The sequence below is a fragment of the Medicago sativa genome, chromosome 8, assembly GCF_051527215.1.
Source record: "Medicago sativa cultivar Bolivia chromosome 8, Bolivia_mono, whole genome shotgun sequence".
Taxonomy (NCBI): Eukaryota; Viridiplantae; Streptophyta; class Magnoliopsida; order Fabales; family Fabaceae; genus Medicago; species Medicago sativa.
This window is the reverse complement of record NC_140756.1, coordinates 40,582,568-40,726,746: the sequence shown is the minus strand read 5'-3', so window position 1 is coordinate 40,726,746 and position 144,179 is coordinate 40,582,568. Positions and strand designations below refer to the sequence as shown.

At 33.2% G+C, this 144,179-nt stretch overlaps 7 protein-coding genes, 2 long non-coding RNA genes and 2 pseudogenes across 15 annotated transcripts; 6 read left to right on the top strand and 5 right to left on the bottom strand.

Annotated features, from left to right (window-relative positions):
- Window positions 1–13,631: 13,631 nt before the first annotated feature.
- RECA1 (recA DNA recombination family protein) lies at window positions 13,632–24,842 on the top strand. Its single transcript, XM_085732799.1, has 13 exons — window positions 13,632–13,985; window positions 16,021–16,112; window positions 16,274–16,349; window positions 16,633–16,695; window positions 16,801–16,930; window positions 17,049–17,134; window positions 17,231–17,356; window positions 17,491–17,595; window positions 17,787–17,843; window positions 20,055–20,117; window positions 20,192–20,268; window positions 20,972–21,044; window positions 24,463–24,842. The coding sequence occupies exons 1-13, from the start codon at window positions 13,773–13,775 to the stop codon at window positions 24,568–24,570; spliced, it is 1,269 nt and encodes a 422-aa protein (XP_085588925.1). The 5' UTR covers window positions 13,632–13,772; the 3' UTR covers window positions 24,571–24,842.
- Window positions 24,843–34,077: 9,235 nt separating this feature from the next.
- LOC146899096 (auxin-responsive protein SAUR71 pseudogene) lies at window positions 34,078–34,602 on the bottom strand (annotated as a pseudogene).
- Window positions 34,603–43,172: 8,570 nt separating this feature from the next.
- Window positions 43,173–44,790, top strand: LOC146899095 (serpin-ZX-like; annotated as a pseudogene).
- A 3,072-nt stretch (window positions 44,791–47,862) lies between these two features.
- On the bottom strand, window positions 47,863–50,283 carry LOC146899094 (uncharacterized). Its single transcript, XR_015021313.1, has 3 exons — window positions 50,016–50,283; window positions 48,910–49,181; window positions 47,863–48,294 (listed from the first exon to the last, which is right to left on the bottom strand). It is a non-coding gene; the product is annotated as an uncharacterized LOC146899094 (long non-coding RNA).
- Window positions 50,284–50,645: 362 nt separating this feature from the next.
- Window positions 50,646–57,379, top strand: LOC146899093 (uncharacterized). 2 transcript variants are annotated; one of them, XM_085732040.1, is made up of 12 exons: window positions 50,646–50,859; window positions 52,233–52,285; window positions 52,376–53,005; window positions 53,097–53,219; window positions 53,318–53,925; window positions 54,033–54,114; window positions 54,208–54,297; window positions 54,387–54,512; window positions 55,082–55,213; window positions 55,302–55,417; window positions 55,510–55,600; window positions 57,052–57,379. In XM_085732040.1, the coding sequence occupies exons 2-12, from the start codon at window positions 52,247–52,249 to the stop codon at window positions 57,169–57,171; spliced, it is 2,157 nt and encodes a 718-aa protein (XP_085588166.1). In that variant the 5' UTR covers window positions 50,646–50,859; window positions 52,233–52,246; the 3' UTR covers window positions 57,172–57,379. The 2 variants fall into 2 exon arrangements, with proteins under 2 accessions (XP_085588166.1, XP_085588167.1); XM_085732041.1 differs by lacking the exon at window positions 52,376–53,005 and having other exon boundaries at window positions 50,649–50,859.
- Window positions 57,380–58,964: 1,585 nt separating this feature from the next.
- LOC146899092 (protein FAR-RED IMPAIRED RESPONSE 1-like) lies at window positions 58,965–61,042 on the top strand. The gene is made up of 2 exons (XM_085732818.1): window positions 58,965–60,984; window positions 61,035–61,042. The coding sequence occupies exons 1-2, from the start codon at window positions 58,965–58,967 to the stop codon at window positions 61,040–61,042; spliced, it is 2,028 nt and encodes a 675-aa protein (XP_085588944.1).
- A 7,234-nt stretch (window positions 61,043–68,276) lies between these two features.
- Window positions 68,277–72,382, bottom strand: LOC146899091 (uncharacterized). 3 transcript variants are annotated; one of them, XM_085732038.1, is made up of 7 exons: window positions 72,031–72,382; window positions 70,909–71,025; window positions 70,626–70,721; window positions 70,395–70,546; window positions 69,661–70,284; window positions 69,021–69,155; window positions 68,277–68,904 (listed from the first exon to the last, which is right to left on the bottom strand). In XM_085732038.1, exons 4-7 carry the CDS (start codon window positions 70,407–70,409, stop codon window positions 68,410–68,412), a joined length of 1,269 nt encoding a protein of 422 aa, XP_085588164.1. In that variant the 5' UTR covers window positions 70,410–70,546; window positions 70,626–70,721; window positions 70,909–71,025; window positions 72,031–72,382; the 3' UTR covers window positions 68,277–68,409. The 3 variants fall into 3 exon arrangements, with proteins under 3 accessions (XP_085588164.1, XP_085588165.1, XP_085588163.1); XM_085732039.1 differs by lacking the exons at window positions 69,021–69,155; window positions 70,626–70,721; window positions 70,909–71,025; window positions 72,031–72,382 and having other exon boundaries at window positions 70,395–70,540; XM_085732037.1 differs by lacking the exons at window positions 70,395–70,546; window positions 70,626–70,721; window positions 70,909–71,025; window positions 72,031–72,382 and having other exon boundaries at window positions 69,661–70,329.
- A 3,260-nt stretch (window positions 72,383–75,642) lies between these two features.
- On the top strand, window positions 75,643–81,743 carry LOC146899090 (putative LRR receptor-like serine/threonine-protein kinase At1g05700). Of its 4 annotated transcripts, none has more exons than XM_085732036.1 (13): window positions 75,643–76,209; window positions 76,317–76,863; window positions 76,950–77,431; window positions 77,733–77,871; window positions 77,970–78,041; window positions 78,414–78,485; window positions 78,582–78,662; window positions 79,287–79,414; window positions 79,599–79,816; window positions 79,940–80,066; window positions 80,347–80,406; window positions 80,479–80,668; window positions 81,063–81,743. In XM_085732036.1, the coding sequence occupies exons 1-13, from the start codon at window positions 76,089–76,091 to the stop codon at window positions 81,466–81,468; spliced, it is 2,643 nt and encodes an 880-aa protein (XP_085588162.1). In that variant the 5' UTR covers window positions 75,643–76,088; the 3' UTR covers window positions 81,469–81,743. The 4 variants fall into 4 exon arrangements, with proteins under 4 accessions (XP_085588162.1, XP_085588161.1, XP_085588160.1 ...); XM_085732035.1 differs by having other exon boundaries at window positions 80,344–80,406; XM_085732034.1 differs by having other exon boundaries at window positions 79,596–79,816.
- A 10,501-nt stretch (window positions 81,744–92,244) lies between these two features.
- Window positions 92,245–95,646, bottom strand: LOC146899089 (uncharacterized). The gene is made up of 4 exons (XR_015022441.1): window positions 93,916–95,646; window positions 93,557–93,815; window positions 93,325–93,421; window positions 92,245–93,245 (listed from the first exon to the last, which is right to left on the bottom strand). It is a non-coding gene; the product is annotated as an uncharacterized LOC146899089 (long non-coding RNA).
- Window positions 95,647–98,044: 2,398 nt separating this feature from the next.
- Window positions 98,045–109,792, top strand: LOC146899088 (putative LRR receptor-like serine/threonine-protein kinase At1g56130). The gene is made up of 24 exons (XM_085736793.1): window positions 98,045–98,312; window positions 101,694–101,883; window positions 101,970–102,041; window positions 102,373–102,444; window positions 102,532–102,603; window positions 102,724–102,795; window positions 103,171–103,242; window positions 103,332–103,403; window positions 103,578–103,649; window positions 103,732–103,803; window positions 103,919–103,990; window positions 104,336–104,407; window positions 104,500–104,565; window positions 104,694–104,759; window positions 105,022–105,066; window positions 106,032–106,096; window positions 106,475–106,851; window positions 106,966–107,164; window positions 107,266–107,424; window positions 107,551–107,669; window positions 108,077–108,287; window positions 108,404–108,632; window positions 108,756–108,906; window positions 109,206–109,792. Exons 1-24 carry the CDS (start codon window positions 98,201–98,203, stop codon window positions 109,590–109,592), a joined length of 3,096 nt encoding a protein of 1,031 aa, XP_085592919.1. The 5' UTR covers window positions 98,045–98,200; the 3' UTR covers window positions 109,593–109,792.
- Window positions 109,793–116,295: 6,503 nt separating this feature from the next.
- LOC146899087 (F-box/FBD/LRR-repeat protein At4g26340-like) lies at window positions 116,296–120,808 on the bottom strand. Its single transcript, XM_085736792.1, has 5 exons — window positions 120,271–120,808; window positions 118,696–119,143; window positions 118,369–118,521; window positions 117,908–118,186; window positions 116,296–117,201 (listed from the first exon to the last, which is right to left on the bottom strand). Exons 1-4 carry the CDS (start codon window positions 120,753–120,755, stop codon window positions 117,923–117,925), a joined length of 1,350 nt encoding a protein of 449 aa, XP_085592918.1. The 5' UTR covers window positions 120,756–120,808; the 3' UTR covers window positions 116,296–117,201; window positions 117,908–117,922.
- Window positions 120,809–144,179: the final 23,371 nt, after the last annotated feature.

Here is a 144,179-nt window from a genome sequence, read left to right as displayed (position 1 = left end):
ATGTGTGATAAATGGTTCATGTACAATTACTTTATCTAAAAAAGTTAAACTAATTTTTAATGGTTTTATTTGCAGGGATACTAAAAGAAATATCCGATGACTATTTTATAAAATGTCTAGGGGGAATCTTAGTTGAGATACTGAGAAATTCCATGACAATTTCTGTTTCTCAATTTTCTTTTACAAATTTATGAGTATTGTTGAATTAGTGGTTTATGCATGATGTCAATGAAGTTTTGATAGTTTACTACTCAAGGTGATGTTGTTTCTATAATTTTTATTGGCTAATGTTAATTTGTGCCCTCAAGGCACATGTTAAGCTACTCATTATAGAAATACACATATCAAAAGGCGTGCATTCAACTTCTTAAAAGTTGTTATATTGTGTTTTCTAATGCAAAATTGCTCTATTTAGGTTGCTTAACATGTGCCCTAAGGGCACAAGTTAACATGACCCATTTTTATTTAGTTAATGTGGACTATGGCATGTTTACATCATGCAATTATGTTATAACCTTGAGGTATATGATGGGTGTGCGTTAAGTATTAGTAGGCCATAAGGTAAATAAATGGCTAAATTATCTTTTTGGTTCCTTAACTATTTAATTAGTATCGTTTTGGTCCCTTAATTAAAATTTGATTTATTTTGGTATCTTAACTTTCTCTCGGTTACACATTTTGGTCCTTTCCGTTAGTTTTAATTCAAAAACGTTAGAGTTTCTTCATTTTCTTCTGGAATTTTTATGGGATTATTGTTGTTGAAGGTTGATGGAGATGATATGAAGATGAAGAAGAGGAGAAGAGATGAAGAAACTCTAACGTTTTTGAATTAAAACTAACGGAAAGGACCAAAATGTGTAACGGAGAGAAGTTAAGGGACCAAAATAAATCGAATTTAATTAAGGGACCAAAGCGACCAAAAATGCAATTTAGCCAAAAAAGAATTAAAACATAAGTCTAGTATTGAAAAAAAAGTTTTTAAGCTTTCAAGTCATTTAATATAAATTTTCCAAGCATGTGGAGGGATATTTTTACTGCTACGTACGCGGATAGTTAAAACTTGTTATGGTTAGAGATTTCAGGTCAGTGTCGTCTTGGTGGAGCTAGATTTCGTTACTTGGGTATAAGGCCGATTCCACGATTGACCAAATGGAAAGCATTCGATAACTTTGCCAGGTCTCAAATAAAAAATATTTCATGGTTGTTGATATGAGTACGTGGTGTGGGAGTGAGGGTGTGATTTGCTTTGGGATATTTATCGGAGAGAGCTTTCTTTGGGGACATGCATGTTTGAAATTCTTATGGTGACTCTGGATTGATTGTAGGCGTTCCCAAGATAGTGACTTCCGGTCTTGGAAGTTTGACTTGGGTGAAATTTACTCTGTTAGTTTTGGCGTATTCTTTCCTTTCGGCGGCTCTTATCTTGGAGGGAAAACAACATGAAGATGTGATCCATATTATGGCCAAAGGTTTGGAGGAGTTGAGACTCGTCTAAGGTTATTGTCTTCTCTTGACAACCGCTTCTAGATGAAGGGTCATTTCTGACCCTAATGACACAAGTTATGTCTTATTTGTGAGTTGAATCTAGGAGTAACATTTTCGTCACTTGTGCTTTTACCTATGTGGTCCTTTTTCTTATTTTTGGATCTCTAGGAGATAGAGCTAAGATAAGTTTGACCTCGATGTGGCAATATGTTGTGTGGTTTATTTGGAAGTATTGAAATTATCTTACCTTCTCCAAAAAAACAATGGAGGTTGAGCAGGTAACAGAGAATGTCAAATTATCCCCGTTCAAGTGGTATGTAAGTTCAACATAATGAATCAAATCTAACATATTGAGATTAGAGCCAAGTTCTTACCATTAAATTAAATTTGTTTAGTATGGGTTGTGGTTTTTTTTTCCCATATCTTTTTCTTCATCTTTGTTTTCTTTTCTGTCTCTTTTTTTTTGTGTTTTTAATAACCAATTTTTTTTTGTTGCTTAAAAAAAGTTTCATTAGTATCCAAAGAATAACGAGATTTTGGAAGATAGAAAACATTTGTGAGGTAAAAATATTGGTCTAAATCGAAATCTAAATCATTATCAATGGACCCAAACCCAATCAATATTTTTTTTAGGCATGCACCTAAACAATTTTGAAGATTTATTGATTAAGTATTCCATTCCATTTTGATGTATCTGTTGGAATATTTTATTATTTAATAATATTCCAATATCATTATGTGGGCAAATATCGTAATAATAATTATATTAGTTATTTATCAATTTAGAGCCTTAATTGATTAGTGATCAAATTAAGTAATAACGCTAATTAGATTTCTATTTCGGATAATTAATTATTTAATTAGTTGATATGGACTCAACATGAGTGGATGTCCGGATGGCCCATTAACGGAATAATGGGAAACCCTAATGGCCATCCAATATAAAAGAGGCTATGGTCCCCAATACACCGTACACGGCAAACTCTCTCTTCTCCCCATCTGAAGAGAACTTGAGGCATAAAGGTACCGGTTGAGGAAGAACCAAATCAGCCGCCGCTAACCTTTGTTGTGTGTTTCAGATCATCGTATCCTCTCTTTCTTTATCGTTGCTTAAGAGAGCTTCCATGAAAGCTTTATCCAGGTATTCCTTATACCCTTCTTAATATCCTTGATAAATCAAACATGTCGTAGATCCGATCATAATCATGTTCAATGTTTTGTTTGCTTCCGCTATTGATTCATAATTGTTGAACATGTTTTATGAAATCTGTTTTATGAATTAAGAACTAAATTTCCAACAAGTGGTATCAGAGCCGCTTCATGTTTGATTTATCGGGTTGTTAGCAATGCTTATCCATATTCGATTTTCAATTCTCGCTGGTTTTTTGTTTGAACCCTATTTTTTTCGTTAGAGTTTGATGTTGATCTCAACTTGCTGCCATATATTTTTTGCGTGTGCACAAATCAGATAATTAACCGATATAGAAATTGTTAAGAATTATTTGTTTGTGAAATCGGTTTGGTTCTATCTGAGGGTACATAATTATTTTGATTTTTGGGTATATATTATTTGTACCATTATTTTTCTGTATAAGTCATGAGTTTGTTCTCGTCTTGTTAGACTTGAGTTTTCAACATCCAGTTTGAAATTGAAAAGATTAACTAAAACTATCTGATATATGCCGAGTACCATTACGGTTTTTTATTTTTTTATGGATACATTTTTATTTTCCTTCTTCTTTTTATGTTTCTTCTAATGTGGCTTGTTAATTTGGTATTAACAATATATGAAAGGAATAAAATATATGAAAAGAATTGTATTCATATAAAATCGATGGTATTCGCTTTTAAGGCTAGCTTTAATCATAGTTGATTGACAATTTCTCTGTGTGGATCCAGCGAGAATTTGAGTAGTCATATACCAATTAAAATCAAAACCATGTCTTTTATTTCAATTGGTTTTCTACAACCAATATTTTTTTTTGCTACCGATGGAAAATTGTTGATATATCCATATTAAGGGAATTCATTTGGTTTGTATTTCCAGAAGTTTTATTTTTTGGGGCAACATGTATTCCTAAATAAAGAAATTGGATATAATTGAGTTCAAATTTCTTTTGGGTAATTTTTTTTTCATCTTTTCAAATCAAATATTTCGTTTTGACTTATTTATAAAGTTTGTTTGTATTGTTATATCTCTTCGGTAGCGGATATAGCAAATATAAATGTGTTGTTAACATATAAGTATTTGGCTTTGATTTGACATGATTTTCAAATATCATTATTTTACCTTGCAACTTAATTCCTATTTGAAATTATAAATTGATTCACAGAATTTGTACATAAAGTTTATTTTGAGAAATAGACAAACAAAGAGTTAATATATATTTGGTTATCATGTATTATTTATAAAATTTGTTGTCTCTTTTGAATGTTGTTTAACAACACATCTCAAAATATTGCGAAAGAATTTTGTAGTACATGATTTAAAGATTTGATTCTTCTAACTTTGGAAAATATGGAGTCTAGAGCTGTTTGTTTATTTTTTATTTTTTAAACATAAAAATTTGTTTTCTTTATGTTGGAAATAATTGGTTCTAGAATTATTTGTTCCTTTATTTGAAGAATCATTAAGTGTATGTGAATCAATTGTGGCATGAATATTTTTGGCATATAAGATTCAATTTTCTTTTGACTTAAAATTGAATATTTGGTTTATAGCATGATTGTGATGCTTGAATTTATTGTTATTAAGTTTTCTACAATAATATTTTGTCTTATCATGCATTTTGAATATATTTCATGCTATGTTTGTTGTTGTTTTTATGCAATATATGTAAATGTATTGTCATACACACATTGGTGTGATTTGTGACTTTCATCTTCTTTCAAATTCGTGAATTTGTCTTCACACTTAAGGGTTGCCGAGTGACCTCATGATTACTTAGCAACATAAAGAACTAATTTGGCTTACATTATGTCAGTAGTGCCTTGTAAATTTAAGACCATTCCCATTTAATTTATTGTGAAATGTCTAGTAAGTGCGGTTGTTTTGGTTGAAACAACATGTTGCCAAAGTAACCTCTGTTGCGTAGATTTGATTCAACTGAACTTACAAAAGGCGTAGTATGAAATTATCCATGTGAGTTGTCGTCGGCCCCAAGGAAGGCACAACTTGACCGGATAGTTACATACATATGATAGTAAATGTGTGGTGATTATAAAGTAATTTTCCATGTGAATAATATGATACCCGAAGGTGACTATTATTTGACAGGATTTATCACCCCATTTAATATATATTAAAATTGTCTAGTAAAATTAGTTGAGTTAGTTGAAACAATAATGTTGCCCAAGTAACCTCTGTTGTGTAAATTGATTTCAATTAAGCTTACAAAAGATGTAGTGTGTAATTATTTATGCGAGTTGTCGTCGGCCCCAAGGAAGGCACAACTTGGCCGGATAGTTACATACCTGTGATGGTAAATATGTGGTGATTATAACGTAATTATCCATGTGGATAATAGAACGCCCAAAGGTGACTATTATTTGACAGGACTTATCACCAATGTTTGATCATTACATTGAGAGTACCGCTTGCAATTAATTCTTAGCAATCCAAAGATTGTGTTTTAATGGTGCGCTTGGTATCTTGTTAAGGTCTTTTATTTACAAATAAAGAAGCACGTTTCTTTAATATTTTACTGACATGTGTGATGATGTTGTGTTGGTGTAAACTTATTTAAATATTTAAGAGTGTACATTCACATATATTTTGATAAACATATGACAATTATAAAATTTTTATTCTTTGTCAAAGTAAATTGTCATTGGTTGATCATTGCTGTAAAATACCACTAGCAATTGATATTATTGTTTAAAGACTTGATATTGATGGTGCACTAGGTATTTTGGTGAGTGTTTTACTACTCTTGTTCTCTCTAAACTAATATAGTTTATGTATCTGTTAATTTGAGTTAAATTTTAACTCTTAAAAGTTCTTTTAGGAATTAAAGAATAATATTAATATTGTTCTTGGATCTAGACCTTAGATAAGGATGGTGAAACTCACATTCTCTCACAAATTCAGTACCTAATGTGAGAATCAAGTTTGACAAGTGAGTATACACCAAATCTCATAGGTCATATGTGATCATAAAACTAAAATATCATATGTATTAGAGGTGTTATTTAAGATGACAAATTTTTTGTCATATTTTCTTTGCTTAAACTAAGGTGCTTTTAAAGCAATATAGAGAAAGACAAGCTCTCATTTGAGAGTGAGTATTTCATTAAGATTATTAGGCAAAGAAAATGTTAGGAGCGCATTATGTAAATATTTAATCTTGCTAAGACACTATAATTTATACTATCATATGACTTGTTCGAAAATTCAGTAATTTTGACTATCATATGACTTGTTCGAGAATTCAGTATTCTCTTTGCACAATTAAGTTTTTTAACTGTTCCAGTTGGAAATGATCATTTAAATGATCAATTCATAAAGTGTGCAAATAAGTAAAAGTTTAAGCAAGAGAAAATAAAATAGTGCTCATTCGGAAAATACCTCAAAAGATAAGGGCAAATAAAGAAAGGTAGTCTTGACTGACTTATGTCCAATGATGTTGAAAGATATATCAATTTAGAATGGACGAAGTCGATAAAGATTGCTTTATTCATTTTTTGAACCAATTTTAGATTGTCATTACTAGCTTTTTTTTTGTATTTAAAAGACAATTTGGTGAATCATCATTTGCTTATTTTTTTTTTTTTCTTTCTTTCTTCTTTTTCTCTTCGAATAAGTCATGATATTTTGAGTTCTATTTTCAAATGATAATTCAATGTGTCTTTTAAGTTCAATTATTAGAGTCAATTCAGCTATGACTCGTGACATTCTATATTGTTTAAGGTTTTGAATATTATAAGTTTTTCGTCCCACAAATTAAGAAATTTTTTTGAGACATAAATTGTTAAGCTTTCTTGAGGATATTGAGTTTGGGGGAGAGATATGGTTTTAGAACAAAATTGAATGGGGAAGAATTAGTTCTAAACTAATTCATATAGTTACTATTATTACAGTATATTTGGATCCTCATGAGGATATTATTGTTCTTCCTCTCAATCAAGTTAAGAAATTAATTCATATAGATCAAACTCAACACCCTCAAGAAATATGGCTTCTAGTGTCATTTAGAATTGACTGAAAAGAGAAATTCTATTTAGTTTAATTGAAAGACTCTCTTAGGACAGTCATGATACTAGTTTGCTTCTTATACTTTTGGAGCTGCATAAGATGGATTTCAATATAGTGTTTCTTAATGGTGACATTAATGATACAATATGGTGCAGCAGAATAAAACTTTTGTGTCAATTGATACAAAGTAGATGGTTTGCAAAGTCATGAAATCCACTTATAAGTTAAGAAATTTGTCTCTTTAGTGTTACGACAAATTCTCATAAAGTAATTGTCTCATTTGGTTTTGAGATAATATTATGGAGAATTGTGGATTTAGCAAGTTCAGTGGGAGTAAGTTTGTATTCCTAGTTTAATATGTCAATTTTATTTTATTTAGTCAACGATGATATATGTTTGTTATGTGAAACCAAGGAAATCTCTAACAAAAGTTAGTGATGAAAGATCCTGGGGACACCTCTTTTGTATTAGGCATTTCTATACTTAGAGATTCTTCTCAAGGTATTATTCGGATATCACAAAAGAGTTATTTCAATAAAGTTGAAAATGAAATGACATAATTTTTGGATGACCTTAATCACCAAGAGAGACTTTTCAGTCTCAAATATTGCCCATTAGGAAATTTATCAATCCAGAAATTTAATTATTTTCCTACACTTTGCCTATAGGATTTTTATGTATGATTTTATTGTACACATTTGGAAATAGCGTATATAATAAGATTGTTTGGCAGATATTTGAGCAATTCAAAGTTTGAATTGTTGAAAAAAGCAACCATAAGGATTATTAAAGAGAACAAGAGAGCTTATGCTCACATCAGAGATCTAACAATTTGGAGATCATTAGTGTGTTAGAATCTGACTTTTGGATGTCAGTATATAATAGACATCCTAACTCAGGAAATGACTGTAAGTATTTATGTCACTTGGTTGCATAATAAAAAGGCACTGAAAGACCACTTAAGTTATATAGTGACATAATGTAGTCATATAATGTTTTAATAACAAAGTTTATAAGATTCATTAACTTATAAATTATTGTTGTTAAATGATAGAACATTAGAGACAAACTTTATGCTAGCTGACCCACTAATCAAAGACTTGACACATAAGGTCTTTCATATTGTTGTTGTCATTAATGATGTCTTGGATTAGTGGGAGTCTCTTTTACTTTATGTTCTATACTTTTATACTTTTGTTTCGGTATTGATACAAACTTTATGTTATGATTTTCTGCAGAAATAAAGTTCATGAGGTTATATTTATTATAACCATTTATGTATCTTTTTGTGCAAATATTGAATTTGCAAACTTCAGTTTTGATCTCACTAAAGTTTTCAGTTGGATCAGTTGGAAATAGGCATGATTTAGAGATCACATTACATGAAATTTCCATGCCACTCATCCATATCAGTCTATGTCATCAAGTGCATTGATATGGTGGTCGTCGGGGTTCCGTCACGTTATATGTCAGTGACGACAGCCGCGGTGGTCCCATTATTAATGTATGAGGTGGACCAGATTGTACGGTTGAAATCTAAAGATAAATAACATTCGGACGCGCGCCTAAAGAATTCTGGTATAATTATTAAGATATGTAGCCCAAGTGGGAGATTGTTGGAATATTTTATTATTTAATAATATTCCAATATCATTATGTGGGCAAATATCGTAATAATAATTATATTAGTTATTTATCAATTTAGAGCCTTAATTGATTAGTGATCAAATTAAGTAATAAGGCTAATTAGATTTCTATTTCGGATAATTAATTATTTAATTAGTTGATATGGACTCAACATGAGTGGATGTCCGGATGGCCCATTAACGGAATAATGGGAAACCCTAATGGCCATCCAATATAAAAGAGGCTATGGTCCCCAATACACCGTACACGGCAAACTCTCTCTTCTCCCCATCTGAAGAGAACTTGAGGCATAAAGGTACCGGTTGAGGAAGAACCAAATCAGCCGCCGCTAACCTTTGTTGTGTGTTTCAGATCATCGTATCCTCTCTTTCTTTATCGTTGCTTGAGAGAGCTTCCATGAAAGCTTTATCCAGGTATTCCTTATACCCTTCTTAATATCCTTGATAAATCAAACATGTCGTAGATCCGATCATAATCATGTTCAATGTTTTGTTTGCTTCCGCTATTGATTCATAATTGTTGAACATGTTTTATGAAATCTGTTTTATGAATTAAGAACTAAATTTCCAACAGTATCATCACAAGTTTCATCATTGTCCACTCCACTCCCCCTAATGACCCCAACAATCATCTCTCAAATTACACTCACAACTCAATCACCACCATTCAATATATATCATGCATGGCCCACCACTACATTCATCAACGGTCACAATACCACTTCATGCATTGCATTCCCACAAGTACTAACACACTCCCTCAACATGTCTCTGCAATGCTCAAAGCAATGAACTTATTAAGACAGAGACATAGACACATATGTATATATGGATTGTGCCAATGTGGCACCTCTATATAACCTCCTCACAATCTCTTCAAAATTAGTAAACTATAAGTCATTGAAAGTGGCAAATCAATATATTTTAATGGTCAATTTTAATTAATTACACTAATTTTTGCAGAATCTTTCATATGAAAGGTTAGTGGTCAAGCATAGGTTTTTTTATCTTAGGAATTTCTATCTTAAGTGTAGAGTTTTTTTTTTTTTTTTGGGTTAATTAAGTTTTTAGTCCCTATAAATATTCACAGTTTTGTTTTTAGTCCCTATAAAATAAAATCACACTTTTTAGTCCCTGTGACATTTTCCTTAAGCATTTTAGGGACCAAAAATGTTGATGGAAATTTTTTATAGGGACTAAAAATGCTAATGGAAAAATTTTATAGGGACTAAAAATACTGATGGAAAATTTTATAAGGACTAAAAAGTGTGATTTTATTTTATAGGGACTAAAAACAAAATTCTGAATATTTACAAGGACCATTTACTTAATTAATTTTTTTTTAACATATCTTAAGTGTGGAGTTGAAGACAAAGAGTTTTTTGTACTTTAATCTAACTTTAACTATAGAATAAACAACATTTGTATACTTCCCACCATAACATCCACATAAAAAACGTATCAAATGATCAAATCTAATACAAAAGTTAAGACAAAAATTAAAAAGAATGGGTATATATAATGAAGCCGTGGTTCTAGATAGATTAATGGGGAGCTCGCTCAGCCTCTTTTTTTTTCTCTCAAATTCTATCTTTCTATTATTTTGAGCTCTAATTTATAAACTTCATTGATGCATTTTTAAGTTCATTGTATGATTTGAAAACTGAATTTGTTTTTTTTTTGAACAAAAAAAACTCAATTTGTTGTTGCTTTGACTGAAAAATTTAATTTGCAGAGATGAAAAGGAAATGAGGTGGCTACACTTTTGTTTGGAGTGTAAATTGGAGATTTTTGGAGATGAAGGGAAAAGGTTTTCAGCTGAGAAATGAGGTGATGGAGCTTATTAAAATATATGTCACATCATCACAATTTGTATAGATAGATGTAGATGTATATAGACTATTATATATTAGAGGAGATGATCATATTTTTTTTCTTGCTCATCGGCATGTTTCTTAACTCTTTTAACCTAACTTCCAAGGTAATCTTATACATATTTGTTTGTATTGAGATCTAATCTAAAAATGTCGCGTCATCACAATTCGTATAGATAGATGTATATGTATATAGACTATTATGTATTAGAGGAGATGATAAGATTTTTTTCTTGCTCATCGACATGCTTCTTAACTCTTTTAACGTAACTGCCAAGGTAATCTTATACATATTGTTTGTATTGAGATCTAAATGTACTTTGCAAATTCGGTGTACTCTTTCGTTAGTCATCCATCTGATTTTAAAAGGTTTTATGTAAGCTCTAATTAAACAATGGACCACCATTTAAGTAGATATTAGTAAAAAAACATTTTAATAAATATTTATGTGTCACCATTCTCAACTTTATCAAATGGTTTTGTTTAGGATGTACATTTCATATGGAAAAAAAAAATTAAGGAATCATTATAAAAAAGTTCATATATTTGATGTTTTCTATAAACAATTTGTATTCTAAGTTTTCTTTATAACATAACTCCCGATTATCTAAATTCTTTTGGAGTAATTTTAAAGGCTAAATTGCATTTTTGGTCCCTTAACTATTTAATTAGTATCGTTTTGGTCCCTTAATCATCTTCATATCATCTCCATCAACCTTCAACAACGAGAATCCCAGAAAAATTCCAGAAGAAAATGAAGAAAACCTAACGTTTTTAAATTAAAACTAACGGAAAGGACCAAAATGTGTAAGGATAGAAGTCAAAATAAATCGAATTTTAATTAAGAGACAAAAGCGATACTATCTAAATAGTTAAGGGACCAAAAATGTAATTTAGCCAATTTTAAAAGATAGAACAATTTATTTAGGCTAAATTACCTTTTTGGTCCTCTAACTATTTAATTGGTATCAGATTGGTCCTCTAACTAAAAATTGATTTATTTCGGTCCCTTAAGTTTCTCACCTTTACTACATTTAGTCCTTTCCGTTAAATTTAATTAAAAAACGTTAGGGTTCATCAATTTCTGGAAAATAGGAAGAACACCATCAACAACAGCAAGAACAAAACTCAACAACATGAACAAACAACATCAACAACAAAACCCTACAACAAACAATCACAACAACCCATTAACCACAACAACAAAATCGAGCACTACCAACATAAAATTAGGGTTCTGAAAGGGGGGGAAACAAAAAGGGATAAAATTGAATCTGATAAATATGCTTTGCCTGAATGACATAAAACGAATTCTATACTCAATTGCTAACCTTTTTTTCGATTATGATTCCTTGTTGAAAGACAAATTAAATTCAAAATTAATATCGGATTTCTTCTTGAATTTGATTCTGAGTCTGGAGATTTGAGATTTTGGTTGATTGGTTGCTAGGATTTGATGAAGATGATGATGAAAAGGAAGTTTTTTTACTGGGTTTATTTTTGTTTGTTGCAGTTTTTCTTCCTCCTATTGGCTCGTAACAACTTGGTTTCTTTAGGGAGGTTGTTTTTAAGATTATGCATTGTTTGTTCCTTAGCTTTCTGCCTAGGATTTTGTTTTTGGCAGCATTTCCATTTTCTCATGGAGTTGCTTGTTTTAATTTATTGGCTGTTCAAAAATAAAAATAAAATAAAAAAGAGGAGGACATAATATGGAAGAAGATGAATAAAAGTTTTTCAGAAATTTATGTGTTTGTGGGTTTGAACGAAGAAGAAAATGATGATGGGGGTGGATGATAATGATGTGATAAAGATGATGTTGAAGAAGGGGAAGAAGATGCAGAAAAATTAGGTGTTTATAGAGTAGTGATTTCAAGTTGTATGAAGAATTTTATTTTATTTTCCAGATTTTTGTTTTGCTGTTTTTTGATGAAGGTGAATGAGGAAGATGAAGAAGTTGAATGAAGATGATGATTGTATAAAACCTAACGTTTTTTTTAATTAAATTTAACGGAAAGGACTAAATGTAGTAACAGTGAGAAACTTAAGGGACCGAAATATATCAATTTTTAGTTAGAGGACCAATCCGATACCAATTAAATAGTTAGAGGACCAAAAAGGTAATTTAGCCTTCTTTTTTTAGATCTTTAACTTGTATCCGTATAACAATTAATCCATCCGTTTCAAAATGAGTGTCGTTTTAGGTTTTTACAAACATATTAAGAAATGCAATAATGTTGTCTAAAGACATGACATTTTTACTAAAATAGCCTTGTTAACTATTGGTGCATTTCCCATCATTATAAATTAAAGTAAAATGTGGTACTTTGGAAGTAGTGTGCATAATAATAATTAAGGGGTACTATTGGAAAAAAGTAATTAATAGCGCATTGGAAACTGAAAGTGATATTCATTTTGAAACAAATTGTTTTGGCTAAAACGACACTCATTTTAAAACGGAGGGATTATTAGTTAGCATGACCCATAAATAAATATAATATAGATTCAAAAGTAATTGCAGATACATGATATGACAATCAATGTATTTAACAATTTTAGAAATCACAAGGTTGCGACAGATAATTGGTTTTTATATTAATATATGCTCGTCATCTTAACATCAGTTCCACAGTAGCACTATTGGTAAACTTCAAATAGTTTGAAATTAAGTTTCCGGGTTCGACTCCCGGCTGTGGAAAATTTTTTGTTCCATATTTTATTTTTATCCAATAAATAATTACTTTGCTTATTTATTTTGTTGAGGGATTTTTTTTAGTGTTATTTTGTTGAGGGATCGTTACTCTGGTTATTAAAAAAAGGTTAAATTGCATTTTTGGTCCCTTAAATAATTACGAGGTTTCATTTTGGTCCCATATTTAATTTTCGTTACAATCTGGTCCTCTAAGTCAGTTCTGTCCATCACCTAAATTCATTCCGTCTGATTAAATTCAAAAAACGTTAACAATCATCTCTCTTTCATCATGTTCATCATCAAACACAGAAATCAATAAACCCAAAAAAATTTATCACCTTCTTCGCCTTCTGGGTTTTGATAATGAAGGTGATGAATTTTTTGGGTTTATTGATGAATTTTCTGGGTTTGATGATGAACATGATGAAGGAGAGGTGAATGTTAACATTTTTTGAATTTAATTAGACATAATGAATTTAACCGATGGACAGAACTGACTTAGAGGATCAGACTGATTTAACCGATGGACAGAACTGACTTAGAGGATCAGGCTGTAACGAAAATTAAATATGAGACCAAAATGAAATCTCATAATTACCTGAGGACCAAAAATGTAATTTAGTTTTTATTTTTATTTTTATAAAAAGGAATAAATAAATATATTTTAGAGTAAAAAAAAAAGTTTATTTATTTTAAAAATCGATGGTATTAAGAAGAGAAGCCGACTGAAACGTTGATTTTTGTGACAGCAGCATAATCTGTCTTGACCTGTTTCTTTCACAACACAATCTCTGTCTGTTACGCTACTCTCTTGTTCTGAAAGAGTACATTATACTAATACTCACAAGAGTGTTTGTTTAATCTATCTTGTTATTTTTTGAAAAATGGATTTGGTGTTTTTTTCTCCAAAACCCCACACTTTCATTTTGAAACCACCCTTTTCTTCTTCTCTTCTATTTCATCCTATCAAGAAGTTCCACTCTTTGCGTCCTCTCTTTGCTTCTTCTTCTTCTTCTTCTTCTTCTAAACATGTCAAGATTCAATGCGAACTCAACGGTTCTCTTTCCGCTGATTTTGACGCTCGTTTCGTTGATAGGGTATATTACCCCTTTTCTCTTTTAATTTTCTGCTTTTTATTTAGCTTCAATTTTACTTCACAATCGTTTTGCTTTTCTCTCTTCTGTTTCGTTGAAGTGAATTTTTGTAGTTGAATATGAACAGTTTTACTAGTTTGGATGTGGATTGTGGAATTAGCATGTTTCTTTTTCTCGAATTGATGGTAGGAGGAGTGTGCGTAATTCACTTTCTCGTAAAGATAGTATTCTGACTTGTGAAATGTGAAGTTAATCATTCTCTTTCGAGAATGCAAGACTTAAATCAGTGTTCTTAGTAGAATTCAGAGTAGTATGTGACACTTTTGTCTGTTAGGGAACGAGGAAACTAACAGGGATCAATTGTTAATCGGAATGTTTGTTTATTGTTCACATTTTACCCAACAGGAAGGAAATTTGCTCTTGCAAACATATTATTGAAGAACATTGCTTATGTTGTAATCCCAAATTTTTAATTTGTCATCCTTTTTTATTTTTTCTGGTTTGCTTACTGAATATATACAAGAGAAGGCATCCGAGTGCATGCATTTTATAGATCATACAATTTAAGTTAGAGAGTCATTAGAAGAAATAAATAGAAAGTTAGAAACACACTACTTTTGTCTAAGTAGGAGTTTAAGAGAGTATCTGAAATGTAGATTTATTTTGAGACACACAAATCATATATTAGAGGTGAAAGTTGAAGCACATACAATACGACAGATCACACATCTAAATATCTCGAGTCCACATACAACATGATGGGATGATTGAGAAAAATGTTAACCATAGGATCAAATCAGAACGGATGAAATTAAGAAATGCTATAGGTACAATTTGTCATAGTAAGTGTAACACGACCCTAAATAGTTTTTTTTACTGTATACACCAAAATGGTGAGACCCCTTCCCGTACACTGTGCATGCAGAAGCTTTTGTGCACCGGGCTGCCCTTTTTTATAGTTGTAAGGCTTTCGTCGTTGTATGATATTCAATGCTAGGCGATGAAGAGATAAAAAGAAAGGAAGGTTAATGTTGTGGAGCTGATACTGCTATGCTGGATGAGTGGCCACAGTAGACAAAATGAAATTAGGAGTGTTGTTTTTTTTAATGGCAAATTAGGAATGTTGTTATTTGAGAAAAAGTCGGGATAGTTCTCATTATAAAGAAAATGGTAGAGTTTTGCCGTAGGTGGTTTGAGCATGTATGCCCAATCATCTTAGAAGGAGGGCCACTATGGAGGATAGACAAGGTGAAGGATAAAATACTTAGCGAAAGAGGGAGATCGAAGAAAACTGTCAACCATCAAAAGAGATCTAGAATTAACATGTCGACCTATAGACATCATCCATGGCAGAAAATGTTGGTTTCTTTTAATCGATGTAGTCGACTTTACCAAGTAGAAAAGGGCTTTGGTAGTTGTTTTCTGTTCTTATTTTTGTTTTGAGAATTTCTTATTTCTTTAGTAACATCCCGCTTTATAAAATTTTGTCTAAATGGAATCTTTGGTCCCTTCATTATTTGTTGTTTGTTATATAATTTGGTTGGTCAATACGGTCCTTCTGTCATATGATTACATATTTCCACGTGGAAAAAAGACACAATGCACTAGAAGATTGATGGATCAGAAACATTATATGTGCATATGATAATTTTGTGGTTATATATATGTAATTTTTTTGGGGATCAATTTGGTTCTATATATAAAATGCTATCATCTCTTAAATTAACCTCGTTTATATTCGTAATGTATACAAAAATCTCACCATATCATCTTTTGTTTTTTCCCTCTGCATATTAGTGTTCACGGACATATATTGTTTCAAATTTCAATTTTAATTATTGCTCTACTGGATTCAGTTATTTTGTTAGCTTTTAGAATATATAGTTCAATGTTTGTTATGAAATGGTTTTTGATAATTGTTCTATCGAAAATATGATGTCAGTATGCCAATAAATATAGTAGGTTATTTGTTACATTGTTAATGGGATATTACTAATGTAGACGAATATTTGATTTGAGAATTGAATTTCTATTCCAGCAAAAGGCACTGGAAGCAGCAATGAATGATATAAACAACTCTTTCGGAAAAGGTAGTGTTACGAGATTGGGCAGTGCTGGTGGAGCATTAGTGTATGTATCATCTTATTCGCATTCTCTATCATTTGTCTTGCTTATGTATCATCAACCAAACTGTTTTATATAGTTTGAAAAACATGACTTTATGCTGTCATTATTTTCTGTGAATTAGAGCGCCTAACATGACAGGTTTTCTATTGTCTGGAATGTTGCAGTGAAACTTTTCCCAGTGGATGTTTGGCTTTAGACTTTGCTTTAGGTGGTGGTCTTCCAAAAGGAAGAATTGTAGAGGTATTCAATTTATGCTTCATGTTACATTCTCTGGGTTCTTGTTCGAGTATAGTATATATTGTGCTTAAGCTTTATTGGAGTATGTAACAGTAGTTTGTTAGGCTCTAAAACCAAACCTTCTAAGCAAAATGATTTTAGGGGATGTTTGGAACAACAGTGAGTTTGACAAAATCACGGTGGCATACTGATTTTGTGATAAAACTGTTGATTCTATTGTTTTTTTATCCTCTACTTATTTATACTTCAATGGGAAGCTGACATTATCTGCTATATCTGTTTCCAGATATTTGGACCAGAAAGCAGTGGGAAGACCACCCTAGCACTTCATGCTATTGCAGAAGTACAGGTAATTCGTTTGGAGTTTTCCCAATCATTAATTCCTGATGATAATTATCAATTTATTTGAAGTATGTATTTGAAATCATTGTGCAATTTTGTTTATGTCATGCAGAAGCTAGGAGGCAATGCAATGCTTGTTGATGCAGAGCATGCTTTTGATCCAGCATATTCTAAAGCGGTAGGAGTGGATGTAGAAAATTTAATCGTGTGCCAACCAGATCATGGAGAGATGGCTCTTGAGAGTAATACCTTTGACCTGTGGTTGTGTTGGAATGGATAAGATAATTTAGGCGGTGCCCATATTGCATTATCAGGGTGCTGTATGGTGTCTGTGAATTGATTGAAATTTGCATATTGTAGTCGCAGATCGTATGTGTAGATCTGGCGCCATAGATCTCATTTGCGTGGACTCCGTCTCAGCTCTCACTCCCCGAGCAGAAGTTGAAGTGAACATCTGTCTTTCTTTGTTTGTTTTAGGTACTTTTATTATATAATTTAGGGGATTGCATTTTTTTAACCCTATTTTTTATATTAATGTATAGGGAGAGATTGGAATGCAGCAAATGGGATTGCAGGCTCGTCTTATGAGCCAAGCTTTGCGTAAGATGTCTGGAAATGCCTCTAAAGCTGGTTGTACTCTTATATTTCTGAACCAAATAAGATATAAGGTACTTGTAATTGAAGATTGCATGCATTTAATTATGAACACCATCTATTGCTTAATCACAAGTTCGATGATATATGCCACAGTTAAATCTCTTGTTTCTGTTTACATGGTTTGTATTTCTCTTTACTTTTGTAGATTGGTGTCTATTATGGAAATCCAGAAGTGACAAGTGGTGGAATTGCCTTGAAGTTTTTTGCATCGGTTCGACTAGAAATTCGTTCTATAGGGAAGATAAAGTCTGTAAGTACAATGGCTTTTTCATGACACACTGTTATATATTATCTTAAACCTTTCTGTTGCTAATTTTCCTTTCTACTCCAAAATATCAGCACTTTTTACATTCAAATGATCATTTGTTCCTAATATCTTTTGATTACAATATCAAAATTGTTTAATTTGAAGAACTACTCGGCATTTTGATTTCTGTTTAGGCCAAAGGAGATGAAGAAGTTGGCCTTAAAGTTCGTGTAAGAGTGCAAAAGAGCAAGGTAACCACAGTATTTTATATATCTGAAAATTTTCCTTTTGTGTTATTTTTTTCATCATCCATGCATTATTCATGAATTTTTATGTCAAATTTGAAATTTATAAAACTTGTAGTAAGGCATGGACATGGGTTTATTGGTGAGCGGAAATCCCCACCTTATAAACTTATTTATAGGCCTAAACCAAAACTAGCCGTTACAACATTTAGTCCACGGAAGAATTGATTCCTCAGTCCCTAACTTTCCAGAACTCGGCAACAAAATAATGATACCACATGTCGCGGAGGATGGTACCACCCTCTGATACTATGTTGAAGTTATGGGTTTTAGATAAAAGAAAGAGAAGAATAAAAATAATTATGGTAAATAATGTTTGATAATTAACTTTGTTGATATTTAAATAAATAATTATATTTACGTTGTAAATATATTTTAGCTTACTCTCTAAGTTACTTAGGATAGAATATTATGTAGAATATTCATTCTATAAATATATCCTAGCTTAGTCTCTAAGCTACTTAGCTCCTATATAATAAACCTTCCGGTGTGCTATTCAGACACACAATTTTCATCATATGTCTCTCTTTTCTCTCTTTATTCAACATGGTATCAGAGCCTATCCAAGATCCACCGTTGGGATTCCGCATTGCCACGCTTCATGCCCATTGGGTCTGAGCGTGAGGGGGTGTTTTGGAAATCCCCTCCCGAGCATGAGAGGGTGTGTTGGTAACACTAACCCCTATTTATAGGTATATAAGTCTCCTAATTCTAAGTAAATAGTAAAATTAGGAAATAAATTATGATAAAAATTAGTAGTATAGAAATTAAGGATAATCCAAGATACTATAATATACTCCCCTCCGGTATTATTTATAAGAGAATTTTTGGTCCAATTTATAAGAAAATGTTAAAGCTTTTAAGGTGTATTTATTGTTTGAATTACTTTTTTTAACCTCATTTAATACGTTGTCTTTTTCATATTACTGGGTGCATTTTATGTCTCACAATTTTCCATAAGGGTATATGTGTAAAACATTTAAAACAATAAATGAGCTCATAGGTTTTTATTGTTTTATCTCTAATAATTGAGACCGGAGGGAGTAATATCTAAGACATTTTAAGATATTTATTGATATTCCAATAGACCTTTCAAGCAAAAACTTAAAGGCTTTTAAGCTTGTTAGACATATACTTTCAAAAGAGGTAGTCATAACCAATAAGGTTTATGCCTAGAACAAACAATCAATCAACCAACTGAAGAAATCATTGCTGATTTTAACAAATATCATTCAAACCAAACAAAAATGATATTGGGCTAGACATTGTCTTAGCCTGAAGTAACCAACTTAAAAGTGGTAGAGGTCACACTTTTTTTTTGTGTGGTTGCTGTCGGAGGCTTAACCATGACGTTGGTCGGATGATGGGACTACCGAAACAACCAAATTAAGAGAGAGGTCATCCGTGGCTGGTGTAGACGACTCGGTCTTGATGTTTGTTGGATGACAGAACTACCAGAGACTTTGAGAGGTGACCGATGACCAACTTGGAATTGGTAGCAAGACAAACATATAGTCATTTGGCATGAGATGAGACAAACCACAGCTGTCGAGATTTTGACTATCTCGGATTATTATACAAGAGCCTGCATTTGATCACATTCTCAACTGTTGAATTTTCAATCAATTGTTATTTTTGTACTTTATCCTCTAAAGGGCGTGTCCTCATTTTAGAGGAGTCAATTTAACCTCGAATTGTACTAGATTGTTTATGTTTATTGAATAACGAAACAAATTAGAAGCCTTATTGTTTCAGCTTTTTTCTATCGAAAAAATCATTTTTGACAACTGATGGTGTTTATGTAAACTTTTAACAAAAAAAAAAGATTTGGTTGAGGATCTTATTATTTTGAAAAGACTTTAGGGTACTTATGTAATTGTAACCAAACAAAAAATAGCTTATGCCAGTTTTATGTAAACTCAAAAAATAAATCCCTTTTACGCAACCTTGAAATCACATTTTCAAAAGCTAAAACAAGGGATCTAAATATTGAATAACTCACTCTTAGCAGATTTTCCGTTCTAGTCTAGAATGTTCTGAAGATTAATCAAGATATTAGAATATTATTTACATCTACCCGAATCAGATATAATTGTTGTATTCTTCTTTGTCTTAATTTTTTTTTGTGGAGGTAACTAACTTGAGAAGTTGTTTTAGGTGTCAAGACCTTACAAAGTAGCCGAATTCGATATTTCATTTGGAGAGGGAGTCAATAAGCTGGTAAGTGTTGGAGCATAAAATCATCTTTAACATTTATTGAATACCATTATTTTGAATTTTCATTTTGAATGCAGGGTTGCATTTTAGATTGTGCAGAAATGATGAATATTGTCTTAAAGAAGGGCTCTTGGTACAGTTATGGGGACCATCGGTATTGTCTGAAAACTCTTGGACGCTTAATATTTATACATTATTTGATGATCTCTTTGATTATTCTGCTTTGTCTTTTACATCCTCCAACATTGGGATTTGCGAAGGAAAATTTAGTTGAGCTACTGTAAAATTGATTTGGAAGTAAATTAAATTATGCAGTTTTATAATCTGTCGGTCGCAGAAAAAGTTATAAATGACCAATGATCAATTACAGTAATCATTCATTGGTTCATAGGCAATAGCTTGAATTAAAATTTGACTTGTAAAGAGAAAGACGGACAATATAAGATTCAGATTTCAATTATGATAATAAATCTGTGGTGTAACCATATAGCAGAGATCAAATTAGATAGGTAAAAATTATAAATACAAATATAACAACATTTCTAATTATTGTAGTTGCATGATATGGTTGGCCTATATGCAATGAACCTAGACACTGTTTACATTTCAACACTTTCAATTTGATTCTACATACTTATCTGTTTTACAAGACATTCTTTTCATTATGATGATACCTCTTCCCTTCCGCGTTTCTTTTTTATTCTGTTTTATCTCTGTTGTCATCTTTTCTCACTCTTCTTCGCCTTTTCATTTTGTGTCTCAATGGTGGGTGAATTCTCTTTGTATGTGAGTTCCCATGTCTTAATGTTGATCATCCAAATCTATCTTGAAGATCATCCAAATCTATCTTGAAACAGGTTAGGACAAGGAAGAGACAAAACATTGCAGTACTTGAAGGAGAACACACATCTTCTAGAAGAAGTTGAAAAGGTTGGATGATCTAATCCTGCTATATGCTATAGACTTATATGCTACAAAACACTAAACACTAACCTCTTATTTATAGAGGTACAAGACTTCTAATCCTAAATAAATTGAAAATTAGGAAACAAATCATAATAATAACTAAGTATTATGGAAACAAAACCCTAGGAGATAATTTCTAGAACATAAGAAAATATCTTGATAATATATTATGTTAGAGCATCGTAGTTATCTTCATGACAGAGTATCTGGGACTATCTCCTAAGAGTAGTTTTCATTTTTACCTATTATTATGATTTGCTTCGTGCTTCCTCTATTTATTTAGGATTAGGAGTCTTGTATATCTATAAATAGGGGTTTAGTGTTTAGTCTTTTGTATTACGTAAGTATAAATTTATTATCAATAATATTACATCATGCCATTTCAAAAGTATTTATTATTCACCTTATTTTATAAAAAATCCACAACTTCAACATGGGATCCTAGTGGTATGATGCTCAATGACCTGCCCGTCAGTATTTTGCTACCCAGTTCTTGAATGTTTGGAAGTTGGCACACTGTAACAACAGCTGTCTTCATAATTCATTTTGAAGTCACCCTCTTAGTGTTTATGTTTCTGTTGCTTTTTTTTTTTTTTTGACATTTTTTACCTTTGTTTCGGTGGTCACATGTTCGCTTCAACTACCAGTTCCTGGTGCTTGAAGTCCATGTGCTTCTACTCATCAATTGGTTGGTGTTTAGCCTCTAGTAGTTCTGTTTTCTGCCTCTCGTCAGCTCCCAATAGTTGTATATGTGTTGTTGGGTGGTTTTGCTTTTGGTTTGTTTGCGACTCTCCAACAATGGTTTTACTTTGGCTCTTGTATTTATTATATTCTCCCTGTTGTATAATTTTCATGTGGCTATCTGTGTAGCATGGTTTGGCACTTTGGCTGCCCCACAATTGTTTCCAAACCTCAGTTTATCATTCTAATTCTGTTAAAAATTGTGATGCCACCAACTCTACCAACACCACCTTCTGTTGTAGTATCGTTAGGACTTCCGCTGCAGGTAGCACCGGTCCAATATTGTTTCAGTATTTTATGAATTTGTGTCACCATCAAATGAGGGTTTGAGTTTGAGCTGTTGTTTGCACTAGCTCAATATTATGTCAGTTTGTGTTGAAGCTGTGACGTCGTCTGGTTTGGGATTTAGCTGCTATCAGCATTGTCCTTGTTAGAATTAAGAATCTGTCCAGTTAATTGTTAATTTTCCTATGATTATACAACTTCCTAGGTTAATGTTTATTCAATGTTTATTGTAACACCATTATAATTACAATAGTGTGATCTCATTATAGACACACAATATTCACCAAAATATCATACAAACTCTATGGTATCAGAGCAAAAAGTTTTAAATATTGAGAAAACTTCTCAACGATTTTTCATTACAAAGATCCAAGTCCTCAATAAAAGTAACAAAATATTGATAACCCAAACATGAAACAACAACACGACTAGGACCCCAAATATCAAGTTACTACCAGGTCAGGGGGAACCACTGAAAGACCCTGGCAGTTATTGACGTTTTATCGGCAATTTCAGTTTGGTTTTCTTGCTATTCATGAAAGTCAAAACTGGTTTCTTTAGTTGGAGTTTGGTGGTTTGTTCTTGATATGTTTTTGGGTTTAATTATGCCGAGTTATATTTTCTCTAGAAAGGGTATATTTTAACAATATTGAAGTTTAGTAAGCTTCAACTCGATGGTGTGTGTAAGAATTTAAGACAGTATCTTCGAATGTTGTGATATTATGTTAGAGCGTCCTAAATTGTCTACTTCCATATAACTTGGAGTTAGTATTACTATTTAGTCTTTTGTACCATCTGAGCTCAAGTTATTAGCAACAATATTACATGATACCATATTTCAAAAGTTTTTGTTATTTCTCTTCTTGGATTGTCCCAAAAACATTACGCTTCAGTTAGCTTTAAAAGTCTATGCCTTAACTTGGTCTCTTATTCATTGCACTTTGTATGTTGTTGATGTACACAGGCTTTGAAGTGACTGTCTGTTCCTTAACTTTTAGATGAGTACTGTTATTTGCATATGTTAACTGACAGAGTAGAGTTTTTCATGCGCCAAATCTTTCAGAATTTGGCTTCAATAGACTCTACCGTACCCCACCTATATAAACATTACTTTTTAACTTATCCTTGAGTCTTGACAAACAGATTATAGTGTAATTGTTAGGAACTTTTCTCTTGGTATAAGAGAGAATTCCCAAACCTGGGCAGATTTGAATAAACCAAGGAATAATTCTAACTAGAATAAAGATTACTAATGAATGAAGGATTTCTTCTTAATGTAGTGAGGTTGAAAGAAAAGATACAAAAGATATATAGTGAAGATGATAACCTTGCACACAAAGCTACACTCTCGTATCACTCTAGAGCATTCTCTTCTCACTAAACTTTATTGTTCAAAACTATCTTTCTCTTTTACTCTTGAGGGATTATTGAAGATTTTCTAAATATAACCAAAGTAACAGCTCTTAACAACCACCTAACAATCTTATCAACTTACTGACTAACTCTTCACTACTCTAATTATCCAATAGCCAGAAACTCGTATTTCATTAATTCATCAAGTATTTAAATTCATTAAAACTATCGATTTTATGACATGAAATGTCTCTAGAATCAATAATTCATGATGTTGCATGCTTGAATGATGATAGGTTTCAGTTTTACTTGGTAGTTACAAAGATGATTGCAGCATTTTTCAATGCTGATTTAGTCAATTTTGCCTTTTTGGTGAAACTGCTTAGCATAAGGCAAAAAGAACTTCTGTGCTTTAGTCTTCTTTGAATGAATAATTGTTCACCCTGATATTATGCTACTTTGGCTTTTCTCAAATGTGACTTGACGACGACGAGTCTTCTTCTCAACTTTGAGTTTGCTGATTCTAGGTTGTTTAATACTTGATTTCTTGTTTCTTTGGGTCCAAACTTGATTCCTGTTTGAATAACTCAAGACTGAACATACCTGACAAATAATCAGTATACTCGTGTTCCAACTTCCATGACTATGAGTCTGCTCAAAATCATGCTTGTTATTGATATCATCAAAACTTCGATGAGTTACAATGAACTCACCAACTTCCACGACTATGAGTATGCTCAAAATCATGCTTGTTAGTGATATCATCAAAACTTCGATGAATTACAATGAACTCACGAGAGCATACTTTCTTTTATGTTGATAATGTTTCCTTTCTAGGATGAAGAGTATGCATATTTTAACTTAACAGTTTGCGAGTACAAGTTTAACTTTTGAGATTCGCATGTGCTGCATACAAGATATGTATGATTTTATTTTATTTTTGACAAAAGATATATATGATTTTATCATAAATCATATAGTAAAAGATTAAATTGATATGCAGGTAGTTCGGTCTTCAATGAATGATGGAACTAACCAAACAAGCTTTTCACATACGAAGAATAGTCCAGTGCTTCCTCAAGACGAAGATATATTTGAAGAAAGTCTGTGACGAGGAAGTTGATTTTTCTGATAAGTTTGGGTGATAGATTGCAGGTTTATAGAATTTGAAATATTCTTTCTTCAACATAAATGGAACTGGACGTAGCTTTAATGATTAGGTTGTTTTTCTTTTTCATCCTGTTCCATTATGTTCATGTAAACTGATGACATATGAAGCATAGAAACAAAAAGAAAGGTAAAATTGAAATTCAAAGGAGTAACTTTGACTCGACCAGTTTAATGGTCGAACCAGTGATGCAATCGGTTGAACTGGTGATTAAACTGATGCCTTTGGTCGGGTAGTCGGACTGGCGTGTCATATTATATTTTGAATCTTTTATTTCCTTTTTAGTTCTAAATTTGGTTAAGCTTGTCTCATTAGGAAATATATAAAATTAGAAAAAACAAATCGTTATTAATTTTATTAAGTGGTTATATTTGTTCACGTAAAATGACTAACCATTAATATTAACATTATATAATGGTACTTTTTTTGTTTGTTGACAATTTCTATACATGAACCTTTGATATAAACAAAAAAATTGTTACTTTCTACTGAAGGACGATGTGAGTTTTTAAAGCAATAGTTTTTTTTGTTTCTCTTTATTTTTAACAAAAATTTATATTTATAGTCAATTCAAGTGGTTAAAAAGTCCCGGGCCATCTCAGTTAAAAAGTAATTAGCATAGTTAATCATGTTTTGTATTTAGGGTTGGATAACTCAACATTTTGAGCCAAGTGATTAAAGAAGTTGAGGAGTTAAAGGTCTATGGGTTCAAGTCCTAGAAACGAGAATAATATTAACACACTAACAATTGACTTATAGTGAATTTAAACAACAAAGAGAGAATGAGAAGAGAAATTCCAACACCGTTGGCATCTCAAGAAACCCCTACATTGTCACTCGCTCATAATATAAAAAAAATAAAAATAGAAAATCCATACAAGAGGGGAAATCAAACCAAAACCTTAAAAAAAACGGAACGCAAGAAAAAATGAAAAGAAGAAAGAAAAAAATGGCCCTAAAGAAAACGGAGTTGCTCAACCACCTTTCAGTTTTGGAGGGGGACCCATAGATTGTGTAATATCATTGTGAGGGTTTCACCTGGTACAACCACCCAATGTTGTTGTGGTTACTCCCCACTGTTGTCCTGTTATGACGAAGGATCTTCATTTCATTCATCAAGTTTTGGCGGCGACTCAAGTAACAGATACGAACACTATTACTCGGGCATTCAGAGGCGCCAATTGATTCGGCTCTACAAAAGGAAATCGATCTTGTTCAACATATGTTGATTCAAGGAAAAATGTTGAGGTCCCATATACGCTATCTTACAAAAAGTTAAATTATTGTTAACTTAAAATAAGTGGAAAATTTGTTATTATAATAAAAAAATTATTGGAATTTTTTAATTAAAAATTATTGTAAAAAATTATTTTAAATTAATGTGAACTTAAAATAAATCAAATTATGTATACATGAATGTCAGTTTATTCGAGTAAATCAATTTTTGAACCTTAAAAATCAATTTATTTTTATTAAAAAACATAATTCAACCCTTAATAACTAACACATGTTCTCAATTTTTTTAGAAAGAAGCTTCATGCACCCCAAGTCTCACCTTAAACTAATGTAAAACCAAATGATTTTTTTTATTTTTTTTTATTTTTTTCCATCTCGTGTAACAATCATCAACTGAGTCTCATGTATTTATCCTACAACCATGTTTTATGAACTTGGACTATTGATTTGCATAATTCAAACCTAGACAGGATGTAAGGGTTGAATGTCCAAAATAGTCGAGGGAAAATGATATTGCCAAACAAAGGATACCAATCATCGTGAAAAGGCGATATGATGTGTCAAAATCCTGAAATATGGAGACTTTAGAAGAGTCAATCCAAATAGTACTAATTAGAATAAACTTTAAGGATATAAGGATATAGTTACTAGTTGATAAAATAAAGGTCTTGGATACTAAAGCTGAAGTGAGTCTCCTTTCCCTTGACGAGTCTTTAGGTCATAGCAAAGCCTTCTAAGGTTTGTGGGAGTTGATGAAGAGTAAGGACGATTGGATTTTCCAAAGGTCGAGAGCTCAGTGGTTAAAGGAAGGAGATGCTAATACTAGGCCCCTATAGATGTCATATAAGTTCGAGTCAAGGTAATTAGTTTCTTCTCGAATCATTTCTCCAAGTCCACTCTTGACATGCCAACATTTGATGACCTTAACTTCATGGATATTTCCTCAAAGGATAAAATTTTCTTATCAGATTCGTCCATTTCTTCTAAAATCAACGTAGTCGCGGTATCTAGAGATGATAATAAGATTCCTAGTTATGATGAGATCAACTTCTCTTTCCTTAAAATATTATGGTATCTCCTTTTGGCGGATGCTTGATGGATGGGAGATGTTTTAGTAGTTCCAATCTAACGTCAACCTACCACATGACTTTTCATCCTATTTCATTACTCTTATATCAAAGGCCTACTTTCCTTAGAGTCTTGGGGGTATTATTAGTTGTTCTCTTTGCTTAGGTCCTTGTATAAGTTGCTGGATTAAGTTTTGGAGAGTAGGATGTCATCGATGATGGATAAGATTATCTCGTCCAACCATTGGACCTTTATCAGTAGACAATTGGTTGATGGGGGTAGTTAGTCTTTATCGACTTAGCCAGGAAATCAAAGAAAGATTGCCTAATTTTAAAATTTGATTTCAAAAAACTCAAGACATGTTCAATTGGAGCATCATAGGTTATTTGAATATGAGATTTTGTTTTGGGAGCAAGTGAAATTCCTAGGTACAGGTGTTTATAGTCTTTAAGAGCCTCTCAATTCTAGTTAATCGTAGCAAGACTCCGGAGATTAATATCCAAAGAAGGGTTAAATAAGGGGATGATACCTTGATTCCCCCCCTTTTTTTGGTGGTTGAGGGATTTAGTATGTCCATCAAGAGGGAGGATGCGTTGAATATGTACATGATAACCCTGCAAGTGCAAAATTTTATCGTCGTAATAAAAATATTGATCTAACATGGACTCTCGAATCTCAAGGCTACCTTTTTCTCCTAAGTATACAATTAAAAAGTATGTTTTGGGATTTTGAAATATTGATCTTTGATTGTTCAAAAATGTTTTAGACATGTAATAAACATACCTTAGGATTGTGGGTTTCCATCACTAGATTTGATTTTCCAATCTCAAGCCCCTGTGTTCCTATGCAAATTAACGTTATGAAATATTTATTTCACCTTATAGATCTGGTATATACCTTTGCCTTTCAAAAAAGGTTGATTCCAAAGATTATGAATTATAATATTATAATTATTCAATTCCTTTGAAAGTTTTGATTATAACCAAATGATTGTTTGATCTTGTAATGCATATATCAACTGTATTGACGAGGTTAAAATATCAATTCCTATAATTCATATAAACATATGATTATTTGGTATTTTTCTGCTTATATCAATGGTCACCTTGATTAGCCAAGCCCACACAACAATCGAAATACATAAACTTAAACATGCATGTTCATGTCCACCTTAAACAGAACATAATCAGAAAAATATATAACAGTGGAATCATCAACCGAAATCAAATTGAAATAGTCTAACTAACAGTGGAATCGTTAATGAAATCAAAAGTGAAATGAGAAAGAACAATTGAATAATAAGTTGAGGAAGAACAAATTCAATACCTTTGTCAACGAACAAATTTGTGATTTGAGGAATCTTGATACCATTGTGATTTGTAAAATAATGAGTTTATTCAAAAGTTACCACCGTAAAGATCTTCCATGTCTTCATCTTCCTCTGATCATTTCCTTCTTTGTCCGGTGTGGATATGGGGTTGGAGTTGTAGTGTGGAATCATATTGGACATGGCGTTGATTTTGGAATCAGAGTATAAGAAGGTGATAAAAATTGGAGAAGAATGAGTGTGAATGGTGAAGAAGGTCCATAAAAAAGAGTGAGGTTTGTGACTAATGAGAGAAGAAGAGAGATATTCTTTTTAGAATAAATGAGATCATAGAGAGTAAGTGATAATTATTGTGGCAGACAATTATACTTGAAGCCACCTTCAACACTACAAAATTGATTTTTCTATGCAAGCATTCCTTGAGACATATGCACATAATTAAATGATTTGGGAGAGAAATTTGGGATTAGGGTTGGAAAAGTGCTTATCTGTCTGCTTAACATTTTAAGTAAGTAAGAAGTAGCCTAAACTCTTACCATTATTCTGAAAATTTCTGACAAGCGGAAGGTACTTGAGCTCCAAGGGCGGCTACATCTGTGATGCATTTATTCTAGTTGAAGGTGGGAGGATGCCAAAGCACTTCATTGATTTTTGGAGCTTTTGGATGGTGACAATCAACTTCGAATTCCTTCAAAATCACAAAATCTACTATTGATGAATTGGTTCCTAATTTTGTGAGATTTCTAGCAAGTGATTCACAGTGATCATTGCTAAGGATACTCATATTTGGTGTGATATTGCTGAATTTGAAATTGTTTCTGCATTGCCAAATTATTAAAAATGTTGATGATATTTTGCTTGTTAGTTCCTAATATCATGTTTGCTCAGTTTTTCTGTCATGAGTTAATCTGTCAAAGTGTAAGCATTAATATGTTATGTAAGCATTGGCTCAAACTGTATGCATAGTGTAAGCATTGATCTATTATGAGTTAAAGTACCATAAGCATTATGACAAAACATTGTGTCAAGACAAAACATTGTTTTTCGTTCCTGTTATTAATAAATATCACTTTTTTTTAATGTTTTTTCTATTCCTGTTATTAATAAATATCACTTTTTTTTTAATGTTTTTTCTATTGTAATTTTATTGCTCAAAGTCTTATACAAACTATGCAAGAAGTGATGCATGGAGTGGCACACAAATATTGGGCAAGAGAAGAATTCTCTTCTAAAATTAGCATTAGTTCCAACAACTCTAATCAGTGCAATCCTTTCCTAATGACATTTTAGAATGACCCAGTTCTTGCTTTCACACACGGAGAAATAACTTCTTGATTCATTATGTGTCCATTGATTTGAATATACGGATCCACCTCCCATCATTTTTCTGTGTAGGTGAGGAAAAACGTGCCGTAAGGTTATTTAGTGGGGGAAAGAAGTAACCGTTGCAAAATCTTATTCAATAAAACCAGAAGTATGCAACAACATCCATGAAGTGATGGAAATGAAATATATGAAGAACGAATTCATCTTCTATTCAAGAACTATCTCACATTGGATAAGTATTTGCTTATTTACTCATGGGTAATTTGGTAGTATGACCACAAAGTTTACATGGTAGTTCAAAGGGAAGGTTTTTACGAGTTATGTTTAGGAAGGAATCGTCGGTGGCTCATTACAATTTCGTATTTCAAATCTTGTTTTTCACAAGTTATTATAGTTTACCTAAAATTAATGAAATTAATTCTCATCATAAAAGGGTAAGTTTGTGGACAACACCTTATGGAAAGTGTTTTTTGATATTAGACATTGACAATAGAAACTATGCAAATAAGATTGTCAAGATTTATTTAAGATTTGTGAATAAAGGTTCCAATCATGAATTGATTTCTTGTGGAAGATGATATCAGTAGGAAATGATTTCTTTAAATTCAATTTATTTATTTATTGATGATCTAGGAAAAATATGGTCTGTAGGAACTTGGATTCTAAAGTATGGTATTCTACATCTACCTAAAAGGAAAACATAATTAATCCCAACAATCAAAAGAAGACACACAAATATGCATGGATTAGAATCATTGATCTTCCCCAAATAGGCTAGGATGTATAGATTAGATCATAATGAAAAATCTATGAGGAGATAATGGTAGAAAAATAAGTTTTGATATTTCATGAGCCGTGATTTTTCATGGCTCATTAACCCACACAAATAATATTCCATTGTCTAAATCGAGTTAGCATCTTCCATTTATGATTGTCTCTATTTCTTTCATTTAAAGAGATAAAGACACAAAGAAAGTTTGAAAAAAATATAAAATAATCAATAATGGCGGGACCCACTTAGTGGTATGACCTATTATCTATTTTTTGTGTTTATTTCTTTTCAAATTGCATACTCCATTTATTTTGACAAATATAGAGGATCCTTACTCGTATAAACATACATCTTTTCCGGGGTAAAATCCTCTCCATTTTGTATAATAAATAGAGTAATTTGGAGAGAGATAGACACATAAAATAGATAGTGGGCCCTACTATTAAGTGGGTCCCACCATCATTAATTACTTTTTAGTTTTTCGAGATTTTTTTTGTGTCTATATACCTCCAAATGGATGAAATGGTGAGAATACCAAATGGAGAGGATCTTAACTTTCTTTTCCGAACATTCAAAATACAAATTGAATTTAGTCAAAAAAAAATATAGAAATTGAATTTAGTCAAAAAAAAACAATACAAATTTAATATTTTATTTTCATTTATTTTATCCAATTGAGTTAATTAAATCCAAAATACTATCGGATGCTAAGCACTTCTTTCTTCAAAATTCGAACATTGATTTGTTTTTTGGAATAAAAACAAAATTGAGAAATGTGCAAGGTGTGAGTTATTTTTTATCTTTCTTTAAGAAATTTTGTTTAAACTTTTCCCCCTGAATTTTTAATTAATTAAAATGAAACAAACTTGCTAGTAACTTCTTGTTAAAGTTTCAAAAGAAATTGTACGATAAAAGTTTTTAAAATAAAAGAAAGTTCAAGCCCTTTAATATAATTTAGAGTTTTAAACATATTATTTACCATTTTTACGTGTTATGTTAATCTTTTATATTTTAAAATGTCAATAATATTGGATCAAATTTCATTTTTATGTCTCAAGTTAATTCTTATGTTTTACCAATAGTCGTACTAGAAATTGATAAAAAATTGTTTAATTGACCATTCTAAGAAATGACATCTTTAATTCATCGAAATTGTGTTTAAATAATATCATAATGACGATGACTACAATATATAATCCCTCAAAATTAACATGTTATTCTTTTTTATCTAAAATTGTGACTTCGTTGATTTGTTTTTTGACCAGACTTCATTGTTGTCAACGAGGGTTAATTTTGGTGATGAATGGTAAACTATTCTTTTTAGTATATTATTCAATGTTCATGTACACAAAATTGTTCCTTTGATAAAAATGTACACAATTTTTTTAAAGAATTAGTCTAATAAATGAAACATGGTTTATTTTTTTCCTTAAAAAAAAAAGTAAGGGGCAAGAAATAATGGGACAACTTTTTTTTTTTCTTTCCAAAATACATTTTTTAATCATTTTCTACTCAATATATATATATATATATATATATATATATATATATATATATATATATATATATATATATATATATAGAAGACACCTTTTATGAAGGTGTCTTTTATCAAGTTACTCTATGAGCATTTGCGAAAAGACACCAACTTACTTTTATGAAGGTGTCTTTTAGCAAAGTTATAACTAAAAAGTGAAAATCACACCTTAAGGTATGACTTGTTAAAAGACACCACCAAAGGGTGGCTTGTAACAAAACCCATATATATATATATATATATATATATATATATATATATATATATATATATATATATATATATATATATATATATATATATATATATATATTCCTATTTCCTCTATAATATTTACATTTATAAATCATAAAAATATTACAATACATTTTACATTATTTTATTTGGGGAATTAGTCACTTTAGTCCCTGAATGGGGAACGATTCGTCAATTTAGTCCCTGAATGCAGATAAATTGCAAAATAGTCCCTGAATGTAGACTTTGTTAGTCAATTTAGTCCCTGAATGCAGACTCCGTTAGTCAATTTAGTCCCTGAATGTAGACTTCGTTAGTCACTTTAGTCCCTTAAATTGACCATGCAGGGACTGTTTTGCATATTATCTGCATTCAGGGACTAAATTGACGAATCGTTCCCCATTCAAGGACTAAAGTGACTAATTCCCCTCCTATTTTATTTACACTATCAACTGTTCTCCAAATATTTTATATAATAAAATGTTGTCCGGTAACCTGCAAGTTTTCCGCATACACTATGAAGTACATATTCTTTTTTTTTTTTTTTTTGACGACTTGAAGTACATATTATTTTTTGGCTAAAAAAAAGTACTTTTTTTTTTTCAAAAGAAACGAGCCCTTGAATTAATATATTTGACTTACATTTATGATAATAATAAAGTATTAATAATGCTAAAAAAATGAAATATTAATAATTAATAATTCCGGTTCTTTTTATAAGAAACAAATTGATCAACTAAAGTTAATGTATTTGGTTCATAATGTAGACTAAATACATCAATTTTTTTACTCATTTGTTTCTTATAAAATGTACGGAGCGAGTATTGCACTTTTAGTAAAAAATTATAATATTATTACTCGTTGTCAAAAAACTATATATTTATTACGGGGAATTAGTCACTTTAGTCCCTGAATGGGAGATGATTCGTCACTTTAGTCCCTGAATAAAGAGAAATTGCAAAACAGTCCCTGCATGGTCAATTTCAGGGACTAAAGTGACTAACGAAGTATACATCCAGGGACTAAATTGACTAACGAAGTCTGCATTCAGGGACTAAATTGACTAACAAAGTCTACATTCAGGGACTATTTTGCAATTTATCTGCATTCAGGGACTAAAGTGACGAATCCCTTCCGATTCAGGAACTAAAGTGACTAATTCCCCTATTTATTACGCTTAAGGTGATATCTTAGTGGTAAGAACTTCGTTTTTTAACCTCGTAGAGTTAAAATCTTCTCAGGAACTGCTGTAAAAAATAATTAATAAGACTAATCAAGCATAATTATCATTCTGCTTTTTAAGTGTATAATATTCTTTTAAAAATGTCTAAAATCATCAAGTGTGTTGTTGAGGGATGTAAAAATTAAAAGAATTGTAAGTAATATTTGACAAAAATACTCATTTGACCCTTTTTTGCAACGATTTAGTCAATCATGTATCTTCTTTTTTTCTTTTGATGTTTTGGTCTTTTACCCTTGGTTGGGTAATTTCAAACTTCAACTCTAAGGTTTTCTTTCGTCGTGAACTCCAAAGCTTAAATATGTGTTATGCCTCACAATAAAACCATAGATTTTTTTTTAAAAGAATAAAATCATAGATCCTAAGCTTAAAAGTTCATATAAAACATGGATGAATGACCAAATCAACATTAAGACAAGATAAACAATCAAATCGTTATCTTAAATTAAATTAACGGATAATGAGAACAATTTTTCCTTAATATACTATACAATGTTATTGTAGAGTTTTAACGTTTTCAAATTAAATCAACGATAATTGTTTTATCATTAGTAATTTTTTATCTTTATCATAATCATTTTAAAGTCACGCAAAAAATGAGTTGTGATGTGCAAGAGTCTAAACTTGCTTAACACAGACATTGCATGAAAATTATCCACAAACTAAAAGTAACACATAAAATTGTCTTTACAGTTACCCAAAGACTAAAAAGCCAGAAATTACAAACTGATATGACTAGCTTTTCAGTCATTCATTCCCTAACTTTCCGACTTTCTGTGTTCAACACATTGAAACGATTCTCCTAACACAACTCATCGGAACTGAGAATGTCATGAACTACACTCGAGTCACCACTGCGTCGAAGCACTTCAAGAACTCTTTCAAACACGGTGACCTTGCAAGGGATTCGAAGCACACCCTTCTGTTCATAACCATACTCTTGAGCAGCCCGGTTTAGGAGGTTCACGAAAACTGGATGGTTCAGCAGCTCCGCGTTGATGACAAACAGCTTCATCTCCTCTCCCACGTACACCGGCACATGACCCTCTGGGACGTCATTTTTTTGTAATAGTCTGTCCTGCAGGGTTGAGTCGGATCTTAGGATAGTGTGGTTTCGCCGCAGTTTGGCTGAGAGTTTGCGGATTAAGTCCTTCATAGCTTTGTCAGCCAGAGTTGGAAGAAAAGAAGATGATAGAATTGTAAGAGAAGAGAATAGATGTTGTGTGCAAGGTGTTTTAAAACATGATGGTAGGGGTGGGTAGGATGAGGGGAGTGGGGGATTTATATAGAGAATTGGGCGGTGCACAAGTGATATAAATCTTGTACCACGCGCAAAAGTTAGTTTTACTATTAAATTAATAAATCTCACCGTTACATAAAATAAAATAAGAGACTTATTGATTGCGTTTACTTAAGACTATTTTATTTGTGCACGTTACACAAAGTCGAAAAGTTTAGGGTACTTACGTGGCATTATTGTGGTTATGAGAGAGAAGATTGTTGTGAAATTAATGGTGAGAGGAAAGTTCTCAAGGTGCAGGTACATGCGAGGAAGCTAAATGTGAGAAAAAACAAAAAGAACGTGAAGGATTTCTTATATAATTTAAAAAAGATTTTATTTGACTAATAAATTGATATTATCTTATTTTAAAGGTAAAAATACACTCAAAATCTAGAAGAAGGAAAAAATCCTTTGACTAAATTTAATTACTAACTTGTCAAAAAATTTAAAATTTATTTTTTTGTTATATTTTTTTATTAGTCTTATATAAATCATCATTAAAAACAATGACTTTATAATTTATTCCTTAAAAAAATGACTTTATAATTTATATAAATATTAAACTATTTCATATTGTGATTTTCTATTTTTCTAATGTAATTCAGATGTTATTTTGATTAATTCTTGATATAATTTACGTTTTAAGACTTTTGACAAATGACTTTTTGAGGAAGAAAAAAATGAGAGAGTACAGAGAGATAGTGAGTGGCGGCACCTCTAAGGCTAACCTAGGGCAACCGCGTCGGAGCTTATCTCCAGCAGAGAGATTCACCGGGGGGTTAGGGGTCCAGCCAGGGTGGCAGAAAAAAGGGGGGATAGGGGAGATTGGACTGTGGTCAGGTCACGGAAGAGGAAAGCGACGCAACCGAAAACAAGAAGACAGGATAAGTCGACGGTATCGGAACGGTGCAGAGGTACGGTTCAGGTTAGGGCTAGGGATCGACGAGCAACTGAAGACTATGACAGACATTCAAGGCATCAATCACGATCACGTCAAGGGGTTCCTATTTCAGACGCTAGGGTTTCCAAGGATCTTGGAGCAGGACAACAACCATTGAACAAGAACGACATTGGGGGTATTCACGCTGGAGTTGAGGTCGTAACAGGAGATGAAATAGGCAGTAAAGTCTCGTTTTACTTTACAAATTTTCCTGAATTTATGCCGGTGTTTCGCTTGCGTTAATTCTTTGAAGTTTGCAGAATTCTATCAGATGTTTACATTGCACAGAAGTGGAATTTTCGAGGTCATGCATATGGCTTTTTGCGCTATATGAATGTGAGAAACCGAGATAAGTTGGCTCTAGCGTTAAATAATGTTTGGATTGGACAATGTCGAATTTGGGCTCGTGAAGCACGTTTCGACAGGTTTGCTTCCGATTCTGTTGTTGTTTCTGGTGACGGGAGGATATTTGCGGAGGAAGGAAAGGTTGTGGTGCAGGTAAGGGGTGAGGGATTTAAAAATGTGAGGGTGCGGATAATGGTGGAAGGAGGACGCAGTGAGGGAGAAAAGAATGGGAACGTTGAGAGGGTGGAGATGAGGGTGGGGGGTTACGATGAGAAACAGGAGACCGTGAGGAAAGAGGTGAAGGGAACTACAGTGGCTGGGGAGAGTTTGGGAGGAGTAGGTTCAGGGGTTGTGGTAAAAGAGATGTTGATTGTAACTCCTTATTTTATTATTTATTTATTTGATTGAGTTTAGAGTCTTTTTATAATTTAATTGATTTATTTGATGAGTGATATTTTTTGTTGTGTGTTAATATATATTAGTAGCCCCTATTTTATTATTTAGTGGAAGAATATAATTAATTAGAATTATGAGACTTTGGGGGCAGAACTGGAAATAAGGAAAAATAAGTAGGTTAAGGATTTATATAAAGGGGAGTGTCAGAGTTAGAAAAATTAGAATACGTGCAAACTGCTTTTTTGGGAGAAAAGGGAGAAAACAAGAGAAGAGAAGAGTCAGAGAAGAGAAAGCTTGTAGAACCTTGTAATCAATCAATCTAAGGTAAGGGTGGGACTAACCTTCTTTAATCATAAGTATATGGTTCTGAAAAAGGGTTTAAGTTTGTAGTTGTTAATAGTTTTGATGTTATAGAAATTAGGGTTAAATTGCAAAATTGATTGTTGAAAGAGTAGGTAATCCATTGAATTAACGTAAGGGTGGGATTAACTTTCTCTAATTTTAGGTTGTATAATTATGAAATTGAGTTTAGCATGTTGTTGTTTGTGAATTTGTGAATTTGGGAATTAGGTTTTTGAAGTCGTAATTGGTTGTTAATAGAGTAGAAAATCCATTGAATTCGTGTGTAATTGATGTTCAGGTTGTAGAATAATCATAGGTAGAATTTTCCATCAATTTTGGGATTTGGGTTGATGAAAATTGGGATTTAAGAGTGATTCTTAAGTGAAAAACACGTTGTTAAGCTGATTTTTGAACTGCTGTGAAGCCCGAAATCGGCCACCGAATAGCCAAAATTGGCCACCGATTTCTGAGCTGATTTTCCAGTTTTGATTCTGCAAATCTGGAAAACATTCACATTTTTCACCCTTTTCCGTTTTGAATTTGCTTTTGGTGTAAACATGGAAGTTTTAGATAATTTTGTTAGATTTCCAGTGGCTTTGGTTTGACTTGAAAATGACTTTTGGTTTTTCAGTTATGATGAAAATACTCCAAGGAGGTCTTAGTGACAGCATCCCATGTTTCCTGTTTTTGCATCTTTTTCACACGTTTCTGTTTTAAATTGGTCTTTGGTATAAACATGAAAGTTGTTGATAATTGTGATATCTTTCCAGTAGCCTTGGTTTGACTTGGAAATATGTTGTGGATAATTTATTATGTTTTTACAAAGATGCATGTTGAATTGTTGATGTTTAAATACGATGTTATATGATGTTGTTTATGATTGATGAATTATGATATTATGATGCGAAGTCGTTGTTGTTGTCGTTGCCGCTGTTGTCGTCAATGTCGTTAAGGTTGTAAGTTGTTGTCGTTGCCGCTGTTGTCGTCAATGTCGTTAAGGTTGTAAGTTGTTGTCGATGTCGTTGAAGTTGTTGGTTGTTGTTGTATTGTTGTTGAGTCTATGCATCATCATTAAAGTTGGGGGCTTGATGCCCTGTTGAATGCATAGTCATTCATATATAAAGTTGGGGGCTCGATGCTCTGTTGAATGCATAGTCATTCATATATAAAGTTGGGGGCTTGATGCTCCGATGAATGCTTAATCATTCATACCACGTTGAGAGCCTATGCTATATAAGTTTGGGGCTTGATGCCCTGATTGGTACCACATGCATAGTGCATTGTCAAGTTGATGTTGTTGTTGTTGATGTCGAGTTGTCGGTGTCGTCGTCGTGTTGTCCAATTGTCGAAATAATTAATGAGTTGTTATTGAGAAATTATGTGAAGTATTAACATTGTTTAATTGTTGTTATTTATGTTGTTAAATTCTCTACTTGACTTATTGTTTATTACTATTGTTGATGATGATTTGCTGTTGTTTTATGTTGATAAATTCTCTTATCTAAATTATTGTTTATTAGTATTGTTGATGATAAATTGTTGTTGTTTCATGTTGTTAAATTCTTTTATAGAATTATATGCTTATCATTATTGAATGTGAAATCTCACCCCTTATGTTTGAATGTTGCCTCTACGTGGGTAACGTGCAGATAACCATGATTAGCTGTTGATGTGAGTTGACTCTCTCAAGCGTCGTCTTAGGGTCGCTCTGATACGTAATGGGATGGGGATTATTTGATGTTTATTTCCATTGTTACGTATTATTATGAATTATGTTGATGAACCATTTGAAATGTAATTTTTAAGAAGTTGTTTATGATGTTGAGGCCTTTAGTGCCAAGTATTTGCTTTTAAACTTTTAAGAATTTTTCCGCTGCGACGTATTCGAAATTATTGACAGCAGTCGTTTTAAATAAAGAGTAGATTTTAACTTTATTTATATTTTGAAGAACGAAATGTTTATGAATAATGAAATGTTTTTCCGCTGCGATGTAATTTGAATTATTGATAAAAGATGTTTAAATAAATATTAATTTTACTCTATTTATCTTTTAAAGAAGTGTGACATCCTGTTTAAGTTGAATACTCTGATTTATTTTATAATATTTATATGTTGGGAAAACGGGGTGTTACATTGGTGGCAGGAGAGGATGTTGTTTCACGAAAGAAGGAGGAAGCTCAGGTGAAGCCAGAAGCGCGCAACAATAATCAGAATAGTAACGTCCGTTTCATTCCACGTTACACATCCAAGTCTGAAGATCGTAAATGGGCAACATCAGGCATGGTTACTACGGTGATTATGTGATATTCAACATTGGCTTTACAACAAAGAGTAGAGGATGCAGGATTCAACTATGTGGTTGTTACTCCAATGGGCGGTGATATGGTGTTTTTACATTGCACCGGTGGGGAAGACATTTGGCACGTTTTCAATGATGCACTTCACTTTTTTGGTATGCTTTTCAACAATATTCATATGTGGTCGGCGTCGGATGTTCGGTATGAGCGGGGGGCATGGTTACGAGTTTACAGAGTTCCCTCATGCTTGGAATGATGCTTTTTTCAAGTTGTGTGTTATGGCGGCCGGAAGGTTTGTCCGAGCGGATGAATGTACGGTGGATAAAGCTCGGTTGGATTTTGCACGTGTTCTTATTTCTACGTTTCGTTTAGAAATTTTGAATACATCTTCAGACTTTATAATTGATTGCAGCCTTTATCAAGATGGTGGAGTAATGGGGGTGCAATATGGGGGAAGATGCTTTCTTGACATAAGTGGATACCGAATCTAGACCGGAAACATTACCGCATTTAGTGGATGATTTACAGAAGGAGTGGAGTGTTCATGAAGGGAAGAAGGAGGAGGACCGAAAAGATGTGAAAGAACAAGAGGTTTTAAAGGTTAGCAAGGGTTTGGAAACAGTTTCATTCAAAAAATAGAAAAATACAGCCAGCACTGTTTTGGAACCAGTCAATTGTAAAGATGGTAAGGATTGTAAAGAATGTAACGACTTGCATCCCTCAGGTAGTCCGGTTCAGCCAACAAATTCAGGACCATGGAGCCTTGCTTGGTTACTTCATTTGCCCATTCATGATGATGTATCTACGACCAAGTGCTTGCAAATTGATGGCAATGATAATTTGGTGCAAGCTGCGCACACTACTACACTAGAATCGAAGCAGAAGAATAAAAAGAGGATTGCTAGCAACTTTAAGCATTCGGCAGGTTTTTTAAAATGTGTTGATCGTATGTCGTCCGTTGATAGAAGAGAAATTTTGAAAATATTAAAGAAGCAAGACAGGAAATGGAAGGTACGCAAGTCATCGAAATCTTCAAAGTCAGTTGATCATTCTACTTCGGCCTCATCCAAGAACTCAAATTCCTCTATTAACAAGGATTGAGAAAATTGGGTAGTGATGCATGGTAATAAGGAAGTGGTGAAAGTGGACGTTAAGGAGTTGGGTAAGGTGATTGGGGTGAGTTATAAAGGCGATCCTAATAATAGTTTCAATTTGTTGAGTAAGGCGGGAAGAAGAGGATGGAGAGCTGTGGGAGGGGCCGTTGAAGGGGTTAGGGGAGAGGAGGGAGGGTGTTGATAGTAGTTGTGTCGGTGGGGATGGGGGAGGAGGGTGGTTTTAATGAATGTACTATCTTATAATGTGAGGGTGTTAGGAGGAGGTGAGAAGCCGGTGGAAGTTCGTTGTTTGGTACAAGAAAAAAATCCATATGTTTTGTGTATTCAGGAATCATAATTGAGCTATGTTGATGATGTTGCGATTAAAGCGATTTGGGGGATGCTCCTTATGGTTATTCCTATCAACCGTGGAGTGGGAGCTTCAGGTGGTATGGTAATGGTGTGGAATAGTTCACTTATTGATGTTTGGTCCTCTATGAGTTTTGCACAGGCCCTTGTTATCAACAGAAGGGTCATTCTAATGGTGAAGAAATTGTGATTGCTAGCGTGTACGCACCATGTGAATATTTGGCTAAAGGTGAATTGTGGGAGAGGTTGACTACCTTTACTAATATTGAATATTAAAAAATAAATTTAAAATTTGATTGTTGTTATTAGAATTTTTTCCTATATTTGATAAATTTAGGGGTTAATATGTGTTTACTCCCTGTAATTTGGGCGAGTTCCGGTTTTCCCCCTGTAAAAAATTTTGTTAAAATTCAGACCCTGTAATTTGAAGATTCCGTCGAAAACCTCCCTGGTCGAATCTGGCACACGCCAGGTGCTGATGTGGCGTGCCACGTCACCTTTTTATGATGACGTGGCACGCTGACTGTATAATTATTTTATTTTTTTATATTGTACACGTGGCATTTTTTATTTTTTTAAAAAAAAATTTTAAAAATTTTTTAAAAAAAAAAACGGAAAAAATTTTTAACAAAAAAAAATGAAAAAATACCGAAAAAATTAATAAAAATGAAAAAAAAAATCTGGAAAATTTTAAAAATAAAAAATAAAATCTAGAAAAATAAAAAAAATGAAAACATTCTGGAAAAAATTAATAAACTTCGAAAAATTCATATTTCCAGATTTTTTTCAATACCAGAAAAATGAAAAAAATTCATTTTTTTCAGAAAGTACTTTTCAAAAATGTCCTCAATTTTCAATACAAATAATTTCCAGATTGTTTTTATCCTCAATTTTTAAATATTAGAAAATATTCTCAAATTTGTAACACATCGTAAAAAAATTTCCAGATTGTTTTTATCCTCAATTTTTAAATATTAGAAAATATTCTCAAATTTGTAACACATCGTAAAAAAAAATTGAAAAAAAATCGGAATTTTCCTAAATTTTTAAATAAATTTGTACACAAATTTTTAAAAATAAAAATATTTTCAAGATTTTTTTTTGTTGAGAAAATTTGAAAAACTTCTTTTTCGAAAAATAAAAACAATCTGGAATTTTTTTTAATATTTACGATGTATTACATGTTTTATTTGTATTGAAAATTGAGGACATTTTTGAAAAGAAACAACCAGTCCCAAAGAGCTGATTAATCTTTTTTCAAAAATTTCAAAATTGATCATTTTCAAAATTTTCAAGATTAATCATATTTATAACAGGATACAATGTATATTGATTGACACCAGTATATAAATCATGTTATACGGTTGAAAGACAAGTACTTTCCGAAAAAAAAGATTTTTTTTTCATTTTTCCGGTATTGAAAAAATCTAGAAATATGAATTTTTCGAAATTTATTAATTTTTTCCCGAATGTTTTCATTTTTCTTAATTTTTCCAGATTTTATTTTTTATTTTTAAAATTTTCCAGATTTTTGGTTTCATTTTTATTAATTTTTTCGGTATTTTTTTATTTTTTCAGAATTTTTTTAATTTTTTTTATTTGTTAAGAATTTTTTTTGTTTTTTTTTAAAAAAAATTAAAACATTTTTTTAAATTTTTTTTAAAAAAAAATATTTTTTTAATAAAAAAATAAAAAATGCCACGTGTACAATATAAAAAAATAAAAAATAAAATAATTATACAGTCAGCGTGCCACATCATCATAAAAAGGTGACGTGGCACGCCACATCAGCACCTGGCGTGTGCCAGATTCGAACAGGGGGGTTTTCGACGGATTCTTCAAATTACAGGGTCTGAATTTTAACAAAATTTTTTACAGGGGGAAAACCGAAACTCGCCCAAATTACAGGGGGATAAACACATATTAACCCTAAATTTAGTATCATATCATAATTGTACAACTCAAATAGTAAAAGACCATTCTTTTAAAAAAGAAGTAAAAGACCGCATATACATTTGATATTATAAAGTACAATTGAAAAATCGTTCAAAAGAAGTAAAAGATACATTTGATATTATAAAGTACAATTGAAAAATCGTTCAAGATTGCACAAATGAAAAATTTGATGGCCAAAATTGTTCAATAAAAACGAGGATTCATTGAAAGATTCGATGGCCAAAATTGTTCAATAAAAACTAGGATTCAAAATCACACATTTGAGAAATAGAGGGTCAAAAGTGTAACCAAACCAAATATTTTTCTACAATATTTTTTTTCCTTAAATTTGGAATAGAATATGCCTATTATATAAAAAATACTAAAAATATTTGATATGGATTTGGATTTTGATTTTGGCATTAATTTGTTATCCATTGATTGTCGGTGACTTTAACATCCATTATTTCCTTGTACTAGCAAGAAATGTTTCATGATTTTGCATGACTTTTTTTTTTTTGAATAAATGATTTTGCATGACTTGATTAGCAAGAAACGTTTTTTTTCTAAACGAGCAAGAAATCTTTTTATTTACTTTTGTTTTTTGACAAATCTTTATACTTATATATAAAATATAAATATTTGCATGACTTGATTTGCAAGAAACTTTTTTTTTAAAACGAGCAAGAAATCTTTTTAATTACTTTTTTTGTTAACAAATCTTTTTATTTATATTCAAAATAAAAATATGCAATGGAAATAGATTGTAAACGCTATTATAAAAGAAGGATTGCAAACCCTATGTGCTTTTAGGTTTTCACGAGAGTCTTTTGCAAACACTTCCTTGTTTTTGTTGTTGTCAGTTTCAATCGCAAGAACAATGAATTTTCAGAGCGAATCAATCACTAACCTAACCAAGGTTTCTTTGACCATCGCCAAACATTTGTTCTCCAAACAAGAATACAAAGAAACCAATGTTGTATTTTCGCCATTATCGCTCCATGTCGTGTTAAGCATCATCGCTGCTGGCTCTGAAGGTCCCACACAACAACAAGTTCTTTCATTCCTTCAATCCAAATCCACGGAAAATCTAAACGACTTTGCCTCTCAGCTTGTTTCCTCAGTGCTCTCCAATGCTGCTCCTGCCGGAGGACCTTCGTTGGCTTTCCTTAATGGTATGTGGGTTGAACAATCACTTTCTCTTGAAACTTCCTTCCGAAAAATTGTGGCTACTGATTTCAAAGCCAATATTGCTTCAGTTGATTTCGTTAACAAGGTAAAATAATCTACAATCCTTTTTTTTATTTATCTTGAAGCCATATCGTGCTTTTATTATTTTATTTGGTATTTTATTTTGGTTGCTAACACTTCAATATTATTTGATAAAAGACTTAGGGTACCAAGTGGCCTAAATATCGATCTTTGTTCTTGTTTCATTCTATTAAAATAAGTTGTTACTAATTTCAATTGATCATTTTGCACCGTTAATTTTATGTTTGATATTGTTTTAAAGGCTCTCGAAGTGACAAAAGAAGCAAATTTATGGGCTGAAAAAGAGACAAATGGTCTTATAAAAAATCTATTTTCACCTGAGTCATTTAATAGTTTAACCAACCTCATCTTTGCAAATGCACTATACTTTAAAGGAGTGTGGAAAGAGGAGTTTGATACTTCAGATACAAGAGACTATGATTTTCACATTCTCAATGGTAGCCCGATCAAGGTTCCCTTCATGACCAGCTATGAGATGCAGTATATCAGTGTTCTTGATGGTTTTAAAGTCCTTCGTCTTCCTTATACGCAAGGTGAAGACAAACGTCGATTCTCTATTTACTTTTTTCTTCCTGATGCAAAAGATGGATTGTTAGCTTTGATTAAGAAGCTAGCTTCCGAATCTAAGTTCTTGGAACACAAGCTTGCTCGCGAATTAGTGGAAGTTGGTGCCTTCAGGATTCCGAAATTCAAGATTTCTTTTGGGCTTGAATGTACTGATATGCTAAAAGAGCTAGGCGTGGTTTTACCTTTCTCCGAAGGAGCTTTGACATAAATGGTGGACTCTCGTTTTGCTCAAAACCTTTATGTGTCCGACATATTTCACAAGTCTTTTATTGAAGTAAACGAAGAAGGTACCGAAGCCTATGGGGATAGCTATATGGGGACAAGTTTGTGTGATTCTCCTCGTACTCCGCCACCGATAAACTTCGTAGCTGATCACCCTTTCTTGTTTTTGATCAGAGAAGATTTGTCTGGAACCATACTCTTTATTGGGCAAGTGCTCAATCCTCTTGATAAATGATCTTGTAGGTCGAATGGAATAAGATTTATTTGAAGTTGTTATTTTTATAATTTAGATCGGAGATAGTAATATCATGTGATAGGATTTGTTGGATGGTTTATAAAAATACCTTTTCATATTTAGTAATTGCATGTTGAATTGTGTTTTACGTTCGGAAAATTATAGATCGACCACTTTATTCTATACACCCTTTGGTACCACCGGTGATGTGGCATCCTTTGTCTGGGTGGAAATTAAATTATTTTTTATTTAAAAAACAAAATAAGATCAAACATTACACACCCTCTCTCTCTCACTTCCATTTCTCTATTTCATTTTTCAGCCAATCACACCGTCGCCTCCACTCCCAACATCTCCTATACCGCCGCCGCCTCCACTCCAAACGACACCACACTCGTGCCGTATCCTCCCCTCTCTATGTTTCGTCACAATCGCTTGGCTTAGATTCGCCGTCCTAACTTTCTATGTTATTGTTTCTGTTGAATGTGACTTTTATCTCGAATTTGTTCTTCAATTTCTAGTTTGAGGGTAAGCATTTAGGGTTTATAAGTTTATCTTTTTGAAATTTGTTCTTCATATTTCAAATGAGTCATACATTGGTATGAGATAGTAATTTAATTTAACTTTCTGGGTAAACTTTTCTGGGTAAACTTCTGTGTCTGAGACATAATTTAATTTAAGTTTTGGGTAAATTTTTGTGTCTGAGATAGTAATTTAATTTAATTTTTTGGGTAAATTTCTGCATGATTAAGTTATCGATGGGTTAATAGGTTGAAAGGGAATTAGTTCGTGATTTAAGATATGGGTGGAATAGGTATCTAGTGTCTCCATTATATAAATTGTTCAACTTATCAGTGAAATAGGTGGAATAATGGAAGGAATAGTAGGTGGAAGATTGGATTTGCTATGGTGGAGAGATTTATGTTCAATTGGAAGGGAATTTGATGTGGAATCAAACTTGATTTCATTGGAAATTCAAAGAGAGGTTGGTAGCGGAAATAATACATTATTCTGGAAGGGTCGGTGGATAGAAGAGCAGCGTTTAAATATCAGATTTTCACATTCATAGTGTTGCGACAGAGAAACACCATGATTGTCACAAGTTCATGTCAAATGTTTGAAATTTCTCAAAACTTATGAGAGAAATACCGTGATTGTGCCCTTTTATGTGTCTTGTAATGTTATGATGTGATAAAAAGTCACAAATGATAATTTTAACAGTCAAAAGAATTGTGGTTACTCCTTTGATAAAAAGTGGGTAAACACTTCACAAATTTGGTTAGTTCGCAAGTTAATATCAATTTTTTAAAAAATTCTTAAAGCTTATAAGAGAGATACTATGAATGTGTCCCTTTTATGTGTCTTTTGATGTTATGAGTGATAAGAAAGTCACAAATGATAATATTAACACTCAATAATATAGTAAAAAAAGATGGTTATGTCTTTGTAAAATTGTGGTTATATTCTTCAATTACTTGTTTATTTGTAATTATTGTCTGAAAGCTATATTAATAAGACAAACTATCACAAAATTAAATACCAGTAGTGACCACGTTTTATGTTTATTGGACTCTAATTCTATTAATTTTCTTTTGAAAGGTTGGTAAAATTATAGAAGAGTAATTTTGAATGCGGGAAAAACACAAATGGTTACACCTTTATAAAATTATGGTTATATGTTTTAATTATTTGGTTATCTTAAATTATCCCATGAAAATGTAACAAAAAATAAATTATCCTATGAAAACTATATCATTTTAAGTCAATATGTCATGTAAATATTAGTAGTGACCCCCTTTTGTGATTCTTTGTTTGTATGGCACAAAACTAAGTTTTTGTATCTTAAAATTCTAGATAACCAAAACAATCAACAATGTGTCCACAATTTTTAAGAGGCGTCACCATTATTATATTCATGTTTTCAAAGTGTTCGTCTTTACGAGCACAAACCTCAGAAGAGATCAAAGATGCATTTTAGACTCCAAGAAACAAGGAGGGACCATAAGTCTTGTGATTCTCTGTTTGTATGACACAAAACTAAGTTTTTCCATCTTAATGTTCTAGATAACCAAAACAATGAATAATGTGACCACAATATTTAAGAGGCGTCACCATTATTTTATCTAGGTTTTCAAAGTGTTTGTCTTTACGCAAGCAAATCATATATTTGGCTAGTTTATCTTTCCCATGTATAAATAATCTCGTTCTAGCCGAATCGAACACGGAATCTAATTTGATCACTGCACTAAAAGCCTTTCCAACCATAAATAACTTCTTTTACAATATGCGAGTTTATCACGCCTAAAGACAGACAAGTTCTAATTTCTGAAAAAATAGTGGTCGCGCACCTTAAAAAATGTGGTCACACAGACCATATATTTGGCTAGTTTATCTTTCCCAGATATAAATAATCCCGTTTTAGGCGAATCGAACACGTAATCTAATTTGATCACTGCACTAAAAGCTTTTCCAACCATAAATAACTTCTTTTACAATATGCGAGTTGCCTAAAGGCGGACAAGTTCTAATTTCTGGAAAAACATAGTGGTCATGCACCTTAAAAAATGTGGTCACACATACCATATATTTGGCTAGTTTATCTTTCCCAGGTAAAAAGCACCAGCTAAAACAGAAACAACACACCAACACCTAGAAGCATATATGCAAAACACACGAAAGGTTTCAGAATACAACCAACAATACAGAAAAAACACACGAAAGGTTTCAAAGATTTTCATATTCAGAACTCAAAACCGTATCAAACAGGTTTAGCAAATAGATCGGTCGAGGAGGAGGAGGAGGGGTTGTTTACAAAGGTACACTCGACGATTATCGTGTTGCTGTTGTTAAATGCTTAAATGAAGCTCATCAAGGAGAAGATAAATTTCTAGCTGAGGGGAAACATAGGCTTCTGGTTTATGAGTATATGGAACATGGTTCATTAGTTGAGAATCTATGTTCTAATTCACTTGATTGGAATGAGAGATTTAATGTAGCGAGGGAGAAAAATGGGAATGAAAATAAAAAATGGTTACACCATTGACAAAACATGGTTAAGTCAATCACAGTTTTGGTTAATTTTTCCAAAAGCCTGTTAAAGACAAATTTTACGGCGATATGTCCATAAAAGAACAAAACAACGTTCATTAGAAGTTCAAAGAGACGGTGATGAATCTCTATAGTCGACTGTTATTATGGTAAGCTGACAAAGAAACAATATTTATTTAACTAAACATGGTCTATTTAGTTGTTACAATATGCACATCTATCTTGCATCCATCTTTTTTTTTTTAGGGATCTATCTTGCATCCATCTTATTCACCCTTTGTCAACATCTATCTTAAGAACCATAAATAGTGCAATTAAAAGGATAGTACTTTACAAGATTAGAGAGTATTATATTGTACTATTGTTCAATAAGAGAATACACCATTCTCTCTTCTTATTTATACTAGACTTCATCCGCGAAATTCATATTAACACCTCATCTACATGTTTTCTTGCACGACCTTTAAGTTGAGTGCAGACTTGATGCTTAACGGTATTCATTATGTGACGCATGGATTACCTCTCTTTCATTCTCCATTTCAAGATTCTTCATCTGAACATCAGTTGGTTCGCTTGAATTTTCTAACAAAAGTAAAAATTCCTTCATTTCTTTTACTAATATACAATTGTTAAGAAATTTTAGAGTTTTGTGAGCTTGTACCCAAGACTTGAATCAAAGTTGTCAGCACTTGATTGTCACAAAATTAGTTAGCGTCACAAACACATATAAAACATAAGTGGCAATCAAGAAAATGAATAATAAAGGCTCGTAAAATATGGCGAAATCTCCTTGATAATTGCTGCTTGAAATTCAATTTCAGCTAGAGTTTCAACAAACTTTCCAATTAGGTGATGGGAGTTGTAAGGTATTTGGAGAAAATAAAGAGCAAAAGTGAGTTTCACAACTCCTTATTAGATCACAATTAAGGACACTTGAAAAAAAAGTTGTAGTTTCATATCGAATTTGCAATAAAGAGACATTTTTTATGACACTAAAATCTACTTTAAAATAGCTTACATGCATCATGAGTTTTAACAAGTTATCTACCCTTGGATTTGATAGTAACTAGCTAAAATCAGAATACCTACATATGTTTTCCAGATACTAATATGATTTGACCAAGTAAATGATAAGCCATATACATTTCAAAAGCTCACGCGCACAAAGGCTACGAAACAAGATAACATAAAAATTACCTTCATGATATCAGAACCTCTTATCCTTGAGAACCCTATTGTGCATCATCAACTGCATCAATAGTGGTGAACAAATCAAGAATAAAAAATCCAAAATAAAACTATAGACTTTTTCTACACTTGTATAACAAAAGCTTTCTAGAGTTAAAAACGAGAGAATGGTGATATATAGTAACAAAATTCACAATAGATGAATAACTCCAAGCTTATCTCAAGGAACCATGTAAACATCATCAACATTCATGCATTTGAAGCTGCTACTCCTGTTAAAACTGTGACAGCAGTTAATAGCACAACCAATGCAATGCAATATCAACACACCACTCCAACCATAAAAGCGATCCCCACGGATACTAGAAAATTACGACATATTAACATCTCATACTTCATAGGCTATTATAGAGAAGATAAATAACAAGGATTTTGCTTACAAACTCTTTTTAACTGATCAATGAAATCATGTAATTAACCAGTAGTACTGCTACTATTAAAAATTGGCTTCAAGAAGGTAGAATTATTTAAAATAGTAATATAAGGGAAAATGTTGAAAGTGAAACATCGACAACAAATACTGAAATAACAAGGTTTTCAAAGTTGCACTCGACTGCGATTGATTCCGAGTCGGTCAATTTTCCGTATCAAGCAAACATATTTACTTAAAAGATAAAGTAGACCAAGATATGCAATTCTCTTAACATGTAAACACAATTCCTGTCAATGAAATCAAAATAAAACCTTCTGTACAAACATAGAAAATACTTTTTGTGAATTAATCAACATGAGCAACCAACCAAGAAGAACCATTTGTTTACCAACATTAGTTCCAACACTAAAACCTTGACCCATCAAACCCATATGTGATTGTAATCAAACAAGATCTACCTCTAATTAAACACATGTAAACACAAATAATCATGTTCTCTGCAGTTTTGCTTCAGCTTGAAGCTGTTACCAGAACTGCATTTTCACCAACACACAAGATGGAAATAAAACTCAAGTAACCTTAAATGAAAATAACCCTAGATGTAAACAATCATGTGGCGAATAACCTTAAATGCAAACAACCAGACCAAATGTTGAAGAGGCAAAAACAAGAAATAACTCACCTTCAATGGTGAAGCAACACCGATTGAGAGGAAGTGGAGAGATTGATTTAAGGACATCGATGGTGATAGACAATCTTCTCACAGTTTTTTGGCGCCGGCAGTGGGTGGTGGTGTTGGGATGGGAGGACGAACTTTGGAACTGGTTGTTGGATTGTCCTGTCCTCGCGGTACCTTCGTCGTCGCGGTGGTTGTCTTCTTCGGGAAAGGGCCGGGACGGAGAGAAGGCGGTGAGAGGGAGGAGAAGCGAAGGAGAATTGGGAAAGAGAAAGTGAAGGCTTTATGTATTACAAAATTGCCCCTTACTTTTTGTTGTTGGACAAAATTGCCCTCAATTTAACTATTAAAAAATGCCACATGAAGGGTGTAAAAGTGGTATGCCACATGAAGGGTGTAAAACATGGGGTGGTTTGTGTATCACCACTCCGCTCTCTTTACGTTATTTGTTTCAAGGAAAAAGATTCATGTACACCCTTTTCCATACACCCCTTTGTACCACTGCTTATGTGGCGGGGGTAGTTTGGTAATTTCATGCGCTAGGGATGGTTTGAAAAGGAAAAAAAGAAGGAAAAATTTCAGATCTGTCCCTCTCTCTCTCTATTCACGGTCGAAGAACAGAAAAGCAAAGGCGCCTCTCTCCACGCGACCAGGACGGCTCCATCTCAACCCTCTCCGACGGCTCTATCTCTCTACCCATTCATAGGCGACGGATTTCTCCATCTCTCACTCAACCTTCTGCGAAGGATCTCTTCCTCAACCCTCTGCGACGGCGTCTCTCCCTAAAGCGTTCCAACAAATTCCGATCCGAATACAACGTAGGTGATTGATTCTTGCTCCAAACTCATCTGTAAGTTTGAATTTTGCCAATTAATTTTGTTATCTGAAGCCATTTTATTTTATCATTCCTCTAGTGTGGGGGTGAAAAATTGAAGTATTTTAATAGAAAACATTGTATAGATTGAAACATTGTTACAGTCTGTTGATATGTAGGGCACACTCATTTGATTTGTCGGATGAGTTGTTCAAATGGGTTAAGTTTGAATTATAATTTTTTTTTCCATTACTTGTTTTTCATCCAAACTGACTCATTATTTTTTGAGGAATGATGTCAACACACTCTTTAACACACAGTATTTCACTATTTATAATTTAAATCGGACATGAGATGAGAAATCAAACACTAGAGGGAAGATAAAAAAAAAAAAACTCAAAAGGGCAGAATTAATGTGAGACTGGTTTGTTTGACGATGTAGCAGTTAGACAATCCAACTCCTGTTTAGGGAGTTAAGTAAGTTAATTAAAAAGATGGTGGATAAATCAAAGTGTGAGATTAAGTGGAATTGCATGACAGTATAGTATTGTTGATTGATACGTCTTATAATTGGCAATCATTTAATTTTGTCAATGTGGTGCAATAGTTATAGAGTACTGCATATGTGATACTCTTAAGAAGCATTGTTTATGGTGTGATAGTTGCTACAACATATTTTACTGACCTCAGAATGTAGCAGTGGACTTGTATTTTTGTGCAATAGAGTATTGTGGTGAAGTTATTCAGGTGCTTTGGGGTTGCTTTAACAGGCTAATTTTTGTGCAATAGAGTACTGTGGTGAAGTTATTTATGAACTGATGTGTGCATTACTTTGGGTAGGATTATTGGTTGTTAAGCAATAGTAGTGATGGACATATGTTAGTAGTGCATAACACGGCTAACTTTGATTTTTATTAATAAAATTTTGGATTATGTTGATTAATTTGGTAGGTTGTTAGATTTTGTTCAAGTGTTAGTGGATGATCTGATGGATATAACTTTTCTCCAATTTTTGTAGTTTGACTGTGGTTGTTCCTCTAAATGATATCACGTAGAGTTAGTGTCAACATATGTCGAAAGATTTGTGGTCGCACTTTTGTTAAAAAATGGTTAAAGCTTTAGAAATTTGAAGGAAAAAAAATGTGGTTACGTATATGTTAAAATATGGTTAAGTGAATATAAAGTTTTGTAAGTATGTCTATGGTAAAAAAGATAGGAAAACATTAACTCGTCACAATATTATTTCGATAATGTTCTTCAATTTTTGTGGAAAACATGTGATTGTAAAATGTGTTTGTATTTTAGTTATAAGATGAATTTTTTCAAATCGTTCTTGTAACGTGTGTTGAGAATAGGTGTTTGTGTGTGTTTTAATTGATGTTGATAGAAATTGTTTTTGTATACAACAGATAAGGTGAACATCATGAGGGAAAACAAACGAAAAAGGGATTGTGTTGTTGGTGTAAGTACAATTTAATTAATGAGATGTTTAATGTGTATGTAATTGTTTGTGTTTTATGCCATTAATGAATGAATACTGTTGAATTTGCAGCCACAGATAAAGACTCAAATGCCCCGTACTAATAAGTTGGTAGATATTAACCGAACATTGTCTGATGCGCAAAGAAGTAGAATTATGAAAACTCCGTTCCGATATCTTGTGGATATGAAGACCTATATAGGAATGAATGGTACTTTATTGAAGGAATTATTGCATAGGTGGGATGCAAGTAGCTTGGGATTTAGAGTAGGCGTTAGGACTGTGGCCTTTAAACATCTAGATCTTTGTTTGGCTTTAGGTTTGCCTATTGTAGGAGAGTGTTTACCGGAAACTAGTGATAGGGTTAGTCATGTTAGAACATTGTTTGATGTGAATGAAGTTATTGATATTGATAGTGTACATTCTAAGCTGAAGGTCCTTCAAGAAGGGGACAACGTAGATGATTTTTGTAGAGTTTACATCTTATTTGCCTTGTGTGTGTTATATTTTCCGAAATCACACAGTTATATTAAAAAAGATTTCTTTAAGCTTGTTGATGATTTAGACGCTCTTAGTACCTATAATTGGGGTGTTGCTGTTTACGAAGATTTAATTGAAAATCTTAGTAGTGCGGCATCAAGATACCATCAACAAAAGAATGATACAGTTATACACATTTCTGGTTGCCCAGCCGTATTGCAGGTATTGAATATTAAATGGGTTATGTTTTTTTAATTATATCTATAGTTATGTCAAATGTTGTGTACGTTAATTTTATTTGTCATTTGATTAGATATGGGCGGTTGAACATTTATCCCTAACCAGTGGTCCAATTAAGCGTTTTCCACGCATTAACAATTGGACCAAAGTGGATGGAGGTCATGTTGTAATCGCAAACCTTTTTTCAAATGCGAAGGTTAGTAATTGCCTTTAGTATATTAACTCGGTAAATGGGTTTTATAGTTTAAATTTTCGCATACAATTATGTTAATTTAACCTATTTAATATGATTAGTTGGTTGAGGACTTGGTTCCAACACAACAAGACATGGAAAATGATGTCTTTGTTGAAGCCGTTAACCATTCTCAAGTTGGTATTGGAGATAGTGCATGCCCTTTTTTTGATGTGCAAGCTTATATGGCTGAACATCAAAGGTTGGTAGCTGAACACAAAGATTTGCTTTCCCGGGTTTCAATCCTTGAGGATGATATGAGGATATTAAAAGCAAATAAGGTTGACGGTAGGGAAAATATTCCGATGCCAAGTAGCATGGAAGTAGGAAGTGGGTCAAAACATGTAGGAGTAAAGTGTAGTAAGATTGATGCGGATAATGATGGGTTGAAAAGTGAGGCGGGAAAAGCAGAAGAAAATGATGGGATGAAGTTGGATGATGAAGATGTTGGTGAAGAGGAAAAAAAATTGGAAGAAGAAAATGATGATGGGATGAAGGTTGATGATGAAGATGTGGGTGAAGAAGAAAAAAAAATGGAAGAAGATAAAGACAATGGGATGGAGTTGGATGATGATGATATGGCTGAAAAGGAAAAAAAAAGGCAAATAAGTATTAAGTCATATTTGAGAAAGCTGTATTTATTCTGCACACATGAAAAGGCTAGAGATATGTAAGTATATAATTTTTTTAATGTATTTTAACTACATTTTTTCATGTCGCGGGTTTTGAATTGAAGCTTTATCATAATCGATTAACATTTTATTTTTCTTTTTTTAGTGTGTTATGTGAGGTAGATGAGTTGCGTGTTGCCGGGGAGTTTTTCCAATGCATGAAGGCGAGGAAGTGGGTGAACTCATATGTTAGTATTTTCCGTTAACCTTTTTTGTTTTAATTTAGATTTTACGATATTGTTTGTTAACCATTACTTACTTTTATTTATGTATTGCCTTAGGTTATTAATATTGCTGGCAGGACTATGATGCATGATGAAGTTCGAAAACATGGTTGTGTGAAACGCTTAATTTTGTCAGATTATTTTTCGGTACGGAATTGTATCAAGTATAAAGTCAAACAACCGTGATGTGTATTCAACCTTTATTATCCCATGCCTAACATTAATTATAATTGCAGTTTGAGGTAGTTGATGATTTAAAGGCACATCCTGAAGGACGTAAACTCCAATGGACTGAGCGGAAATTCAAGATATATATGCCTCGTTGGACCAAGACACTTGAGGCGTTGCGGTCATCTGACTTAGTAAGTTTATTTTTTAACTTGAAGTCATCATTATGATGTTGTAGGTGTAGATGATTTCTGATTGGTTTTTTTTGTCTAGAATGTTGATGAGTGGGTAATATATTTGTGCACTACTTTAGTGAAAAATTGTGCCTTCATCACTGCCTGTTTTCTTTCATTAGAGTATTGCAATGTTGTGTAGCATTGCAACATATTTGAATTGACAGAATAAGGAGTTTGCTGATTTATTTTGGTCACATGAGCATTTTCAGCTATTTTTTGAAATTCAAATATAGAGAATAATGCTGGACTCTACCTAAAATTCCCTTTAGGCAGTGGATTTGGCATTGTGGTTTTGTCTATATGGGTTTGTGTTGTATTAGTTCGGTGGGGGGTTGGTTTTGTGTGGTTTTTTGTGCGGGGTTTACGCTTATGTTTGGTGCCTATTGTAACCCCTAATTTTGCGAGTTTTGTTTTCACCTTGCGACGACTCTGCCTAATAAATTTGATGTCAATGAAACAAAAAAATATTATGTGTCACGAATTTGTTTTATGCAACGTGGTTGAATAAATTTTATCATTAAAATTAGGTATTTGCACCAACCCAGTTCGAAGACCACTGGACATGTTACGTGTTGGACCATAGGAAGAGGACAATGTATGTGCTGGACTCATTATACAGTGAAAGAAATGCCTCAAGGCAGCGTTTGGATAATGCAATGGTATATGTAACTCTTAAATAAATTGTTTTGGTTAATTTAGTTGTTAGTGTAATTAATGTTGATCAAATGAGAACATGTGTTTTTACAGAAAGTCCGTTTTGAAGGGGTAGTGGAATTGATGAATAAAGGAGCGAACAATAATGGAGATATGTTGGAATCTTCTTTGGAGGTTGTAGTGGTGGATTTACCAAAGCAACAAAATTGGTTAGTGATGTCGAATAACATGCTATGACTCGTTGATATATTACTTGTGTATAGGGTTTATTTACCTAATTTGAAATTTTTAAATTTTGCAGTCATGATTGTGGGGTATATGTTCTTAAGTACTTGGAGTTGTGGGATGGTGAAGCAAAATGGGGGCAGAAGAGTATGCCCGACTATTCATTGGTAATGCTTTAAATTTCTTAAACATTGTGTTTTATTAGTTTGTTGTTGATTAATTAGTAATATGTAACTATTGATATTATGAGATTTAGTCAATTAATCATCATTGACAGCAGACTTTATTTGAAAACTTCCTCCCGCATTCCCTAAATATACAGCCTAATTGCAGTAGACATCCAATATATTGAAAACTGAAAGCAATTAGAATTGTTAAGACTCAGGTGGTATAAGTAGTTATATTGAAACCAATTTATTTTACGATTAAATATTTGAAATCAAATATGACTGAATGTTGTATCTATTGTTTGGGTTTTTAACTGGAGGAGTGTGCCGTATTTTTGGAATTATAAGGGGATGTTTTTTCATGTTATGTTAATTTGTTCCCAGGAATCTAAGGTTGGAATTACATATGCCATTGTTTGGTAGATGGGAACAAAAAAAATATGCCTAGGAATAAATTATACCCAGGAAAAAAATAATGACAGTTACACCGACGTTTGACCCACGTTTTGCCCATTTTTATTCCTGTCAAATAGGATGGGAAAGTTTTATTCCCAGGTAAATTTCTGTGAAAATCCAATTCTGCCCTTAACCAATGCTTATCACCTCCTATATGAAATTGATTGTTGAAAAGAGCATGTGATATCAATATTTCTTGGTTGTTGATTGTTTATAATTTTTGTCCTCAATTTTTTTTAAATGAAAAATAATTGAAATTATTCTTTACAAGAATTATTTTCTTTTGTCGGTGATAATTTTCTTTGTTCCATTGGAATTTTCCCCAATTGAGTTTGGACTTCTATGCATTGATTTTGGGATGATGGCCAATATGGAAAGGGATGTGTAATACAAGAAAGAGAACCTGGTTTGTCTAGCAGGGATTATGTAAATCCACACCGACTAGAACTCAGGAAGGATTAGAGTTTAGGCTCTTCATCAACAGGATTTAGAAATGTCGATGGTATTGAGAGGGGTAGTTTTATAAATTTAACGTTCATGCCATAAAAAATTCCCAGGAATTATACTATTGAACAAACACTTTTTTCTACAATTTCCTGGAAATAAGATTCCAACATTTATATTCCTGGGAAAGCTAATCCCAGGTATTAATTTTGTAACCCTCAAACAAACGCACCCTAAATGTTGGGAATCCTATTCTTGGGTTTCAATTTTATTTTTTTAAAGTGTTTGGTTAACATGTGTAACATTCCCGGGACTTAGTTGTAGGAGTGTGGTATAGATACAAGTTACACATATATTTCATTCCGATCTCACGGGAATTTTTTCCCCAACCCTCGTTTGAAAATAAAATCATGGGATGTGTAAGTTATTTGTTTCCAGGAAATGTTTTATACACAGTAACACACATTGGAATGCATATTTTCTACTAAATACTAATATATTATGGGGAATGTGTTTAGATTATATATCCAACTAACTGCATTTACTTACAGGAGGATATCCTTCGGATTCGCAGTGAAATTGTTTGTCGTCTGGTGCTTCATGAAGAAAATATCAAGACCAGATTTGTATTAGATACTGCAAAGATACCCGCGGATTTATTGATCGGTTAAACATTCATTTGTCTAACTTGATTGTGCTGGATTGTTATGAAATTATTTACGCGTTTTGTATAATATTCGTTGGTGTATCATGGTATTAGATTGCCTTTATCCTAATACCCCTTTATCTATATATGTATTTCTTTGAGGTACATTTGACGAAAACCTTTTTTTGTTTTGTTATCGAAGGTCATATATAAAGGATTATACTTGTTGAGAAGAGTGTGATAAATTAATGCGTATTGAATTTATGTACATAAATATTCTCCCTATCATAATTTATTTCATTTATATGAGAACTTGGTTGGTCATCTAGGAAAAAAATCTGGTCACATTTGAGTTCAAATGAAATGTTGTAGGAAATTTATCCAAAAATATGCTGTCTGACCACATTTTTGTTATTTACGTGACCAGTATTTTTCTCCAAATGAAATTTTATCCGTCTTTAGGCGTGAAATACAGGAAGCTTATAAAAGTTGTTGTTTATTGTTTGACAAGTTTGTAGTGCAGTAAAAAAATGTTTGATTCGCGTAAAAGGGGATTATTTATACCCGATAAAGTAAAGTTAGGCAAAAATACGCTCAGTCTGACCACATTTTGCTATTTACACGACCACTATTTTTCCAAAAAATAGATTTCGTTCGTCTTTAGGCGTAAAGTGCAGTGATAAAATGTGATTACAATGTTCTGCGATTATTATATACCCGGTAAATTAAAGTTAAGCCAAAATATGGTATGTCTGACCACATTTTTTCATTTATATGACCACTATTTTCTACAATAGGCCAAAATATGGTATGTATGACAACATTTGTTGTTCTTTAAGTTTTATAATTTCCTTATTTCATAATGAATCTGCTATTTATTACTGCTTCGATAGTTTTGGTACAGTTGGCAAATATCTATCAGCCGACGTGGCTATGCGTTAGTTTTGTGTTATTTTTAGAACATAAAGTTAACAGAGGGACCCATACCAATAGTTTTCCAAAGTGCATGGACCAATTCCAAACAAAAAAAAAAGTGCAGGGACCAATTACACATTTAAACCTAAAAATTTTTAGGTTAATTTATACGAGGTGTCCTTTACGTTTGAGGTTTGTAACAGTTCAGTTTGTTAGTTTATTTTGGTCACACATAAGTCTTTTAAGTTTGAGGGTTGTAATATATTGGTCTTTAAGCTATTTTGGTCAGACATAACTCTTTTAAATTTGTAAACGTTTTATATGTAGTCCTGTTGTTAGCCAAACATTACGAAAACGATGATGTGACATAAGCACTAAATTGAAAACAATTTTTCCAAATTTAATATGTTATGTGTGACCAAAATAACTTAAAAGACCAATATTTTCCAAACCTCAAACCTAAAAGACTTTTGTGTGACCAAAATAAATTAACGGACCGAACTGCTACAAACCTCAAACTTAAAAGACCCATTGTTGTTTTGACGGTATAGACTTGGTATCTTAGAGTATGGTCCTCTTTAAAGTTTCAGGTTCAATTATCTCGTGTCAATTTAGATTGGCTAATTTTACCTTTTGAACTATTTATTTATTTTAATTCTAATAACTAATGAGATTAAATATATTAAAAAAATGTGAGGTTAAAATTAAGTATCCAACACAACTCAACACGTGGATTGCTTCATTAACACTAGTTTCGATCATTTTTTTTTGTTAAAGCAAAAACATATATCCATTTAAAATAAAAAAGAAGTGTACAAACACTAATTACGATCACTTCCCACCAAAAGCCAGAAGAGTTCATTGTAATTTAAATCTTTACACTTTTCCTTTCACTTATGCTCGATGGCTGATGGTCCTCCTATATTGATCGATCATCCTTTATTACCCCCTGACGGAGAGCTAGCTGATGGTGCGGCTCGTGTTGACGTTTCGGATTCCGGGACCTTTGAAACAACAAATGCTGTCGCAACAGATAAATTCACGCCTACTATCGGTATGTCTTTTAAATCGGTTGCAGATTGTAAGTCTTTTTACCGTGAATATGCCATGAAACAAGGGTTTGCGATCAAAACTAGAAACTCTAAGAAAGGGGCCGATGGCATGTTAAAATATTTCATTCTAACTTGTGCAAGAGAAGGTCACCATGAATCAAACATACCACCAACTTTGAAGACGAATCCAACGAAGAAACTTGATTGCTCAGCTAAGATAACGGTTGCTTTAAAGAAGGGTCTATGGACTATTTTGTCTTTTAATTCATGTCATAATCATGAGATAAGTCCAACTAAATCACGGTTGTTTGCTGGCAATAAGAAGATTGATATGCATGCACAGCGGACAATTTTGATAAACGATCAGGCAGGTGTACGGGTGAACAAAAGTTTCCGTTCCATGGTATGTGATGCCGGTGGTTACGAAAATCTAACATTTGTGGAGAGAGATGTCAGAAACTTTGTGGCAAAAGAAAGACACCTTCTTGGGAAGGAAGGAGATGACAGGGCACTTTTATCCTACTTTGCTAGAATGAGGGAATGCAACAAAGACTTTTTCTATGAGATTGACATGGACGAGGACTTTCATGTGCAGAATATTTTCTGGGCTGATGCACGTTGTAGGTCTGCCTATGAATACTTTGGTGATGTTGTCACATTCGATACCACGTACTTGACAAACAAGTATGACATGCCATTTGCCCCGTTTGTTGGTGTCAATCATCATGGGCAATCCATTTTACTAGGTTGCGGTCTTTTATCATCTGAAGATACCAAGTCCTTTACCTGGTTGTTCGAAACATGGCTAAGGTGTATGTCTTCGAGGCCTCCAATGGGAATTGTAACCGATCAGTGCAAGGCTATGCAGAATGCAATTCAGGTTGTGTTTCCTAATACTAGGCATAGGTGGTGTCTATGGCATATAATGAGAAAAATTGCCGAAAAATTGAAAGGATACGCACAATACAAAGGAATAAAAAATGATATGAAAAATTGTGTGTATGATTCTCTGCGGGTTGATGATTTTGTTGTTGGGTGGACAACATTCATTGAAAAATATGGTTTGGGTGAAAATGATTGGTTGAATACCATTTTCGAAGAGCGGGAAAGATGGGTGCCATGTTATTTAAAAAATGATTTCTGGGCCGGAATGTCAACAACACAGAGGAGTGAAAGTATGAATGCTTTTTTCGATGGTTACATTAATGCAAGAACTTCTCTAAGCGAATTTGTAAAGCAATACGACAACGCACTCCAAGACAAGGCTGAAAAGGAATACGAGGCAGATTTTCGGTCTTCAAGCACAATCATTCCATGCGGGTCAAATTCCACAATCGAGAGACAATTTCAAGCCGAGTACACCCATGACAAGTATATGGAGATACAAGTAGAATTTCGTGGGAAATGCAACTGTTATCTCGAAGGTGTGACTACATTGGAATTTACATCTACATACACCGTTTTAGAGGAGAGTATTGTCTGTGGTAAACCGAACGAAACTAAGTATTGTGTTGATTTCAACGGGGAAGACAATAATGTTACGTGCACTTGTTTGTTGTTTGAGTTCAGAGGCATTTTGTGTAGACATGCCCTTTTTGTACTTGGTCATCTTAGAGTGAAAGAGGTTCCGTCTAAATTTATCTTGCCACGATGGAGTAAAAATGTGAAGAGAAAATATGCACACATGAAGACAAGTTACAATGCCAAAAAACTACAACCACACATAGAAAGATTTGAAGGTCTTTGCAAGACATTTTATGAAATTGCAGAATGTGCGGCTGAGACACCTAGTCAAACCTCTGATTTGTATGAAGAAATGATCAAATGGTCTACCAAGAAGTTGGGCAAAATGAGTTTACAGCCACATTGTGGTGTGGGAGGGGATCATAGCTTAAACACGATGGAGGACTCATTATCACAGCAACCTGAACAACCAATTCTTAATCCGTTAAAAGTACCACGTAAGGGACGTCCTCGAACTAATCGTCGGTTGTCCACCACTGAAAAGATTGTGAAAAAAAGAAGCAAAATGCAAAGAAAAAAACCAATTGTTTCGGTTGTCGAAGTAAGTTGGTGTTAACCTATTATTATTGTGATTACATTTGTTTTTTTAATAATAATACAATGTTAATTATGTTAAATGTAATTAATATTTCACTCTGTAATACTACAACCTACATTACTTCCTATGTCTGATGGGTTTCAAGCGTCCGGTGATACGCTTAACTACTTCTCATCCCAACAGTCAACTAGTGGTTTTATGTCATTACTTGCATCAATGAGCAAAGATGTGGACGCAGCTGAATTTTAAGGTGGCTATTTGACTCTAAGCATGGTTTTATGTTTGCATTTAACGTGATTTTCAGTCGTCTAATTGTTATTGATTCACTTTTACAGGAGGTACCACATAATTAGTCATACTTCTATGTTTTGGATAAATATGGTATTTTTTGGACTGAAACTCAACCACAGCTTGTTAATATGAAAGATCTGACCCTTTTTTGTATAGTACATACAAGTAATGTAGTTTGTATAAGATAGAGATTATGTTTTCTTTTTGTAGGCCAGTTAATATAATCACGGCCATTTTCCCCTTTGAAGTATTAAGGGCATCATATTTTGAAAGGTCTGGTCGGTACTCATAGAGACGACCTATTTTGTAGTCAGGAAAAAAAATGGTTAAACCTTTGACAAATTATGGTTATATTGTTGATTTTTCTGGTTAAATGTAATTCATGTTTATATGTAATTCACGTGTGTATAAAATATCGACTCTGCCGAAATTCTGAGTGGTTATATTTGCACCTTTGAATTATTAAGGTAATCATATTTTTGAAAGGCGAGGTCGATACTGTTAGAGACGACCAATTTTGAATGCAGGGAAAAAATATGGTTACACCTTTGACAGATTACGGTTATATTGTTGATTTTCCTGCTTGATTTGTTGTACATGTATGGATGATAAGGACCAATTTTGAAGACAGGAAAAAAATATGATTACACCTTTGACAGATTACGGTTATATTGTTGATTTTCCTGCTTGATTTGTTGTACATGTATGGATGATAAGGACCAATTTTGAAGACAGGAAAAAAATATGATTACACCTTTGACATATTACGGTTATATTGTTGATTTTCCTGCTTGATTTGTTGTACATGTATGGATGATGAGGACCAATTTTGAAGACAGGAAAAAAATATGGTTACACCTTTGAAATATTACGGTTATATTGTTGATTTTCCTGCTTGATTTGTACATGTATGGATGATGAGGACCAATTTTGAAGACAGGAAAAAAATATGGTTACACCTTTGACAGATTACGGTTATATTGTTGATTTTTATGGTTAATTTGTTATGCATGTATGGTTGACAAATTCTCTGTAAGGTAATCACATAGTTGCCTGAATACCTGCACTTTGAATTTTCTATAGCATCATGTATAGATGTCGCAAATGGAATATAGAATACCTTTGTATTAATAAAACAAAATAACTAATAAACATACACACATTTACATAATTCTATCAATGATCCAAAATAGTAGTACAACATAAAATGTTACCAACATACACACATTTAGATAATTCCAACATAGTGGTCACACAAACAAGAATGGAATCATAGAGTAATATTTTACACAAGTGCAAAAGTTTTAACAAACATAACGTTAGTCATAAATTTGAAAAATTTATTCCTCATCAGTATTTGATAAATACTCATCTGTGGATAAAATGACCTCTTCCTCAACAGCGGAAAGACACTTTCTATTTGCATATAGAAAGCGTTTGCACACTGCGAGCATCCCATACCGTACCCTCCTTATAGCCATAATATTGTTCTCCAATCTTATGCGAAGCAAGGCTTTCTCCATAATGTGGAACTGAGGGGGGTGATGTTGCCACATCTGAATAGCAAGCAAATCAGGAATTGGTGCCTCTAACTCGTTAAGATCGGCCTGAAGATTAGTAGACTCTTTTGATCGAAGTCTCCATTCCTTTCTAATTGCTTTCTTTGCTAAAATTTGGTTATTTTGGTTCTCGTAGCACCATTCTAGATCACGAAGAAGATATCTATAGTCTCTCATTGTGGTCAAATGAATAAACTACTAACAGATAGCAATAAACTGATATTGGTGAAGTATGAGATCACATGAGATTATAATGTGGACGAATAGTGGCAAACTCACTCATGCTCAGGCAAGGGGTGGATCTAGACATTTGATAGATGTGAATCCAAGAAAATCCATCAATGTATCAAAATTTTAAATTGTGTCTGATTGTGTACTTCGTAAATCAAAGTAGTCCCTAACATTAAAATAATTTATTAATGTTGGTATATTTGGCCTTCAATATATTTACTTATTGTCACTTCAGGGAATATTATGGCTAACAAAGTACAAAATCAGTGACTACTATAGTATTTTAATACATCGAGGGAGTTTTATGACTATTTATTACATTTTCAGGGACCAAAATGGCTATTACTACTATCACTCATGTTCATTATTCAATGTTTATAGGTACTGTGATATATTCCTTACTATCCTTTTACAGAGTTGCTGTCATATATTCCTTACTATCTTTTTCCTTTACAAATATATAGCATGTGAACAAATAGTGGCAATAATGCAAAATAATACAACAAAGTAAAAGAGGCCCCCCTTATAATACAATATCAGTGCTTCTCCAATTTATTCATCTTATTTCACATCTCATACAGTCAAGTGCACTCTATATCCTGTAAATTTTCCAAGAGTCCTTCCAAAGATTTACATTATTCCACATCAAACTGAAGCTAATGAGTCAAGATTCTCATGATTCCATTCAACGAGAGCAGGTGGTTATATATTGAAGGGTTAAATGTGTTTTTAGTCCGTATACAATTTTAGAATTGTAGGTTTAATCCTTACTTAATTTTAATTGCATTTTAGGGATTTGCTAAAAATATTTACATTTTTTTAATGAACCTTTGATTTTGATTAAAACTTTAAAAAACTAAATGTTTGAAAATGTGTTTGCTAAAAATTCCTAATATTTCCATTTTAGGGATTTTTAATGAACTCAGCTAGTTTGTTACATTTGTTTAATGATAAGGAAAAAAAAAATATATATATATATATATATATAGTACAAATTAAGTAAGGACGAAATTTAGAAAATACAAAATTTATAGGAACCAAAAACATTTTTAACCCTAAATTGAATACGAGACTACACAACTGGACTCTTAGCATCTACCAAGATTCCCTTGATTGCCTAAGATATTCAAATGGAAATTACACAATACAACATTAATTACTACAACACAAGATGATTTAACATAAGCTACTCGACATTAATTTCACTTTCAACGAACAAGTACAACGGGTCTCCTGTGTTTGTTCTCCACCGAAACATGTGCTCCACTTCAATGTCTCTTTCAAGAGTCTTGAAATCATACCTTAACTTCCAGTCATTGTGGACATCATCCAACGAGTAGTACGGTTCTACATGTACAATACGTTTCACCCTTCGAGTAGTATCATTTGTCAAGTAGAAAAAGTAGTTAAAAACATCATTTAATTCGGATAGCGTATCAACCGGATCTAACATCCAACCGGTGAACGGTCGATTTATATGCGCAAATTTAATGCTGGAACGTATTGCATTCGGCATTGTGAAAATGAAAAAATAAGGTTAAAAGAAGATAGATGTAAGAATAGTAGATGAAATGGTGTGATAAATTGAAAGATGAAAGGAAGTATTTATAGTAGAAGAAATAATATATTTTTATTAATTATAAAATTTAAAAATAGTGCATATGACATGTGTATAAACAGTGACCTCGAAATTAATGGAAATGAAAAAGTTAGTCAAAGAAAGATAATTATCCATCCTATGACTCATGCCATAAGTACCATACACTTGTGATATAATGGAGTATTTTTTTTTTTTAATGGCAAAATATATTATATATAAAAAAGGTTTAAATCCCAAATATTACACCAAAAAGAAAAAAATACACCAAAACACCCAAAGAAAAATCAATAACAATCAATTTTCCTACATCACCAACAGAGATCGAGTATAGTTTTCATTTTGAATACGATGGAGGAAGATTGGGTTCAGAATTGTAGGTATAATCCTTACTTAATTTTAATTGAATTTTAGGGATTTCCTAACAGTATTTACATTTTTGTAATGAAATTTTGATTTTGATTAAAACTGAAAAAAAAAAACAAAACAAATGTTTCAAAATGAAACTGATCATGATTATTTATTTCAACAACACCAACTATAATACACTATTACATAAAAAATATATAATCTAAATTATTTTTTTTAATGACACCAACAACAATTTTATTATAGAAAAAGTTGTTTCAAGGTATAAACACACTCAGGTAGTTTGTTACATTTGTTTAATGATAAGGAAAGAATAAGTATATAGTACAAATTAAGTAAGGACTAAATTTAGACATTCTAAAATTTTTAGGAACCAAAAACATTTTTAACCCTAAATTCAATACGAGACTACACAGCTGGACTCTTAGCATCTACCAAGATTCCCTGGATTGCCTCAATTGTAGAAATTGCACAGATAGCATGTGAATAAACAGTGAACAGGAAATTAATTGAAATGAAAAAGTTAGTCAAAGAAAGAAAATTACCCATCCTATGACTCATGCTATAAGTACCATACACTTGTGGTATAATGGAGTTTAGTAATTTATGATACGATGGACGAAGATTGGGTTGGTATTGAATGGGAGTTTCATGCTTTCTCTGGGATTAAAGGAACAATGTACACTCCAGCAGAAATGGTAGAATGTATGGGTCGAGTGTGGGCATTGGAGCGAAATATGTTTCGATATTGTCTATGCCCACAACAACGATTCTCACTCGCAAACATGAACGAATATCGTAGAGAATGGGATTACCGCATGGAAGAGTCTGCACGTCTTAGACAATCTTTATGTCAAGAAGCCCAAAGAAGACCAAAACAACGTTCATCAGAAATCCCAAGAGACAGTAATGAGTCGCTCGAACTGGCCATTAACATGATACGCAACGAGAACAATCAGATGCAAATTCGTCTCAACAGATGTCTAAATTCAAGGGAAGTTGAATTACGTGGAATAGAGCATCTCCGTCAATACTGGACAGATGGTGATTTATCCGATGAGTAATAATTTATAATTATGATTCTCAATGTTATGACTATCTCCATGTATTATTAGGACTATCTGCATTAAACCATATGTATTGTACCATTTTAACTATCCATCTATATAACTGTTGTACCTTGGTTTTCTTTCCGACGTGTAAATAATATCGTTTTAGACAAGTCAGACGCATAATCTCATTTGATCACTGCACTAAAAGCCTCACCGAACATAAAAAACTTGTTTTACAATCACCGAGTTTATCACGCCTAAAGACGGACAAGTTCTAAATTACGAAAAAAATAGTGGTTACTCATTTGTAAAATTGTGGTTTTACAGGCTATATATTTGGCTAGTTTTTCTATCCGACGTGTAAATAATATCGTTTTGGACAAGTCAGACGCATGATCTCATTTGATCACTGCACTAAAAGCCTCTCCGAACATAAAAAACTTGTTTTACAATCACAGAGTTTATCACGCCTAAAGACGGACAAGTTCTAATTTATGAAAAAAAAGTGGTTACTCATTTGTAAAATTGTGGTTGTACCGGCTATATATTTGGCTAGTTTTTCTATCCGACGTGTAAATAATATCATTTTAGACAAGTCAGACGCATGATCTCATTTGATCACTGCACTAAAAGCCTCTCCGAACATAAAAAACTTGTTTTACAATCACAGAGTTTATCACGCCTAAAGACGGACAAGTTCTAAATTATGAAAAAAACGTGGTTACTCATTTGTAAAATTGTGGTTGTACAGGCTATATATTTGGCTAGTTTTTCTATCCGACGTGTAAATAATATCGTTTTAGACAAGTCAGACGCATAATCTCATTTGATCACTGCACTAAAAGCCTCTCCGAACATAAAAAACTTGTTTTACAATCACCGAGTTTATCACGCCTAAAGACGGACAAGTTCTAAATTATGAAAAAAAAGTGGTCACGCATTTGTAAAATTGTGGTTATACAGACTATATATTTGGCTAGTTTTGCTTTACGACGTGTAAATAATATTGTTTTACGCGAGTCGAACGAATAATCTCATTTGATCACTGCACTAAAAGCCTTTCCGAACATAAAAAACTTGTTTTACAATCACCGAGTTTATCACGCCTAAAGACGGACAAGTTCTAAATTATGAAAAAAAAAGTGGTTACTCATTTGTAAAATTGTGGTTGTACAGGCTATATATTTGGCTAGTTTTCCTTTACGACGTGTAAATAATATCGTTTTACGCGAGTCGAACGCATAATCTCATTTGATCACTGCACTAAAAGCCTTTCCGAACATAAAAAACTTGTTTTACAATCACCGAGTTTATCACGCCTAAAGACGGACAAGTTCTAAATTATGAAAAAAAAGTGGTTACTCATTTGTAAAATTGTGGTTGTACAGGCTATATATTTGGCTAGTTTTCCTTTACGACGTGTAAATAATATCGTTTTACGCGAGTCGAACGCATAATCTCATTTGATCACTGCACTAAAAGCCTTTCCGAACATAAAAAACTTGTTTTACAATCACCGAGTTTATCACGCCTAAAGACGGACAAGTTCTAATTTATGAAAAAAAAGTGGTTGCTCATTTTTAAAATTGTGGTTATACGGACTATATATTTGGCTAGTTTTTCTTTCCGACGTGTAAATAATATCGTTTTAGACAAGTCAGACGCATGATCTCATTTCATCACTGCACTAAAAGCCTTTCCGAACATAAAAAACTTGTTTTACAATCACCGAGTTTATCACGCCTAAAGACGGACAAGTTCTAAATTATGAAAAAATAGTGGTCACGCATGTGTAAAAATTTGGTCACACGTACCATATATTTGGCTAGTTAATCTTTCCCAGGTGTAAATAATATCATTTTACGCAAAAGATTTACATGCGAAGATTTCACCTGTCAATAAAGACACGGTCTTTGTTTATATCAAACAACAAAAAATAACTAAAAACACTCCCAATAAAATTTGTTACATAACACGCATAGTGACTCGTTAGACTATAGGATAGTTCAACAATGTTAGTAACTAACATTGTTATGGTGTTTCCATTAATATTAAAGGTGCGACATTGTCTTACTAAATAAAAAATAGCAACAAAAAACATCTACATTACAATCATATAAAAACACTACATTAATTTAAATCTTCTTCTTTATGCGTCCATCCTTCACCCATGGGGAAAGCAGAACCCCACTTTTTACACGGTTTCTTGGCTTGTTCTTAATTCTAGTCAACAGATTTGATGCAGGATGTGCTTCATCATATGATACATGTGCCACCTCCCTTTCAATAACTCTTTCTATCTCATCCATGGATACATCCTCGTCGACTCCTTCACCGTTGAAGACACCTTCATCGTTAAAGACACCTTCATCGCTGAAGACACCTTCTTCCACATAACTAGTTTGTGCCCTACCGTATAACTTCTTCATCTCTCTTGTTTCCGATTCAAGAAGAGATATCCTTGCGGCAAGTCCTTTGTTTGCTTCAGCCAACAGGCGATTGTTAACAATTAACTGACTAATATCAGGATCTGGTGTCCATTTAATATATCCACTTGGTGCTCGTTCTAACGCCTCCCTCACAACTTCATTTGCAACCTCTTCTTTAGTTGCACTTAACTCTTCAATAACCTGTCAAGGTAGGTACAATATAAATATTAATGAACTATTGACACTGCTTAATCTCAATATATACACAAAATACATAAAGTAAAATATAAATAATAATAATATTTATTCAACCTTACCAAATTATTATCAAGCAAGTATGATATATTTTTGCCAACCAAACTAACCCCACGCGCCTTCAGAAATCGTGGAAAAGTCAATGGTGAATCATGATAACTTCGTTCGTATCCTAGTACATGCTCTAGAGCCCATACCTATATATACATATATTATACAAATAAATAAATAAAATTAAATTGTTCCAATCACAACACTTACTTCCAATTAACAAAAATAAATGTACATTTTTGAAAAACACTCTTACATCTCCTATAAAACTTCATCCTATGTTATATAGAGTTAAGCTGATATACTCAAATTCAACAGCAATCATTTGTATTTAAAAGTGTTTACAAATTATTACTACTTTTAAATTTGAGTTACACTTGTTTCAGTCACAAGTGACAGTTACTAACAAGCTCTAAATATCAACGAATAAAAGATCAATTATAATCATATCACAATATGGCATGAAGACAAAAGAAGCGGCATTATCAGAATACATCAACCTTACAATCTAAAAACTCAAACTCAAGAAACTCTTGTAATATATAAACTATGTTAGATTTCATACTTCACATATATATAATACTCTACACGGACATATATGATCACAAAGACTGGCCTATAAACGTATAAAAAGATCATACGATAACTTACCTGTAATACAAGAGCGCATCCCTTAATTTGTAACCGTGAAGTATTTTTTCCTTCGCAAAAAAGAGGCGCTACTCGATTTAAACTGCAAGCAAGAGTTTCATAAACAGCGACACCCCAATTGTATCTCCCAATGGAGTTCAAGTCGTCTAACATTTTTAGGCACCAACCACTAACCTTATCAGTTGAATTTGGAAAGTAGAACTCGGCAAAACCAAGAAGTAAATAAAGTCGGCAAAAATTCTCAACATCTTCGTCTCCTTCCATATTAATAATTTTAGCATAAATTGTTTTTACATTGATGACTTCATTATCAAACATTGCTTTCGTAGTGGATGTAGGGTCTTTTTTGAAGTTCACCTTTTCACCAATTATACGAAGTCCTAATGCAAAACATACATCTAAAGGCGTAAACCGTATTATCCGACCTTGTATAGCAAACCCCCCACTCCTACCATCCCATCTTTCTACCAATTCTTCAAGCAAATTTTCGGATATTTTAAATTTCTTAGGCAAACTCAATAACCATTTAAATGGTGTTTTTTGAATTTGAGACCTTTGAAGTTCAGTAAGCTTCTCGTTCACTTTAGTAATATACATCGACTTACATTCATGTCTGAGACGTAACTGCAATAAACAAGAATTCCAAAGGCTACATATAAGGAAAGGCATTAACAAAAACACAAAAACACTAATGAAATCAAACAAACTAATTGACATTTGTCACATACACATACCATTTTGTTTGTCATGATGCTGACTGTGATGCCAATGCTGCCACAGGAGTTTTCAAGCTACCTTATAAAATTACAAAGGGATAGCTCTTTACCTTATCTGCTGAACCAGTTATGATAGATTCACCCTTACCAACAAACTTCACGCTTGTTACCTACCAAAAGCATTACAGGTCAGCTAATAGGTTTTGAAGAAAATATAAATCCTGCAATTCCACCTAAAATAAGACCAACCTTTTTAGAGTGACCGCTGAGTGTAGCTAATACCTGTCCTGATGGACGGTAAAAAATAACAGCATTTGTATCAATATTTCCAGTTGCAATTATGTCCTGTAAAACGGAATTAGTTGATCCTCAGTTATTGCACATTAGTTTTCTAATTACAAAATATGTCGTTTTTTAATATTACTTGTAGAGATTAAAAGTAATACCTTAGAATAAAGGATATCAACAGCTAAAATGCCTTAATTAAAAAATATTTCGCTTTTGAATATTACTTAGAGATTAAAAGTTATACCTTAGATGAAGGATACCAAGAGCAATAATGCCCTGTTTGCTGGTTTTGTTTAAAGGGATGGCTAGATATCTGAGTATATGTCTCTAGAGCGTCAACAGAAGCCAAAGTTACAGGAATCTGAAATAAACCATAGAACATGTCACAAACAAGTTAAATGTAAATGCCATTAATGTGTGTGCGTGTGTGTGTAATTTCAAATTTTTCAAATGATCTAAGCAAACTAAGAAAATACTAACATTGCGAAGGCTTTATACACTTCTATAATCTATACTATATAATATATTACCATAAAAACTGTATAACAAACGGATCTCAAAGATAAGGGCATCGAGTCAAAAACCCACCATACAACAATAACCATCAAAGCTGTTTTCCACTAGGTGAGACTAATTAGATGGATCAAACAATGCTATAATGTTTTGTCATGAAACCTCATGTATAATAATAACCCATTGAACCTTAAACTTTCTCGCTAATGAATTCCTATTTTGTTCTGTGACCCACAAAACTGGCTATAGACTAACCCAATGAATGTCCATAGCCTCTATTAAACAAACTTTATCCATCAATAAACACACATAACATAAAATTCAACCCATTCTTCACTTCACTACTGCCAAAATCTCAGATAAAAATTAAATAAAATATTGATTTTCAATATACCCATAAATGTGTATGAATAACGAGAATAGTGAATCACCGCAAAATTGAGGAACGCCGACGAGATAAATTACCAAATACCGCAAGAATAGTAAATACACACAGATCTAAATTACCTCATTTTTTTAACCCGCATATATATATAAAATAAACACCACGCACCAGCATTGCAAAGTGGTTGCAGAGGAACAAACAAACAGGCAAACAATACAAAGGGAACCTGCTGCAAACAGAGCTAGCACAGAACCATAATAACCGCAGGAAAGGACTTAAAGGCCAAAAAACAAAATGTACAAAGACCAATCCTACAAGCTAACCAAGCATAACACATGCACTAACTAACACAGGAGCCGAATATCATTTCCAGATTCACTATTCTTCTTCAACAACCAAATCTATTTAGGCACTCTCTAGGGCTAAATTAAACAACTAAATCAAACAAAGGGAGATGAATGAATATACCTGAGTTGAAACGCTGACGAGAGAAAGAAAAGAGAGATTGTCGGCGACGGTGCTACGATGGGTGAAAGGGGAGAATCGAAGATCGACGGCGGCGAGGGTGTAATCTCGTGAGGTGCTGCGATGGAGTAATCACGGCGGCGACGGAACGTTGAAATCACGGCGAGGGAGAAAAGGGGGAAAACGGAAATCGCATGAGTGAGAGAGAGAGATGGGCCGAGTGAGAGAGTGGTGCTACAGTTTAGTTTTTTTGATTTTTTGATTTATCATTTTTCCATTTTTTAATGACAAGGATTGGCCATATTTTTAATTAATAAAATTGGCCAGAGTGGAAGGGTGTAGAGTGGTTTGGCCACGTTAGGATGTATGCCTATCAGTGCTCTTGTTTCAAATTGTCTCTTCAATTTATGTTGCTGTAATTGCTTCCCACTTATGCTTTGAAAACCCCGTTCAAAATTACTACATTCTAATAAGGGTGGCAAAATGAATGAATTTGATGGATATGCATTTAGATTCCAATGGATAGATCAAAACAATACACTAGTCTATTAAAATCCACTAAAAATTCTTCTAAAAAGTTCATCCAATCTGATCCATTAAGTATAATATTCATCTTATAAATCCATTATTATATTATTAATGGATGTTCATCCTATCCATAAATCAAAATGTATTAATTTTTTAAAAGGTGTATTTATTTTCTTAATGAATTCAATCCAATTTTATGTAAACAGACCCAATACTACTTTTTTTTTTTTTATAATCCAATGATTTTTTTGTGACATAAGACAAAAAAAATTAATAATTCAGAAATATTAAATATTATTAATTAAGTAATTTAAAATATTATGGTGCTTGACCGACGTCGGCGTTGACCACAGCGGCTCTTCGGCAACATCACGGTGGCACACATTACGAAATTATATCTAGTATCTACATTGAATATAAGTATGTTGTTTAACAAAAAATTGTTGTCCAAATAAAAATTTCTAGTTATAAATAAGATGAACATTGAACAATTGCATTCAATTTACATAAAACATACACCTTGAAATATTTAGGTAATTGAAAATTTTGTAGCTATATAATTTTCATAAACTAGCATGACACGGAGACGTCTTTGCTAAACAATGAGCGACTTCGTTGGTTTGTCTCCTAATGAACCTAACATCATAGGTTGCTAAATCTGAAGTTAATAGGCGTCTACAATCATTAATCACTGCACTAATGATTAGATACATCACTCTTACTACCATAAAGATTATCCACCACAGTTTTGGAATCAATCTCAAAATCCACAATGTCAAATTTTAGGTCATGAACCCCCTTGAGAGCTGATAACAATCCCAAAGCCTCCCCCAATTTCACACCAGGAAGTAGAGTCATCCATTCTGTTTTAGCCAGCAAAAATTGCCCCTCATCATCCCGAATACACATGCCAATTCCAACTCTATTCAACGTATGAGAAAAGGAAGCATCTTCATTACATTTATACGTTCCCGGACTTCACTTCTGCCATTGTACCACACCCTAAGTATAAGGTTGTCTAGGAGTGTGATTATGCATGGTTTGGGCATTCATCCAGCTAGTAAGAAGGGTTGCTCGTTCAGATATAGATTGAGTAGATTCAATAACATTATTCCAAACCTTATTATTTCTATGCTTCCAAATGCTCCAAAGGGTCACACCAAAGACTAGATTTTGATGCTAATCCAGATGTTGTAAAATAGCAAACACATTAATCGGAAAACTTACACCGATATCAAAAACAACCATCAAATAACTCCATAAGTCAATATGTTGCCAACAAAGTACACTCTTCTTGCACATAGAGAAAAGATGAGCACTATCTTCGGTCAAGTCTTCACTCACTGCACATTGATCTAGACACTAAACACCTTTACTTTGTAAACGGACTCTCGTAGGCAAACCGTTGCGTAAAGCTCTCCGTAAAAAGTTCTTCACTTCCGGCGGCAATTTTAACTTCCAGACACAACTCCAATTCCCCGACACGCGGTATTGTATAGCAAAAAGATACATGGTTTTGGGTTGTCTTTTTCACTTTCAATTATCCATTTAAACAATTTTGTTTCTAAGAATGTTATATTGTTGGTATCTTTCAAAAAAAATAAATATAATATGTTTCCATATGAAAGTGAACAATATTTATGCCTATAATTCTAATCAAAATCAAAATAATTTTAATTAAACCAAACTTTGATAAAACTATTATTCATACATAGTTTAATACATATTTCCAATTTTTATAAGTATAATATATTAAATTAAGCTATTTTTTTCTCTTTTGAATTCTGTTAATACTACATATGAGTTTAATTTAATCAATTTTGTTACTATTTCGTATGTTTCAAAGATAAATAATAATTGTTTTTTCGTATTATTAATTTTTTAAAAATCATATGTTTTATTTTATCTGCATATATCCATGGTTGATTTTATCCGCTTGTATCATGCTTATATTTTTTTTGTCATCCTCAATATTTGCTACTACTACTATTTTTTTTGAAAGGTCTATTATTATTTTTTCTAAATGAACCAGACATCCTTTGTGTGGAACTGCATATACTAGCTAATGCTTCAAACCGGGTAGGACTACAATGGTTGGCAAAACTCCTCAAGAGATTTAATACTGTTGCATAACTAATGTTAGAATTAAACCCAATTCTGGTCAAGGAGGAAGAGATTCCTTACCATCTCTTTCAAATGTTCTTTGAGCTTGAAGTCTGCCCTAACTTTGGTGGGCTGTCGGATCTCACCTAAACTTTTTGTAACCAATTTTTTTGAAAGATAATTCATTTTTAAAAAATTTAATTGATAGAGAAAATTTAAATAACTATTTAAACTACTTAATTAAAATTATAAATATAAGAAAATATCACTTTTTTCTTACAAGTGCCCATTCTATTCATTCTTTACACACATTATTTGATTATTATTTCAACTTACACAATTAGGATTTATTTATTTTATATTTTTGATAAGTGTTAATAATTCATTTAATAATCATGGGTCAATATACAAGTAATCTATTTTCTTTAATTATTTTTGGTATATGTGAATTTTTATTGAATATTATGCATATAACTCGACTAATAATATTTTTTTTGAAAGAGCTTGACTAATTTTTTTTTTTTTTGAGAGAAAAGAGCTCGACTAATAATATTAATATATCAGTTTTGCTATACAGTGCGAAAACTTTAAACACGACCTGCACACGATACATGAAGGGCAGTGGTATCATATTTTTTAAATAAATAAAAGTCAACGTAAGTAACCATCCAAAGCACATCCAAAGGTTACTATTCATTCGTTGTTTGTCGTGCATTGACCTGTCGCACTAAAAAGCTTTTTCCTTAATATATAACCTGGACAACGCCGAGATAATACACTAGTATAATAATAAAATGGACAACCTTTCAAAAAAAAATAAAAAAAATAAAATGGACAAACAAGCCCTGACAACGTAACAAAAAAAATAGACAAACATGCAAATAGTATTAAATAATTGTCCAACAAAAAGATGGAATATCCCTTAAAAAAATGAAATATATTTGATTTGGCGCAGAAGCATCTAATACTGCTTCAAACTAAATCAATTGTAGAGTCTCTGAATCAATTAGCCTCTCATATGAAACCAAACATTGTAGAATACTTAATACTCATAGTGTCTCATCCAACGACCTAGGAGTCTTCTGAATCAATCAAACATTCAAGTTGTTGCTTGATAATGTTGCTCTTAATAAACTTCGGAAACACATATTATACTGAGGCACATTTCATAATTTAATTTTTGTGATTAATTTGTTTTTAATTATGAAGAGTCTATCTAATGGGATTACTATTATAAAGTTTCCCAAAATGTTCAAACATTATTTTTATTTAGTTAGGAATAAAACACACATTTTTATCCTTATATTCTTCGAAAAGTTATTTCCAAAAATAAATCTATTATACTTGAAACAAATGCCCCTTAATGCGAGTTTTTTTACAACGTTTTGCGTATGTAAATTGAAGTGAAATGCGATTCTTTAACGGTATAAATGCTTCCTTGTATTAGCATTTATACAAGAACAAGAATGATGATAATGTTACCCCATTTTCTTTCTGTATTGCTTGGTGTCCTTACTATTTTGGTTTTGATACAAGCTCAGGATCAATCAGGTTTGTTTTTTAATTTGTCTATACCTACTTCATGTCACATATTGTTCCTAGTAATTATTTTTGTAGCTGAAATTATCTTAATTTATTCCAAAATTTACATGTATCAGGATTCATTAGCTTAGATTGTGGGCGACCTGAAGATGCGAGCTATCCTTCGTTGGAGACAGGCATAAATTACATTTCAGATGCCAAATTCATCGTCGATAAAGGTGTAAGTAAGAGCATACAACCTACAAAAGAGTTTTCTCGACAGGAACTCGAGAATGTAAGGAGCTTTCCAAGTGGAGTGAGAAACTGTTACAAAATAAATGTAACAAGTGGTACTAAATATTTAATAAGAGCTTCTTTCTATTATGGAAACTATGATAATCTAAATCAACCACCACAATTTGATCTTCATTTTGGACCTAATGTGTGGGATACAGTGAAGTTGTTCTCCAATGCATCACACACCACAATCAAGGAGATCATTTACACTCCGTCAGTAGATTACATACAACCATGTCTTGTTAACACAGGTAAAGGTACTCCGTTCATTTCAGCCATAGAATTGAGGGCTATGAACAATACAGCTTATGGCACATACGAACCTAAATCGGTATTATCACTCTTCCAGCGATGCAATTTAGGTTCGTTGACAGACACGGAATACAGGTAATTAAGTAGAATACATTGCATGAAATCATCTAGCAGTACATTAATTATCTAACAATATTTTTTTGGCCATGTACAAACAACAGGTACCGAAAGGATGTTTATGACCGCATCTGGAAGCCTTGTAAATTACCAAGTGTTTGGAGACGATTAAGCACCTCCGTTAAGAATGTAATTCTACCAATTCCGAATATTTATGAACTACCAAAAATTGTGATGAGCACTGCTGTTACACCGGTAAATACCAGTGCTCCATTACAATTTCATTGGGATGCAGATAATGTAAATGACCAATTCCACTACTTTTTGTACTTTAATGAGGTGGAGAAACTGGCTGGAAATGAAACTAGAATCTCAAATATCACAATTAATGACGAAGTTTTGGAAGTACATTTTAATGAGTTTTTGAAAGTAAAAACCATTTATGGTGCAACACCTTTGATTGGAGCCACAAGGTATCAAATTTCTCTTTCTAGGTCACAGAATTCAACCCTTCCACCCATCCTAAATGCATTTGAGATTTATATTGCAAAAGTCTTCTCACAATCAGAAACTCAACAGGATGATGGTAAGCTCGCCCTTTAGTTTATTTGAAAAACATACTACTCCGTCATATATTTTCTTATTTTCAACTGCGCTAATTATTCTTTCTCATTATAGGTAAACTTATAAGACAATGCTAATAGTCAATAAATTAAATACTTACTACAAATTTTCTTAATTTCCGTGATTTTGTTAACGATATACTATATTTAATGACCGAGGTAGTATATGAATTTTTTGTGTCATTTGTGGCGTAAAGTAAACTATATGCAAATTGTCTTTAAAACCTTATTGAACTGTTTTTTTTTTTGAATATCAAATACTAGTTGATGCTATCACAAACATCAAGGATGCTTATGGGATGGCTAGAAATTGGCAAGGAGATCCATGTGGTCCTGTGAATTATATGTGGGAAGGACTAAATTGTAGTATTGATGGCTATAGCATCCCAAGAATCACATCTTTGTAAGTTTACCATTCCTTAAATAAACCATATGCAAATATAATTCAAAAACTTTAATTATCCTCTGACTTAAAGTATATATGGAAATGGAACCAACCAGGAATTTGTCTTCAAGTGGATTGACAGGGAATATATCATCTTGCATCTCAAAGCTCACAATGTTACAAAACTTGTGAGTTCCTTATCTCATAATTAGGTTAGATTAAGGGCGGCCTCGGGTATGTTCGGACGGAGGATCTGGGAATTTAGGGAAGACCTTGTTTTCCTTTTTTAAATTAATGAAGCAATAAAATATTTCTAAAAGATATTAACTATGATTGAAATGTTATATGATTATCTATCATACTGTTAATTTAACTTGTTCAAAATCTCAAATATATACTAAAATATACGCATTGCATTACGCCTGCAAGCTGGGGAGACGGTTTTTAGGATAAATCTCATTTGGTTAAATGGTGAAACCATATGCATTCGATAAGATGATTATTATCTCTTTATTGGAGATTCAAAATGTTAACTCTGCATTTAACTTCTTTCCTTTCAGAGATTTATCAAACAATAGTTTGAACGGTCCCTTACCTGATTTTCTGACACAACTGCGATTACTAAAAGTCTTGTAAGTCCAATGCCGATAAATCAAATGTAATTTCATTGATTATTAGCATAAAAGATAAAAAAAAATGTGTCATAACTATTTTTCATGTGTTGGCAGAAATGTGAGGAAGAACAAACTTAGAGGGTTTGTTCCAAGTGAACTCCTTGAGAGACATAAAACAGGTTCACTATCATTGAGGTATGCTCCTCTATACTCAAAGTTACAAATTAGTCATTTTGTGTAATTTGTCTACCATTTGTCTCTATATTCTTGAATGTATTTATATTACAAACAAATCCCGAATTGTGTCTTTTGAAAATAATTTTATGAGTTTTTCAAGAAAAGAATTATTTTTATGAACGAAATTGACTAAAAACACATTCAAAGATTGTACTAACTAACTAAAGAAACATTTTTTTAATGATAACTTCTCACACATTAAAGACTAAAAAAGTTGTTTACGCTTAGAATTTAGTTATGGTGAGGAAGAAGAACCAAAAAAATCAATCCTTTAATTTCATCTAGAGAGAAGTTTCACATTCATGCGTGTGTATGTTGAGTGTCACATAGATAATTAACATGTCAGCTTATGCAGGTTACAATTTTGAGGATATTTCTGCCTATTTATAAATTTCAAGCACTAAAATGTCTGGTCGATATAATTTTAGGGACCAATTTAATAATTTACTCTAAGCAGTATATATCATAAAGAGTATTGTTGTAAACTTGTGTTTCTATTTTATCCATTGTCTAAGAGTTAGTCTTATATAAATATCAACAATGATATGATAACTAATACTTGGCACCTTTGACTTTTTTCAGTGTAGATGATAATCCTGATCTTTGTATGACAAAATCTTGTGGAAAGAACGATTTTTTAGTACTACTTATTGCATTAGGTGTAATGGCTTCGATTTTTCTTGTATGTTGGATATTCAGAACACTAAAAGGTACTTCAATAATTGAATGATCATTACATTATGTTGAAGTCATAAACAAATTCTTGGTGGTAGAAACCTACTACTAAATATGACAGAAAAATGGTTTTGTTCCAATCTCTATATCAACATTCATGTTTAAATTTTTTCCACATCGATGCTTATTTTCATTCAACTTTCTATATCAATGTAGTAGCTACGTGCTCAAATTCTAAGAAAAGGCGTTGGATGCAATCAAAGCATCGAACATTCAGTTACACTGAAATTCTCAATATTACCGATAACTTCAAAACCGTTATTGGAGAAGGAGGATTTGGAAAAGTTTACATCGGCATTTTACATGATCACACTCAAGTGGCTGTAAAAATGCTTTCCAAATCATCTAAGCAAGGTTATAAGGAATTTCAATCCGAGGTTAGTCATTGGATTCAAGTTAATCATAACACAATGTATTCAATCATGATTTTATTCAAATAATAGTATTTACATTAATAATCCTACAATATTTTCCATAGTTAATATTAACTCAAAATAAAGGCGCAACTTCTAATGATTGTTCATCATAGAAATTTGGTCTCTCTCATTGGATATTGTGATGAAGGTGAAAAAAAGGCATTGATTTATGAATACATGGGCAATGGAAATGTTCAACAGCACTTGTTAGGTAACTATGGTTTGTCTTTTGCTGGCGTAATTGCAGCTTTGGTCTCCTTATTTTCCTCCATTCACGGAATTGGTTCCCACTTAATTTTTTTTTTTTTCCTCTATCTTATTTTTATTGACGTGCCAGGAAACCTAATCCACTTGGATTATTCCACATCGGTATATTTTATGTCAAATATATAAAACCTAATCCACTCGGAAGATTTTTTTTCTATGTTTTCATTTTAAAGAGTGTTTATCCAAAACTACAAGACTAATGCCTATCTATTTGCATGTAGAAGATTATGCAAATGTCTTAAAATGGAATGAGAGACTCAAAATTGCAGTTGATGCAGCATATGGTAATGTGCACTTTCTGGTATGTTTCTTGCTTATTCTACTCTTTACATTGAACTAATTTGTTAGATTTTCAGGTTTGGAATATCTGCATAATGGATGTAAACCACCTATTATGCATAGAGATTTGAAGCCTACCAACATACTACTCGACGAGAATATGCATGCCAAGATAGCTGATTTTGGCCTAAGTAGAGCTTTCGGTAACGATATTGATTCTCATATATCCACTCAACCTGCTGGTACACTAGGTTATGTTGATCCTGCGTAAGTACGAAATGGCATTATAAAAAAAAAAAAATTGACCAGATTTCAATAATTTGTGGCATATTGTTTCTCTCAATCTCTCTGATGCAACATCTGTTTATATCTAGAATGTGAATTCTACAACATTTTTGCTTGTTACAAATTTTTGAAGCACATTTACCAGTTTACTAAGTTTTATTATAGATTAGATGTAATATTATTTTAGAAAAGTTGAGATAAGTTTATCAATGAGCTTAATAAAACTTTTCCGCTACTATATTAATAATATTTTTTACAAAAAAGAGTTGTTTATTTTGATCTATAATTTGTATAATTGAACATTAGATTGAAAAGAAACAATATTATAATTAGGTCAATATCACTAATTTTGTTTATTTGTTTGATTTCTTAATAGATATCAGAGAACAGGAAACACAAATAAAAAAAATGATATCTACAGCTTTGGAATAATTCTATTTGTGTTGATCACTGGTCATCAAGCAATAATAAGAGCAGCTGGAGAAAACATTCACATACTTGAATGGATTATTCCTGTAATTGAAGAAGGAGATATTGAGAAACTTTTTGATCCAAAGTTGGAGGGTAAATTTAGCATCAATTCAACACGAAAAGTTGTAGAGATTGCCATGTCATGCATTTCACCAAATGCTGCAGAAAGGCCAGACATGAGCCAAATATTGGCAGAATTGAGGGAGTGTCTATCTTTTGAAATGGATCAGAGAAATAATGGAAGCACGAGACCTAAAGATGAATTGGTTTATGTAGCTAACGTATCAGAAACTACTGTTTTAGCTAGATAACCACCATTTATAATCATATTCATTAACACTCCAAATGTCCTAGTACATTACTTTTTGTTGTGTTTTATACAATAATTTATATCTTGGAATTTTCTAGGAATAAAAAAAGGACAAATAATCATTTTCGTCCTTGAATGTATATTGAGTAAGAATAATAGTCCTTAATGTTTTGAAATTCTAATATAATATCTGATAGTGCACTTTGTTAGTCAAAATAGTCTCTCAGACATATAAACCAACTAGAATTAATGAAAAATAGTTTTCAGATTCAGAGACGTCAAAGACTATTTTGACTAACGGAGTCAACAATCATTGTGTCTACTCGTTACTTATTCAAAAAATAAATGACTATCTCCTTTTAATATACTGTTGTTTCTAGATTTTCAAACTGTTGTATTTGTCATGATTGGATCACCATGAGAGATCGTCCCTTGGAAAACGTTCTTGGCGATATTCGAATGGGTGTAAGTACAAGGTCTCAAGTAATTAACTTTTGTGGTTTTACCACTTTCGTTTCTCAAATTGAGCCTAAAACCATTAAGGAAGCGATAGTTGATGAATTTTGGACACTTGTCATGCAAGATGAACTAAATCAATTTAAAAGAAATGAAGTTTGGGATCTTATCCCTTGTCCTAAAGGAAAGTCAATTATTGGAACCAAATGGTTTTTAGAAACAAATTGGATGAAAATGGTATTATCACAAGAAACAAAGCAAGACTAGTTGCTAAAGGGTATAACCAAGAGGAAGGGATTGACTCCGATGAAACTTAAGCTCTCGTAGCCCGACTCGAAGCTATACGACTACTTTTAGCATTTGCGTCTTGTCTTGATTTCAAACTGTTTCAAATGGATGTTAAATCCGCCTTTTTGAATGGTTTGCTAAATGAAGAGGTCTACGTTTCCCAACCACCCGGATTTGAGGATATTGAGTATCCGGATCATGTTTATAAATTGAAAAGAGCTCTATACGGACTCAAACAAGCCCCAAGAGCTTGGTATGAACGTTTGAGCAAGTTTTTGTTAGAAAAATGGTTCTCTCTTGGAAACGTAGACAACACTCTGTTTAGTAAACGTAAAGGTAAATATATCTTATTAGTTCAAGTCTATGTCGATGATATCATTTTTGGTTCTACTAATGACAATATGTGTCAAGAATTTTCTAAGTTGATGTAAGGGGAGCTTGAGATGTCCCTCATGGGAGAGCTCACCTTTTTCCTTGGCCTTCAAATAAAGCAAACTCGTGATGGTATCTTCTTAAGTCAAACAAAGTATGTGAAGGAAAATCGAATGCAAGAAAGGAGTAGAAGCAGTAGAATAATTTCGATTTTCTTTCCTTGGATCATTACGAAATTCAAACATGAATCAGTGATTTGATTGTTACCTCGAAGTTTGGAATCTGAACGTTGGAAACTGGAAACTGGAATCTCGATCACAGCCAAGCAAGCAGCAAAGCCTCTAGCAAGTCCACACGAACAGTGCTCCTCTAAAACTCGGTGCTAGCCAATGAATCGGAAGTGCAAAGAAGAAAGGTTGCTCCAAAACGTGTAACCAAAAACTTCAGCACTAGAGTTCTATTTATAGAACTTCTAGTGTGCTCTACAGGTTAGAAGTCACTATTGGGCTTCAGTAAGCCCAACAACGAGTTTAGTAATTTTGCTAACTAATTAGCGTTATTTACTAAACGCACCCCTTATATAAGTCATACTTATATATTTCTCTTTTGACTGTTCTTTGTGTGTGACCCTATAGGTTCTAGTCACGTTGGCAATAATATTAAATATAATACTTAATATTATAAACAATGAGCGGTATCTAACAACACATCATTGCTACCCAAGTGACAAGAATGTCAAATGATCTGACGAAACCTTTCATGATAATACTCATGTGTACAATTACTCCTTTGTCTCGATATCTTTATTGATCCCAAGGCATAGATATTGTCACCCTTGTATAGACCAATATTCATATTTTTTGATTCCGAAATATACTGAATAACGAATAAGTCCAATATCTTATATTGACTTAGTTCGGCATGGCCATGCAGTTTTACAGTCATATTTCATCAAGAGACCTAAAGATATATCTCCCGTTTATGAGGAGGGACAAATCCCATCTAGGACACTCATGTCCCTCAACATGCTTCATCAAGCACCCATCAACCAACGTTATGGTTATCCTTTTACAGACAACGTTAGAATGGCAACAAAGCACGAGTCCACATCTAGGGATCATAGTGGTTTCAGGTCTAAGAGCGATATACACTATTATCATTGTGAGAATATCTTATGACAATTGCATAACTTACTATATAGTATTCTCACGGTGGGTCAATCCAGTATAGATATTACTCCTAATATTTATACCTATGTATAGACTTAATATCTCATATCTATGACCCATGAGATGCAGTCATCAGTCTACGTACATAATAGTCTCGACGCTTTATTATTATCCTTTATTCATATTAAAGCTTTGACTACGGATACATTTAAGAATAGCGTTCTTTATGATAATGTAATCTCATGATTAAGTCACACTTAATATATTATTACACGAACTATCTATTCTAAGGACTTTATTATCATTACACAAATATAATAAAGAGTGTCATATATTATTCAATAATAAAAGTCATGATACATAAAATAATGTTTAACGTAAATTATTGGCCTCTAGGGCTTACACCAACATCTTCTCCCTCCATTCTTTCACTTAGACTTTTAGGCATTTATTTTCAAAATAAGCAAATAACTTAGCACAAGATAATTTAGGCAAGAGGTTCCTTTGGAATACAAAAGTCGTGTTGGGTGCGTAACACCTTCCCTCCGTGAAACAAACCCCCGGATCCTTAATCTCATAAGTTTTTTTTTTCTCTTTTTCCCTTCCCAAGAATAAAAGTAGAAAGTTCAAAGATTTACGATTCAAGACCAATCCAATGGCTTGATATCCAAAATCACCGACTACACTTCCCTTAACGTAACCAAACCCCGGACCTTTGATCTCTTAAACATTAGGGTTATTCGATCTTTTCCCCTTTTCCTTGAAAAAAATAAAAGCTCGGTGGTGAACTTAAAATTGCGAGTCAACACTAACCAATAGTTTGATGTCCTTTCAGTGAATTGATGTATTGCTTAACTATTAAAGAATGCAACCACTGGGTTGATTAATGAAAAAACTATTCCAAAGGGTTGTGTTTCTCTTCACCAAAGGACATAAGTTTCTCTATAAATAGAGATACTGTAGAGGTAGAAAAAAAGAGACATACCAAATCAAATTCATGTGAGTCAAAGTCTGCCAAAAATATTACTAAATTATTCTTACTAGATTATTCTGCACATTGTCATTGATCGATATGTTTGGTGTGAATGTGCAAGTTACATCAACGGATTCAAATTATACTTAAGAGGATTCGCTAGTATATCTATTTGCATCCCTTTTAATCAGTGCATTTTTGCACATATTTTATAGCATTGCATTTTGATATTTTAAGAGTTTTTTATGCATAACATTATAATTTTAGCATGTTTTCGTGTTTTGGGTCTAATTTGAGCATTAATATAATTTGTGGAATAATTTCCGTTTTTAATGTGTTTTGACCCCTGTTCACTGTGCAGACCATAACTTTGGCTGTGGTTATCAGTTTGAGGCATACAAATAAGCGTTGAAAAGCTAAGGAAAATATCTGCAACTTTCATGTTGAGAACGAAGCCCAGTTTGGACGTCCTCCTGATAAAAAATGCCATTCTCTGAAGCAGTTTGGACATAAGCCAATATTTTATAAAGAAAGTAGTCTTCCAATTGGAGGAATAATGCAAAAAAAAAAAATTCTTACTTCTTCCCAAGAGTTATATGATTGTGGTTGTTACGATTTTACCTTGTACTCATTTTGGCCTTTTGCTGGGTCATATCTTAATTATTATGTATAAGTCAATTCAAGAAATCATTTGATCCTATAAATCCTGCTTCATCAATTTTATTTTGGTAGTTGATTCTATTTCTATTTAATTTTCAAATTGCAACTGATAAATATAAACTCAAACTAGAACAAAAATATTTAACATGAAATGCACCAAACTTTATGCATATTAATATGAGACATTGAATACCTAGATCTTCTGAGTTCCTACTCCTCCTCGTGTTATTTCTATTTTGTGTTTAAGCTCATCATTAGCTAAACCACTTTGTGGTTAAGTCATGATGAATTGATGATGTTATGGGTATTTTTGAAAAAGTTTGGTTAGTTGCGTACTCGAGCTTCTTTTAAATAAGTTGTATAAACTTTAATCTTTAAAGTAAAATCAGATCAATTTTATCTTTAATGCCAAATTCCGTGAGCTTGAGAGAGTATGAGAATGGAACTCCTTGACTATAACCATACCACCACGGGTAGGAACGATCTTACTTCCTACAAGTACAAGTTGAAACAGTTCTTCAGGTGCTTTATGACTCCATTCATGCAACACAAGTACAAGTTCATCTTGTTTCTTCTAATTTTATAATTAGCTTATTTTTTATTATAGAGATTAGGTTTTCAATGACCATAATATGAAAGTAGGTTATGAGGACAAGCACATCCAGATGACAAGCAGACTTTATGACAATATGCTAATATTTGATGAAGTGGAACAAGAACACTATATTTGAAGTAGATTCCCATAGACATCTTGTTTTATTGATCCAAATATTTGTTTGAATATTTAAGACAGTAGTTTGGAGCCTTTTCATAGATGCCTTCATTTGAATTTTACTATATACATAGGATGGAGCAGGACACAAGAGCGTGAGGTGGATTAAAAGTCAAACTAAAAAGATTGGAGCTTGTCATGCCTGTTAAGATGTGGGGTATGTATGTCCTCGTGAGCTTAGCTCAGTTGGTATAGACAATGCATAATATATGCAAGGTTCGGGGTTCGAATCCCAACTACCACTAAAAAGATGTGGGGTATGTACTTGGACTTGAAAATGGCATGAAAGGATGATATTTAGCAGAGATTTACTTTTCCCACCCTATGTCTTTCCTAGCGCGCCCTATTTTTTTTTCCATTTTTACCCCTAGTCCAGATTTCGTTTTCCGGAATCAATTGTTAGAATTTTGCAGATGTATCCGAATTTTACAATCCGGAATTGTTTTCTTCCAGAACTTTTACAATTTCAAGCTTTAAAATTCGAATAGCACCTATTCCAAAATGAATCAACTTGTAGTTCAAATCCAATTATAAATAAAGGTTCAAGTATTGAATTGAAATTGGCTAACAGGAATAGTGATATCTCCCCCAATCCTTCAAATACCAAAGGAAAAATTGGAAGCAATGCATATAGAAAATTTGAAAAACCAAAAACATGTCTCTAAATATACAACAAATGCTATTAGTTGGATGATTCAATTCAAAAGATACTCCTACAAATTCAAGCTGCCATGAATTCCTACATGGATAAGTAATGAGTTGATCAATGTTGTAGTATGACTCAAGATTTGATTGATGAAGAATATTGTTGCTAAAAATATAAAAGATTTGTTTTAAATATATTTTGTGAGATATATTTATGGACAATAAATATATTTTTGTACCGTATGAAGGAATATTTGATGCAAATATATTTTAAAAGAGAATATTTGATGCAAATATTCTTTAACTGAAGGAGAAAAAAAACGTATCTTCTGCGTGATATGCATTCTAAATTTATAAACCTTCTATCAATAAAACCTTGATTGTAGAGAGCTATAAAACAAACAAGGGTTTAGAAACCAACACTAAAACTAGGGTTTGTAGAGTTTGCTCTTGGCAAGAAACACTAATTCTTGTAACCTGCTTTCTCCCCAAACTAGGTAAACAAATTTCAAATTTCGTGTGTTCTTTCTTTCTCTCGCTGTTTTCTATTTTGCTTGTGTTTATAATTGTTACCCAAGTTGATATTGGTTGCTTGATTATTTTGCTCCACACATCAAGTATTTTATTGATGTGATTTTTAACGAATTCACAACAATCAAGGATCAATGAATATTGGAAATTGCCAAATCAAGGAACTCAATTCAATTCTTTGGAAATTAATAATTAGTCAAATTAATAATTAGTCAAATTAATAATTATTTTGAATGAATTTTCAAAATATTCATTTTTTCTTCCTTCAAAAAAAAATATTCATTTTTTCTAATGTTTAATATTATCCAAGCAAGGTACACATTTTTTGTATATAATCGAAAGTACACTGTATTATGTAAAAATTAGAATGTTTAATATATACTTTGTAAACAAAAAAAGAATGTTTAATACTTCTTTAAAATGAATACTACAAAATCATTTCCCAAGTTAAGTTATACGTTTTCCCAATCTTTAATTATGTGGTTCGTTTCAAGTTAAGACAAAATATATTGTGCATTATTCCAGCTTTATCACCATTGTTATTTGTCTGTTCCCTCCAACGCCTGAAAGACTTGTACATTAGCCCCCAAATGACCGGCTTCTCAACAGCAAGTCAAGTCTACAGAACCATATTCACGATAATTGTGATTGTTACATATTCTAAATTTCCACAAAGTCCAGAATTAAAGTGAATGAGACTGTTTTGTCATTGAGTCCTGTTCAAGGTGCCGTTACAACCGGGAATTTTAGGATGTTGCACCATGCTTACCTGTTGCAGTGGGTAATATTTATTATACTAATTATATAAATCATTATTGTACATATTTGTTAAAAACAAAAGTACAAGGTCAATTACGGAATTACATATCAACTAAAATACGCATATCCTCTTTTGAAGTTTCAGGCTTTTCCATCAAATATCTCGTAAATCATTCCATGGTGCATTTTTCTTTATTCTAGTTCATAAAGTATTAAAATGAAGAATTTAGATGTGAATTTAGATGTAAATAGATGGTCCACTTAAATCATTCCACTTAAATATACCCATTAAATATATCAACATTTGATTTTAGTCTCTACTCTTTCTAAAATATTTCTTAGGTTTTCGGTCCTTCTAAAAATTTTCTTCTATGAAATTAGTCCATACTTTTTAGTCAACTCATGTCTAAACATCATATTTTGTAATGAAATTTTCCAAAAATGGGTAGAATATTATGACAATCTCTCCTAAAAAAATTAGAATTTTTTAACAAAACATGAATTAAATATGAATTTTTATGTTTTTTGTGCTAAAAAATTCATGTTTTGTTAAAAAATTCAAATTTTTTTTAGGAGAGATTGTCATAATATTCTACCTATTTCTGAAAATTTTCATCAAAAAAATGAAAGTTAGACATGAGTTGACTAAAAAGTAGGGACTAACTTCATTGATGGAAAACTTTGGAGGCAGCGGCGAAGCTCGCAGAAAATTTATGCAGGGGCCAACTATAAAGAAGAATTTTTTTTGAAAACAAACATATTAAATTTAAGGATAAAATATATTTTTAGTCTCATAAATTATCATTTATTAGGTTTAATCCTTAAAAAAATTATTCAATTTTTGTCTCGGTTTTTTAAAATTTTACAAAAAAAAAAAGCATTTTTAGTCTTGATTTAATCTCTAACAAAAAATTAAGGACTAAAATTAACAAATCTTACAAACTTAACATATAAATCGCTATTTTAAAACGTTGGGCAAAATGCATTTGAAGAACTCAATTTCATCAATAATTGTCTTTTTAATAATGGATTTATAATGTCTTTTCTAATGTAAATAAATAGGTTATTTGCAAGAAACTCACTGTCCATTTAATTTGTCTATGACTATTGTCTTGATAATTTTTGGTTTCTCTATTGTTGTTATTGAGATCGAAAGTATCAAACTAATACAAATAAATCTATCAATCTTGTAGTAGTTTTTTTTACTTTATTATTTATGCTAATTTGTGCAACTAAACTTGTTTGGGGTAGCTCAATGTTTATTATTTGGGGTAGCCGGAGATAAATACACACCGACTAATTCAAGAATAATATTTTTTTGGGGTAGCCAAGGCTACCCCTCCCACATGAAGGGCTACGCCCCTGTTTGGAGGGACCAAAAGCGTAATGAATATTTTAGGGGGACTAAAATCAAATATTGGTATATTTAAGTGGACCATTTACTTATTTAGCTCTTATTTATTTTTGTTAAGTAGAATAGTGCCAAAAATTCACTTCTTAAAATTAGAGTATACGTAGTTTGAACACGGATGCTGCATATATAAAATATTGTTCTTTTGGTGGTGGTCGGGGTTTGAACCCCGAACCTTGCATATTTTATTCATTGTCCATACCAACTGAGTTATGCTCACGAGGACATATAAAATATTGTTTAGCAACTAGACTAAGTTTAAGGAACAATTTCCTTTTTTATATTTGGTTTTTCGTTAATTATTTCTATATTATAAAAATATTTTTTGAAATGGAATATAATCTATCACACCGTTGGATATGACTTAATTGAACTACGAATAAACCAGAAACTCAAATTTTGACAATTGGAATCTTCGACATAAGTCAATCCGACAAAACCAGATAAGAAGAATTTGTAATTTTTAATATTTTTTTTAGTATGTCGGTCTTTGTAAGATTCTCATCTTTAGTAAGTCAGTCTTTGTAAGATTCTCATCTTTAGTAACTTAGGGTGTGTTTATTTCAAGTTATATTTGTTGATTCCTTGGAATAAAATGATAGAAATATATATATGCCTATGTTTGTTACAAGTTTACTAAATTTTATTCCCGGGTATAAAATGTTCCTGGGAATAGAAAAATTTTCCCAAGGAAAAGGGTCGGAATAAAGTTTCCATGGAGATGGGAATAAATTCATAAATAGTTACCTATTATAATCCTTATTTTTATGGTTCCTAGGAATATTATAAGGTTAACCAAACATATTTTTCCTAAATACCTTGGAATAAAATTTTCATCTTTATATTCCAAGGAATGTTATTCTTAAGAATAAATTTGGTAAACTTGAAACAAAACACCCTTAGTCTTACAAATGTTCTCATGCAATGGATGAATACCATTTTGTTTTTTTAATCGAAATTTTTGTGTCTTCTATTCTTTCAATCTTATTGCATTTCAATACTTTAACTACCATACTAAATATACTTCATTCGGTTATTTTGATTAAAAAAAAATTGTTTAATAGTTTGGACAAATAATTTAACTTTTGTTGACCCATTGTTTGTTACAAAAAGGACAGGAGGAAGTAATTTATAAGGATATTTAAGTAAATGAAACATATTTTACCATTAAAATCAACATTTTCAATCATTTTTCTAATACACATGTAATATTTTAAATAAGACATTTTAATTTGAGATGATTAAATATGTTTTTAGTCCCTACTAAATCATGGGTTTTTAGGTTTAGTCTCTAAAATTTTAATGATAATTTTAGTCCTACAAAATATTATAGTTTCTAAAAATAGTCCCTATTTTGAAAAATTTTACAAAAAATGGATACTTTTAGTCCTCTAAAATAGCCCATATAAAATGCAAACATCATAAATTCATGTATTATTTAAATATTCTTAGTTTAATTCAGGGATATATTCTAAATAAACAAAAAACATAAATCCGATTCTAGAAAAATATTTAGTCTTCTATGTGTATGTTAGTGGGATTTTCATTAAAAGAGAATACATGAAACATATTAAGTTGCTGGGAAATTTTTTCAATTTTTCAACAATGACAAAAACACCCTTTTTAAAAATTGAATCCAAAATCAATTACATTTATTAAATCAATAAATATTTTAAAAAGAATACAATCATAGTGGGTCACTTAAGCTACTAATCTCAGCCATTAAAAATATTCAACTTACATCCAATGGATCACATCCCTTTTGCAACAAAAATAAAAATAAAAATCAAGTCATGCACCGGTAGGAGACCCGTGAAGGTCATGCACCGTAGCCTTTGCCCCTGTTCAACCCCAACAAAGGTTTCAAGAGATTTCACGAACTATTCATTCCTTATATATAATATGTCATATGTGCTTATAATTTGGGACGGAAAAAACGGTGAAATTCTCGTTATAAATACAAACTCGATACATCACTCAAACAATAAACCTAAAAAGTCAATTGTTTCTTATGAAAAGGACTGAAGGGAGTACTTACATGACAAACGACACTTGGTAACTGTGAAGGAATTAATATATATTTTTCAATAGAAGAGGTTTAAAGATTACTTTAGTTCTCTCATTTAGAGTAACTAAGTATGCCAAATTCATGTTTACAAACAAGAAAGCCATCATTATTTAGATTACTTGTACTGTATCCAGACATAGAATTATGTATCATATTTTTCAATAGAAGAGGTTTAAAGATATTTGATTGAATACCACAAGACTTTTTTAAAATCACAAAGAGTCTTGATTAAATACAACAAAATTTATTTAAATTAAGTAAAAGTCTTGATTCAATACTTCAAAACTTTTTCATCATTAAAAAAAACTTTTTTTGAAAGGAAAAAAAAAAACTAATGTTCCACATCAACACATGGTTATATTGGCCACATCCCCTACCAGCAAATTTCCCATATAGGCCAAAGTGAAATTAAACTTCTTCAGGTGCAATGTCACTTTATAATGAACTAGACCTTGCACCCGTGCTACCGCACGGGTCATACAAATTGCATATGTGTAACCATGTTAAATTTTAAAAGCGACATAGATTGTTTGTATGGTTCAGAACGATAACTTTATCACCATTGCATGAATATGATCTTAATATATTTCAAGTTTGTAATGAAGCTATAAATAGTGGATGAGTTAACCCCTCATAATGTAAACTACTACACCATTATAATTGATTTTTTGTCTGCAATAAGTTTTTCCTAATATTAAAATCAGTAGTATAGCTTAATGGAATTACTAAAGATTGTTTCATTAATTTCTGTTTACTTCAGGAAATCATGGTTGAACTTCTGTAGATTAAACATTTGAACCAATTCTTTCAAAAAAAAAAAAACATTCGAACCAATGAACATTTCTTACATCAGATGGACTCTTGCATTGATTATTCTTACCATAAATTGAGCATAAGAACACACGCAAAGATGTTTAAGCTGACATTTGTTTTATAACGAATGATAGTTGAGTTGCAATCTTAATTAGAATTATATGTTAGCTCAGCATTGTGATTATTACTAATATATAGTTACTTGTTACTCATAAAATTATACTGGAAATAAAATTAATTGACCAATAGGAATTCTGAGTACATTCGACCCAGCTTATTTCATTCACCAATTCTAAAAAAGGACCACAATTGAACATGATTTAAAACAAACACTGAGCTACATGCTCAAGAACAAAGAGACAGGTGATGTATTCATAACACAAACCACAATTGAATTTGAAACACTTGATTACAATTGTCATTCTCTTAGTCTAAAGCATATCATCAACCAAAGAGACAACTGTTGAAGTTGTATTCTGACTTATACATTGGGACACTTGCACTTCTCCACCATCAATTCTGGTTAGCAACCAAGGGCAGAGGTCAGTTAGCAACCAAGGGCAGAGGTCAGTTAGAAAACTAAAGTCCAGTAATAATTTAAAAAACTGAAAAAAAAAACATTCATAGACAAACTGAAATTATATTACTTAGACTTGAATTCAATAGCTTCTGGAATATCACCATCCAGCAGTAGTTTAGTTCCAAAAAAAGCATTCGAAACGCCCATGATTCCTTGGTATTTTTTTAGCTTTGCATTGTTGGATCAAAACAATGACATGTGATGATGGATCATGAGCTGCCAGGAATGAATTCATCCTCTCAGCATAGTTAGCCCATAGTGTGCAATGAACCCTCCTACTTCTGAAACATACATATCACTTGGTTATTTCTCACCAAAATTTGCTGACATAAAAAATTGAGTAATTTTTAAACCACATACTCAGAATCCTGCAGTGTAAGATCCATCAGCTTACTCCTGCGGCCATTGACATCCTTCTCTTTCAATTCATCTCTCTCAACGACTTGTCCAATCACATCTGCACGTAATGGATTGAAGGTAAAATGCTTATGTTCAAAAAATATTATATGCATGAACAAATGAAAAGAAAATTATTTACTGTCAGTTGTAATATCTATATGCTTAATATACTGCTCCAACTGTATACACTAACCGACAATCTTTTCCTCCCTCTCTTATATTTCATTAAAAGGGACGAAATCGAAATGATTCAAAGGAATGGTGCTTGCATCCACTTTAAGGAACTTTGTCTTGTCTATAAGGTTTAGCTTGAACCTATGTTTGGTAACCTGATAGTTAAGATCGTTTTTAGTCACCAAAACATTCTCAATGTCGTATGCAGATCCCTCTTCTACGTTTGACCTAATCTTTGGCACCAGATGTTTTTTAGCAGATGCTTGTATCTTCCCAAGCTGTTTTTTTGAAATAAACAAAGGTGAAACATAAGACAACTTGAGTCATATTTCATTTTTCAAAAAATAAGACCACATAATAGAATTTCAAAATACCAACCTTGTCATCAAGCAATAGCATGTGAATAGAGTTATCCTCATTTAGGTTGGTGAACTCAGGCACGGTCCAAACATGGACGACACGAACTCGAAGTTCGATGTTGATCTTCCAACAACAATGGCGGCAACAGGAGTGATGAGTGGAGCCATGGTGGTAGCAAGCGCCTTACAGAAGTTCTGAACTAAGATATGTGAATTTAATGTTTAGTGGATACGTGAATAATAGAGTGATGATCATGGTCCATATATATAGCACAATTTGTGGTATCTCATTAAAATCCCACTACTCAACCAAACAGTCTTTGGTAACATCAGTTTTTTTTTAGTGTTGGTCTAGCTTCATATTGAATGAGTAACGCTCTTCCCATTGAGAGTGAAAAGTCCCAATAATTAGAATTAAAAGTAGTTATGGCAATTGATATTCCATCAAAATAATTGCCACTAACATATGTATCTTTTCAATCAACCATGGGAAAATGATCTTTATCAATTCCAACTTACACACACGTGCATTTAGCATATGTATTAGAAATGAGAACAGTCAAATATTGCTTTGGAAGATTTTTTTTTTTTTTTGAAACTAACATATCAATGTTTAGCCATCAATGTTAAATAATAATAAAATAATTTTTTTTTATTAAACACCAACATTATTATCAATGTTAATCCACTTTTATTAAATTCCCAAAGTCCACTCTTATTAAATATCAAAGAAATAATTTTTTTAATTAAAAACCAACATTTTTTTTAGTTTTCTTTTGGTAAATAATTATATACTTTATAGTGGTAATGTGTCAAATTTATCTTAGATATCGATTATTAAGATTCATGTGCTATAATTTTTGAAGAAATGCCTCAGTTCAACAATGAACGACTACTTGGTTAAAAAAAAAAAACACTTTCGTAGGGGGTTGCAAGTGTAGGGATACTTCCCTGAATTCATGAATCCATAAGGTTCAGAGAAGTGAGAGAGAGGGAGATGGAACAATGAAAAAAAATGGGGTATTGAAGTTGAAAAAAAAAGAGATGACACAGATAAAGTAAAAGAGATGGTTTATTTCGATTTTCATATATAAGCATCAGATTGACTATATCATTAGTTGTCGACATGTTTAAACAATGAACAAATTTTTGGAAAAAAGTTACTGTATGAAGGGAAAAAATGGTTGAAAATCACAAACTTTTGGGTTTAGATTGCGAAGGAGAAAAAAGGATTCAAAACCATTTGGAAAGAAAGGAAAAAGAATTAATTGGTTTTTAGAAAAGGGAGTTTAATGTTGGATATCAAGTAGTGGAAGCCAAATGATATCACAAAAAAAGTAAGTGGCTTGGTGGTCAAAATTCTTTGAAGTAACCAACATGTCATGGGTTTGAATCTTTGAAGAGAATTTTTTTCATAAATATTTTTCAAAACCCTCAAAAAAGGCAGGAGGACACAAAGGTAATTGCGAGACTTGAATTAGGTTTAGGGCTTACACATGGAGCATGCATTGTGAATCTTAGTAGGAATCTAGGGTTAGGGCAACATGATATATGTATTAGTGGAAGCGAAATTATAACATGAAAACAGCTACTGGTCAAGTGGTTTAAGTGTTTGGATGGAGGCTATGGGTTGCGAGTTCAACTCCCTGCAAAGACTTTTTTCAGTTTTTTAAACCTCGAAAAAAGGCAGGATTAGGTTTAGGTTTAGGGTTTCACAATGAGCATGCATTGTGAACCTTAGTATTATATATTAAGATACTATACCTATAATAATAAACATAACCTTCAGCCTAAAATAAAATGCAAATAAAATAAAAAAACATAAATAAAAAGACACAAACATAAAAACAACTCATTTTATTAATATATGAACAATACATTACAATAATTTTCAAGCTTTTTAAGCTTATTACATAAGATCCTAAATCTATTTCTAATCTCCTAAGAGCCTAATTTTAATCTCCTAAGAGCATAACCACTGCTATGTGATAGGACATAGCAGTAGTTTCCCTATTGGAGGGCAACCGGAGGAGGAGGGAAGAGGAAGGCGGGAAGAAGAAACCAATGCTCCTGAGGGAGGTAGGGGGTTCTCAAACTTACGCCCAGATAGGCCAAGCTAAGAACCACACTGACCCACATGACCCCCAGATGAATCGCGCTTCTTTGCAGCGCGGTTCCATCCTCATTGACCGTTCATACAAACCCTGAAAGTTTTCAACGAGGCCCTTATCTATGAAAGGCCAACGATGGAAAACCATGGTTGTAGAAGGAAGAAGAGGAGGAGAGGGTGGGAGAGGATGGTGTGAGAAATGGTGGGGTTTAGAAGGCTATTTATAGGGAGGGGGGTCAAAAACGGTTGGGAGGTCATAAATGTAGTAAAAAAACGTGGTAAAACACGTTTTTTTGACTTGACCACCGACAAAAACATGTGGTGCAGACCACCGGACATGACACTGATGCAGCCCGAAAAATACAATCTGGAATGCACCTTTGTATTCCAGAATATATTTTCCGTATTAATACGATACTGGTGAACGAGGGAAAAGTTGCCTCTTCTTGTAAGGTTAAGGAAATTCCGGATTGTATAATCCGGAAAGCTTCAGCATTGGATTCTTTTGAAAGAGAGTCATTAATGTAGGTTTGAACGGTTACAACCACTAACACGTTTTCATTGACTGTAATAATGACCTAGGACTTGTTTTAGGCTATAAATAGGCTTCCATCTTCAACAAATACCTTCATTCTTCACTTCACCTCTTTTCTTCCATTTTCTTCAAATGTTTTTAGTTTTTTAAGGGTGTCGGTGGTGTCATGGTCATTGTTGACCGTTCATATGAACCCTGCAATTGCATTGCAGCGTGTGTGGGGTTCATATAACGGTCAACAGAGACCCTTGACATCAACGAAAGACACAAAAAAGCAACAACATCGGTTCCAGAATTCGTTTTCAGGATATCACTAACAATCTGGTCCGGATTATATAATCCGGACCAGGGGCATTTTTGGAAAGTTTGCAGGGCGCGCAAGAAGGCAGCAGGGTGGGAAAAGTATATCTCTATTTCTCATCTTATTGTAGAAGTGACTCAAATTTTGATCGACATTATTTCTGACAATTCCAAATTTAATGGAAACATCACTATTTTGGCTCAGCATATTTAGAAGTTGTTAGAGTGAAGACGACATTTACAAATCAACCATCGTTGTGCGGAGGAAATGTGAGTGGTTATTGGGTTGCAAACTTTAACGTTCATATAGATCATTTGAATTTGTTTGTTATGGAGACTCATCCTAATCCTAATTAACTACATCAACTCCTCTTTGATGATATTGCTCTTTGCGTAAAGTGAAATAGAGGAAGGTGGTAAAATATTCAAAGTATAAATTCGAAGTCTTACTATCAAATTTCAACAAACAAATGTCACATGCAGTTATAATTGAATCTGAATATCATTTAATTAAATAAAAACAAATACATAGTTTTTTTTTTTGAAAGAAAACAAATACATAGTTGATTAGCCTAGTTGGTGGGGTAATCCATTTATTAATGTACGGTTTTATACAATATGAAAATGTCTCGACTTGCAATATGAAAATGTCTCAAACCAAAGGACACGCTTCAAATAAAGCCAACTTCACATTGGAAAAGCCTAGTGGGATCCTTTTTGACTAGGTCCTAAATATACGGTCGTGTGCCAAATTAAAATCAACGTAAACTTTTCACCAAGCTTATTATAATTATTAATTAATTAATTAAAATCAATATCAAAGACCATGACATCATGCAACTCAATTGGTAACTAATTGATTCATCGCAAAAGTTCAACTTCAATTGTTGATGTGATTAGTTTTTAAGTGGACGACTTCTAACTACCTCCGTATACATTCTTTGAATTTTAAAATCTATCTTAATTTTGATGAACATGTGGAACCCACTTAATTTTTTTTTTCTTCAAGTAGTTTGATGGTTAAAATTGACTTTTTTCAAGGTGAATAAGTGAAGTGTCTGGTATTTGAATCTCGATCTATACATATAACAATGCATGTTCCTATCAACTGAGGTATGTTCACGGGGCATTTAAACTTTATATCAGAAAAAGTAAAAAAAAAACATTGCACTATTTATATTTGAGGAAGACTAGCGTACATTTAGTTATCATTATTATTACTTATATTATATATGAATGAAATTACTAGTCATAGACGCCAACTTTGGCTCTACAATTAGTATTTAATCTACAAAAATCTCTGGTTCCTTTCTTTAGTATTGTTTACAAAATAGAAAGATTATTGTTTGAAGATTCACCATGAGACGGTGTATTTTTGGTTCTTCACTTGGTATTGTTCTTTGTGTCTTCATCTGTTTGCTTAACTTTGCACAAGCTCAAACTGCAAACGCTACTACAGATCCTTCTGAAGGTCAGTGATTTCCTTCATATATAAGTTTTCATAACAACACTTCATCTTTCACATATCATCTTGTTTTTTTGGTTACACATATATTAACTTGTTTGTGGAAGTGGGAAAGTCCCTTAAACTTTCTTAGCATCAGTTTTGTAGGGAATTATTTAGTGAAGCTCTTGATTTATAGATAGATTATAAAAAAAACTGTTATTACTTATTAGCATATAAAATCGTGAGAGCTTATATATATATATAGGGATTTGCTAGAACACACCCACTAGTTTTTATGTGGGAGTGTTTTAGCAAGCTACACCTTAAGGTGTATTTAACTACTTTTTAGTTATAACTTGCTAAAACACACCTTCTAAAAAATAAGTGGGTGTATCCTAGCAAATGCCTATAGGAGTTGCTAACATACACCCACTTATTTTTTAGAAGGTGTGTTTTAGCAACATCCACCTTAATGTGTATTTAACAACTTTTTAGTTATATCTTTGCTAAAACACACCTTAATAAAAACTAGTGGGTGTATCCTAGCAAACCCCATATATATATATATATATATATATATATATATATATATATATATATTAATTAGACCATTCTAAAATAGAATTAGGAGTTTTAACCTTTTTTTTTTCCTCCATATTTTCTTTTATTTAGCTTCCTATTTTTAATCTCATTTTTTCTTTTTCATTTTAGCATGTTAATCACATCTTAAACTTATGATTCTCTTTTATTTTGTTTTTCATTTAGTTGTATCCTCTTTTCCCTCTCACTATATGATATTTTTATTTTATTATTTATAGAAGAGAATATGCTTTTTTTCATTTCAGTTTCGTATTATTGATGGCATCTTATCTTATATATTTCATTGTTAAAGTTTTAATTGTACTTATCTAGCTTGTAGCTACCTAACACAAATAAGAGTCTATGGTTGACATTTTATATGTTCATTATTTGGAAAAAATTGTTGTTTACATTTTATAATTTTCTTAAAAACACCGTAAAATTACTCAAATGTCCCCAACGACAGTTAACTCTCATTCAACTCTTTTGTAGTTGCAGTGAACTGCCGTTCCAAATATATATAACTACATGTGCATAGAAAAAACTCCAACGGTACTAAAATGCCGTGGAAAATGAAATTTGATAATTATAATTGGCTGGGCATGTTTTCCTCTCATGGTGGCTATAAAATAAGGGGAATGAGAGGCAAAGTGTTGTAACGTCCATAACAGCAAGCCAAGTTAAAAACATGTGAAGGATGGTGGGGCTAAAGTCAACCAAGCAAGTCTCAAATATCAAAATTCTATAATGGGACCCATCATGGACAATAGGCAACAACTTGGTTTGTGTTGGGTGGAAAGTTAGTGAAAGACCAATAGGCAAATATCAAATTTTATGGTCCACGGCACTTCCTAAGTTAGTGAAAGACCAATAGGCAAATATCAAATTTTATGGTCCACGGCACTTCCTAAGTACCGTTGGAGTATATGTTAATATAGTCGTGGAACAGCAGCCGCCGCGAAAAAATCAAACGGTAATTAACTGTCGTTGAAAGTATTCAAGTAAACAACAATTTTCTTATTTGAAATCTGTTTTATTCGTAATTTTTTCACAGGGCTCGGCTCAAGCAACATAAGCAAGTTGATGCTATATTGACCCTTTTTTTTAAATACAAATTTTACTCTTTTCACTTCAAGAATTGCTCTTTAACACTTCAGAATTACCTTAATATCTCCATCGGCAGTTAACTGCTACCGAAGACATTAAGGTAATTTCGGGGTTTTTTTTTTATCGAAATAGATGAGATTCCATTAATAAGACGGTATAACCGATAAAACGGTTAAAACCACCAATCAAGTACAAATGAAGCTTTGGAGGATTAGTCCAAATATTACACTATCATTACAAATAAATACTAATACGTAAGAGAGACAATGGTAACTATCAAAGATGGATTTGGATTTCTTGCTGTTACAGCAAGACGCTGTAACAGATCAGGACCGTTCAATTTAAATCAATGGCTGAGATAATTCAACTGTGTTGAACTTGTATGCAATATGGACCATTCGATCTGATTTCAACAGCTGTGATTTGTTACAGCGTGAAACAATGTGCTTTTACTACAGCAGGAAATCCAAATACATCAAAGATATACCAAACCCCCAACTAAAATGAAGCCACTAAATGAAAGCTATAAAAACAACCAAGGCCTAAAGCAAAAGAGTTTTGATAGAAGACTAACAGTTCAAGTGTAAGATGGTTGCTTTTCTGACTTCCAGAAGTTCTTGATAACACATGGAAATGACCAAAAAACCCAGCAGTAGTTAACTACTGTCAGTTTTCTAGTTATAAGCCAGCGGTAATTAACTATCGCTGAAGGTATTTTAGACATTTCCATGTGTTATTAGGAACTTTTGGAAGTCAGAAAAGCAATTTTACAAGTGTAAAGTCCTTAAAGCAATTGTTTTGGCCTCAATTAATTGCATTTAGTCCCTTTTACTTGTGGACGGTTTCTTTTCCCACCCCCTTCTCACATGGCCCATCGTTTATTTATTTTTTAGATTTATCAATGACAAATATTATTTCTTTCGTACTTTTTTTTTATGTAACAATGACTAATAATTTAACAATGTCTCTTTTATTTTTATCATGACAATTATTTGCCCTAATTTTTTATATTTATAATGAATTTTTTTTAAGGGCCGCTATAATGACAAATATTTATCCATTATTTTTATATATTTATCAGTGATAAAATTCTCATAAAAAAACTTTAGTACATAAATGTCCCATGCGTTTTTATTAGTTACAAATATTAGTCCCGTGTTTTTTAATATTTGTCTAGTGTTTTCTTAATATTCATCAATCAATTGATAAAGAAGTGAACTCATGTGCAAATAGGTTAACTAACATTGACCTAGCATTTTCTTTTTTGTTTGATTCCCTTCCCTCCTTGATAGCACTAACCTAGAATACATAACCTAGGATCTAACATTGACTTAGAATTTTATTTTTTTGTATTTCTCTTTTTTTGGTTAATGAATTGGAAAATTTCATCATGCATTACTTTTATTTAAAATAATAATAATAATATTTTTCAATGACAAACATTTTTCCCGTGTTTTTATCATTCAATCATTAATAGCTGTGTTTTTTACTTTTTTATGTATCAATTACAAATAATTGTCTCATGTTTTTCTTTTTAGTGAATTTATTAAGAATAAGTTAATGCATTTGAAATGGTTTGCTTTAAGAAAGAAATCATTTGAATGGTTTCCTTTAAGAAAAAAAATTTCGGTTATGTTAAAATGTATGGAGATAGGAGATTTGAATTTGAATTTGAATTACTACCTTTGAAATATGAATGAAGTTGTGATGTGAATGCAGCAAGAGTTGTAAACTCAATCTTTAGCAAATGGGAGAAATCAGCAGACCAAACTCAATGGAACATAAGTGGCGAAATATGCAGTGGAAGAGCCATTGATAGCAGTACCACCATCGATGACACCACTTACAACCCATTCATCAAATGTGATTGTTCCTTTAACAACAAAACTAAATGCCGCATCACTGCATTGTATAACCTCTTTCTCTCAACTTGTTTTCTTTTCTTTTATTTTACTTACTATATTTAATTAATATAATCTCTTTCGAACGTAACAGGAAAGTTTATGCATTGGATGTGTTTGGTGAAATTCCACCAGAGCTATGGACTCTTACTTACCTCACCAATTTGTATGTTTTCTTCAATCCATTGTACTCGAGATCAAATGATGTAGTTATGACTGTCTGATCGAAATCAAATGATTAAGATCATATCAAATTTTCTTGTGATCTGGATGGTCACAGTCTCCCTAATTGCGTGATTTTGTCCAATTATATAGACTCAGGTTCTCTAGTGTCACAGAAGCAAGCACACACATTTCGACGAACTATGAGCAATATGACTAAAATGATTATATTGAGATTCTTGAGAATCCGTTTGTTATTTTCATATGTATGTATATTGGTTAAAATGTACCTACCATATTTTTTGCTATGCTAAGTTTCATGAATTTGCAAACAGGAACCTTGGCCAAAATTACTTGAATGGGTCTCTACCTCCGGCAATTGGAAATCTGACTCGTATGCAATACATGTAAAGCCATTGACTCAAGTTCATGACATTATGTATAGTTACTGTTAGGAAATATAATTTTCTAATGTTATTGTTTAATCGATTTAGGTCGATTGGCATAAATGCTTTGTCAGGAGAGCTTCCAAAGGAACTGGGAAATCTTACACAGTTGATAGTATTGTATGTTATCTAAAATTTGCTTCTTTTGTTTTTTGATTTGCTTTTGTTTTTTTCTAATGACGGTTATCGAGAATATATTTTTTTATAACAATTCAGATTTGTTATCCTCTAAATTTGCAGGGGTTTTGGGTCCAATAATTTCTCAGGACCTTTGCCATCTGAACTTGGGAAGCTGGTAAAACTAGAACAACTGTAAGTACTCACCCAGTCTTAACTTCCATATGTACTGTTTTTTTTAATGAAGTTTGAAGTTGTCATTTTCCATTTGTAAAAGTGATGCTACAATTGTTTGAATATTTTCTCCATTGAAATTGTATTTGAGTCCCACATTACCAAGGTTTCTAGCCTGTTGGATTTACACATGTGTTTGGGCACCCTCCTCTTATAAGCTAGGTTTTGTGAGTGAGATCCAAACCCATTTAACATGGTATCACAGCCGGGTTAAGGATTATAATGTGTAAATTGGACCCAACAGATTAGTAGTAAAACTCTGAAAATTCGTCTGAACATTAATATATCTTTTTGTGAATACAATGGGTATTAATTTCAAAGAATATTTCCTTGCAGCTACATGGATAGTTCTGGAATCAGTGGTCCTATTCCACCCACATTTGCAAGCCTTACGAATATGGCGACAGTGTAAGATACAGCCTATCCCTTCTATCTCGTGATAATAGATTTAAAAACTAGAACTTCTATGGTAAATATGGGTTTTCTGCTAATTTCAGATGGGCTTCAGACACAGAACTCACAGGCAGAATACCCGACTTCATAGGAAATTGGACTAAGCTTCAATCCTTGTAAGACAATCTTATTGGTTAATTTTTCCTTTTTAGTTTAAATTTATAAGGTGGATAGGTTTGGGAATAAACAATCATATAGTATTTGAAATATATTTTTTTTTATTGTTGTTTCCATATCTTGTACCAGAAGTATGTACTAACAGTTTCTGTAATTGATGTATGTTTTCATAGGAGGTTTCAGGGTAATTCATTTGAAGGTCCAATACCCTCATCATTATCCAATTTGACTTCTTTGACAGAGTTGTAAGTTTTGTCACTAGTTTCTTGTATTGTATGGTTGATATTGATTCATGAAACCTAATATATCATATGTACAATAATGTAGGAGAATAAGTGGTCTATCTAATAGGAGTTCATCATTGGAATTTGTAAGGAATATGAAGTCTATGACTATCTTGTAAGGATGCATCTCTACTGAATATAATGGCTACACTTTCCCGAGTAGAAATAAATCTTTAGTTGTGTTTTTTTTTTGCAAAAATAATCTAAACATTTGGTTATGATTGCTGCAGAGAATTGAGGAATAACAATATTTCTGGTTCATTTCCTTCCACCATAGGAGAACTTCAAAATTTGACCCTGCTGTGAGTATAACTTTTGTGTTTGAATTTAAATGCATTTGAATCCATCGGATAAAATTTGTTTTACTTTAGAACAAAATTTGAATTTAAATTCGTTTTGAAAATGTTGATGATGTGCTTTTCCACAACATCAACATTTTCAAAACGAATCAATGGGAAATTTTTCAGCCAAGTCGTTTCAATGCAGAGTTTAACATACTCATTATTGGATCGGCATAAACTCCAATTTTAACATCAATTTCAATATTTTCCTTTTCATATGATATTGTGATGCAGATAATTATCTGTTACTATATCTGTGTTTTATCTCAAAGTGGGATGATTTTATAGCTATGCTTGTTCTTGCAGAGACTTGAGTTTCAACAACATCTCAGGACAAATTCCTGGATCAATTTTCAATTTGAGTTCGCTCTCTTCCTTGTAATATTTCATTTCCTACGTAAATATATATTGATTTGGTGATATGCTATGATATGTGGTATAAATGATGTTTTGGTTTTATCTGTTTCCAGGTTTCTTGGAAATAACACACTTAGTGGCACTCTCCCTCAACAGAAAAGATCATCTCTTAACAACATGTGAGTAGGCCTGATTTTTTTGTATCAATTGGAAGAGTATTTTTACGAGAGAATGAGAGAAGTAAATCTGGAATCCCTTGGATCTTCATTTTCTGTCCTTCAATTCATTTGACTTAATATGTTTGCAGCGACTTGTCATACAATGATCTATCAGGAAGCTTCCCCTCTTGGATAAACGAACAAAATTTACAATTGTAAGTTTCATGGTCTAATACAATGATCTAATTTTCAAAAGTAACTCTCATTTTGGTAGTTCTTTTCACCGACAATAAGATTATGAATGTCTCTCTTCTTTTTAACAGTAAACTAGTTTATAAATTAGATCATAACCTGACTAAAGTTTTACTCTACATCTTTTATTCTGTAATTAGTTTTTTTTTCTCTTAATCTATTTATGCTTTCTTTATCATTTTTATGTGGGAAACTATTGTGATATTTTTTTGGCATGATGTGCAGGAATTTAGTAGCCAACAACTTGACAATAGAAAATTCAAATAGCAGGTAATAATTATACAATGCTGACTGTTTCAATAACTCTTAACTTTTTTGAATTTACTCTTATTTATAGGCAATAATGTGAATTTTGATCTTTCCCCAATCTTGTTACTCACCTTTTCAGTCATTCATTTCTTTTGATTTTTACAATCTTTCCTGAAAATGTAATATAGTATATGTAACTATGATTTGCTGCAATTGTGCACATAGTATCAACTATTGATTTGTACATCGATTGTTGACATAACTCATTTTACACTCTAAAATGATGTTCAAATTAGAGGTCCTGGATCTTAGTTTGAGAGGAACAATGACGAGGTTGTTATATAGACGGGCAGAGGCAGGAGAAACGATATCAAATTTGTATTATGGCTTGTTGGAGCCTTAGACTTATTCCCTAGCTATGGAGCCACAGATTTTATCTTAGTTGTATTTTAGACAATAACCAAGCCTTATCCCACTAAGTAGGGTCGGCTACATGGATCAAATTACGCCATAATGGTCTATCATAAACCATATTTCGATCCAACTCATTAATCTTTTTTTTTTTTTGAAGGAACTCATTAATCTTTATAACTACTTCATTCACAATTATTTTACAAAATTCATATGAAAATTTATCACTGTTAGTGAAGAACTACTGTTACAATAGTTTGCTACCTCAACTTCTACTGTCATTTTACAATTTGGAATGTATAATTTCTGGGAAATGAATGTAATAATTTGGGGTCTAAAATCTGTTTGCAGTGAAATACTTATAAATTAGATTTGCGTTTTTTTTTTTTTTTCTTCTTGGAAAATTCAACTCAGGCATCAACTTTTACCTACAACATTAATTATAGCATGTACTGATTATTCTTCATTTTGACCAAAAACTGTATCCAAATAGTTGATATTTTTTTATGATTTAATTATCAATCTGGTTAAAGTCATATGAATTTTATGGTCTGACGCATAATTTTGTTTTGCAGTGGTTTGCCTACTGGGCTCAACTGTCTTCAGAAAAATTTTCCATGCAACCGTGGTGCTGCAAGATGTAAGTTTGATTATAAGCTTGTTTTTCTTGTGAGACAGTGAAATGGAGACGAAAGGATAATCTCAAATCAATTGTTCGAATCATGACGATGAAAATTATTACTGAGACAGTGAAAAATTACTGCTCAACAAACAGAAATATAACTCTAGAGTAGTAGAAATACAGAAAAATGCATAAACTGATACAAAGAGCTTACATTTATTTGTCTTGTCTAAATATACTTAAACTTCGAAAACAAATTCGAACAACTTTTATTGGACTCAGGTCTACTTTCTCTGCACTAAATGACACTGTAATTTTGTAAGGCTTTAGCTTAAGTTAATTTTATGAATTAAACCACATTTTCGACCATTGATAAATCTATAATCTGTTGTGCAGATTCTCACTTTGCGATCAAGTGTGGTGGTCCCCAAATTCGAACTACAGATGGAATTGTGTATGAAACGGACAATGAGACACTTGGTCCTGCTACATACTTTGTTACTGATACAAATAGATGGGCAGTTAGTAATGTTGGGACATTTACCGGGAGCAACAATCCTCTGTTCAAAAGTTTTGTTTCGAATCAGTTCACTGGTTCTGTGAACTCGGAGCTTTTTCAATCTGCTCGTCTCTCTGCATCATCATTAAGATATTACGGTTTGGGATTGGAAAATGGTTTTTATAACATAACCCTCCAATTTGCGGAAACAGCTATTCTGGATTCTACCACATGGAAAAGCCTCGGGAGACGGGTCTTTGACATTTATATCCAGGTATTTTTGTTGTTGAAATCTCACAATGACTAGAGATATACTCAATGAAGTCCTTATGTGGCTAAGGGAATCTTCACATTGTCTAGTTTCCATGTTTTCGGTTTTAAATTTCAGGGGACTCGTGTTTTGAAGGATTTTGACATACAAAGAGAAGCTGGAGGTGTCTCCTACAGAGCTGTTCAAAAACAATTTAGGTTTGAAGTTAAAGAAAATTATGTCGAGGTCCATCTTTTTTGGGCGGGAAAAGGAACTTGTTGCATACCTGCCCAAGGTACTTATGGACCCTTGATTCAAGCCATCAGTGCTACCCCAGGTAAAACTTCTAAAAAGATTATACACCTCAAATATACTTGTCACAACATATAATATTTTCTCTGAAATTATTATAAAATTTTGTCATTCAATTTTGTATAGATTTCATACCTACTGTCAGTAACAAACCTCCGAGCAGTAAAAAGAATAGAGCAGGTCTAATCATAGGAATTGTTGTTGGTGTTGGAGTTGTATGCTTTCTAGCAGTTTTTGCCATTTTCTATATCAACCGGAGAAGAAAACTCTACGATGATGATGAAGGTAATGAAATTTTATCAATATATTGTATAGTTTTGTTGCTTGGTTAATTAAATTGTGTGCGTGCGCTTCTCTACTGCTTGGTTTCTTAGTCCATATCTTTCTAAACTATGAGTTTAATTTTTGCAGACCTTTTAGGCATTGATACAATGCCAAACACTTTCAGCTACTCTGAGTTGAAAAATGCTACAAGTGACTTTAATCGTGACAATAAACTTGGAGAAGGAGGTTTTGGACCTGTTTATAAGGCGAGTATTTGTTGTCTCTGTATAAGATATTATGATAACATGCTACTACATGATATCATTGTCAATACTTCTTCAAAAAAATTAACTCATTATAATTACCATCTTTAGGATTACTTTTAATTTTTGGACGGTTATAATTCAAGCTCACAGAAGTTAATTGTTGAGTGTTTAAGTTAACTGATTTCAAGTAATTATCTTTTTATTTATAATATTGTTCTTAACTAATAACGATATACTTTCTAAAGCTTCTCCCAACCTCCAAGAATTTGCTCTGCCATTGATAGTAGTTGTATTTTGGTTGTGAACTCTTATTTTAACTTTTAATATATATGAAACACTTTAGCCTAATATCGAACTTAATTTGTTTATTTATGGAATTAGTTTTTTTTTTCTTTTTGTCCTCGCAGGGGATACTTAACGATGGAAGAGATGTGGCTGTGAAACAATTATCTATAGGATCCCATCAAGGAAAGAGTCAATTCGTAGCTGAGATTGCTACTATATCTGCTGTGCAACACCGTAATCTTGTCAAATTATACGGATGTTGTATTGAAGGGAGTAAAAGACTACTTGTCTATGAGTATTTAGTAAATAAGAGTCTTGATCAAGCATTGTTTGGTATGAGAATACGATAATTTTCTTCCATGTCTGTGTTTTCTTTTATGTATTGATGCTTATTTGCTTTTTCTTTTCTCTTGTTTATAATTAAGGACATTGTTGTCTTGTTTGAGCAGGAAATGTTTTATTCCTAAATTGGTCAACCCGCTATGATATATGTATGGGTGTTGCAAGAGGTTTGACATATTTACATGAGGAGTCGCGGCTCCGAATTGTACACCGTGATGTGAAGGCTAGTAATATTCTACTCGATTCTGAGCTTGTCCCAAAAATATCTGACTTTGGATTGGCTAAATTATATGATGATAAAAAAACGCATATAAGCACCCGCGTTGCCGGGACAATGTAAGTCATTAACACTTGGTCATTTTTGTTGTTTCATGATTTTATCAATATTTTATTTGATTTGCATATATTTTGTTTCAAATTTTACTAAATTGTCAATGTGCTGTAAAACTCATGATGAAGTGGATATCTTGCACCGGAGTATGCCATGCGCGGACACCTTACAGAGAAAGCAGATGTTTTTTCCTTTGGTGTTGTGGCTCTTGAGTTGGTTAGTGGGAGGCCAAATTCTGATTCAACTTTGGAAGGAGAGAAGATGTATCTTCTAGAATGGGTATGCATGCTGCTCTTTGCCACATCTCGTAACTACCTTACTTTGTCTATGAAGTCCATACAATCTGTTTCTTCAAACATAAGATTATCGTAGTCACACGCTTCAACATCCAAAGATAAAAACTTTTATCCATGTCCTAACCTCCTTTGTATAAGGCCTCAAATTCTCGTTGAATATAAAATATCGTGCTTTCGTTAGGGTTAAATAGGCCATGATTCTGTCCAAGAACTGATTTAGTTTATGTTTTCTCTTGTTTATCGCTTTCAGACATAACTTAATGTTATTTTTGCTTTGTTTAGGCTTGGCAGCTTCATGAAAGGAAGTCTATAAATGAACTGATAGATCCTAGACTATCAGAATTCAACATGGAAGAAGTCGAACGCCTTGTGGGAATAGGATTGTTGTGCACTCAGACATCACCAAATTTACGACCATCGATGTCACGTGTAGTAGCAATGCTTTCAGGAGATATTGAAGTGGGCACTGTAACATCTAGGCCTGGATACTTGACTGACTGGAAATTTGACGACGTTAGCAGCATTATGACTGACGTTTCAGCGAAGGGACTAGATACAAGTAATTACAATTCAACAGCGAGTACAAGCATAGTTGGTGGTGCAGAGGTTCATTCACCAAATGATCCTTCTAAAGCCATCCTTCATGACACTCTTAGAGAGGGTAGGTAAAAATGTGTATATTATTCCTGAGTGGTCTTGACCAAATGTACAAACAAACAATAATAATGTATTGTGCTCCAAATTTTTGTTCCTATTTTTTGCCATGTTGATTTGTAATGTAAGTACACTACACCATCTTCTATGACCTGCCAATTGTTAGTTACAAATACCTGCTAATGTACATTGAAACAATGGTATTCTTCATATAATTTTTTTCTCGTGTAACAATGGTATTAATGAGAAATTGTGTTCAGTCATTGTCATAAAATTGCCATAAAAAAGAAAAGAAAACGGTTGATGTTGCCTTACTAATTACCAATGTATAGAAATGTGCTGTGGATAAGCATATAGTATTGACTATTAGTTAGATTTCGCTTTATATATATCAATAATTACTTACACGTGAATAGAAGGCAAACGGACAACAAGTTGCGCCTCTAAGCCTTTTTTACCATCGAATTGCAGATTGTTGGTGTATTCTGCATTGTGCTTCATCAGAACAGCTGAAAACTTATCGTTCTTGTATTTTTGTTTCAGTGGCATTTAAATTATCCAGAAGGAAGATGACTATTCTATTCTATATATCAGATTATGTTTTCTCATTGTCACTCTTCCTTATGAAAAAAATGTGGCTCCAACAAACAAATGATCAAATAGTCAAAATCAATTTCCTCGACAAAAAAATACAACCGCTTTGTCAATCGCGGATAAACACACGCTCGTTTATTTGAGCCACGTTGCACTTTTACTAAACTTGGTTACCGGCTAACTGGTTCTCTAAGTTGAATTTATTACATTTTTTTTTCATTTGGAAAATTACTTCTGCACATCAAACTTTAAACCTTCCACCTCCTTCCTTTTTTCTTACTCAGGGACCTTTCACCATCTTCCTTAAGCTTTCCCCTTTGTCCATGACCAACCTGGAAGCATCCTTTTGCAAAAAGACCACCATGATAACTTCAATCTCCACCACTCATTAACAGCGACGAGCCTCACCGCCAACATCTTCTCTGCCTCCGTGACCAAGCTGTCTAACAACTTCGTCGGCGAAAAACCTTCGGTCCTCACCATAACCATTCCAACAGTCAACACCTCTTCCACATCCTTATACCTAGCAACCAGAAATCCAGAGTGTCTCCGATTAAACTTTATAGAAATGCAAATGATCAAAATTGCTAAAATGAACATAGTATAGCAGTTGCTATGAATGATCAGATTTATTAATTGAAATATGAAAATAATAAGGATCTAGATCCAGCCAAATATGTAGATATCATGGAGTTTTGATTGATTCACAGTTTTATATGATGCAATAGTCCAATGGTGCAAAATATATGATAGAAAGTTATAACTCACATGATCATGATCATGTATTAGGTGACTATGTAATTAGTAATTTGGTACGCCAATTAATGATGTACTATTGTCATAATATGAAGTTGATGAATTTATGAAGTTGATCAGTCGTCATAATATGAAAAGTTATAGATGTACTACTATCTACTATAAGCAGCATAATGTGATAACAGATTTACCACTCAAAAAATTTTAAACACAATCAATAACTCTAAGTACAGACATTTGCAATGGACCACATTCCATGATCCCAAATCACATGAAATCTCCACTCTCAATCTCATCCATCCAACAGCCACAAGATCACTCAAATCATAGAGCAACTAATATGAAGAATTTGAATCACATCTACCTCCTCTCGGTTTCAATTAGCTCTATTAGGAAATTAATCATGGTTGGTAATAAGAAGAAAAATATATATGTGTGACTTTTTCTATATAAGGACCTATATGTCTACTAGTACAACTTTGCCTTTTTTCTTTCAATAAAGCATTAGCTTTGATAAAGCATACACCACGTACTCCCGTAAAAGATTACAACAATTATATTTGAACATCTTATGTTCATACATTCATTTAATATCTCATCTTATTTTTATCTCTAACTTTCTATCATATCTTTGATCTATCATATATATTGCTCAAAAAAAAAAATTAAATTATAAAGGTTTTCAACCACCGTAATAAAGTATTATGTTCAACTAAACATTAAAATACAAAATAAACTTGCAAAATTGTAAGTTTCTTAAGTCTTAATCATCCAAAAAGACAAGTTTCACAAGTTCCTAAAGTTGTTAATAAAACTATCAAAAAAAAAAAAAAAATTAGACTTACATTCCGATTTTACTCGAGTTTACCCGAGTTTGACCGAGTTAACTCGGGTAAAACTCCTCAAACATTCCGATTTTACCAGAAATCGAGTTTACCTCCGAGTTGACACGATTTTGATACCTAAAAACGTAAACTCGGCAAGTTAACACTCGATTTGTGGAACATTGAGTATGATCACCCTATATCACCTCAAGTGTTTTTAGACAATTATCATGCTTCCTAGATCTTGTTCAAACTTATAGTTCTAACATCAACTTCCGCCCTTCGATGCTTCGATTGATGCCTAAAATATTTTTTAAACACAATATGATTAAATTAGATACTCTGAAACTCCATTAAAAAAAAAAAAAACAGAGAGAGAATTGAAATTATAGAAAGTCTTTCATTGGTTTACTTTCCATAATTCCAATACAAGAAGAATTTAGTCCCTCATCGCAGTGATTAGAAAAACAAAAATAAAAAGAAGATAAGAAATAAAGAAACTTAGTTTTATTAAAATTGCAAGAACAAGAATACAAGACTTTTTTATGTGTGTAAGATAATGAGAAAAGCCTAGATTACAAACCAATAGGCCATAATTTTGTGTATCATTATCCACAAAGGCATAAGTGATGATTATTACATGAAACTATTAGAAAATAAAACATGTAACCGACGAAAATTAATCAGACAGGCCTGTATGGCTTCATGTAATGCTTTCAACTTTGTGATTTTCCATTTTCTTTGAGTTTTGGAAACAGTATATGATCCTTTCGATACAAAATTGGGTTGTTTCTCTTTGATTTTCCTCTATATTTGCATTGAAAGAAGTCTTTTACCAGCGACGAAGCTAGCGATAATTCTATGAGGTGGCCACATATAATTTTTTTTTGAACTAATCTAATGCAGTAGGCAAAAAAATTCACAATAACTATTACTTATATAAAATGTTCTTAATAAAATATACACTTGATTCAACAAGAACGGATTATACCAAAAGATGCGGCAATAAACTATTTTGTACCAAAAAAGCCACATTAGAATAGCGTATTGTACCCAAAAAACTACAACAAAAGAAATAAAGACTAATAGTAGCTATTTATGAAAATTGAACTCGACGGCCCTTCAAAGACTCAAATTCATCCATAATTGTATCATTTGTATCAATTCTTTTAAAGAAGTTGTCAATAGTTTTCATTTTACTCATACCTAAAATAATAGATCAAATAAACATAAGAATTTTTGTTGTTTAAATCAAATATCACAACAACAAAAAAAACATAAGAACCGGAAGTAAAATTATACAGTATAACACAAATTGTTTTAACCTAATTTGTTTTTCCTAACCTAAAACATAAAAAGTTATAAAAAAACTAACTATAGAAACATAGTAACCATAAAAACTAACTAAATTTTAGCGGCTTGTGTTGCTATCGCTAAATTCCAAAGCAAAACATAAAAAATTGATTTCAAACTAAATGAGATTATTGTGAAATGTGAATTGAGATCATACTTGATAACCTGGGTGAATTGAGAATCTAATTAATGTTGCTTGTTGTTAACCTGTTAATTTTAGGTCACCATGGCACCGCACATATTGTTTGTTTGTCTCTCTCGTGTGTACTGTGTAATTGTGTTGCGTGGGGATCCCGTGTTGTGTGTTGTGTTGTGATCTGAAGAGTTAAAAAGCCAATTTACCTTGTTTTTTAATTAATAATAATTGTGTGGTGGACTGTGGGTATGTGCCCACTTTTGTATTATTTTACTGTTAGATAAACTATAAAGATTATTATTATTTATCTCTTTTGGGTGTTAATCTTCCGATTCCTATACGAGACGATTAAATAATTTGAAGTTCAACCAGAAGTTAAATAAAGATAGAAAAAAATTAGTTCACTTAAAATAAAACTTGGGGTAGCTAAATATATATTATTAGGGGTAGCTAAATATAAAAATATACCTACTCACTCAAAAAAATATTTTTTTTTGGGGTAGCAAGGGCTACCCCTCTCTTATACTACCATTCGCCTCTGTCTTTTACTATCATAATTAACTAGCTCCTTTGACATCAATAATTCATAAAATGCATATTTTTCAGTCCCTTTCCGTTATTTCTTTGTATTCTCTTGATCTTATTCAACAATTGTAAAATAAAAGAAAAATTATTAATTTAATAAATAAACTATGAGTATAAAATTCGTATAAACATACGTTAACACAAGATTATGTTATTTTGACGCCTATCAAACTCTCACAAACTAAGTTTCAAGAATTTCCATGTGTCTAACAAACATGCCTTCCAACACATATATCCTTATTCGAACTGACAATACATACATACATACATACTTTTTCTGCACATCTATTAAAGGCAAAAAGGACAAAAAAAAAAAAAAAGGTTTTGAATTTTCAAAAAGAATGAGATTGATTCAACTGGTGTTTGGAATCATTCAACCAGAGTTAAAAGGTTGAGTAGATCTAGATAGAGAAATGATATTTGAATAACCATTTTTTGACAATTTTTGTGACAACTTTTTCTCTCATACTCAGATCATGTTTTTACGTTTTCTCTCTATTACTTTGGTTTTTGTACCAATCCCTCATTTTCTTTGTAAAATTTTGGTTGTCACAAAAGCTGTGATAAAAATAGATGTTCAAATAACACAACTCATCTAGATAACATCTTTTGTTTTATGACTTGATTTTTACTGTTAAAAGGTTCATCCGATTATTTTCATCATTTATATTCTTAAAGTTTTGATTAATGATTAACCATCGTTAAATTAAGGCTTAATAGCAGTTTTCGCCTAACTAACTTTTACGAAGTTGCGATTTTGGCCCCTAAGAAAAAAAAACTATAAAACCGTCCCCTAAGTTTTGCAACTGTAGCAGTTTTGGCCCCCGAAGGCCAATTTTTAGTAAAAAAAATAACACGTGGCACCTCACTTAGGGTGCCACGTCAACGTAGACCGAGTCAAAATTGGCCGTGGGGGCCAAAACTGTCACAGGTGCAAAACTCAGGGGACGGTTTTGTAGTTTTTTTCTTGGGGGGGGGGGGGGGGGGGGGGGGGAAATCGCACCTTTTGAAAAAGTTAGGGGGCTAAAATTGCTACTAAGTCTTAAATTAATCTACTTGTGAAACCAAGTTTCAATTTATGAACGCTTGAATAAATCTCCGTAGCCTTAATTTGTTTTAAGTCCAGTTTTAATATGCTTAATTTTGATCATTTCTATCAAACAAATGGAAACGCTTTGTTCAATTAACCGGAAAAACTATTCGGCGGTAAAAGCGGTCCTTGACTTCAAAATTTGATCTTACCGAATTAATCACCGTAACATAACCTATCCAATGTGAAACAAATATATTCAGATAGATTCAAAGAAGTTACCATACAAGAACAAATTATTAATATCTTCATCATCTTTATTAAAGGTTGTCTTGTGTCTTTATTAAAGGTTATCATGTGTTTGGGGTACAACTCCTAATATTTCACTATTGCATCACGATTATCAATGATTGTATGATAGAGAAATATTCATACCTGTGATGCAATTGTGAAATATCAGCGGTTGTACTCAAACACATGATAACCTTTAACAAAGACACAAGACAACCTTGAATAAAATGATAAAGATTTATTTGATAAGATCAAATTCTTTTTGTCCTTTTTCCTTTAATAGATGTGCAGAAAAAGTACGTATATATGTATGTGTTGTTAGTTCGAATAAACACATATGTGTGTTGGAAGGCATGTGAGTGGGTCTCAGGTAGCATGCATGTGTGTTGGGTACATGGAGTTATGCGTTGAGAATAAGAGTCATGTGTGTTTAAAGTGGAAGACCAGAAAGGTGGTGCAAAAAATGAACTTCAACGCATGGTGCGGTTAAAGGACTCTTGTGTTTTGAGTGTCTGTGTTGAGGTGTAACAGGGTGGTTTAATTGTGTTTTCTATTAAAGGACTAATTATAGAATGAACATAGATTGATAAAAGATGAATGAAAGAGTATAATGGTGAGTTATTTATAAGAGTGAGTTAGTCTAACTAACTTCGAACTACCTAACCAACCAACTAACCATAATTTATCTATCAACTAACTATGGTTTATTCACTATACTCTAATAGTATCACATCACATTGGATGCTTGGACTCTTCATGTCCGATAAATTTCAAGGTGTACTCTTTTTCTAATCAAACAGTCTAACCAAACACAATCGACCCTTTTTTTCATAGCCACTCACTTCATTCCTTTGTTGGCTATATATACATCTCTCTCCCATCAAACCAATCCACCCTTTTTCTTCAACATCAAAGCTCTGAATATCATCTTCTCTCTCAAGCTCATTACCTCTTCTTCAACCAATTTCACTTATTCATATATAGTAAGAATAACTCCAAATTTGAGAATATCATCTACATTCTATATAAAGTTAATTATATTGTGCATTTGTATGGTTTTTATTGGTGACTACTTTGCTTAAATAAGGACTTAAAGTTTGTAGCAAGTAGCAACATAATTAAAGTAATACTCAACAGTAGAGATCTAGATTGGAGAATGAACCATTGTTTTTTTGCAATCATATAGCTTTGAACTAGTGAAGTTTACAGCATAATAAAATTACAAGCTTTGATAATTTTGGCCTTAAAAGCCTTGAGAAACATTTGTCTGTTAAACAGTGACCTTTGAACGAATACAAACTTCTAAGAAGAAGCATAGCTATATTCCCCAACATTTATAGAATGAAGGGAAGTTCTCAGCAATAACAAGAACCACATCTTTGGCGTATTGATACTTATCGACCAGGTATTGAGAATATGCAAGGTAGGCTAACAATACAAACCGACAATCCAATATTTGGCCACCAAGGAGAGTGAAGGTTTTGCGATCAAGAAGAGTCCTTGGGGCATCCCTACCAAGGACACAATACCCAGCACCAGTATGAGAGATAATAGGGAAAGGAGGAATGTGGGGCTGCAAATGGAAATGGTTTTCTTGGAATTGTGTTTGGTCACATATTTTGGGAGTCAATTCTTCCACAACATTCTCAAAGGCCAAAATACTTCAACCATATAAGCCACAGATAATAAATGATAATATTTGACCAAATTATCTCAACTAACGAAGTTGATATCGTTTTGATACATATACCGACTGGTGGGAACTTTAAGAAAATGATTTGGAAGTCCATATGTATAGGTGAGACAAAGACAGTAATTAAAGACTTTTCTCTGTTCACTAACTATTTCACTAAGCCAGCTTGCAGTAATGGTTTGTGAACTATAATCAAGCCTTGTGTACTAAGTTGTGATATTAACATACCAAACTACGAGTAATTTTCCAAAAGACTATGGGATTTCAATGGAAAATGCATTGTCCTCTTTTTAGCAAAGCGCCAAGCATCCGATCAAACATGATTTTGCCAACTTCAAACATCACGGCATTGCAAATGCAAACTGCCAAACATAAAGCAAAAAAGTTATTCAAATCTCATTAAGTTTAGTACCAACAATGGAAACTAGATAAGCAGAATTTACATATGTCTAATCGATGCTGCTATATTGTGCTACTAATAATTAATGTCCCTGGTTAAATAAGGCTCTTCAAATTATGCCATTTAACATTAAATAACAATTCAAATCTGTAAGGGTATCTAAAAACAAAAACTAAAGGAATTTAAGAATGGCAGTAACATGCGAAAGATGATGGTTGCTCTGTTAAAGAAAACGTTGGCCGCAAACTTCAAAACAGTTAATTACATTTCTCAGTACACAAATCTGAATTTGAAAGAGTTCACAGAAAATATCTTGTGTGAACTTTGTACTCTAAATTTGAAAGAGTTGGTTAACATCAAAACTGGTTGACTACTTTTACTACGAAGACTGAACAGCTGCATGAAAATATTATGTGTCCTTCAATGTTACAGTTACAAAACTCAATTCCATTAGCTAAGCATGAAAATCACTAGATCAAAGAAAATTTAGGAACTTCCAGGGTATGGTATTATGTCTTTCCACTCCAATATAATTGAAATCGGAATGTGGTGACACATATCTAAACAAGATATAGCTACTAATTGTGCAAACTAAACACAATGTTAGTCATCTTTGATTTGATGCAATACTAAGATAGAGAAAATGGATTGAGGGAGATAAATCACACCTTAGGAGAAACAACTCAATCAAATGTAAGTTGGCATGTTGTAGAAGCCCTTGGCACATTAGATAACGTTTTGACAACGGAGTACTTCTTCTCTAGGTCCAAGGATCTAACAGCAATATTCATTGTTTTTAAAACAAGTCCTTTTTGCAAAACATACTCGACAAATGACACCTCATCTGGAAATCCTCGAAGTCCTTTAAATTGAACAAAGGTCAGGTGGGATACGAGACAGTTAGGAACCCTTGTTTGTGGAGCCCATCCTAATATTGGTAATTGTTGCTGTAGGCAACAAATGACTTGAATAAGATGCAATATTCATAGTAATGAATTAATCATGTTATATATTAAGTGGTGTATTGTGCAATAAGATACAACTTCTAATTCGTGTAATCTATTTCATAAAAATTGGTTGATTTCACATCAAAGTTATATAGAGCAGATTAAGCTTCGATTATACAAACCTTGTCGTTCTGAATTACAAGAACTTGCAGCATAGGACATTTCTGAAGCAAGCTGAGCAGAGAATTGGAGTTAAACGAGAGAAGAGTGAGCTCTAGACGTATCAAATAGTGAAATTCTTGAAAAAGTAGATTGTGGGGTTCACCAAGCAGCCACTGTTTGTACACGACACCAACTACTAATTAGTGCAAAAATATATCTATCTATATATAAATAAATCATGATTAATAGAGTTAAAGTTAGTTAATAGTTTATTAATAGGTAGTTACCAACTTACTCTCTCTACAAATGATGACATAAACATAAAATAACTTAAGAAAAGACTTAACCTGGGCTGTTGAATGACTCAACACTAAATGTTTAGTCCCAGAGAGAGCGCCAAGGAGATTGTGTAAAGCAACGAAGGAACCAAGCGATTGGGGAAAGACATCAAGATATGCTTCCACCACATTGTGCAAGTTATACATGCTGAAAACTTGGCCGAATGTGATTCCGGTAACATTAAGGTACTCAAGATTCGGTGCATTTATTTCAAGGTAAGCCCCAACAACATTTGCTACGGTGATTTTAAGCCTTTTCAAGGAAGGTGGGATGCAAACTTTGTCTAAGCTTTGCGGAGAAAAGCCAAGATTCAGAGATTCTATATTTGGGCAGCCACAGAGGAGTGCATTCACGGAAGGTACTTCCATATGACCAATGTTGATTAGCAGCATCTTTAGTGAAGGTAAACTAATCACCGTAGAGTGTTGGATGTTTACACGAATTTCACCACAGAGACTGAGGAACAAATAATTAAATGTTATATCACAATTCAGAAACCAAAAAAAATCAAATATAATAGTTTTTGTTCTTGGAATTTCTTGTTTAATTTTAGGCCTCTAAAATTTGTTCATATCGAAAGTATAATTAATGTTTCAGTCCTTGTGTAACCAACATCAAAAGAACTACAATTACATATTCTACCTATTATAAAAATGAATTTCAAACTTTTGGTTTGAATGGCAAATAATGAGTACAAACATATACAAATAATGAGTACAACAAGTACTCAAGCCAAGTGATAACAAAACCAAAAGATCCCTCCCACAGTAAAGCAAGAGCAAAAATTAAAACAACACTAGAAATGGCCACATAAACTTGTTGTTTTGTCTCAGTAAGTGGTTTGGTTCGTGGATCAGCTATCCTGTTGGCAGTCGGATTCAAAGACATTCGTGAAAGTTCAAGTTCATATGAACTCGTGTCTGCTTGCTATTACTCATGTTCATTCATGCACTGTTCTTTTTTTGCAATTTAGTTTCGGGCTCGTACGCAGGCTCGCTAGATTGTACTGGCCATGCATGTATATTCCTTGTTTTTTGTAACCCTTTGGACTGAACTGTGTTATCATTTGGGGGTTTTCTGTTCTTTTTAGTTCACTGGGTCGACTTGATGTCCCCCGATTTTATGTAACTTTTTTATCTTAATCTATCAGGGTATACAACTTCATCTGCATCCCATTTGCTTAAAAAAAAAAATAATCACCCAACCCTGCTGAGCAAGAGGAAGACTACGAACAGAACCCTTGTCATGTCAACCAACTCCTGTACAAATTTGCCACATGACATTATCTATTCAACACATAATGGGTTCATCATCCGATGTGTAACCAAAATGTTTTCCTAACTAAAACCACGTCCAACAAATGAATTTAACCATATCACCAATTAGAGCACCTACGTCTCCAGCACAAAAAGATGTGGGCATTTCGTGATCTTCACAAGGACCACACAACAATTCCCCGAACTAATAAGAAACCTAACCTCTCATTTTTTCCGCACCTAAGTCCAATAGAATACTAAGAAGACTCGCTAATCAATTTCAAATTCGGCATTTCAGATTATTTCAGAATGTGTATACAATCATACCTGAGCGAAATGAGGTTGGCTGAAGTGAATAGCGTTTTCGGGAGCTTGAAATCAGAACCATCAAAGTCAGCGAAAAGAGTAAGGTTAAGTTCTTCAAGATGGGGCCCAATGGCAGCACGAACCCAATTATCAACAGAATATTCACGAAACTGATAATCATCACGAGTGGAGTGAGCACAATCGAGAGTCATCTTTCTAATGGCGCAAGGGTTACGGAGAAGAACGAGGAAGATGCTGTTAACGAAAAGGGCGAAGGATTTAAAACGTTCGGACTGATGGGTGTAAGGGATGAAAGATAAGTGGGAGTTGTCGGAGAAGTTGAGAGCGGATAGATGCTTCCAAAGGTGGCGCCATCGACGAGATAGACGGCCGGTTGCAACGGCGGTTTTGGTTGGAAGGAGTGATAGGATGTGGTTCAGTAAACCGTCTGGTAAATTACTGATTCGGTCTTCACCACCCGCTTTTCGTTTGGATTCCTCCGCCATTGCTTTTGCGAAACCCTACGCCACACACCTTTGCTCAGTTACTTGCTAGCTCTAGCTTTTTGTTTTCACCAAGACTTGTATTAACGAACGAGCTTTTTTTTTTTTTTTTTTACAGAAAGAGAATTATATCATTTCATTAAAAATAAGATGTAATACATGTTGGAATATCACCAAAGACCTCGAAGCTAGTACTAGATGTGGCTGCCTTAGCTAAAGTGTGAGCAACCTCATTCGCTTGCCTCCTAATAAACTCGACATGAGAGTTTGGTAAATAGGTGTTACAGAAATGGATACTGCTCTCCATAATGGATCCAAATTCGGTGACATCTCCACGACCTTTGTTGAAATAATCAGCTACTCTTTTTAGAGTCAACCTCGAAATCAACATTTGTGAGTTGAAGTTCATGTATCCACCGAACTGCGTGGTTCAGACCCAGAGCCTCCCCCACATCAATAGAACAAGCTGGAGAGGAGCAAATGGTTTTAGAGCGGACATGATTCTCGTCTGAGTCTCGAATGCATATTCCAAAACCTACTTTGTTAGTGTTATTTGGAAAAGATGCATCAACATTGCATTTGTATCTACCCCTGCTCGGTTTCCTCCATCTGAAGTTTATATCCTCATTATGGTTAGATGAGCTCGGATTGGAAGATGAATTGTCTTGCCTTATAGGAGCTTGCTTACAATTAGCATTTCTCCATCCTTTTAAGAGATGTCTAGCTCTTTCCAGAATGGTACTTGTTGAATCTGTCACTTGTTGCCAAAGTTTCAGATTCCTAGCTTTCCATATACTCCACATTATGGTAACAATCTTCTCAATTTGAGCTGCCGGCAGTCTTTGCAACAAATTGAAAATAATATTGGGAACATTATCAAACTGATTCAGGAATGGGGAGATTAAATGCCAAATATTTGCTGTTTGCCAGGTATCAACTGCTGTCGGGAAGTGAAAGAAAAGATGATAACTATCTTCATGGGGGTCTTCACACCTAACACATTCTGAGACACAATTGACACCCCTGCTACGTAGCTTCACACGAGTCGGAAAACAGTCTCTACAAATCCTCCACACCAAATTCTTCACTTTGGGGGGAACTTTTAGTCTCCAAATGCCACTCCAATACCCAGGCTTGCGCAAGTGATCATTGTTTATAACCTCTTCAATGCAAATGCGATATGCACTTTTAACTGAGTAGTGCCCATTTTTCTCCTCCTTCCAAATGAGCTTATCATTCTGAACCTGATGATATAGAGGAGTATTCAAGATATTCTGTGCTGTTTCTATCGCAAATAGTTGATGGACCAATGGTTCATTCCAGACTTTAGCCTCCTGATCAATTAAATTTCCTACAGAATATGGCTGAAGAGCCAACATGTCATCACCAACAGGTGGAATACTGGATCCTAAACCAATCCAAGGTTCACTAATGATAGGTATATTGAGACCCATTCCAATTTTCCAACGAGCTCCTTGTCTAACCACCACTTTGGCACTTAGGATGCTTCTCCAAACAAAACTAGGGTTATGTCCCAATTTAGCCTCTAGATAACTACTATTTGGGTAGTATCGAGCTTTGAAAATTTTTGAGACGAGGCTTTTCGAATTAGTTTATAACTGCCACCCTTGTTTACCAAGCATTGCCACATTAAAAGCAGCCAAATCTTTGAAGTCCATACCTCCATTATTCTTGTGCACAGATAATTTTTCCCAGGATAGCCAATTCAAACCTCTGTTACTTGAACCTCCATGACCCCACCAAAAAGCATTCATCATCTTTTCAATTTCATCTAGAAGAGTATTGGGTAGCCTGAAGATACTCATGATATAAGATGGAATAGCTTGGAGAACGGATTTAATCATGACTTCTCTTCCTGCTTTAGACAAACATTTGCTACTCCAACTACTAATTTTTTGCCACACTCTGTCCTTGATGAAACTAAAAGTTGCTTTTTTGCTACGCCCTACCATTGAAGGTAAACCTAGATATTTACCAGTCCCTAAGACCGCTCTAACCCCCAATATGTTAGTGATTGATTGTTGTATTGGGTCTTCCACATTCCTGCTGTAAAAAAATTCAGACTTTGGTAGACTAATAGCTTGACCTGATGCTTCCTCATACTAGTTCAGAATCTGCTTCATTATATTCGCTTGATGAACGTCCGCTTGAAAGAACAAGAAACAGTCATCAGTAAACAGAAGATGGGATACTCTTGGAGCTCTACTGCAAACACGAACGCCTTGAAGATCCCCACTATTTTCAGCATTTTTGATTAGTGTCGAAAGACCTTCAGCGCACAGAATAAACAGATAAGGTGACAACGGATCTCCTTGCCTTAAACCACGCCCTGGGATGATAGGACCTACCTTCTCTTTGTTCAAGATGACATAATAGTCAACTGTTTCAACACACATCATGATCCACTGAATCCATTTCTCTGAAAACCCCATTTTACTCATCACGTCTTTGAGGTAAGCCCAATCAATTCTATCTGTTAAACTCAGAGAAAATAGGGTCAAAACTATGATCCCTTTTGCTGGAATGTTTTCATATATATAGTGCTGATACAATCTGTAACTGTTATCTACAGCTAGGCCATTGACTAAATACATAATTACACAATTATAACTGTACAATAATGTAGAATATGTTGGTTTGACTTGCAATAAAGTCTGTACAAATCTGCTGGTTTAATGACCAACAAATCAGCACCAAATCAGCACTAATGAATAATTCTGCTGCTTTCAATTCTATTGACATCCCCCCTCAAATTGATGCTGGTAAGTCTACAAGCATCAATTTGCTAATTAAGAAATTATGGCGCTGACGTGTCATGGATTTTGTGAGTATGTCAGCAAGTTGAACTGATGTAGACACGTGAGGCAAAGTGATAATTTTGCGGTCATAGGCTTCCCTGATTGAATGACAATCAACCTCTATGTGCTTCGTTCGCTCATGGTATACAGGATTTGCAGCAATCTGTATGGCACTTGTATTATCAGCATGCAGTGGAGTTGGTTGTGTTTGTGAATAACCAAGTTCTGAAAGAAGACCTCGCAACCAGATAATCTCAGAGCATGCTGCAGACATGGAGCGATATTCTGCTTCTGTTGAAGATTTAGAGACCGATTCTTGTTTCTTGCATTTCCAGGAGACAAGGGCATCTCCTAAAAACATACACCATCCAGTTGTAGACTTCCTGGTGTCTGGACATCCAGCCCAATCAGCATCACTGTATGCTTGAAGTTGTATTGTTGCACCTGTCGGAAAGAAAAGACCCCGCTTGGAAGTGGCTAGCAAGTATCTAATGATTCGTTGCAGTGCAGAAAGATGCAAGTGTCTCGGATTTTGCATGAATTTACTGACTGTATGGACAGCAAAAGAGATATCGGGTCTTGTGATGGTTAGGTAGATAAGACTTCCGACCAATTTTCGGTAAAAAGTTGGGTCTTGCAGGAGTTCACCCTCATCCCGTCATAGCTTTACATTAACCTCCATGGGAGTGTCAAATGGAGTTGCATTAGTGAGACCAGCCATATGAATAAGATCCTGAGTATATTTGTGCTGAGTGACAAAGATGCCTTTATGTTGGAATTGCACTTCTAATCCCAAGAAATAAGTGAGTTGTCCAAGATCTTTCATGTGAAAGGTTGTATGCAACAATTGTTTGATTGTCGTAACAGCCTCTTGATCTGAGCCAGTGATGACAATGTCGTCCACATAAACAAGAAGTATCATAATTCCTCTTGAGGTTCTTTGTAGAAAAAGAGACGAATCATAGCTGCTTTGGAGAAAGGAAAAGCCAAGTAGTGTTGTTTTAAACTTTTCAAACCACACTCTTGGTGCTTGTTTTAATCCATACAAAGAACGCTTTAGTTTGCAAACAGTATTAGGTAATGAGGGCATACCAGTAGGAAGTTTAATGTAAACTTCTTCTTTGAGGTCACCATGGAGAAAGGAATTTTTCACATCTAGCTGGTGAATTTGCCAAGATTTAGATGCAGCAATAGCAAGAATAGTTCTCACAGTAGTCATTTTGGCCACAGGTGCGAAGGTCTCCTCATAGTCTAGACCAAACTCTTGTTTATTCCCAAGAACAACCAATCTAGCCTTGTAGCGATCTATTGATCCATATGAACGAATCTTTATATTGATCACAAATTTACTACCAAGAGGCTTAACAGATGGAGGACATGGCACAATGTCCCATGTCTGATTTTCCTCTAGTGCCAAAAGTTCAGCTTCTATAGCTTCCTGCCAACATTTATGCTCCATAGCCTGTTTATATGAAGAAGGAATAGGAACACATGCTAAAGTTGCTGTCAAAGATAAAGGTTTAGAATAACCATACTTCTCTGGAGGTTTATGATCGCGAGTACTGCGACGTAAGGGAACTGGTTCTGGTTGAAATGTCGGATCAGCATCCAGAGAATGATCAGGAGGCGGTGGAACAGTTGGACGTCTTTGATAGACCAAGAGAGGTTGACGCGTTTGTTCACCTTCAAAACTATTTGGAAATAATGGCAAAACAGATTTGGACATAGAAGGATGATTATCTTGGTTAGTAGCAAAAAAATATGCATTTTCTTGAAAGATGACATTTCTTGAAACACGAATCCTATGGAGATTAGGATCATAACATAAAAAACCTTTTTGGTGGGCTGAGTAGCCAAGAAAAGCACATTTAACAGATTGAGCTGTGAGTTTGGTGCGTTCTTGTGGTGGAAGATGAACATAACAAACACAACCAAAGGTGCGAAGAGTAGAATAGTTTGGTGGCTTACCAAATAACCTCAAGAAGGGAGAATCATTGTTTAAAACATGAGAAGGCAAGCGGTTAATTAGGTGTACAGCAGTGGAGAGTGCTTCACACCAAAACCGAGAGGGCATAAACGAGTCTAACATTAAAGTACGGACCACATCAAGAAGATGGCGATTTTTTCTTTCCGCTACCCCGTTTTGTTGGGGTGTGGAAGGACATGACCTTTGAGATAATATGTCATTTTCCTGCAAGAATTCTTGAAATAAATGAGATGTGTATTCCCCCCCATTGTCAGAACGTAAAATTTTAATTTTAGATGAAAACTGAGTCTGAACAAAGGCATGGAAGAATTTAAAAGCAGTGAAGGCTTTAGCTTTAGAACGCAAAAAATAGACCCATGTGAAACGACTATAGTCGTCAATAAAAGTTATAAAGTATTTGTATTGTGCATGAGATATAACAGGTGCTATTCCCCATAAATCACTGTGAATCATATCAAAAGGTTGATTTACGTTTGATTGATGAATTGGAAAGGGTAGAATTTTACTTTTACCAAGTTTACAAGAATTGCAATCAAATTGAACAACACTAAGAGACGGGAAATGTTTATTGCCAAGAACTCCTGACTTTATTAAATCATGAAGTACATTTGAGTTTGGATGACCAAGACGCTTATGCCATAATTGGAAACTAACAATTGCAGAATTACAAGAAATAAAAGGCAGAAATGAACACGAAGACAACAATGAACTAAGAGGAAAAAGACGTCCAACTTTAGGCCCCTTCGCGATCATCTTCCCTGAGTGTTGATCCTGCACAAAACAACCAGAATTTGAGAATTCAACTTTGCAACCATTGTCAACTAATTGGCCAACTGAAATAAGGTTACTGGTTAGACCGGGAGAAACATAAGCATCAGTGAGAGATGATGAAATATCACCGATTGCTGTGATAGGTAAACTATTTCCATCTGCAGTATGTATTTTCAAATCACCACAATAATTTGTGACATTTTTAAGAGCAGCAGCATTATTAGTCATATGATTAGATGCCCCGGAGTCAAAATACCAAGGAGAACTAGGTGAAAAAGCTTTACCTGAAAGACCTAAAGCAGAAAAGGCTGAAACAATCATTTGTTGAACCATTTCAGGTGTCATTGGCACAGAATTAGGCAAATTCTTATCCACGGAAACAACAGAAGTAGAAGAACCGGCAGAGGCACTGAAAGCTGTTGCATTTTTCCTTGGTGGCCTGATCGGACATTCTTTAATAATGTGGCCTTCTTGTTTGCAGTAGTTGCAAACCTTTTTAGGACAATGGGAAGAAAAATGTCCAAAACCTTTGCAGCAGAAACATTGGACATTACTCATGTCACGCCCTCTAGGTCTTCCTTGCGCAGCATACGCCACAGGAAGGGAAGCAGATTTCTGTTGATCCATGGTTGTCTGAGTGAGGAGACGTTGTTCTTCACGAATCAATTCATTAAGACATTCATCCAAGGAAGGGACAGTAGCTCTGTTCATGAGATTAGTCCGAATGCCCTCAAAATCAGATCTCAATTTCATAAGAAATTGGTCTCGTTTTGTGGTCTCATGAACTGTTTGGACTGCAGTTTGTCCCTCAGCCGACAAATCTTTATAAACAATGCTGGTATATTCAGCCCAAAGATTCATGAAATGAGAATAGAATTCAGAAATTGAAAGACTTTCCTGTTGAAAAACTGAAATTTCATGTTCAAGTTGGAACCTGCGAGCACTGTTGTTCTGGCTATAATTTTTTTTAGATATTCCCACATCTTAGCTGCCGTGGCGAAGGGTCTGAGATTGAGGACAATATTAGGATCAACAGATCCTATGATCCATTCCATAACTTGTGCATCTTTGACCTCCCATTTGGCATGTGCCTCCTTGTGAGTTGTTTTGTTAGGAGCAGGGTCGGTACCGTCAACATGACCCCAAAGCTCCTTGCCTTTGACAAAGATCTCTAACTGGAATGCCCATGTGGAATAGTTCTTTCCATTTAGGTGAACAAAAAGAACATCAAACTTGTCTGTAGTCGTAGACATGGTGCTGGAAAAAAAATCACAGCAGGGGAAAAAACAAACAAGAAACTAGAGAAACTAGGAAATCAAGGGGCTGAGAGAACAAGAAAACTCAGAGAAAGACACGAAACTAGGAACAAAGGGAACAAAAGAAACTGTTGGATCGAAACCTAGATTGATACCATGTTAAACTCAGAGAAAATAGGGTCAAAACTATGATCCCTTTTGCTGGAATGTTTTCATATATATAGTGCTGATACAATCTGTAACTGTTATCTACAGCTAGGCCATTGACTAAATACATAATTACACAATTATAACTGTACAATAATGTAGAATATGCTGGTTTGACTTGCAATAAAGTCTGTGCAAATCTGCTGGTTTAATGACCAACAAATTTGCACCAAATCAGCACTAATGAATAATTCTGCTGCTTTCAATTCTATTGACACTATCATACACTTTACTTATATCCAGTTTCAGTGCCACCCTTTTCTCTTTACCTTTCGTCTTCGTCTTCATGTAGTGAACTAATTCGATAGCAACTAAAGTGTTATCCATAATGGATCTACCAGGAACAAAGGCTGACTGTGAATCAACTATACATTTGTGTAAAATCTTCTTCAAACGATTTTCCAGGACCTTCGCCAAGAGTTTGTAGAGGACATTACAAAGAGCTATGGGTCTTTAATCCTTCATAGATTTTTGTTCTGTCCCTTTTGGAATCAATGCGATGTTTGTGGTATTTAGAGATGGAGGGAATTGTCCTTCATTCATCCACTGGCAACACTCCTTGAAGATATCATCACTGCAAATTAACCAGAAATGTTGATAAAAACCAGGATTGAAACCGTCAGGACCCGGACACTTGTCAGAATGCATAGAGAACATTGCTTCTCTAAATTATTCTTTGCAAAAAGGCGCTGTTAATTGAACATTGTCCTCATTATCAATCACTTGATTCAGCATATTGATCATTGGAGAGTGAACACTTTCGTTTCCATCAAACAAATCTTCAAAATATTCCTTCGCAACAGAACGCATTCCAACCTCATCAGTTGTGTGGATTCCTTCATTATTTTCAAGAGAGAGAATTTTATTTACCTTTTTCCTAGTCGTTGCTGCTATAACACCCCGTTTTCCCAACGTAAAAATTTCTTAATAAAATCAGAGTTTTTCTTCACAAAACGGAATGTCACATTTCTTTAAAATCATAAATGGAATAAATAAATATTTATTCTTCAAATTCAATCAACAAATTATTTAATATCTCGCAGCGGAATTAATTCAACATCTAAAATAGTCTTGGCACGCAGGCCTCATCTTAAATGATCTCATAAATTCTTAGTTCAATAATAATTCTTAAACTTCAAAAAGGCAATACGTAAAGGAACAGAAAATAGTATCAAAATCCCCATCCCGTTATGTATCAGAGCAACTAAGGACACAGTGAGAGATAGTCACCCACGACAGCAGCTAATCTTGATTACCTGCAAGTTACCCATACGAAGAGCAACATTTTCAAGCAGAAGGGGTGAGATTTCTCAAACAATAATATCAAGCTTATAAATCATAAATTACATTTAACAACTGAAACATCTTATAATTCATTAATCATATCTAACAACTTAAACTTCCTTAACTAGTGTCATTATCTTCTTATATTGGTCGTAAAACTATCTTAATACTAATTATAAACATCTTCATATATTATCAATTACTAATCTTAACATCATCATATAACATCAAATAATAGTCTCCAACAATCCTCACATAGCATCAATATTAATCACAAACGTCACCACATTTCATCGAACATTATTTATAAGCATCAACACCTAATATCAAATATAATCATAAGCATCATCATGTAATTTCACATAAGTATTATTATCAAAACATAGCATTACCGAAAACAACTTCATAATCAAATTCGTAATCAACTTCATATATCAACATAATTATAACTCATGTAACATCTTATCATAAATCATTCGTCTTCATTCATCATAGCACTTCATTAATAACTTATCAACTTGACATCTTAACAACTTGACAACTTGACATCTCAACATCTTAACAACTTCGACTCGACTATGCAACTTCTACTTCTTAAATCATCTTAAATCATCTTAGACATCTTCATTATGCATGTGGTACCACCAGGGCATTAAGCCCTCTTCTCTAAGGTCATAAAGGACATGTCGGGCATTGAGCCCCCATCTCTAAGGTCATAAAGGACCTGTCGGGCATTGAGCCCCCATCTCTAAGGTCATAAAGGATCTGTCGGGCATTGAGCCCCCATCTCTAAGGTCATAAAGGACCTGTCGGGCATTGAGCCCCCATCTCTAAGGTCATAAAGGACTTGTCGGGCATTCAGCCCCCATCTCTGACTATGCAACGACATAACTCTAATGCAACGACATAACTTTTGTACAACTTAGACAACTTCATGAACATCTATGACATCCTAACATCTTGACAACATAACATCTTAACAACTTAATGACTTCATAACGACTCGACGACTTAACAACTCTTATCATCTTAACGTCTTAACATCTTAGCATCTTGACAACATATGGATCACATAAATAATTCATGTCATATCATAATATAACAATATCTTAAACCAACATCTTAAAACATCATATTCATCAATCATAAACAACTTCATATAACATCGTATTTAAACATCAACAATAATTCACTATGTATCTTTGTAAAAATATAATAAATTATTCACGACATATTTTCATGTCAAACCAAAGCTACTGGAAAGATATCACAAATATCAACAACTTTCATGTTTACAACAAAGATCAATTCAAAACAGAAACATATGAACAAAACGCAGAAACATGAAACAGAGAATGCTGCCACCGTACAATTTCGCAAAGAACTCCTTGTAGTATTTTCATCATAACTGAAAGACCAAACATCATTTTCACGTCAAACCAAAGCCACTAGAAAGCTAAAAAAATTATCTAAAACTTTTATGTCTACGCCTAAGACCAATTCTGTACCGATCAATACCAGTTTTCATTTTAAATTCGGAAAAGTTGTGCTGAAAGTCCATAAAATTCACTGTGACCTACGTGCAGTAATTTGACCATAACTCAAGTTCTATAAATCGTTTTAACGTGAGACCAATGGCATTAGAAAGCTAACATCCATACCTACAACTTTCGTGTTTACACCTAAGACCAATTCCGCACCGATCAATACCAGTTTTAATATCAAAATTCGGGCAGAATGCAGATTTTCTTCAAGTTTCACCTAATCTCATGGTGCTAACCTCAAAACTGATTCTAATTATCATCCTAATGATTATCTAAGGTTTGTACACAATTTCTACATCAATTCAACAAGTTTTCATCATCTAATCATCAAATCTCTCTCAAAACCCTAATTCTCAAATTCTCACAATCTCTCCCCAACTTGTTAAATGTAATATAATGATTTAACAACTTAATATTAATGCAAGATAGTCTCACCCTCACCTTAGATTAATTCCTGAATCAGCAGCAGCGTTCTTCTTTCCTAAGGTATTCTCCTCTTCTCTTGGCTTTTCTCTTCTCTTCTCTTCTTTCTTGTTCTCCTCTTTTCCAAAAAGCGGTTTAAGGTAAACTCTTTCCAACCTAAGCTTCTCTATTTATAATACTAAAATATTCTTCCCAAATCTATTTAGGCCCAACAACTTATTCTTCTTTCTATTCTAACCCCCAAATCCACTCACACTAATAATCCTCATATTCTAATAAATAATATTTCTCTACTAAATATATAATAATACACCAAATAACAAATATATATCTATAACAATTAACAAATATATTATGCTAGTAAATACCAACATATAACATAACAAAATATCACTCAACAAAATATATTAACTAAATTATAAAAAGACATCTAATCTCAACAAATCATATATCCCTCATATACATATAAATATATTCTAAAACTAATTAAAATAATTAAATAAAAAGGAGGGCGTTACAGCTGCGGCATGGAAAAACTTTGTGTTCAGGTCTCCATCGCGATACCAATGAGTTTTAGCTCTCTGTCTCCAATACATATCTTCTTGAACAAGTAGGTGGTTGAGTTTTTGTCTCAGATTGTCGAAGTGAGCCTCATTTTGGATTCCATGGATAGTACGGCATCTGCTAAGTTGTTTTCCACATTGTTCAATATCTGCTTGAAGTTTATTGCAATGGGTTTTACTCCAGTGCGTTAGATCTTCTGCACAATTTGATAACTTATTGATGACATTACTTCCTGTACTCCCAAGCCAACTAGCTCGAACAACATCAGTTACCCCCTCCTAAACTCTCCATGCATTTTCAAATTTAAACGACCTTTCAATTCTATGACTTCGAGCCACCAGAGTTCTCTCAAGAAGGATAGGAAAATGATTTGAAGATGGAGCAACAAGATTTTCAAGTTTTGCATTAGGAAAAAGTTGCATCCAAGAATTAGTTGCTAGAGCTCGATCTAGCTTCTCTTCAACAGCACGCGTGGTACCCAGGCTTTTAAACCAAGTGAAAGGTTTGGAGTAAGCCCTAATAGCCAATCTATATTGATTGGGTTTGGCTTTGTATCATGATATTGATATAAATATATATATATATATATATATATATATATATATATTGTGAAAATATAAATTATAAGGCGTTTCTTTATTGATTTTGTTTTGTTTCAAAATAATAAAGTCCCTAGAATAGTTAGTCCGTTTAATGGAACATTAAGTATAACTTAATTGTGAGACCCCGTTAATCATAAGGAAACTATTCTAAAAGTATCCGTAGTCAAGCTTTATTGAGAAGTGGGATATCATTAAAGCATAAAGACTATTATGTGGGTAGACTGGTGATCACATCTCACAGATCATGGATAAAGAGTTATCAAGTCTTCACATAGATATAAATATTAGGAGTAATATTTATATTGGATTGACCCACCGTGAGAATACTACATAGTAAGTTATGCAATTGTCATAAGATATACTCACAATGATAATAGTGTATATCGCTCTTAGACCTGAAACCACTATGATCCCTAGATGTGGACTCAAGTGCTTTGTTGCCATTCTAACGTTGTCTGTAAAAGGATAACCATAACGTTGGTTGATGGGTACTTGATGAAGCATGCTGAGGGACATGAGTGTCCTAGATGGGATTTGTCCCTCCTCATAAACGGGAGATATATCTTTAGGCCTCTTGATGAAATATGACTGTAAAACTGCATGGCCATGCCGAACTAAGTCAATATAAGATATTGGACTTATTCGTTATTCAGTATATTTCGGAATCAAGGAATATAAATATTGATCTATACAAGGGTGACAATATATATGCCTTGGGATCAATAAAGATATCGAGACAAAGGAGTAAGTGTACACATGAGTATTATCATGGAAAGGTTTCGTCAGATCACTTGACATTCTTGTCACTTGGGTAGCAATGATGTGTTGCTAAATACCGCTCATTGTTTATAATATTAAATATTAGATTTAATATTATTGCCAACGTGACTAGAACCTATAGGGTCACACACAAAGAACAGTCAAAAGAGAAATATATAAGTATGACTTATATAAGGGGTGCGTTTAGTAAATAACGCTAATTAGTTAGCAAAATTACTAAACTCGTTGTTGGGCTTACTGAAGCCCAATAGTGACTTATGACTTGCAGAGCACACTAGAAGTTCTATAAATAGAACTCTGGTGCTGAAGTTTTTGGTTACACGTTTTGAAGCAACCCCTTTCTTCTCTGCACTTCCAATTCATTGGCTAGCACCGAGTTTTGGAGGAGCACTGTTCGTGTGGACTTGCTAAAGGCTTTGCTGCTTGCTGCTTGCTTGGCTGTGATCGAGATTCCAGTTTCCAGTTCCAGCTTTCAGATTCCACAGTTCAAGGTAACAATCAAATCACTGATTCATGTTTGAATTTCGTAATGATCCAAGGAATGAAAATCGAAAATTTTCCGCTGCTTCTACTCCATTCTTCTATTCGATTTTCCTTCAGTGGTATCAGAGCCAATTACGAAACCTTGAATCGGATTGCTTTGTTACTGCTTTATGTTTTAATTTGATTAAACATATTGAATGTAATTAAAATTAATTGTGATTTATTCAAAAATTTGTTACTAGCGTGTGAATTTGATTCAAAATCTAGTAGCTGTCAAAGTGTTGACATCACGGGTAGCCATATGCATATATTTGAACGGTTTGAATTTGATTCAAATCAAAATAATAATATTTGTAGCAAATCAAAAGGTCATGTTTGTGGGACAAATAAGAAACCGTGATTTATTCATCAAATATTTTAGTGGATATGGTTTTATTCTTTCAAATAAGAGAAATCCATTTAACTAGCATATTCGTGGAATGCAAATCATAATGATAACAATATTAAGTGTTAATATTTTATTATTTAAATAATAAGAATTAATTAAATTTGATATCATATATGTGATATATGATTCTACCACAACATCATTATATGTGATATATTGATGATGTCAATCGTTCAATAGGTTTTATGAAATTGATTGTGAATTTGTAGTCAATTCATGAGATTGAGCTTCGATATCCGAATATCCGATTCTGGTGAAGCATCAAAGATCCGGTTGTCCATACTGAACAAACAATTGTTAAAACTATTGATGTTTGATTGTCGTATTAGGGTACCTAACTATACAAAAGTTGTATTATTATGGTTGATCAATTGTTTTCAAGAAGATTGTTGTTACTTTGAACAATTCGTGAGATTGAGTTTCGATATCCGAATTTGGTGAAGCATCAAAGATCCGGTTGTTCATGCTATACAAACAATCCTTGAAAATATTTATGTTTAATTAATTTATTCAATTTGAGAAAGGTAGTAAATTTAAAATATATGATTTTGAAAGAGTTTCAATATCAAATATGATTCTTTGAATTTGGTAATAAAATATTTGCTTAATTTTAGCACCATAATTTGTTTTGGAAACAAATTGATCGCCTAAATAATGCATATTTAATTATAATAATTATTGAGTGTCAATATTACTATAATTAAGTAAATAAATAAATAAAAAGGAAATTCTACCTTTTGGATTGTTTTTCAAAAGTTGTTTGAAAAGGTAATAAACGATCCTAAATTTGATAGTAAATTTAAAAGATCATGATTTGAAATAGTTTCAATGTCATATATGATATTTTGAATTTATTTAAAAGATTTGCATAATATTAATATAATTTGTTTCTAATTTAAAAGTATCATGATTTTGAAAAGGTTTCAAAATCAGATATGATCTTTTAGATTTGGTCCTAAAATTTGCATATTTTAATTTTATTTATGACCCGTTTGATTTTGAAATTAGTTTCAAAAGGAATATATACATATATATATGAATCAATTTTATATGACATATATCTCGGTCAAGAATATTATTTCCAAATCTTGATTGATTCTAAAATTTTTTAAAATAATAATAAATAGTTATTATTATTTATTATATGGTAATCAATCATAAAACGCAGTTAATAATAATATCAATCATGTTTATGTGCATGGCTTTTCGATTTGCTTTGATGTTTCAGAAACCGTTTCTGGTGAAACGTCAAACCTTTCGATTATACATATCGACAGAAGCATGATTCGTAAATTTTGTATAACAACGATATATGTGATATACTGGATTTGATTGTATTTTAAATAAGTCAGATGATATTTGTTCATATTAATTGGTCTGATGTATGGAGCTTCGTAACCGATTCTGTGTACTCTGGTGAAGCATCCTAGACTCGATCATGATATGTGAATAAACAATCAGAGTACTTGTTTAATAAGATCAGATTGTTATGACAGAATTAGGGTTTGCCGAAACGGTTAGGGTAACTAGAAACGCGTCAAATGTTGATGCAAAATACAGTGCTAATTCAATTTGAATCGTTCATATGTGGAATTTTAATTTAATTTATTTAATTATAAGGTATAATTAATAATAATAAAAGTGTGTTTGTTATTATTATCATGTGAATGATTATGGCCTTAGTCCTTTTATTTTATTTCTTTTGGATATTAAAATACGGCCTGCGTGTCGTGCCTCTCTCTTATATCTCTATTGTACATTCTCTTCTCATCCACTCCCTCGTATGTAAAACGAGTTTCTTTCATATGTAATGTAAATAGAATGCAAAGAAGTAATAGGGCTCATGACGTTAGGATAGTCCTGGAGGTCAAGCTTGGAGAAGCAAGGTCGTTTCTAGGATTAGTTTAGATTCTCTCATTGGCTTGAGAGAGTCATAGCGTTAGGATGGCCATAATCATGTCACTTTTATTATTGTATAATCGTTATGCATGTTATGATTGGAGTGCGAATATATATGATATATAAGCCGTGGTGAGGTGAGATCAAACTTAATAAAAATCCTTCAATTCAAAATATTAAGTTTAATGCTTTCCAAAAGTTTAACACCCTTCAAGACTAATATCGAAATGTGTAGGTTTCGCCTCCGCGAGGTGCACTTTCTATACTAGTAAGTTGCGGTGCGGTAATCCAATTTACCCAAGTGTTATTCTTTTGGGTTTACCTTAACTAAATTAATTTTAATAAGATTAAAATAAATTTAGAAGCAATATTTGGGAACATCTATATGATAGATTAGAGTAAGGAGTTATTCACTCAAATGATTTGAAAGTTGTATGAGATACAATTGGAAGGAGTTCCTACCTAAATAACTGAGTTTTGAGTACAGCCCCCGTTGACTTAAAGCAAGGTGAAATATGGATTTCAACCCACTAGAAAATCTTTCAATGAGATTTTCCGATTCAAATGTTGAAGGTCATTCGTTTTGAGTAAAATAGTGGGAGCATATTTAATTAAAGACCTAATTAATTATGTTTTTATATCATGATACATTTTTATTTTATTTTCTGTATTTAGAATTTCTTCGGCATATATAATTTTATTATATTGTTAAATGTTCTTATGAAGAACAAAATCTTCAGAAAGGAGTTTCTGAATTGGTACAAAATTAAGAATTGTTCTTAAGAATGAGAAAAACCGTTAATGTTTTGAAAGAGTCAAAATAGAAGTAAGACTTCTTATCTACCCATATAGTTATAGAAAGTTAAATTTCTACTTCTGCATCATAAGTATATGATATTTGATGATTAGTCTCATATTTGTTGAAATATAGAGAGTTCTAAAGAAGCGGGAGATTAACTATAAGTGAAGTCCACTTACGTCTAGAATGAAACAAATTGTTTTATTGACATAGGAGCTAATGCTTGGACTTAAATTTAACTTGATATGGAACCAAATAATTGTTATTAAATTCCATATAAAATAGAAGCATCAAATCATATATCTTGCATTGACAAGAGAATGATTGTGTAGTTGAATAAAAAGACAAATGTTGTCCTATTATCCAAATAATGTTTTCTATACAAGTGTGTTAATCAAGTAATGGAATTGAGTTCCATGATCTTGATAAGCTGGTCTGTAACTTATGTGAAAAGAGGATCAAATGAGATTTGAACCTTTGTAGAATATTGGCATCAACGTTTAGTACAAACAAGTGTGATTCACATTTCCAAAATCCATGGATATGGACTATTGGACTCATTTGATTTTATATCATTTGAAGGATGTGAGCCCCACTTTTCAAAAATATATTAGTACACCGGTCACCAACAAAGGTGAAAGGGCACGTAATTTATTTGAGTTTATATACATATCAGATGTATATGGAGAACTAAACATATTTGCTAGATATTGTTTCTATTACTTCATCTAACATTACTAAATCATTTAGTAGAGAAGAAAAGTGTTTTTGACACGATTCAAGAAGACTTTGAAATTGTTCAAAGATTTTAACAATGAAGTAAAAGGAATAAGTTTGAAAAGTATAAAGACTATACGAGTAAGTCGTGATGGTAAATGCTTGATTAATGAGTATAATTATTTATATCATTTCATGTTTGACATGACTTGATCTAAAATAGTTAGATTATAGCTCAAAGACTCTTGAAATTAATTAAATTACAGTTATTCTTCACCCACAACTAGTTCTAATTGAGTAATCATAAAGGCACCATATTAGATATGGAGGTAAGAGTACATATTCTTGACTTTATGATAATTTGAGGTTATATGGTTTACTAGATAAACTAAACTTAAAATTAAATGAATGTATACTTGTGGAGGTTCTCTTAGGAAACTAGAGGATACTATTTCTACATCTTCTCCCTTGACAAAAGTTGTTTGTCGCTAGAACTGAAGTATTCTTTTTCAAGGAATATAGCTTTGCAAGAGCCAGTGGGAGTGATGTAGAACTTGAATTAAGTCAAGTAACACAAAATACACATCTCTCTAAGAATGGAACACGAGTTGATTCAACAAAGGGTTGTTGTTAAATCACCAGTTTGAGTAGCACCAGATCTAAATGGCTTGAACTTTGAGAAGTGGCTATATGCCATGGGATCTTATAAAGAATCTATGTACACAGACCATATATGGATATTGGAATGTGAGTTTTCTTTTAGAAAACTGACATGGATGGTATTATGAATACCTTTAAGATGTGATTGATTGTATAAGGTTTCTTGCAACTCGTGATGCAAATCATGATGAAACTATTACATCATTGTAATGCTTAAATCTATCGATCCCAAATTCCCGTTGTTGTATAATACATGTTCTAGAAGATGGATAACGAGGTTGTATTCCTTAATTGGAATAACCTTATATATGTATTTGACATATGTAGGATTTTGTTAATCCAAAGGATAATAGAAAGGTAGATGTATTATCAAATTCATTTATGAATTAGAGAAAACTTCTCGAAGTTGAATTGTTTATTTTATTAATGAATTTTTATGAAAACTATGATTAATAAAGAAATCTTGTGCACACAAGTAAATTAGTGGGAGCATTTATATTAGTTTGGTGGAGTATGTAGATGACATACTAGTCACCAAAACAATTCATCTACACATGTAAGACATGGTTAGAAAATTATTTCTAATATGTACCAAAATTGATTATAGTGTTCGACACTAGAATACCTTCAAGAATATCTTTGGATGTCTTAAAGGATATTGGATTGTTTCTTGAACACGGATGAAAGAAACGTTGTAAATGAGTTACAATGCTGTTGACTTTCATATCAGTGTACAGTATATGCTAGGATATAACCTATGAAATTTGTAAAAGTACAAGCTTCAGATAGTTGTTGTTTCTATTACAGATGTCAAATATATATGATTTGGATTGTTTAGCTCATAATTGAGTGAAAGCATGTGTTTCATGCATTGCAGATTCCATTGATCTCGTCTGAGGTAAAATTGGTTTAAATCTTGCGAGCAATGAAAACTTGATCTCACCAATGATCCAAATGTATACTTTGACACTTGAATTTCTTTTCGATAGAAGATCGAAAGTTGAAATTGAAAGAAGTATGACCTACCAACATAGGAAAGAGTTCCTTATCTGCTAGTAGAGTATCTTGTCCATAGTGTGCTTGGTGCTAACACTTGACCAATAGATATTGAGTTAATATTTGATTGGCTTTTAGTGCTAGTGGGAGATTGTTGGAGTAAGCCCTAATAGCCAATCTATATTGATTGGGTTTGGCTTTGTAACATGATATTGATATAAATATATATATATATATATATATATATATATATATATATATATATATATATATTGTGAAAATATAAATTATAAGGCGTTTCTTTATTGATTTTGTTTTGTTTCAAAATAATAAAGTCCCTAGAATAGTTAGTCCGTTTAATGGAACATTAAGTATAACTTAATTGTGAGACCCCGTTAATCATAAGGAAACTATTCTAAAAGTATCCGTAGTCAAGCTTTATTGAGAAGTGGGATATCATTAAAGCATAGAGACTATTATGTGGGTAGACTGGTGATCACATCTCACAGATCATGGATAAAGAGTTATCAAGTCTTCACATAGATATAAATATTAGGAGTAATATTTATATTGGATTGACCCACCGTGAGAATACTACATAGTAAGTTATGCAATTGTCATAAGATATACTCACAATGATAATAGTGTATATCGCTCTTAGACCTGAAACCACTATAATCCCTAGATGTGGACTCAAGTGCTTTGTTGCCATTCTAACGTTGTCTGTAAAAGGATAACCATAACGTTGGTTGATGGGTACTTGATGAAGCATGCTGAGGGACATGGGTGTCCTAGATGGGATTTGTCCCTCCTCATAAACGGAAGATATATCTTTAGGCCTCTTGATGAAATATGACTGTAAAACTGCATGGCCATGCCGAACTAAGTCAATATAAGATATTGGACTTATTCGTTATTCAGTATATTTCGGAATCAAGGAATATAAATATTGATCTATACAAGGGTGACAATATCTATGCCTTGGGATCAATAAAGATATCAAGACAAAGGAGTAAGTGTACACATGAGTATTATCATGGAAAGGTTTCGTCAGATCACTTGACATTCTTGTCACTTGGGTAGCAATGATGTGTTGCTAGATACCGCTCATTGTTTATAATATTAAATATTAGATTTAATATTATTGCCAACGTGACTAGAACCTATAGGGTCACACACAAAGAACAGTCAAAAGAGAAATATATAAGTATGACTTATATAAGGGGTGCATTTAGTAAATAACGCTAATTAGCAGACATGGCAACGGGGCGGGGCGGGGGCGGGTTTTAATACACCCAACCCCGGCCCCGTTTAATGGTACCCAGCCCCGCCCCCGCCCCCAGACCCGTCGGGGATAAAAAGATCACCCCCAGACCTGCCCCCAACAGGGACGGGTTTCCCGCCCCCGCACCCACCCCCACATACAATAAGCCTGTTTTTTTTTTTAAGAACAGCAAGCCTGTTTTTTCAGTGGCAAACTTGTTTAAAGCTGTTTCAATGGCAACATAATTACAACAAAAGCTTCTAACAAGCTTAAGCTCTGCAAGTCAATCCATATTCATAACCAACAAAAGCTTCAGTGATACTCGTTAAGAACATTAGTTTTTTTTAGAAACTGCATATACCGGCAGTCTGATACAAAAGAAGGTCCCTGCTAGCTGAAACAAAAGCAGACCAGCTACTAGGTACCAAACAGAAAAATAATACATCATCAGGGAAGTGGGAAAAAACAGCCTAAACTTTAAAAAATTATACAAGTCGCTCCCAAATTAATGTAACAACAGAACCAAGAACCTTCACATGCAGCCGAAGGATCCACACAAGCAAACACCCAAAGCTCAACCAAAATTGTATGGCAACATCAGTATAGGAAATTGGAAGAGGAATTGGAAAACGAAATTGATTGAAGAGGAAAACGAAATTAGATTGAAGTAGTGATTGAAGAGGAATTGGAAGAGTGTACAGCGGCGGCTGAAGTAGTGAAGTGAAGACTAAAATGAAATTAGGTTTCACAGCTTTCTTCTCTTTATATACCCCCTTCTAATTTAAGGAAAATAAGGGTAATAAGGTAAATTCTTATGCACGGGTGCGGGGCGGGGGTGGGTGCGGGGCGGGTGTGAGTATCCCCCGTCCCCGGCCCCGCCCCCGCATTAAACCTACGGGTTTTCCCCGGACCCGGACCCGGACCCAGTTAATTCGGCTTTTCCCCGTTAAAATCGGGGCGGGGGCGGGGGAGACCCGGCGGGTCCGGGTTGTTTTGCCATGTCTACTAATTAGTTAGCAAAATTACTAAACTCGTTGTTGGGCTTACTGAAGCCCAATAGTGACTTATGACTTGCAGAGCACACTAGAAGTTCTATAAATAGAACTCTGGTGCTGAAGTTTTTGGTTACACGTTTTGAAGCAACCCCTTTCTTCTCTGCACTTCCAATTCATTGGCTAGCACCGAGTTTTGGAGGAGCACTGTTCGTGTGGACTTGCTAGAGGCTTTGCTGCTTGCTGCTTGCTTGGCTGTGATCGAGATTCCAGTTTCCAGTTTCAGCTTTCAGATTCCACAGTTCAAGGTAACAATCAAATCACTGATTCATGTTTGAATTTCGTAATGATCCAAGGAATGAAAATCGAAAATTTTCCGCTGCTTCTACTCCATTCTTCTATTCGATTTTCCTTCAAAAGGATACCCTTCCATATGAACATCAATGAGGCCATCATCTTGAATGGCTTGACGAAAACCCCTAATAAGCCAATTTGTCTGGTGGTCCTTCCTTTTTTCTCATCAGCATGCAGGATATCATTGAAATCACCCATTAGACACCATGGTAAACTTATCTGTCTTGCAAGACCACGAATAAAATTCCAAGAGTCTCTTCTTCTAGCAGTTTCTGGGTAACCATAGAAACCTGTAAAAATCCACGCCCTGCGACTAACTTCTTCAATTTTGGCGCTAATATGATTAGCCGAGTAATTGACAATACTACAGTTAACAGTATTTCGCCAAAATAGAGCAAAGCCTCTGCCTCTACTACTTCTAACAGGTGCAAAACAAGAATCATAACCCAAATGATAACGAAATTCCTCGATTTTATTAACTTCAACAATAGTTTCACATAGGAAAAGGATATCCGGTTTATAATACCAGACAAGGAATTTAATTTTAGGAATTACTCGCAGGTTTCCCAAGCCTCGGCAATTCCATGCTACAATACTCATTGGTCTCGGCAGGCCCGCCTAGCGGGTCCCGCCGTTTCATTTTTTTTCAAAAATTGGATTGTTAATAACAGACATTTCTTTCCGCCCCTCCTTTCCATGCTCACCATCTTCAGCAATTTCTGTACGAGACCTTTTTTAGGCCCAGAATCTTCTTAAGGCCCACCAGCTCTATTGGCCCCACGTGCAGAAGCCATGAAAGAATCTGGCTGTACTAGTTGGCGCGCTAATACTGGCTTTCGCGGCTTTCCATGGAGCTGAACAGCAGCCGCTCCTTTTCCCTTCCTGTCGGCTCAAGCTCGGCTTGGCTGACTGGCTTTGTCTTTTGTGGAGACAAACTCTGCACTATAATCAGCAGCATTAAAGGTAGGGGACAACACTGATGATTGAGCATTATGACCTGTCAGCAAGTGTTGAATTTTGTCCACTTTTTGGACCTGAAAAACAGTATTATTTGCTTTAAAAGAGACATTAATAGGTGCTGAATCCTGTGCAAATAACTTCCTGTAAACTTGTGCCGACATCTTCTTTACAGCTGATGATTGCTGTAATAATGGTTGTAATGACTGGTTGGCAGGTGGGACCACCTGCTGTTGACTAGCATTGAAGAGGACAACTTGTCCTTGTTGGCCGAGCTTTGTCTGCTGGCTGTCCTCAAGTGGGACCCAGCGCCATTTGTTTATTAGCAGCTCCCAGACCATCACGCGCTGCTACTGCTTTGCTTCCATCAACCCTTGAATTTTGTGGGCTGTCCTTATGTTGGGCTTCTAACTCAATTAATTTCCATAGTGCTTCTGCACCCCCACCATTAGCATATAGAAACTCGTCCTTCTCTGGCATTCCCTCTGCAAGCACTTTGTTGACTTTGTCCGATTTATTAAGGTTCAGAGCAAATAATTTTGTGCTCATCCTGACGTCCTCTTGATTGACCTTGTCAATAGTAACTTCAGCAGGGTCTATCTCCGTCCACCAACGTACTAACCCGGTTCCATCTGACCTTTGACATTCAGTATACTTAAAAAAAGTTAATGATCTTGTCTCCGCATTAATACCTACTTTAATGCGCCCGAATATTCTATGATTTGAAATTCCACAGCTAGTAATTGCTCTTGAATGACTTTGAACGCCATTAACTGCAGCACCTTCTTCCTTGAGTCCGCCGGAATTCTTGCTCCGGCCACCGACGATCCACTTGCTAGCTTCTTTGTTCCCACCACCAATTGAGTTGTTTTCAGCTCGCAGATAGGCACCCCATTTCTTCTCGCTATTTTCCGAGCCTGATTCAAATTTGTCGCTACAAAAATTTTCTGAGTGGCCTATGACACCACACACAAAGCAAAACTTACCTAATTTCTCAAACTTGAGAGCAAGTTTGATATTTTAACCTTCCTCCTGCTTGATAATCAACTCTTGCTGTAGCGGCGCCTCCACCGCAATCTCTACTCGGACCCTCATGTATTTTCGCCACGGCCCGTAGTTGTTGTCCTCATCGTACTTAATCATCTTACCAATATGACTTCCGACAAGAACACCGACCTTCTCATCCATAAATCCAAACGGCAGTTGATGAATTTGTGCCCAAATTTCCGTAGTATCCATAGACAACGTCAAAGGATCCTCCCCAATAGCAACTTTTTTCAGAATTATCATGTTGTTATCTAGTAACCACGGACTCTTCTCAAGTATTCTAGCCAGATCCGCCTTTGAGTAAAGTTGGACCATGAATTTGTTACTTTCCATCAAGATCAACGTCATCTGGCATTTTGGCTCCCATATAGGGCCGAGTCTTGCTTCAAGTGTTGCTAGGTGGACAGGTTTGTTCACCATCACGCGGCAAACCAGGCAAAGGTCAAGCAATTCTGCCTGGGTAAGGTTTGGCCTTTTGGCTGTGGCGCTGCTTTCACCGTTAAGGCTTAGGTTCTCCATTTGGGTGATTGAAAAAAAGATTAGGAATATGATATAGGTGGATAAAGGAAGGTTG

Bases quoted from the DNA above. Each gene is read 5' to 3' on its own strand.
- RECA1 (XM_085732799.1), top strand. From the start codon at position 13,773: ATGGATTTGGTGTTTTTTTCTCCAAAACCCCACACTTTCATTTTGAAA. The intron at 16,696-16,800 runs GTAATTCGTTTG...TATGTCATGCAG, and splicing joins ATGCTATTGCAGAAGTACAG to AAGCTAGGAGGCAATGCAAT. The intron at 17,135-17,230 runs GTGAACATCTGT...ATTAATGTATAG, and splicing joins CTCCCCGAGCAGAAGTTGAA to GGAGAGATTGGAATGCAGCA.
- LOC146899093 (XM_085732040.1), top strand. From the start codon at position 52,247: ATGAGGGAAAACAAACGAAAAAGGGATTGTGTTGTTGGT. The intron at 53,220-53,317 runs GTTAGTAATTGC...TAATATGATTAG, and splicing joins ACCTTTTTTCAAATGCGAAG to TTGGTTGAGGACTTGGTTCC. The intron at 55,418-55,509 runs GTTAGTGATGTC...TAAATTTTGCAG, and splicing joins TTACCAAAGCAACAAAATTG to TCATGATTGTGGGGTATATG.
- LOC146899092 (XM_085732818.1), top strand. From the start codon at position 58,965: ATGGCTGATGGTCCTCCTATATTGATCGATCATCCTTTATTACCCCCT.
- LOC146899091 (XM_085732037.1), bottom strand. From the start codon at position 70,329: ATGCCTTTCCTTATATGTAGCCTTTGGAATTCTTGTTTATTGCAGTTA. The intron at 69,156-69,660 runs GTAAGTTATCGT...ATGTATATATAG, and splicing joins GATGCGCTCTTGTATTACAG to GTATGGGCTCTAGAGCATGT. The intron at 68,905-69,020 runs GTAAGGTTGAAT...CTACCTTGACAG, and splicing joins ACTTGCTTGATAATAATTTG to GTTATTGAAGAGTTAAGTGC.
- LOC146899090 (XM_085732033.1), top strand. From the start codon at position 76,089: ATGCTTCCTTGTATTAGCATTTATACAAGAACAAGAATGATGATAATG. The intron at 77,872-77,969 runs GTAAGTTTACCA...GGAACCAACCAG, and splicing joins ATCCCAAGAATCACATCTTT to GAATTTGTCTTCAAGTGGAT. The intron at 78,042-78,413 runs GTGAGTTCCTTA...CTTTCCTTTCAG, and splicing joins CTCACAATGTTACAAAACTT to AGATTTATCAAACAATAGTT.
- LOC146899088 (XM_085736793.1), top strand. From the start codon at position 98,201: ATGAGACGGTGTATTTTTGGTTCTTCACTTGGTATTGTTCTTTGTGTC. The intron at 105,067-106,031 runs GTAATAATTATA...TTTGTTTTGCAG, and splicing joins ATAGAAAATTCAAATAGCAG to TGGTTTGCCTACTGGGCTCA. The intron at 107,165-107,265 runs GTAAAACTTCTA...AATTTTGTATAG, and splicing joins AGCCATCAGTGCTACCCCAG to ATTTCATACCTACTGTCAGT.
- LOC146899087 (XM_085736792.1), bottom strand. From the start codon at position 120,755: ATGGCGGAGGAATCCAAACGAAAAGCGGGTGGTGAAGACCGAATCAGT. The intron at 118,522-118,695 runs GTTAAGTCTTTT...GTGTACAAACAG, and splicing joins TGAGTCATTCAACAGCCCAG to TGGCTGCTTGGTGAACCCCA. The intron at 118,187-118,368 runs GTTTGTATAATC...TGTTGCCTACAG, and splicing joins TTGTAATTCAGAACGACAAG to CAACAATTACCAATATTAGG.